General features: G+C 39.8%; 9 protein-coding genes across 19 annotated transcripts in view; 3 read left to right on the top strand and 6 right to left on the bottom strand.

Annotated features, from left to right (window-relative positions):
• Positions 1–5,410: 5,410 nt before the first annotated feature.
• Positions 5,411–18,047, bottom strand: LOC117481002 (protocadherin-17-like). Of its 2 annotated transcripts, none has more exons than XM_034128431.1 (4): positions 15,462–18,047; positions 14,287–14,345; positions 13,967–14,136; positions 5,411–6,655 (listed from the first exon to the last, which is right to left on the bottom strand). In XM_034128431.1, exons 1-4 carry the CDS (start codon positions 17,928–17,930, stop codon positions 6,078–6,080), a joined length of 3,276 nt encoding a protein of 1,091 aa, XP_033984322.1. In that variant the 5' UTR covers positions 17,931–18,047; the 3' UTR covers positions 5,411–6,077. The 2 variants fall into 2 exon arrangements, with proteins under 2 accessions (XP_033984322.1, XP_033984323.1); XM_034128432.1 differs by having other exon boundaries at positions 15,657–18,047.
• A 14,513-nt stretch (positions 18,048–32,560) lies between these two features.
• pcdh8 (protocadherin 8) lies at positions 32,561–36,014 on the bottom strand. Its single transcript, XM_034128973.1, has 4 exons — positions 33,651–36,014; positions 33,460–33,530; positions 33,080–33,213; positions 32,561–32,941 (listed from the first exon to the last, which is right to left on the bottom strand). Exons 1-4 carry the CDS (start codon positions 36,012–36,014, stop codon positions 32,595–32,597), a joined length of 2,916 nt encoding a protein of 971 aa, XP_033984864.1. The 3' UTR covers positions 32,561–32,594.
• Positions 36,015–59,489: 23,475 nt separating this feature from the next.
• si:ch211-199f5.1 (protocadherin-8) lies at positions 59,490–63,266 on the top strand. 2 transcript variants are annotated; one of them, XM_034128832.1, is made up of 3 exons: positions 59,490–61,975; positions 62,081–62,204; positions 62,592–63,266. In XM_034128832.1, the coding sequence occupies exons 1-3, from the start codon at positions 59,519–59,521 to the stop codon at positions 62,903–62,905; spliced, it is 2,895 nt and encodes a 964-aa protein (XP_033984723.1). In that variant the 5' UTR covers positions 59,490–59,518; the 3' UTR covers positions 62,906–63,266. The 2 variants fall into 2 exon arrangements, with proteins under 2 accessions (XP_033984723.1, XP_033984722.1); XM_034128831.1 differs by having other exon boundaries at positions 62,081–62,279.
• Positions 63,267–64,375: 1,109 nt separating this feature from the next.
• Positions 64,376–67,201, top strand: LOC117481333 (leukocyte cell-derived chemotaxin 1-like). Its single transcript, XM_034128984.1, has 7 exons — positions 64,376–64,435; positions 64,578–64,712; positions 65,257–65,397; positions 65,515–65,628; positions 65,738–65,891; positions 66,332–66,519; positions 66,983–67,201. The coding sequence occupies exons 1-7, from the start codon at positions 64,376–64,378 to the stop codon at positions 67,199–67,201; spliced, it is 1,011 nt and encodes a 336-aa protein (XP_033984875.1).
• A 6,852-nt stretch (positions 67,202–74,053) lies between these two features.
• LOC117481230 (endothelin receptor type B-like) lies at positions 74,054–76,954 on the bottom strand. Its single transcript, XM_034128839.1, has 7 exons — positions 76,538–76,954; positions 76,262–76,374; positions 75,874–76,078; positions 75,432–75,572; positions 75,198–75,331; positions 74,993–75,101; positions 74,054–74,221 (listed from the first exon to the last, which is right to left on the bottom strand). The coding sequence occupies exons 1-7, from the start codon at positions 76,952–76,954 to the stop codon at positions 74,054–74,056; spliced, it is 1,287 nt and encodes a 428-aa protein (XP_033984730.1).
• Positions 76,955–77,812: 858 nt separating this feature from the next.
• On the top strand, positions 77,813–83,878 carry LOC117481291 (glutamate-rich protein 6-like). Its single transcript, XM_034128927.1, has 13 exons — positions 77,813–78,083; positions 78,168–78,219; positions 79,171–79,292; positions 79,402–79,445; positions 81,266–81,376; positions 81,538–81,654; positions 81,829–81,989; positions 82,251–82,303; positions 82,445–82,545; positions 82,646–82,725; positions 82,847–83,002; positions 83,305–83,527; positions 83,642–83,878. The coding sequence occupies exons 1-13, from the start codon at positions 77,813–77,815 to the stop codon at positions 83,876–83,878; spliced, it is 1,728 nt and encodes a 575-aa protein (XP_033984818.1).
• A 6,058-nt stretch (positions 83,879–89,936) lies between these two features.
• Positions 89,937–101,818, bottom strand: cog3 (component of oligomeric golgi complex 3). 2 transcript variants are annotated; one of them, XM_034128642.1, is made up of 23 exons: positions 101,592–101,818; positions 101,171–101,317; positions 101,007–101,068; positions 100,281–100,446; positions 99,392–99,466; positions 98,581–98,673; positions 98,172–98,297; positions 97,987–98,067; positions 97,862–97,905; positions 97,634–97,760; positions 96,898–96,989; positions 96,407–96,546; positions 95,480–95,640; positions 94,527–94,635; positions 94,311–94,429; positions 94,117–94,206; positions 93,372–93,492; positions 92,998–93,086; positions 92,738–92,872; positions 92,172–92,247; positions 91,910–92,037; positions 91,208–91,306; positions 89,937–91,038 (listed from the first exon to the last, which is right to left on the bottom strand). In XM_034128642.1, exons 1-23 carry the CDS (start codon positions 101,757–101,759, stop codon positions 91,009–91,011), a joined length of 2,478 nt encoding a protein of 825 aa, XP_033984533.1. In that variant the 5' UTR covers positions 101,760–101,818; the 3' UTR covers positions 89,937–91,008. The 2 variants fall into 2 exon arrangements, with proteins under 2 accessions (XP_033984533.1, XP_033984535.1); XM_034128644.1 differs by having other exon boundaries at positions 94,536–94,635.
• Positions 101,819–104,940: 3,122 nt separating this feature from the next.
• Positions 104,941–131,612, bottom strand: mid1 (midline 1). Of its 7 annotated transcripts, none has more exons than XM_034128634.1 (11): positions 131,458–131,612; positions 115,776–116,497; positions 113,943–114,005; positions 111,034–111,129; positions 110,488–110,595; positions 108,438–108,586; positions 108,219–108,346; positions 107,508–107,651; positions 106,783–106,944; positions 106,488–106,695; positions 104,941–105,938 (listed from the first exon to the last, which is right to left on the bottom strand). In XM_034128634.1, the coding sequence occupies exons 2-11, from the start codon at positions 116,439–116,441 to the stop codon at positions 105,590–105,592; spliced, it is 2,073 nt and encodes a 690-aa protein (XP_033984525.1). In that variant the 5' UTR covers positions 116,442–116,497; positions 131,458–131,612; the 3' UTR covers positions 104,941–105,589. The 7 variants fall into 7 exon arrangements, with proteins under 7 accessions (XP_033984525.1, XP_033984531.1, XP_033984529.1 ...); XM_034128640.1 differs by lacking the exon at positions 131,458–131,612 and adding an exon at positions 127,221–127,240; XM_034128638.1 differs by lacking the exon at positions 131,458–131,612 and adding an exon at positions 124,631–124,784.
• Positions 131,613–138,692: 7,080 nt separating this feature from the next.
• LOC117481282 (rho GTPase-activating protein 6-like) overlaps positions 138,693–143,545 on the bottom strand; it is an 18,042-nt gene continuing 13,189 nt past the window's right edge. Inside the window, exons 6-13 of one of the 2 annotated variants that reach the window (XM_034128917.1) lie at positions 143,540–143,545; positions 143,285–143,435; positions 143,027–143,175; positions 141,545–141,724; positions 140,735–140,832; positions 140,370–140,626; positions 139,735–139,809; positions 138,693–139,653 (exon numbers count right to left, since the gene is read on the bottom strand). The exon at positions 143,540–143,545 is cut by the window's right edge and continues 50 nt beyond it. In XM_034128917.1, the coding sequence (XP_033984808.1) occupies positions 139,094–139,653; positions 139,735–139,809; positions 140,370–140,626; positions 140,735–140,832; positions 141,545–141,724; positions 143,027–143,175; positions 143,285–143,435; positions 143,540–143,545 (1,476 nt within the window). In that variant the 3' untranslated portion in view covers positions 138,693–139,093. The remainder of the gene's footprint in view (positions 139,654–139,734; positions 139,810–140,369; positions 140,627–140,734; positions 140,833–141,544; positions 141,725–143,026; positions 143,176–143,284; positions 143,436–143,539) is intronic. The other variant, XM_034128918.1, reaches the window with a different exon arrangement.

Below are 143,545 nucleotides of genomic sequence, written 5' to 3'. Positions count from 1 at the left end.
GTACATCAGTAGAATAGAATAATCCATATGTAGCATTTTTAAACAGACTAACGTTAGAAAAATAAAAATAGCCAATTATTTCTTACAAAGCGCTACAGCAGAAAGCTGTAAGAGGGAAGAGTCTGAAAAGAGGAAGAAAAAGCAACTCAGGAATAATTTAGTTCATGTGCTAATTTAGGGTCGAGAACTTAATGATAAAACATTGAATACAATCAATACATTGTAAGTGTTTGTTTATTCTCCCATAAGCATCTATAATTTGCTTATATTTTACATTAACTATGATACTTGTTGAAGAGGGTTTATCTATTCAAGGGAACTCTAATTGTATGCTTGTATATCTGTTAGTATAAACGTAAATGGTGCATTCTGTGATGCTCAGACTCTGCAAAGATGTTTTCAGTTATTCTGGTGCATCAGACCTCTGCTGGATGTAAGGTTCCAAAACTCTGATGTACTAATAATCATAAAGGTGTAAATTGACTGACCCTAACAGGTGCAATAAAACAGGGGACCGAGGGATTTCAGCAGCACACTCGACTGTAGCCTGCACACCCACACAGTCCTTAGGCGAGGTTTAATCAGACAAATGAGCGAAAACACCTGGGCAGACCACTGGTACATAAAAGCTATAATGCATGTGGAACTGCTCCAAAATAGCAATCTTTGCGATACACAAGAAACTACTGTACATTATCCTCTTCACAACATGCATTTTTGCTTATTTTTGGTCTTGTAGCATTGATTTTCTGATAATAATTGTCACAAACGCAATGAGAGCCGACACTTAAATCAAGGATTTTAGAGTGTTTTTGAACAAACCAAAGAGAGGTCAGTACTGTTCCCACTTAAAACAATGGTAAGTAAAACAAATCAGTGCAGTGTGCCAATTTAGATAACCTGTCTTTAGATGTTTCAGCTCTCTGCAAGTTGGTTTGAAATATAAATTAAGACATACCACTAATAGTTGCCTGTTGGAAGTATAAATCCAAATACTTGTGAAGTTAATGTGCTTATGCATGCAAATGCAAACTGTAAAAAAAAATCCCTCAAAACGCCTCGAACCAAGGTGACTGCATTATTAACTGCAAAGTTAACTCACAGTAAATGCTAATGAGAAATCTCCTCTTTAGCGGCTAAAAAAGCTGTACAAAAAGCAAAGCTTCACATTCAATGGGCTCCGTGCAGAAACTACCTTCACCATTACCTTTGCAGTGTTTGAAAGTGGAATAGTGTGGAGCCCTGCTGTGTCTGAAACCCCCCAGGGATAGTGCTCTTATGCCTGCATGACACTTAATCGGGCAACCCTATTCAATATCTACCATTTTCGTCGAGAGACAGGTTTTGCACTACACCAAACTGCGTATTGATTCAATAAACTGTCTATTGATTCTTAAAGGCTGGGCATGTTCTATATTCTGTCTCTCTCTGCCTACTGCTCCCTTTTACTCTCTTTCTCTGTCTCACCTTAAATTCTCCATCTTATTTGTGATGGCAGACAAAGCACTTTAAAGGGTGAAGCTTTTTATATTCAGGACTTTTGAGCAGATGACAGAGCGCATTAGCTTTTCCACTGTATGCAGATATTGGCCCACTTTGTCACCAAAAAGGCGTGTAGAGGACTATTTTTGCCCAAATCAAAGTGAGGAAAGTATGTCATGACCCAGTAACACGTAGTGAAACCTGTGTGAAGTCCTGCCGGATCGCTTCCCTTATGTTATAGCTTTTAAACATTAATCATGATTGACAGATTGCCTTTCATTTGAACTCCTCCCAGAGGAGAATACCATTCGTTACACCTTTTTAACAAGCGCTCAAAAAGAAATGGCTGTGTGCAGTCTGGAATTTTCAGACGGTGTCAATAAAAGGGGCGTTGATTCCTGTGGGTCTGAATGAAAGAGAAATGTTTAAACAGTGTCATACTAGGGAGCAGAACAATGTTTAAAGGATCGTTTTTTGCAAATGTCTCGCAGATTGCTCTGTCAGGTCTGTCAAGAGTCACACAAGGAAGAAAGTGCAGTTGCTTCAACCCATGCATGTCTCCCAATGCAATAATAATAATATTGTTTGAATTCAAATTAAGGAAATCATTACTGAATTTTGAAATGTTGCTTTTACATGTATGTTGATGTCACTGTGGTCCATAGAAATTCAACAACATATTAATCAATCTGTTTAGCTTGTTGGCTTTTTCACAATATTCTCCTTTGACCCGTTCTTTTGACATTTGACTATTTTATCTTTGAGATTATACTTGTGCTTTTCTAAGTCTCCCCCAATGCAAAATAATATATGGAGCTACAACAAAGAGATGAAACATAGGCTATTCATACATATATAAATATAGATCACCAAGTATCACACTTTATATTTCTCTGGAATTGTTAAGGTAACCTACATATAGTGAGATATTGCATGGTTGAAATGCGGATCACATTCTCTTCACCTGGCGATTTGTTTTGTAAAACCTGCAACATGTGAGCTGTCAGTGGATCATTTCCTCCCTGTCTCTGTAATTTAAGAACCCCCCCCCCCAAAAGAAATCTGACTGTGCATTTTGGTATAAAGTTGGTTAAAAAGGTTTCAAATACAGTTTGATATTTTGGGAAATATGTACATTTTCTTTTATGATGAGAGTTCTATCTACACATACAAAATAAATGATATTTCGGTTTTTGTATTAATTAAACCAATGGGATATTATAGTAAGTGAGCTTTAGAGGCATTCAATGGCATTTTTTGTTACCTTCAGACAGAGCCAGGCTAGCATTTCCACCATGCTTCCAGCTTTTTTGCTCAGTAAAGCTAACCAGTTGCTGGCTTAAGCTTCATATTTGCAATTGAGAATTCCTGGCAATACAAAAAGCATGTTTTCCAAAATGTTGAATGATATTTTGATTCAGATTTAATCAAATGTAAATTTGAATAAGTAATAAAACATATTGGTGTCATCTTTTTAAACATGGCAAGGCATTTTATAACTAGGTGTGAACATGTTTGTAAAAAGCAGTATGACAAATGTTTACACCAATAAATGTCTCTAGCTGACTTTAAATTCTGCCATTAAAAATAAATGTATGCGTCAATCAATTACCAAATGACTGAGGAATGAATTAGCAGTTGCACAAAGTCATTCTCACACCTCTTTAACATTAAATTCAGAGGCGGCACATTTACATTATCTAATTGGGTACCGTTTTTGCTGTTTATGTGCAAGTTGGTTTTCAAAGCCTAAAACAAACATGCAAATGAACCTAGAAGCTGCTTTTTTATTATTTGTGCCCTGAAGGCATGCATGCTGTGCTCAATGACATCTTTCGGTGCAAATGAAAACTACACTCTCAATAATGCGTATGTGTTGTGTTCACTGTTGTTTCCCCACCAACAGTTCCCAGCCAAGTGGAACCATCTCCCATAGCATTTGGTGAAGGTGGAAGACAAGCTCTTAATCAGCTGTGTTATTGAATTATTGAATTAAAAGCTTAAGTACTCAGGGTGAGCATGTCAATTTTACACAACTGAATGGTACACTGCTCATTCCATTTTCATCTGAATAGATCATTTGTGTATGTAAAATGTAGAAGAATGGAGGTATTACACAGATCTGTTTCATTGTCTGTAATTCCCTTTCAGTGTGAATGTAATCATTCTGAGAGACAAGTCATATTCATTCCCCACTGCATGCGAGTCCTTAATCTGCATTCAGCTCTCCTCAACAACATAGCACTTTTTTGTAAAGCTTCAGTACTGCAGCACACACATCTCTAAATAAGAAAGGGTTTGGTTAAAGCTGATTTTGCATAATTAAGGCAGAAGTGGAAGTTTAACCTGTTTTAATTCCTTGTGATGTAAAACAGTTATATAGTGCTAAAAAATAAGTGTAGCAGAAAATGGTTCAACCCTTTTTCTACTTGACATTCTGCTCACCTGTCTTCATCCCCCGTGTTCAGATACCCTGGGACTGATACATATAAAAATGATGTGATGTTTCTGTCTGTATTTGGGATGAGTTGCTGTGACCCACGCAATCTCCTTCTCAAAGAGTATTTCAACTTATGCAGATGAGCTCATCAGAGCTGCATGCTGAGATGAGACATCTAGGTCTGGAATTGTGTCAATACCAGCACCAAAACAAATGCAAATCAAAATCCAAATTAATGTGTTTTCCCTGAGGAGAAACGGAGTCGTACTGATAGTCAGCTCTCAGTAGATGACAGGATTCTGTTATCCAGAGCGCATGAAAAACAAGGCATTCTCAAACCACTCACCGAGCTGGGGTACAGAAGTCAGTGTCTCCAGATGGAGAAACTAAACTAAGAAAAAAAGAATAAACAGACTTTTGTGGGATTGTTTTGCAGATGAAAGACAGAACAAATTATATTTCCAGGATTCCTGAGTTTAGTCATCTGCCTCGGTAAACATTGGCTACACTCATGTTTATTAATCACTCTATATAGACCAGGTTTTAAAAATAAAATTACTCTGGTCATAGCAACAGTTATGTCGCTCTCCTTTGCTTGAAATATTAAGAAGCAGCTATGTTTTGAAAAACAGGTCAATAGAAATGAGAAAATGGATGGATTGCAGTAGTTAAGCTGTTCGAATGTCTGCAGACCATGGCCTTCTGTCACTACACCCACCCTTTCTGCATTTGATTGCATACTAAATAGTGCAGAGTGCATACAGTATAAACATTTGCACATGTGCTCTTGTACATTTTATGGAAATGGAGCAAAGGATTGACAACTGGAAATCTCTTTTGCATATATGCAGTTTTTTTTATTTATTGTATAAATCCATTTTTTAAATGTACTTTTGATAAACTTTAATGTACTATTTGTTCAGTCCTTTGCTGTAGCGATGACCCACTTTCCCCCAAGGAGATCATTCAAATTTCATTTTATTCATCAAAGAATATATTGCAAAAAAGTATTTGCTTGTAACTGGTAATTGTACAGTAGCAAACTTTTTTTCCTTCTTAGATGTATTATTTGTCAGACAAAATCATAAATAAACTGATGACTTTGAGGGAACTTAAATGTGAGCAGGGTTTCCATCTCCACCTTGTGATGCATACGTATAATAAAAGCATTAGAGCAGATGAAGTCAAATCGTTTTTTCATTGGTGCACTAATACACAGTGCCTGTTTTTATTTGCGCTTTTGAATATAAATAGCTGTGTAAATTGTTAATTGGGATTTTTTGAAGTAAACTAAGCTCTAGACTACTGCTAGATAACATGTACTGGTATACTGTAAATAGGTAAAGATGGCCCGTTTGCAGAGGGCTTTTTGTCATGAACACGTATTAAGCACCTTGTAGACACAAATTCACTTTTCTTACATAAAAATAAACAACATGACAGCTTTGGAAGTTGTCACCAGTCAAAAATAATTGCCTTCCATGCACACAGTGTATACAAATTTAATAAAATACACAACACATACAGAAGCCCACATTCACGTGTAAGCTCAGCTTATTTTCACATAAACTGCAGAGGACAACAATAAAATTACAAATACATTCTTAGAAAACTGGTTTTATAGGAACCTCAAATGGTTTTATGAAAAGGGACATTCCCTGTTGCACCACCATTTACAGTTCATAAGACACTTCACTTCTGTATTTAACGTCACTGATATGTATTTCAGTTGTCTGTGATATTCAAAGAGATGTTCCTTATACACTAAATGGAGACAGGAAGCTTCACTGTACAAAAGCAGACAGGACTCAATAGCTTAACAGTAGCAATTTGTTCCACAGCCTCACAAAATTGAGCTTGAAATGTGTAAAATACAGACATCTAAATTGACAGGTACAGTACACCATGAAAACACTTGAAGTCAGCGAAGCACTGATTTCCCCCCAAAACCTTCACAGCAGTCAAAGACACATATTTCACCTAAACACGACAAGTCACAAACTAAAAAACAAACAGACAAAGCAGATGGTTTTTGGTTATACAATGCGTGTCTGAACACCTCTTGTGGGTCAAAATAAATCACCTCTTGATCATCAATCTGTGATATCATCATCACACCTCTGTTAGATGAGAGCGAGCTGGATCACCTGACTTGTCAGTTGCCAGAGTCCCTCGGGTCGAGCGCAAAATCTAACCCCCCACACTCCTGGCTGATGACGGAGCTGTGGATGAGGCTGCTGGACAGGGACTTAGGCCTGAGCTCGCAGGTCAGATAGGAGGGCTCCTCTAACTCGGTGTGCAGGGGGGAGCACTGGCCATCTGGAGGCCCATAGGCACTGCTGTCTGAGCCCCCCTCCCTTTCTTCTTTGGACTCTTGGTTGGCCAAGTCCAGGGGCAAACTACTCTTGGTGGGACTATTGGAGGCAGAGAGACTCTCCTGTAGCGGTGGGCTTAGTGCACGCTGCGATTTTAAGTAAGGTTTGACATTGGCCACGAGGATTGTACTGTCCCGCTGTTCCTTTCCAAACGTGCTGAGGGTTTTTCTGCTGCTGCAGCTGATGGTGCCATAAATCTCTGTCTCTACCATGGCATCCATTCCCACAGGGATGAAAAGGTTGGTACGATTATCGGCGCTGTCTGCTTGGCTTCCTACCCGTAACTTTGGCATCCAGCATCTGTCAGAATGTCCCAGTGCACGACATTCGTCTGTGCAGTGGACTGATTTGTCTTGCTCTGCAAAAACAGTTAAACAGTTGTTATTGGAACCTGCTGGGGTAAGAGTAAACAACCTAGAAGAAAATGTAGATGACATTTTGAAGGATGAGCGACAAAAACAAAACACTTCAACAAACACACATTTGTTCTATTCATACTATGTCTGAAACCCTTGTAAGAATAGTATCTTTCTATATATCATGTTCCTGTATTCATGTCATGACCATTTCTACTGATCATAATTCCATTGTTGAGGTCTAACATTGGTTTCTCATACAGCATCTCTGTATAGTATGTGTATTCACTCTCTGTCCTAAACGGCTTGTTGGAGCTCCTGCCCCCCCCCTCCCTATGAGCCCACTGTGCTCTGATTGGTCATCTCGCCCACTCTGTTCTGATGAGTCCACCACCGTTACAGCTGAACATCAGTGTTTATGTGTTACAATGGCGTTAGCAACCAGAAAATGACACCAGTAATGACAAACAGATGAGAATGCTGCATGGGGTCTGGGTGCCGTGTTTGCGGGACGTTGCTCATCGCTGCTCCGCCCTGTGGGGCTCGAGGAGTGGACAGTGTGAGCTGGATTACTGGTGTCGTTTCCTGGTTGCTGCGTGGGGACTGCGAGACAGCGAGACACAGCGGAGCTCAGCCTGAGCACACACACACACTCACAGCCTGAGCTCCGAATGTGTGTGTGTGTACGGAGCTCCACGCAGCACCGCGGCTGAGAAAAGATAAGGCTGAGTGAGTGTGTGTGTGTGCGGAGCTCCGCGCAGCACCGCGGCTGAGAAAAGATAAGGCTGAGTGAGTGTGTGTGTGTGCGGAGCTCCGCGGATTGGTCCATTTGGACTTCGTTACGTCAATATGCCCCGGAAGGAAAAAATGGAAAAAGAAAAATCTCCAACGAGGCGTTCTGGGGCAGCATGGACACGTCTTTTCGAGTTTTACCCGCTACAGGGAGTACTTTGAGGGTTTGTGACTTTGCAGACCGTTTACATGCAGAAAAAGCTACATAACACACAAGGGGACGGGTAATAACCTAAAAAGCATGACATGGGACCTTTAAATAAGAAGAAGCAGCCTGTTGCGGCAGCTATGGCAGAGTTCAAATTGAGCAATGTGGTTTTCTAAATCAGGCATTTCTGTTCCAGACATCATTCACAATTCAACCTTAAAATGTCAACATCATACAGACGTCATGCTGGTCAAGTAGCAAACTAGTCATTCACCCTTTTTAAAAACATTATTCTGCCTTCAACAACCTGTGTAGGTGTTTCCTGGAAAATATCATCTGGTGCAGAGGAAGTGATGTGAAGTTTATTTACATTTTCAGCAGCAGCAGTTTGTGTTGAATAGACAGAAAAACAACTGTGGAATTTGCATAAGCAGTGGCATTCACTGTTTCTGATCAGAAAGTGCTGAGAAATTCTGTTGTTTCGGTTGTTGGTGTTATGCTGTTAGTTATAATATTGTTAGGGCTCATTATTTTTGTTTCTTTCACTATTTATAAATAGGAATTTATAGGTGTGAATGTTGGGTAATCAAACATTGGATGAAACAACTATAATATTACAATTCAAGGTGAAATTGAATCTTAGAATCATAACTTGTAGCACAAACACTCATTAGTTTGACCCTTAGTCATTTTTCTAATTAATTTGAAGGACTCTGGTGCTTTGTGAGCAGCTCATTTGCATTTTTGCCCATTTTTCATTTCACTCCTTATTAATGAAGCTTAATTGTGACCTGTCCTTGCCACAAGAGGACCTTGTTGACTATAGATGTCAACAGTGTTGTCTTGAAATACTAACTAGTTTGTGTTGTGTGGAAACGGGTGTGCGGTGAAAATTGGAGGAAAAGGGAACATGAGCTTTAAATAAAGTCCACATTGAAAGAATCAGTGCCACTAGACTAACACTAGTTGAATTTCAAATTGAGGGGTTGTTATTTATGTCCCTTGATCCGAAGAACAAAACACTTTTTTTAAATTCTTGACAACTTTTGTCATTGATTAAAGTGGTTCCCTGTTTATTTCATGCCTGTAGTTAAGCTGCATTACTTGACACTGAACACCAAGCCAACAGCCGCAGGAGCATACAACATGTGCGAGAGACTGTGTATTAGTGTCAGTCGAAAAATGTGGTGCCAGGGGTAAGGCTCTATCTTGGTGCTGTAAATCAGTCTTTTACATTTCACACCACATGTAACCCTGGTAGACATGAAATAAGCACACAGAGAGCATCATAGAATGAGCCAATTTCCACGGTGTTATGATGAAGAAGGTGTCATTTTTTTTCCATTACACCACGGTATCAAAATTAATTTGACAATGATGCATGGAGATATTTAGCTTGTAGTGGCATCAGGCAAAATGTCAAACATGTCATAGTAAATTGCTAGTAAATGACACTTTACCTTCATTTGTTACACATGCAGGCATGTATTGTTTTGATGACTGATTTAACCTTCCTCTAATAAATGTGTTTTCTTTGCTATCATTGCCATGAGGCGGTAATGACATCCTTAACGCTAGAAATGAAAACAAAATGTAGAAAGCCTATGATCGCTGAATTAGTCAGAATTTGATTATTTATTTAGAATGTCTACAATGTTTTCTGTCAAACTACAACTATACAAAAATGATTGAATAAGCCGGTTAAACACACCACATCTAGAACATGTGCTACTTTATAAAGATATTATAATCTGCAGGAGCCGAATAGTCTTAACACAATTCTACCAAAAACACTAAACATGTTGAATAACCACATTGTTTCATCTCATCACAACATGGCTTGATAGACCACTGATCAGCTCTCGTAGCTTTGGTCTATAAATAAGGCTTTTTCTATCTTGCTCACATGCCATTCTGTGAAATCAAAGACTATGAGCAACTGACTAACTGTGAAAGAGGCACTTGATCTCATTTCTAAACCTAACCCTGATGAGGAGCAGAATATCAGCCTGGAACGAGTGAAGGCGCTACACGATAGGCTCTTCCTAGAAGAGGTGGGGAGCTCCTCTAGTACAAAGGCAGCAGTACCTTCCTCACACACCAGCATCGGCCAGTTCGCTGGAGGATGTTCTAACAAAAAAAGATAAATGAAAAAGACACCGTCCCTGCAACAGAGCCCCCAAGAGATGGGAAAACCAGCACCTAGTGCCACACATAACATAAGACAAGCTAACATGAAAAGTACCACTACTATCACATCTGCTGCTTAAGTTCCTACGCACACGCACACACACACGCGCACACACGCACACGCACACGCACACGCACACACACACACACACACACACACACACACACACACACACACACACACAACACACACACACACACACACACACACACACGCACGTGCACACATACTCCCACTAGCAGCCACAGGACAAAATGGAACAGTTAATTATTCGATGACGGGGCAGAGATTTAACATGCTAAATGGGGCTGTTAATTTTAAACCATAACTGTTTTACAGATTTAATAAAGAATGCTTACATTAAGGATGTTAAAAGAAATGGCATGTCTACATTTTCTGCCGCAAAAAATATGTATCACATCATGACTTTTATGAGCTACAGACATTTCTTTATGACATTATGTGTTTTTATGTGCGTAGTAAATTGTTTTGAGATTATGGGTGTCATTTTGTATCATGAGATCTAATGTAAGTGAAGGTACAGCTTTGTGTTCACATGGGTGTCTGCCGGAGAAAGTAATAGATGGCAAATGTCACAGTGCGGAGAACCTCGGCTTTCCTGTGCACGCTGCTTTTTGTTCTGCACCTGTACCCATGAATGTGCCCACTGTGCATCTTGTTTGGTTTTATACAAAGAATGTTCACATACAAATAAATGGTTTGCTCCTCAAGAAACTCCAACAGATTTGAAGAGCCTTCACATTTAAACTCTATTTGAGATAATATAATAATTCAGATACAATTATACCTCACACATCCTAACTGGATCGGAATACACTGTTTTATTGCAATTTAACTGGATATTATGTATACCTTGTGTATACTATTGCAGTGTGTGACGGTCTGCTTGGGCTGTATATTTATTGTTTTTACACATGTTTTAATGGTACCCTTATGGACCCTTATGGTTCAACATACACAGGGTATATTTTTATTAACTGGCTTAAATGACCCTAACAATCAACTCAGGGTTTTTCAATCTGTCTATAGGAGTTCACATTGATGGCGCAGTATTTGAAGTGTAATACCTTTCACAAATATGGACATGTTTACTGTCAGCTGAGTAGCATATGTTGCAGATGAAGAGTAGACTATTTAATTGTTATCAAATAAAATGTGCAAGTTATTACTGAAGATTTATATTTGATACACCCCTACTTATTACAGATGAGAGTAAGCCTACTGAACGCTTTATTGATTTTAAGGAGAAAGACCAACTGTATTTTACATTAATGTTGCTTTCTGGGTTGCAAGCTGTATTGTTTTCCTTTGTCCTGTTACATACTGTGGGAACTTTCATTGTTACATTCTTAGCATAGACCATTCTGGTGCTATCTCAGAACTGAGATGAAGAAAAAAATATGCACATTTGAGTTCAAAACGTATTTTACATCAAACGGGAGAACTAAATGATGGCTTTGATTTGGCAAAACTGCAACACAGATCCTGCATATTTCAACTGCTACGCTTTGAAGCAACTACAGCCCAGATTACAGCTCTGTGCACTGTGCATTTGTGTTTCCCGTCTTTTTTTCTAGTGCCATAGAGAAAAGTATTTTTTTTGTACAGGGATACACGAAGCCAGAACAATAAGCATAAGCGGGGAGAAGCAGGGAGATGCTGAATTCATTTCCATGGTACCTATCACCACTGCAGAGGGGTTGCAGATGATGCTGATGCAAAGGGAAGTATGTGCTTAGAAGGTTAAGGAAAAACCCAGTAAGGTATTTCTTTTTTTGTGTTATTTGTCTCGCAATATAACCAGGAGCAATTTAAGGATCATGCCTGCACATTTACATTCAATCCATAGTGTTTACAAGAGATACAGATTTGTATTATTTGTTCACACCTTTATAATCACTAGTTTTTTAGGATACAATGTATTAATTACGATAAAAAATATTAAAAAGATGTAACAAAGGACTGTGAGTCGCGCTATATTTTTTTTCTGTTTAAAAAACAAAAACAGAGATTAAAGGGGAAAGGGAAGTGAGGGTGCTTTCATCTATAATGGCATTGGCCTTTCCATTTCCATCTTATCACTGAATGCATGTGTTAAATAATGGCTCTACAATGACAGAGTTATACAATGGCTTTATATAGTCCACTGCATTTACATAGTCACGTAATAGAATCATGACAAAGTGACAAAATAGCTGTGATCTGATGGGCAACTGTGAGCAGAAAAATACCATGTTCTCAAAAAACAAAGAAACTGCCTGCCCATTATAAATAGAATCAGAGAAAGCCTAGCAACATACCCACTGTGCATCTGGTGTCTGTGAGAGTGAATAAATATTCAGAGTGCATGATAGTGGAGGCTGCACAGGTGCATATATTACCTGTATCAAAGCAGCCAGGAGACTAGAGGGATGGTAAAGGTAAAGACATAAAAGCAATACTACTTAACCCACAAGCTTTTATGTTGGTGCATTTAGAACAAAAATGATGTGGTGTCTCCATTTTGGATAATAGTGCTATCTTGTCGGAATCTGCAAAACAGTGGCTTTGTTGTTCAATACATGTACCTGCATGTGTGTATGTGTGTGTGTGAGAGTGAGGGTGAGAGACAGTAGGAGTGTGTGGGTTGAAGGGTGATGCTTTGTGTGATCAGGTCTAAGGAATTATGCGTAATGTAGATCTTCCATCTTGTACTCAGCAGTCACTGACACCATTCAACTGACCAACCCCCGAGAGAGAACGCCATTTAATCTAGCCATTAGTTGTTGTTTTTTTAAACTATTCCCCACATGCGTGTTGTTTTTTTAAACTATTCCCCACATGCGAACAGGAAATGCATTAGCAAAACCTATTAATATGAAAAGCAATGCCCTACTTTTCTGCATTTCTCTTATCTAACAAATGCAGGGCTATAAATTAACTGACATTCCTGTCAATCAGAAGTCAGCGCTGCACATGTAAATATTCTGTCTCGCATGTACAAAACATCTCTTGCAATGTCTGTCTATTTGATTGGCCTTAGAACTAGGACAGAATCAGATTCAGAAATGTGCTGCACAAAAATTGTGATTGAATTTACACCTCCCACGGAGTCAAGTTTGGTCTCCCATAATTCCTCATAGTGTGCACACAGACACACATGCACACACAAGTGAGAGAGACAGTGAGAGAGAGAGATGCATACTGGTAGCTGCAAGAGTGTTTCCATCCCTGCCCCCCTGAGCATGCCACAAACAAACAGTCCATAGCAATGTAAAGGTGTGGAAAGTACTGCACAGGGACCTGATGACCAGAGCCATTCCCTTGCAAGGCTCACAAAAGGAAATGAGAAACACCACCACTTCACTGAAGTTACCCATTATCTTTTATCTCACCAGTGAGAGGTGCTTTCATTTTTTCATTTTTTAACCACAATAGCTAAATATATCAGTCCCATATCAGGTCAGCCAGGTTGCAACAGATTGACAATCATCTGTGATTATACTCGCGGCAGTGCCGATTGTTTCATATTTGCAAAATACAAATGTTACATTTCTATTTTCAGTTGCAAAGCAAAGCTCCTTTTCAAGACTGTGTAACCACAGGAAAACTTATAATAACTGAGAAAATCTTTCCAAGCAAAAGGTGGAAACACGTTCTCTCACTGTCATGTTGCACCAGAAATACCTGTCATTTTGCACTGCAAGTGTCTATCATGCTTTCTTTCTCTGTCGTGTTATTCAAAACATTCATGCAGCGAATCTGTGTTCAAATAATGACATGATCAAAAGAGACACAGACGGTGGTTCACTTTGCCATGCATATGAGCTTGTTTGATGGCAAAATCTCACACAAGATGTTTGAACATTCTACCTTCAGCCAATGGACTCTTTTATCTTTTTAAACTACCATCTACCTTTCACTCCGCTGCCTTGATGTCATCCATGCAACTCACCTCAGGCTGTCTACAATGTACAAAGTAATAGCACCTGCATCTAATAACAGTGTGAATTTACATCTTCCATGTTACCATATGTCTGGTTTGACTGTACCCAGAGGCTGGTGGACTTCCACTTAAACACAAGTGAGCTGCATGTTCTCAGCGCATAAAGCATAGAAATGTGTGGTACAAGAGTCAGTAAGACATCTTCAAGATGTCAGGAAGAGAGTGCATCCACTCACCCTGCTCAAAAGGCTGGCCATTAACTGCTGTTGCTTTCATCTTGAGGGCCTCCCTAGCAGACGTGTCGCACTGTGAGCCTTTATTAGTATCCTGGTCACTATCAGCCTGGTCACTATCACCATGGCCACTGTCTCGGAGGCTTGCTTGTTCTGCATCCTTAAATGTTGAGCTGCAGCAGAATGGAAGGGAGAAAAAAAGAAACATAAGTTGCCATTACCTCTGCGTGAGCGCTCCCATTTGATAGCCACAGTCAGCTGGCTTGATACAAAGATGAAGAAGCTAAATGCACTGGTCAGAAAGCCTCGGAACAAGATCTTACCTTTGAACAAACGGCTGTCTGCTGCCAGCATAATTGGGCTCTGAGGGGAAATTTTCAGTCTAGAAATGAAAGGAAAATATTATTTTGCATTGGCCGTAGTAACATTTGCATGCAAGGTTAAACAATCCCCAGAGTAACATGACATTTAGACAGGAAAATAAACAATTGTTATATCTTCATCATGACACCTGAAAGCTGTCAATATCCCTATAAAGCACCTGCCAGTGATGACGGCATGATAAGAACAAATCTCCTTTTGACCATATGTGGGGACTTGGCACGGGAAAGAAGAAAAGCATTAGCCACTGTCATTAGCATCCTTTTCCCCTATCTTGAGAATAAAGTGTTTGTGTTGATCACACCCACGTACTATGTGACTGGTGACAGTGCCAGGCCTTGTCATCTGTGTTATCATCTCCAAGTCTGTGAGACTGTCCTAGATATTTACATCGTTTACAACAGATAATTCTGTTGTGCTAAACAGTAGTACAAGCCCATGCTGTCAAATTAGCATGTTAGCTGGGTACAACCCTGCCATCTCTGCAAGGCATGGATGGACCCTATTAATGGTGTTATCATGCCAACTTTGGATGCGGATGGGTGGATCTGGCCCATATTTGTGGGAGCGAAAAATGCGATTGTAAGGTTATGCTGTGTGCATCTAGCTGTCTGGTGCACATTGGTTCAGTAATGTGATCGGACAAGCTGCTCAAACACCTGTCCAATCCCACATTTCAGGCAGGGTTTTGTTTTCACTCTATAGCAGTGGATCTGGCAGGGTCACAGCAGCCTTGCTCAAGACTCACACTGTTTGCATGTCTAACTGAGAGGATTCTAATTATGCACGCCACCTGTACCATTTTGCAAGAGAGTACTTGGAAGAATTTCCAAAATGATTCTGATTCCTCAAATGCAGAAAGAAGAAAGTATCTTTAGTGAAATAACATTAAAAACACATGAATACATTATCACATCAGTTATCGCATCATGCAGAGAATATTTTAAAGTGTCATAACAGAGTGAGAAAAAGTGGAAATAAGGATGTCTCACAGTGACAGAGTTTCTTTTTTTCAGACGATTACTTTTCTTTTGTCAGATTTGTAAGGCAAAGCAGTGGGTGCAGATAAGCGGGAATAAAAGGGCAGATAAAGGAAACAGTGCAGCATCCTCCTTACCTGTATCACTGACATCCTATTTGCTGGAGTGTCTGTGCTAAGCCCGGCAAAGCTGGAGTGGCAACCTGCCCGGGGGACTGTCAGGCTGTTTGGAGTGGTTTTCAGGTACATGACCTCTGACCTGGGCAGTGTGAGTGGCAGAGGGCTCTGGTAGTCAAAACATATTGGGGAAGTGATGAGAGAAGGACTGCTCACCACATTCATCCGGCTCGCAGAATCTCTTTCCTCCATCTCACTCTGCACCAGCATGATGTCACTCTTGTTGATCCTTTTCTTTTTGCCTTTCCCCACTGGAGGATTGGAGTACTCAGCCATGCGGCAGTTATAATTCCCAGTCTCCTTATCTTGATGTTTGGACTTGACAGCGATGGCGGTCATGACTGCTAAGAGCATGACAGAGATAATGCAGAGGGTAACTATAAGGGGCAGGGATACATCCCAGTGCTGCTGTTCTCCGCTCGCGCTGGAACCCCCTCCTGCTGCCGTTTCTGTGTTCGCCTTAATGATCAGCTTAGCCACGGCAGATAAGGGGGGCTTGCCATGGTCAGTTACCTTCACCACCAGCTCAACCACTGGGGCGACCTCTTCCCAAAGAGCATGAGCAGTTCTGACCTCCCCTCCCACCGGATCCATCTCAAACAGGTGGTCATCATTTCCCTCTGTGATCTCATAGGTCAAATGTCCACTTTCTCCGTGGTCATGGTCCACTGCTTTCACTGTAGCCACTATGTATCCGATACCTACATTTCTAGGCACTGGGATTTCCGCTGTATCATTCTGCAGGAGTGGTAAAATAATAACTGGGAGATTGTCGTTTACGTCTAGGACATTGACCCTGACTATGGAGGTGCTCTCCATGTGAGGGGATCCTCCATCTTTAGCTTGAACTTTGAACTCAAAGGATTTAGTTTGCTCATAATTGAAAGAGCGTGAGGCATATATGGCTCCATTGGTGGGATTAACAGACACGTAGGTATACACTGAAACTTCTCCTATATGTGAAGGCAGAATGGAGTATGACACTGTTCCATTTCGACCTACATCTGGGTCGTGGGCCAGAACAGAGCCCAAATACTCCCCTGGGATGTTGTTCTCAGGCACCTGTAGCACGTACACTGTCTTTGTAAAGCGTGGTGCATTGTCATTCTCATCCAAGATTTTCACAGTAAACGACTTAGTGTAGTTCAAAGAAGGTATCCCATTGTCTCTCGCCACGATTGTTACATTGTATTCATCCTTCATTTCCCTGTCCAGGGGTCTGTCTGTGAGCAGAGTGTAAAAATTATCATTGTTTTCCTGCAGTCTGAAGGGTACATTACCCAGCACCCTGCATTGAAGTTGGCCATTTCGGCCAGAGTCTTTATCCGTCACTCTCACTAGCGCTATGACAGATTCTGGAGGTGCTGCCTCACTGATGGCTCCCTGCCGTACAGAGACAAAACTTATTATTGGCGAGTTGTCATTTTTGTCAAGCACTTTGACTGTAATTTTACAATGTCCTGGTATCGGGTTGGGCCCGAGATCCTTAGCCTGTACATCAAACTCTATGATTGGATTCTCTTCAAAGTCAATTTCTCCCTGGACCTTGATTACGCCAGTATTGGGGTCAATGGAAAACAAATCTTGGATTCTTTCAGATGCATATCCAGTGAAGGAATAGACCACCTGCCCGTTGCTTCCCTCATCTTGGTCAGTGGCGTTTAAATCTATAAGTATTTTTCCCGGCAGTGAATTCTCCAGAATCTCAATCACATAAGAGGATTTTTCAAAAACTGGGCTGTTGTCATTTGAATCAGTCACTCTGATGTTGATTTGCATGGAGCCTGATCTTGGATACTCCCCACCGTCAATTGCTGTGAGGAGGAGTGTGTGATGACTCTGATCCTCCCTATCCAGAGGTCTCTGAACCACCAGCTCTGGATATATAGTCCCATCGCCCCTCACTTTTAAATCCAAAGAAAATGTATTGTAATCATCTCTTGTGACCTGGTAGGTCTTTATCCCATTTTCCCCAGAATCAGAGTCATGTGCAATAGTCAGGGGGAAGCGTGTCCCAGCAGCAGCGTTTTCTGAAATATCTATATTAACATGATCTGAGGGAAAACTAGGCGAGTTGTCATTTATGTCCTGTATATCAATTTTGATCATGCATATTTCCTTGTCATTTGCAAACACCTCCATAGAGAGCTGGCACTTTGGATTGCGCCTGCATAATGTTTCCCTGTCAATCCTTTGTTTCGTGAAGATTAGTCCACTCTCTGGGTCAACATCCACCAGATGTGGAGCAGAATTCTCCAGTACTCTAAAGTTGGATTTTTTCCCCCTCTCCATGGTCCCATATCCGGCATCTTTTGCTATATTACCTATAACAGTGCCGGGTCCTTGCTCCTCCGGAACAGAATAATTGAGATTTTTCAATGTCAGGGCTTGAACCCACAGCAAAAAGAAAAAGGGTACAGAGAGACGCATCCCTTCAACTGGATATGCGGTAGTGGCAGACAGAAAAAAAATCCTCGTTGACTTTCAACCTGTTGATTACGCGAACCTAGAGGACTGAACCCAAACCAGGCATGTGGTTGACGCCGATCTCACATTAATTGGGTGCTAAATCGATGTGTGTATCCTTATCGCCTTTAATCTTTATTTTAACCTCTCTCACATGCCGTTCGGCTAAAATGAACTCTTTCTGTAAACAAAGATGACCGCCCTACGACACCCTATGCATGAATAAAAGATCAAATTCAACATAGTATACGAGAATGCTTTGTTTTTCCTCACGGGGGGGGGGGGGGGGGGGGGGGGGGGGGGGGGGGATTTAATGAATAATCGATGACTATAAAGTATTAATATTCCCTACTGCACCCAAGGTTAAAGCGTTTGAATCTCTGTGGTGAAGGTTAGACCGTAGCTTACAAAAGCGCATTGCCCTCATGCGACATCTACACCTAGGCTACAGCAAATACTGACATGCCCGTTCAAAATGCAGCATTGTCCGATGTTACCATTCACAATGCATTTACTTTTTCCCCTGTGCGGCACACTGTTGCATATGGGTTCTGCTCGTGTTGCATACAGTGTGCCCCTGCCACAAAGTAGAATAAAAGCGGGATATAGAGCTGTTTATCCTGTCCAACCTTTTGTGTTCCCGTCATTCAAGAGCATCTATAGCACGGCTGCGACTTTTGCCCGATGATTGTCCTTTAATCAGTCCAGTAATCCCATAATCCAGTCCAATTGGACCCAGTGCTGTTGCATCCTTCATTCGGACAATGCTCTTCTGCACTGTCCCTGTGATCGTTTGCCAGAAAAACGCGAAAAAAGAGCCACTGGAAGATTTCAGATAATCAAAATTAATCGCTTTTTCCTGCGCTCAGTTCTCTCCGCGTCAACTGTTGAAACCTGCTCCCTTCGCAGTGAGATCTGACCGGAATCCTCTCGACGCCTTTATAACAGACTCCAGTATATTTCTTGGTGCATTTAACATAGTTTCTGATCGTCTTCCAGCAAATGAGTGAACAGTGACAGATCTTGCCTTGGGGGGTTTCTCCAATAGGTCTGGCAAGATCGCATGAAGAAGGGCTGTTCTAGTGCTACGTGATTCATTTACTGATGTGCGCGCACAGAGGAGCAGCATCAGAAGAAAAAACGTGCTGGTGGATGTTGCTCCTAATACATGTGGATGAGAACTGGGGATTATGAATAGATCGCTGAAATGTGCCTGGATAGGATAGTAGCCTAGTATCAGTGAGGACTTAACAAGTGGTCATTCTGGGAGAATTGGATCAGATGTGCAACGAGGTGTGGAAAATGTCAAATTGAAGATGAAAAAATGATGATTATATGGGTTGATTTATAAAGATTAACTGTTATTTGAATTCATTCGTTCAGTATAATTGAAGCTTTGCATATTGTGAATTAAGGTTTATTACCAATAATTGAGAACAATATGTGATCCACCATGTTATCATACGTTTTGAGAAAATCCAGCCATAAGATAAAATAAGGACAGACTGTGGGTTTTTGAGGATAATCTCTGTAAAGGACATTAGAGATTTACTTATGCTTCTGAAAAAAACAAGGCTTATTTCAACGCTCAAATATCACAGCTGTTGGTATAACCTGCCTTCTGCAGCTATCACACTTGCGTTCAATGGCCTATCCACATCAATCTTATATCTCATATTGAAAAGATGGACTGACATTTAGTTCACTCAGTATTTCAACAATATGACATTTGCATTTTTATTCTCACTTGACCAGATCTCAGTGACGCATGGGGCTCCTTGGGGATGAGGGTGCACTATATGAGAGAGGAAGCTGTGTCAACATCAGGGCAAGCTCAGTGTGGTCTGTTTCCTCATTTATTTCCATGTTGCTCAGGATCTAAATCAACCTTGAGTTGTCCCTGAGTTCATTTCCATTGTCTGAACCATTGCTGCTTTCCTCCTGTGGGGAGCATCAACTTTGCCTGGCCAGGGTGCAGCCTGCATAAATTGGCCATTTCTGCAGGTAAGAGATAAGGACAACAAAGGGGAACTAATTATCATTCAGTCTATGTTAAAACCTCAGGAAAGGACTGCTATTGACAACTGTGTCTCTATTGTCACAGTCATACCATTTAATATGATCTGAACTCTGAATGAGAGGGTGGTTCATATCCATAATAAATAGGCCACATCCTTACGTGTGGCTTTGGCTGCCTTGTTTTATCACAAGCTGGCGACTTTGTCATTGATAACTTTCTCCTATGAGACCACTGCACCTGCCCTGGAATGAACTGCCATCTCCTCGGCTTTGTTGGCAGTAAAAAAGACACGGATGCATCATTTGTTTCATGACGAATTGATTTCGTACTTGAAAGCTCATTATTATGTTGGTGTAAATCCTACCTGTTGTAATTCCACAGAAGTTGGAATAACAAACAGTAGGTATGCTCATTTAGACAAATGTGCAATATCTTGGCATCACTTTCATGCGATTCACTTACCACTCCGCACAAGCATGATTAGAGGTGAGATTAAGTTGTTTATCATTCTGTTTTTGTGCCCGTTGCTGGTTGCACCACACCTCAAGCAGCAGACTGGAATACTGATGGTGCTGAGTGGGAATGATGATCAACACAAGTCACTGAATTTGCCGCAGAGCTAAAGCATGAGAGAACAAATTCTGGTGGAACACATTTCTCCATGACACATTGTATTAACATGTTGATTTCACACCAAAAAGAACATGGGCAGCAAGGCTTTTGTAAACAGATGCTGAGAAAATAGTCTTTGTCAGTCAAAGAGAAAAAAAGAGTGTCAAACAACAACATCATTTACCAAAGATTCTTAAAGTAAACACAAATTAAAGTTAGTTAATTGAATACTAAACCGAACACTCTGCTTCTACTATGATGCATCAATATCTTTATCCAGTTTCTCATAGCCCGGTATCATGCTTTTTAAATCCTGTAATAATGATCCATATCCCTGCATAATCCATGTGTCATGACTTCTCCGCAGAGTAGCCTACCAAATGTAAAAGGTCAGTTCACTCTTCTCATGCATAACAGTTTAGTTCCATGTGTCAAGATCCTGAGCTTCCCGAATACTCTGGATAGATCACAGAACATACTGTCCACACTTATAATGGGGTTCACTTCCTTAGCAGAAAGTAGTTGAGATCAAATCCGTCTGTCACAGAGGTCGGTCACTATATCCAACGGGACCGGGACATTGTTTCTAAAAAGCAGTTTTGCTGTTGCATGTCATTTTCCCAGCTTTGACCAAAACACAATTCAATTCCCTTCCATTCTGACAGGTTGGCGGAAGAATAGGACATCTTGAAACTGCATCAGATAAAACTGACACTGTATGCATTGCTCAGTATCACAAAGTGGGCAAATTATTATTATGTGGACTAACCAAAGTCCTCTTATCTGCTTTAAGGGGTGGACAGTTGAATAGTAATTTCTTCTTCTTTTTTTTTTACAATGTTTGACGTGACGGTGTTTATTTTTAATCAAAGATAGGTGTGGTGATTCTATATTTTTCTTATTGTCAACAAATCCCACAAGAGCACTACCAGCAACAAATATATCCTGCAAGTATGGCCTGTATCATCAAAGCGTTAAAGCTTATACTTCGGGACCAAAAACTACTAGAAACTTGTTGATTCACCACACTGTCAGCCCTGTCTCCAACTTTACATTTATATAGAACTATAGCCTTATAGTTAACAGAGCATAACTTGCAATTTTGTTTGAAACTTGCTTGAGTCCTTTGTTGCAAAATTCCCCATTTTGTCTACTGTCAACTATAAATGTAAACATGTCATGATTTTAAGACCAAAGATGTGTACAGGACAGAGATATTTTTAATGTTTTCTGTCGTTAGTTTTCTTTACACATCCTGACCAGACCTTGACCTTCCACTAGTGGCCATTATTCCAGCATTTCTGGTTGACACCTGTCCTGGGGGAAAAGAGGAAAACCTGAGTTTGGCTGCAACAAAGGTAGCCTCATACATTTCATGAGCCTTGTTATTATGATACATGTTGAATAAATAATTTTTTGTTACAGACAGCTGTGGATTTGCATGTAAATGCAAATCCTCAAGGGTCAATGTGCCAATTCTCCAACATTTCAATTCAGAACTCAGGAGTCGAGCCTTTCTCTGCAGTGCGTCTGGGGCCAGGAGTTGATGTTGTTGGATTAGAATTTTAGAGAAACTCTCAGGGGTTCCTATAGCTAAGTCAACCTTCTGCCAAATTCTCAAATCTGAAAGTCCGACTTGAAAGCATTCTGGATTCTCATTGCCTCCAGGGGAGTTTCTGTTGGTGGACTTTAAGATGGGTTTAATGAATTCTGAACCTAATCTGCATATGGTGGGATGGAGCTAAAACTGTGACTGTCTGTTGAGGATGTGCCTTTTAAAGGCTGAATACAAACATCTGCCCTAAACTGTCATTGACATGCTCATAAATCAGTTTGGACAACAAAACTAAATACTTTAGGATTAACATCAATTCACATTAAAACATGTTAAATAATCCCAAAGCTCCACTTTGTCAGGGTTGCTCATTTGGGTATATTGTTACAACACAAATTGTCAATTGTCAATAAACATAGATTTAATTCAAACTAATTAACACAATAAAATACAATCAATTACAGTCAAATTAGGTCTCTTGATACTTAGTTGGGTAAATAAAGGATGGTAACATCAACAAAACCCACATGCATTTTAAATATTTCAGCCAATCCATAGTATTTAACATTTAATCAAGTTCTGGATTTGTATCACAAATGAGTCTCGTAATTGTAAATTGCCTAAACTGCAAGACTACAGTATTGCAGTCATCAGGAAGAATCACCCTTGCAGAGATACATTGATTATTCATCTCAGTAATGACCTTATGTCCTAACTTGTTAGACTTCAGCACTCTACAACCTACCGCGTATCTTCAGAGGCTCCAAAATTGGATGCTCAGATTTCGAAACAAGCTTTAAACACATGTTCACAATTACTGAGAGTGTGTCTTTTTCTGAATTTAAAAATATCGTCTTATATTTTTGAGGCTGAACATTTTAGTCAGGCTTTCAACAATGGTTGGCAGCTCTATTCAAGGTAATTTTATGTCTGACAAGTCTATTGTCAGACATAAAATGTCAGAACACCCAGCCAAAGGGATCAGCACAAGGCATCAGCACTTACCACAAATCATTCAACACCTTAAGATCTGTGCTGGTCCTCCCTAAAGATAGAAACCCCCCTGGAGTGAAGAACTGGAGTGGTGCATGACACCCCATGTGACAGCCTTGGGGAGCTCTACTTTGATGAAATGGCAAGGAACCTGGACAACAGACTGAATGAAAACTAGATACAGACAACATCAGCTGTCTGCGATCACTGGGCAACATTTCAGCAACGCCTGGGAAAGGATCTAACGTTTTCAGAAAGATTTGAAGCCAGGGACCATCCACGAGCAGACAGAGGTTTTGATACGTTGAGGTTTCATACCTTGGTCAATTGAACAAAATCCATGATGAAGATCGATGCGGTTGGAAGCTTCGGAAAATAAGTGGATCTAGAGTTTTACAACTATTTAAAACTTTTAAGAGAAATAAAAATAAATTGAAAAAAATAAGTGCACTTCAACTTTAAGGAAGCAGAGAAGTGATGGGCCTATTTTAGCTCTGGCACAACATGCACATTTTATGAGTGTTCTTGCTCTCATTGTGCAAGACATAAAGGAATAGTTTGATGTTTTGACAAGAATGTTTAGTGACTTTCATTACAGGAGCAATAAAAAAAGGTTCTCTCATCTGAAGGGATTCATTTGGCAAAAAAGCTGGAAACAGGAAGAGCTATCTAGTTCGATGTTTGATAGTTTGATGTGCGTCGATTTCCACATCAATATACAACTTGGACATTTTGTTTTTGGTTGTGAATACTTTCACATAGAACATTTGCATTATGTTGCTAAAATGCAGAGAAGCTAAAAAGTGTTTTTTTCTCCCGAATGATATTGATTTTTCTACCCTTTCACACTGAAAGAACAGGCATCAATCAATTTTGTTGCAAATTTGCATCGTTACAGGTTTGAATAATTTGAATTATGAATAGTTCCAGGCCTTGCAATGTATGCATTTGGTGTTGATTATTCGTTGTGTAAAGGTCTTTACCTATACCGTGTATCTTCTTTTTAAATTTGGCCAAAAACAGTTACGTACAAATTTGAATATCTGGTTTTAGATGGGATTGTGACATTTCCTTATCTGTCCACTTAGCACTTTATGCTTAGTTATGCTAATTTACTCCTGGCTTCAGCCCCACATTTGAAGCACAAACATGAAAGGGGTATCAATATTCAAATATAACCAACAGAAAGAAAGCAAAGGGCATTTCCCTAGATGTTGAACAACTCCTTTTTTAGAATGTTATAAAGAAAAGAATAAAGCCTAGTATTTAAGAAATGGGACTCTGGGAGTACACAAGTTCAGAGTAAACATATCAAAGGCGTGTACATGTTTAAATCTATTCATATCCGTTTTCTAAAACTCTGTATCGAAGAGTGAGTCTGATTTGTGCCACAATATAGTCATACATTATCAAGATAAATATAATATGTGTGCCGGTTTATATTTGGGCTGCCTACATTTCACTGAGCTGAATCTAGCTCACTGTCTCGGGAAGGTTGTGCCAGATGCCTCATCTCACTCTTAGCTCAAGTGTCCCACATACAGTGTAGGAGAATTGCTGGGTACACTGCTCTTAGGACTGGCAGAGAAGCAGCAGGTTAGAAAAAACACCTCCCAGGAGAAATGATTCAAGGTATTGGAGAGCCAGAGAGGCGAGTAAAGTGAATGCAATTTCAAAGGGGAAATAATGGAGGTCATGGTGTTTGATGTTCCTATGCTGGCCACGAAAATGACTTGGTTGATGATGGAATCAATCACACATCCATGGCACTGAATTTTAATGAAGATATGTTTGGTTGTTTTTTGCATTTTTAATAACAGTGTTAACATCAAACCTAGCCATCCATTAATCCAGACAGAGTGAAGTGCAGTTATCTGCAGCCGAGCCGGGTGATATCAGCTGACTGAAGCAATAATATTTGAAATGTGACAGGTGTGTTTTTTTTTACTGGTTTTGTTTGTTTTTTGTAGCTGTTCTTCTCTTGTGTTTTTGTTGTGATGAGTGAACACAAGGTCAAAATGGAGTTTATCCTCTGATATCACCTGCCAGTCCAGACAAGAGCAATGCTCACTCAAGGTGACATTACTTTGGTGTCTGTACTCAGCATGCCACTACGTCTTTCATTTCCTGTGGGCTTAAATTTACAACTTATCCTTTGACAGGAGGAGTAAACATCTCTGATATGACCCAGGCGTGATCTCTCTGGGTAAACAAAAGAAAATCTGCCTCCTTCTCCACCATTCCTGACAATCCCAAAGAAAACAAAAAACAAAGCACCTTTTGTTTTTATGAGTGAGAAGCCCTTGAAAAAATTGCTTTTTAATTTTAGGGCTTTAAAGAAGTCTACGACAGGAACAGTATGATAAATTCATTTTAAAAGTGTTGATGTTGACAATGACTAGATTTCAGTAGTCTGGCTGGGGATTACTGGAACGAGCAGCGCTTACATAATTAGATGGAAAGAAATGGATAATAGACAGATACAATAGCAGTGTGATTTAGAAGAGCTCATGACATTTCCTTATTCTTTCTGCAGTGGCTCTTTATCTAAGGCCGGGAAAGTTATTTAGTATGCAATGGATCAATCGCCATCCTCAAAAAGTCATTTAAATTAACTTCTCGGACAGATATCTATCCAGCAAAGTGGCCGACAGAGACAAGGGACTATCAGAAAATTAAAAAAGGACGTAACATTTTTCTGTCTGGAATAGAAATGGAACGCAACTGAGCAAAGCATTGGATACGCAAACATTCCAAGATGGTCACAAACAGATTGCTTTCTTTTTTTTGTCTTTGGATGTTTTTCTTATCATAAGTTCAAACAATAAGCAGACTTTTTTCTCACATACCCGGCTCATCATCCTCATTCTCATAAGAATGTCAGTCTTTCTATTGTTCCTAGATTGTGTCTCGTAGCATGCCACTGATGTGGTGGTCATCAAAACCATGACAACTCAATTCATTTTTCAGAGAAACACTGTCCAACGTTGTACAACTTTGACAAATCTGAAGGCATAAAAAAACCCCTGCACCAAGTTTTTCCTTTAAATCAAAAGGAGTCCAAGTGAATGTTTGATTCTCGCTAAATAAAAATAATTCAATGGCCATGCAGTGCATGTCTAATTGCAAATGAAGCATCAAATTAAAATGTCAGAGACTAGTCGGGGTAGCAGTGGTTGCAGAGTTAGTGAATGAATTTATGTTTAAGATTATGCCATTTCCAAGGAAGGTGTAATTTGTGCAGTGGTATAACCGGAGCAACACCATGTTATTAGTTTAGACAATTCTCATTCATGTTAATGTCGGGAAGGAAGGAAGACAGCATGCCACCTAGTGGGATGTGAATAACCCATATATCTCTCCACCAATTAGTATTAGGCTGTACTGTAAAGTGACAGGAAACTAATTCACAAATACTGTAGCAACATGAAAGAGGAGGGAAGCCTTCCAGAGAAGAAAAATAAACTGTCACTCCCATACTGATAGGGAAACATCAACGGAGCCTTCCCAATTACTTCAAGGTTAACTGTGAGACACTAATAACTTCAGGGAACTGGAGAAACAAAACATTGTTAGCTAATTACATAAGCACATCATTTAGACTGATTGATGTAACATAGTATTCTGGGCTCACTCTTCTCTTCCTAATTTCTCTCTTCCTTATAGCAGAGAACCTTTGGCAGCTGTCTCTATGACGGCCCCGACCTGACACAATGAGACACTTTCGCGGCTCAGCAGTAAACCACAATCAACTGGTGAACAACTGGCAAAGATTTATCATCATCAGATCGGGACCATAGCCCGATGTGAGAGCTGACACACAGACAGAGAACTGCAGGCACTGCCATTTCTGCTTAAGACAGAGGTCAAGCAGTCTGTTGCTGGGGTGTGAAAGCGGCAGCCACTCCATGCGTACATTTATGCAGTAATAAAGTGAATTAATACTCCTCTGGCTGTCAGCCTGATGAGATGAAGCATTCTGTTTTTGAATCGGTTTATATGGACGCCATATAACAAAGAGGCTTAAAGGGACATCACTTATGTTTATTGGTATTTTTTGTTGCATCTTCTGTCACTGAGGTAACATTCAGAACACTCTGTTCACTCATGAACGCAATGATATTTGATATTCATAAAGACACATAATAACAGCTCATCCTGAATACAAGCTCAATTGGGATTTGAGCTTTTGTTGTAAGAATTGTAAATATGCTCAATAGGAATATGAATTAGTTATCTCTAGTTTGTCTATGGAATAATGAATAGGATTTTCAGTGAAAGCATAATCTAGAATATTAATTTGCTTCTATACTGTGTGTGGGCTTGGTTCTTGGTTCTGTTAAAGATACAAAATAAAAGCTGAACATGAGCACTCAGTGGTCTGATTATTGAAGCCCCTAAAAGGGTACTCATCGCTTGTTTGTTAACCAGACTTGAATTCAACATATGTAAACCCACAATATGATGCAACCCTGAAGTGATCAAATTATATCACTGGTTGGTCTTACTGGAATTATGTAAAAAGCAGCAACACTGCTGTTGTGTGAACTGAAAGCACCACAGTCATACAATAGAAAAAATACATCTTAAATAGCAACATGAATATTAAAGTATTGACATATTATTGCTACATTACATGATGTTACTGTTGAACACAGGCTTCCTGTTCCATACAATAGAACTCCATTAAAAGCTGACATTTGGTAATAGCATAGCAACCGCTCATGAATAACATCTCACTGCTTTAGCAGAGAATACCGAGTTACAATGAACTAGTGTAAATGTTTGTTAAATTATATTTTTTAACCGGTTATTGCCAGATTGCATGTATAAATCATACCTATAGATGATGTTTTGGGAACACTATAATGTTGGAGGTTATACAGCATGATGTTTCCCCCTAGTGGTATAACAACTAAAAGAAAACAGACAGACCTTGGTAAAGTTGCTCAGTGCTGCTTCAGCACAGAGTTTCTACTGATAATATATATTTATATGGTGAAGGACGTGTGTGAATGTTTGTCTCGTGGTTTGCACAATATTCACACAATACAACTTTCTTTTGTATCACCTGGGGAATTCAGGACTGTTTTGAACATTTATGCGTTGAATGATTGATGGGGCAGCTGAAATGGCTCGAGGACTTCTACATCATACATTCTGACAACATTTCCTTTAAGATGGGTTATTTTTATCATGATGAATTGATGATAATGTCTTTCTTCTTCTCTCTCTCTCTATGTCATTATCTATATCTCACTTTCGAGAAGAAACACATCATATTTAAGCAGTAAATATATCAAATCAATCAAATCAAATGACTAAACTCAAGCTCACACACGCACAGATGTCTAGACAGAAGTCACACATCCCCTCATTGTTTGTTTTAAAATGATTCATCACAATATTCACATCCTTTTGTGCTCAAAGGCACATTATGAGATTTAACCAATAAGATACAGAAATATTATTGCTTGTATTTTATGTCCTAGATTTTTATTAAAGCTAGAACTGCTTCTAGATTTTTAATTGAGTTCCATCTTCCAATTATCACGACCAAGTCACGCGGCACACTATAGTGTAATATTATCACATAATAGTGGCTTCACAACAAAACACTTCAGCTCTCCAGATTTTCATTTAAAACATTAGAGCTGAAATAAAATGCAGATAAAATTAGCAATTGATTTGGCCATACATGTTCTCAGTAGCCTGAAAAGTCTTTGAATACATGTAAACCGTCTTTCTTCAATTTGCTAAACCCTCCCTTGCATGGAATATAGGACTACACCAAATTAGTTTTTGCAAAAACTACAAATTAAACCTGGGATTTAAAGTCTACAAAATAATGTATAGCAGCATATCTTTAGCATACCATAATTCAAGTGTTACAAGCTACAATGCAGTTCAGAATTAAAAACATGCTCACAGACTCCAACTGTATTATTGCAGGCTTTTGGCAAAGAGAGAAAACAATGTTCTTATATTTGAAGATCCAAATATTTATCGAATGATTTGCAAGGAAACAGAGGAAATGATGTCTTTGATGGTCAATTTGAGGTTAAAGGAATAATTCCACATTTGGGGAATTAGCCTTATTTGCCTTCTTTCCGAGGGTTAGATGAAAAGATCAATACCACTCTCAGATATCTGTCCTTCAATGCAGTTGGAGCCAGGAGCCAGTTAGCTTAATTTAGCACAGAGATTGTAAACAGGGGGGAACAGCTAGCCTGGCTCTCTTTCAAACGTAACACCATTAGCCTACCAGCACCTCTAAAGCTCAATAGTGACACATATCCTGTCTGTTTAATCCAAAGAACAACCAAAGTGTCAACATAACAATTCACAAGTGTAGTGACTTTCTGGAGTTTCAGTTGGTTACCTGACAACCTCACAGAAATCCAGAGACAGGCTAAGCCCATCCTTCAATTGTTTATTGAAAGCTAAACTAACTAGCTGTTGGCTCAAGCACCATATTCAACAGACAGTTATAAAAGTGGTATGAAATCTCTTGTATAACTCCAAAAAGGAAATTAGCATATTGAGCTATTTCTTTAAATCACTTCTAGCAAACTATTCACATGGAGTGTCGTTCTTTACTTTTGAATACATTCATTTGTGGGGTACCATAAGACCAAAGTATTCTATAGATCACTCGAGGCCTTCAAAATGGATACTTTCTATCTACGACATGCTGTATGTAAACCTACAAATGGCCCAGTGATAACATCCCATAATTTAGTAGAAACTGCTGCTTTTGCCTGCCACCTGTTTTAATTATTTCAAGGTATCAGACATTGATGGGACTTTATTGTAAATGAAGCAGACAACATCTTAATGGTGAAATAAATCGAAACAACTTCTCCTTCGAGACAAACTGTCAAGTGGGAAACAAATGGTGTTATTTTTTCACTCACCAGCCACACAATTCAAAGCATCCAAAAGTCAATATCCACACTTGGCAGTTGAGACAAAGATGAAGATGAGGTGCGGGTAGTACAAAACATTGCATTGTGGGACGGGCCTGAAGCACCAAATTACATTGATTCAGAAAGGCTTCATCTTTGCACACTCGCCACACTGGGGACTTCAAGTTGAGATGCTAAGAGGCTATAACAACATAATCACAGTCCCACAGTTAGCCATTTGTCAAAAATAAACCAAACACCAGGTGCGAAGGCTTGAAGTGACATTGGCAGATCTAACTCATTTGTCAGTGGATTCCTGATAAGCTGAAAAACAGCTCTTAAAATGTCCATTTTCTTTTACCTAGGGAGATTATAAACTGTGTTGTTAGAGCTGCTGCACAACATTATTGTGGAGTCCATTTTGATATGAAAGAAAACAGTGTCTGCCAGCAGTGACTTTTCAAACAGACACAAATGTAATGCCAAACTGTGCAGATGAATATACTTTGTGGCACAAATTGTCAGGTCAATGCACAACTATTTGACCTACAAGGAGCACACAAAGCAGTGATGAAGGGAATCATATTGTATTGATTGATAAATGCATTTCCCCTCTCTGTGCAATTGGCTATCTGTCAGACCAGCGCACATCACTAGGGGCACACATATGACCTTCTTTCTTATTGCTTGCCTTTTGTACCAAATGGCCTTGAATCCTCAGTGGACTCTATGCCTAAAATAAAGTTAATAACTTTGCAATATCCAAATCTGTTGTGACATTGTAGACTAGGGGTATTGCATCTTTTAGAAGAGGTGATCAGAACCACTTAAATAGGAAAAGAAATGTTTGAACAATGTCCTATATTCATGAGCGAAATCGTGGTAATGTGTGAGAACTCTGTTTAGTGCTTTACAGTTATATCCACTCTATTCCAGTTTTTATCAAGGATATAAAAAAGCAGGTATTTATGCTTATGCAAATGAGCACTGCTCTTAGCCCATTTTCCTGCAGATGAACAGAAAACAAAAAAAAGTAATGGCTCTTTTCTCTCGTCAGTTTCCACTGATAGCACTTCCTTGGCAGCAGTTTTGGAAACTATTTATTTTATTTTCAGGACTGGCCCTTAGATAGCTATTATGTAATTTGTAACAACCCTTTACTCTTGTCTCAGTTGCTTTCATACATCAAAAGCTCATTTAAAGTGACCTTAAAACTAATGAGGACAAAATACTGTAACAAAATAGTCCATGGGAAGATATAAATCAGCAGGTATTTAATAGCATGTAAATGCATATTTTCAGTACCTTAACTCCAGAGTCTAAAATGTTGATGAAAAGCAATATTAAAGTGGGCCTGTACATGTTGGTGAAAACACATTCACCTCCCCATGGACATGGTCCCTTGATTGAGAGATATATTTAATAGATTTTTATCTTGCATAATTTAGTCAGACTTTCTGGTTTCTTGCATCTGTGTGTCCTGGATTTACAAAAATTATGTTGCTGCTCTATTTTGGGAGACGTACATAAGAAACTAATGCAAATGTTGTATAATTTGTATGCAACAGCTACATGTAAGCTCAGTCAACGACCACTAACCAGGATTCAGTGCGATGTTTGTCAGTGTTGGTTATGGTTTGTGCACACATCAATGTTTCATCAATAAATCATTCCGGACCAGAGACAGTTTGTACTTGCCCTACATACTCATGGTTTGTTTTGAATAAAAGTGACCCGTTCTGCAAATAGGACAGCAAAGCTAGACGGGATAGAGCCTTATCAATGTCAGAGTATTAAGAGAGAGTTTAATAAGAGGAAACTCTACATCATCCTGTGTATTGTTTGTCCCATTTGACAACAAAATCAATACAGAGCTCAGCATTTGCTTCTCACAGCAACAAATGAAAGTCAGAGATTTTTTAAGAAGTCTAATATGTACACTGTTGTTTAAGGTGATGTAAATTATTTAGAAGAATCGAAGCAGGCTTGACAGCACCCAGCATGATTTTGTAGCAATAATGGTTTATACTTCATTTTCCCCTTCGGTACCAGCTCTACTCTCTCATTTGCATGCAAGAAACTCAACGGAGCAACCTAAGACTCTTCAAAGCCAGTCTCCCAGGTAATGCAGCAGCTTGAGATTTTACATCTGATCATCACTGACTCGAGTCTTGATCATGTAGATTCAAACTAGAGGGGGTTTTACATGTTTACAAATTCAGAACGGAGTTTCAACTAGCAAGGGAGTGATATTTATTCTTCAAATGAAATATGTCTTAGATGAATTGATGTATCTTGTATTAGTAAAACAATTTGATAACATTTGTGGAATAAATAAAAAAAATGTATGATATAAATCAGACTTTTATTGGAAAAAGGGACATGAGTGTGCATCATAGAATACAGTATACTTAAATAGTGATCAATAATACATTTTACAATAATTCCTCAAGTACAAAAATATGTACACCTGTAGCAACAGCAATTTTTAAAAATATGTACAAAACGGGTTCAGGTCATTTAGTTTTTCAACACATTTTTTAAAAGATGGTTGCAACCTCGAGGGTCGTAGCCACGGTTACAAAATGTGGACTCTGGTTTTGGATTTCAGTTCCTCGAACACTTGCCTCACGATGCTGCTGAGGGAAATAACAAGGAAGGGTCCCGGTAGAGAAGGTCTGCATGCTGTTTCTGGATTTTGGGCGATTTGTTCCATAACCAGAGTCCTTCCAAAAGTTGGGATAGCCGTGAAGATTGTTGAACACTGGTGCTGGGGCGAAGCCTATTGTGTATGCATTATCTCCGGATCCTCTAAAGCTCTGTGGTGGTAATACACCGTACGTGCTCTGGCACTCCCCAGACAAGCTGTGAGCAGTGCTGGATGAACCTAAAATAAAAGGGGAAAATATTTTAAAAATAAAGATGAGACATTTTTGATGAAGCTATTAATAAAATGTATTATTTATGTCAGTCTGGGTAATATTTATGTTTAATTCAGTAGTGTTTAATTTAGTGGAAAACTCACTTTTTAGCTTTGGTTGGAAGGTACTGAAGTTCTTTTTCCCTCCGTCACCACTGATATCAGAGTCACTGTCGTTAAAGTCACTGTCCCCTTTGCCGCTGTCCTTCACGCTCTGCTGGTCGCTGTTGCCAATGCCACTGCAAATACAATCAACAGATACAGTATGAGCCACCATTGCACCACATTAGCTTGATTATTGATGTCTTTTTTTTCCACACACAAGGCCTGTTTTCATCCCACCCATCTAACCTTACTCCACTGCAATGCCAAAAGCAACATAGTGCATGCATGTTGCATGTTAAGTACCCTCTGTGTTCAGTGAGATTTCACTGTGAATAAAGCATATCATATCTGAGAAAATAAATCACATTTAGTTGTCTTACCTCACTTGCAAGCAGTATTTGTCACCTTGCCACACAGATGTTGGTTGGAAATGCTTGGAGGGCAGGAACATCTAAGACAACAAACAAAATGACAGCACAGAGCTTAGCTTCCATTTTTGGCACAGAGATCAAGGCAGCTCTGGGGAACATCATATGCATATGAAAATGAAATACTCTCTTAGTTGACTCACCTTTGTTTCAGAGTCCCCACTTCTCTCCTCATACAGGCAGGAATCATCCAGAGATGAAGAGGTTCTCTCGTGGAAGAAACCTCTTGGTCCGGTGTAAATGTTGGGTTCTGTTGAGCCGATCATGGGCATGGGCCTGCTGTCGAACATGCTGTGACACACTTCTCTCTTGGAGCCTCGATTTCTCCCCCCATCACTGAGTTTGCATGTCACAACAACAGCCACTATTGCAATCAGCAACAATGCACAACCACCGCTGAGCATAATGATGACAATTAGCGAGCCATCAAAGCCAGTGCCTTCTTCATCACTTGACCGCAACACAATGACAACTTGGTCTTCAGAGGGCTGTGTGTCTGAGACAATAAACCTAATGGTGGCACTGCTAGAGAGCGGGGACCTGCCATTGTCACTCACAGCGATTTTCATTTCCAGCACGTCTCCAATTTCAGACGTCAGCCATTGTTTCAAAGCAATTTCTCCAGTGTCTTTGTTCATTGTAAAAATATGTGGGTCACCTTGTACAATTTGGTAGTGGAGCTCGCCATTCACTCCCTCGTCCTCATCTTCAGCTGAGACGCGAAGGGCAAGGTAGCCAGCAGGTGCATTAAAAGGCAGAGGGATATCAGCAGAGTCGTTCATAAGGACGGGGAAGGTGAAGTAAGGACAATTGTCATTCAGATCCACAACTTTTATTCTGATTGTCGATGTGCTTGAAAGAGAGGGGGAACCTCTGTCTTCAGCTTGGATGACCAGCTCAATCTGCTGTAGAGTTTCAAAATCAAAAGACCTCAAAGTGTACAAAGACCCGGAGAGGGAATCCACAGAAACATAAGTGGACACTGGAGCTCCTCCTGGCACCTCTGAATCTATGAGTTTGTATGAGACTTTGGCATTCTTTCCCACATCAAGATCTCGAGCGACAACAGTTGTAACATATGAACCTGGGATGTTATTTTCCAGGACTGAAACTTCAAAAAGTGACTTACTGAACAGAGGGGGGTTGTCATTCTCATCTGTTACACGGATGGTGTACTGTCTGACAGTTTTGAAGGGTGGGCTTCCCAGATCCTCAGCAATCACAGTCAGGTTATACTCTGGGATCTTCTCTCTGTCTAAAGTAGTGCTGGTAATTATCATGAAAGAGTCCCCATATGCCTGCTGCAGGGTGAAATGCTCGTGCCCGATCAGGCTGATGTGCACGTACCCGTTGGAGCCAGAGTCTCTGTCCGAGGTGCTTATCAGAGCAACGAAGCTCTCTGCAGCTGCAGCCTCTGTAATGTAGGCGACTCCATCACTGCTGGAAGTCATCGGTTTGATGCTGATGTCAGGTGCGTTGTCATTCACGTCCACGATGTCAATCACAACTTTGCAGCTGGACGGGACAGAGTTTGCGCCCGAATCTGAGGCTTTGATATTCAGCTCGTATGACTTCCTTTTCTCATAATCAACCACCGCCTTCAAAGTCACGTCCCCGGAATAAGGGTCGACGTGGAAAAGGCGTCCAGTCTCAGGTGACAGCACGTCAGCAAACGCGTACGTCACCTCACCGTTAACACCGTGGTCGGGGTCAAAAGCGTGCACTTTGAGAACTCGGTGACCCACCGGGGAGTCTTCATACAACTCAACTTTCAGCGAGCTGTGTTCAAACGTGGGGCTGTTGTCGTTAAAGTCCAGCACCCTGATGTTTACAATCATAGACCCGGACTTTGAAGGCACCCCTCCGTCAGTTGCAGTCACTTCGATGGTGTAGAAGTCCTCCACCTCCCGGTCGAGCTCCCTCACCAGCACCAGCTCAGCAAACTTCACTCCATCATCCCCATCGCGCACTTCAATGGCGAAATGATTAGAAGCGGAAATGTTGTAGCTTTGGATGTAGTTTTCACCCACGTCCTGGTCGAGGGCAACCTGCAGTGGGAACCTTGAGTCCAGAGGCACATTCTCCACTATCTCCAGCTGTGTCTCGTTGCGCGTAAAATGAGGAGAGTGGTCGTTGATGTCTTTCACCTCGATTTCCACGTGGATGAGTTGAAACTTTTCTTTGGAGAAGGCCACAACGTCGAAGCTGATGAAGCAGCGCGGAGACCTCGGGCAGAGCTGCTCTCTGTCAATTATTTCTGCCACACTCAGAAGTCCGTCGATCTCCCTCATTTCAATCACAGAGGAGTTGTTTTCCTGCATGAAGCGGAACGATGTGTCGGAGTCTTCAGCTGGATCAATCTTTAAATCTTGGGATAGATTTCCTATATCCGTCCCGGGTGCATCCTCTTCATAGGTGAAATATCTTGTAGTTGTACACCGAACAGAGTATACAAATAAAGAAAGCACAATGCACACTCTAACTCCTGCAATCTTGCAAAATCCCATGTTGAAGGGTTACAGAGTGCTGCCAAAAAAAGTCACGAATTGTGCATCAAATCCACCACTTGTGCTGTGTTAGGTCGAAACACTGCTGTGGTAATCTGACTTCGCTGTGGGACTTTAAGCCCCGGTATATGCAAATAGGCTGCCCCATCGACCAATGGCCTTCCAGTGGTCCACCAACAGGGGCACGTTTGGCTCTGCAGCAAACTGTTGTACTTTTGTTAGAGCAAATGGTTTATTAGATAAACTGATTGTGGAACTTTAATCGTGCTGCTAATAGTGTTACTTAAAAAAAAAAATCTCCACATGGTAATTAATTAACTGATTCAATCACTTACATGCCTGTATTACATAGGACCACGTGCCAGTAGATGTATCTGAAGTACCTATTAAAAGAAGGATTGCTATGTTAGTCAGGCAGTTACAGGAAATTATGCGGAAGACAGGGTGGAAAGAAAAATAGCAGTAAGTAAAAGCCTTTATGTCAAATAAATTACAATTGCTGATCAAGTAAACAAGGGCTCATAATAACACCAGAAAGGATCATGATTTGCTGTAGGCTACTTCAACACCATATATGAATAGCAAAAGCAGTAAAGGCAGAAATTCATTTTTCTTTACATTGAAGTAGGCTACCACACTGTATAGAGGTCCAAAGGTAAAACATTTGTTTTAGGTAAAAGTACAATGATTATCCTCAAAATGTCAAATTAACGCATTCATATTGGTTTATCATTATTTCATGTAGAGTAGTCTACTGTATGTATACAACGGCAAATCTTAGAGATACAGCATTTTATTTGATAAATGTACTTATTTACTTTCCAACAAGTAAATGCATATGCAATGTGAAACTGGAAAAAACATCTATTAATTGAAGTTCCCAGAGCCTAATGACTCTTATTGTTATTCAAATACAATGAATTATAAGTATTATAATCAGACAGTCCGCTCAAAATCCTTACCCTGACATTTTGGCTTAATAAAAGCCAAGCTTTGAATCCATCAATATTTTACCTTTCTTTTATCTTTCTTTAGTTGTGTTTTTCTCAAAATCACATCTATCCAAGTGATTGCACATAACTCATTTACATTAAAAGCAAAAGTCATTATTTTTGTTGTGCAGCAGAGACACTGTCTCATCTGTTTAAATAGCAGGGGAAGAATTTAAGTATAATGCTGTGAAGGGAACTCACAAAGCCAGACAAGTGTCATTTGATTACTGTTGTGTTTTGGACACCCACAATGTTAATTACATGTAGAATATCAGAGTAGTGCCGCCTTAGAGGAAAAGCCTGCCTGTATAATCAAGACCATCTCTACTGTAATAAACACTCAAACGCAAGTAATTAACCCCTTTCAGCAATTCTTCCAAAACAAGATCCTGTGAAGTCAGAAGAACAAAGAAGTCAGGAGAATAAACTCCATTGAATGACTCTCCCTCCCACCTCAAACTCACACAGTAACACACACACACACACGCAACAGCTCCCATAGTGATAACAAAAGAGCATGAGTCAACCAGACCTTTGTCAACCATATGGGTGATTAGCTTCTGCTGATTAAAAGGCGTCTATGGCCCTTCAAAGGACTCTTGACACCTTACAAAAGTTTGAGTAAATCTGTCTGAGCCCCCAAGTGGGCACATACAGGGAGGTGTGAAAAGGCACACAGCAGTCACAGACCAGAGATCCACGTGATACTGTGTCAGCGGGAGGTGATAAGGCGCTCTGTGGTGCCATATGTGAAGAGTTTTACGAGCTAACTTATGTTTTATAAATAAATGTCCATCCATCTGCACACATGCTGTTGCTTTTTCAGTGTCAGCAGGCTAAGGAAGGTAGTCGACACATCCCTCTCCCTCAAAAAAGTGTTCCAGCTGCTCCTGAATACCCATGATGTACCAAAGCCAGAGGAGAACATCTCTTAAGTGTGGACTGGGTCTCCCACAGTTGGGCATGCCTGAAAAAATGTCCTAAGGGAAGCTTCCTGATCAGATCCCTAAACCACTTCAACTGGCTCCACTCCAAGCTCCCTTAGGATGCCTGAGCTCCTCACCCTATCCACCCATCCCCATCTACAGGGGAATTTCATTTTGGCTGCTTTTTGTCATCACACAAAGCTCATAACACTGGGTTAAAGCTGGAACTTAGATCAACTATTAAATCGAAAATCTTTGCTCTCCGGCTTAGCTCCTTCAACAAAATGCTCTCAATAATGCTGACAGTGCCAATCATCCACTCATCCTGTCTCTATCATGCCTTATTTTTACTCAAAGCTGCGGCCAGCTTTCCAGTACCTGTGTGCTGCTTCAGGAGACCCCCAGGCCATTAAAGCATCCTTCTTCAGCAAAACTGTCTCCCAAGCGTGTTCTCAGGTTGCCGCCATGACAGGCAGAGAAGACCTTTAGACCACAACTCTGAGCAGTTGCCTTTAAAATGGACGTTTTCAACATGGCCTGTGGCTCAGACTCCATGTCCCCTGCAAATCTTTGGCATTAGGTGTTTTTTCTAACAATCACACTTGTGAATCATCCTATGCTAGAAAATGGTGTTTGCTGAAGCTGATAATTGACAGGAAAAAAAAGTCAGATAAAAAAGAAAAAGCACCACCCATGTTGTCAGATTGGGACATATTTAGCATATACTAAATGTAAAGATGGATTTTCTTTTCCGATAATGCTGGCTGCTTTGTTCTTGGCAACAATAGGCAGCACAAACACGTTATAATAACAGACTGTCTGCAGAAAGCCAATTTATCATGTATGCCATTGAAAACGGCAGTGTTTATTCTGAATATTGAACTTGGAAAATGCCTCAGTTGCATCACATTACAGCAGAAGTGTTAAGCATTTGTTCTAAAATCCACAAGGCATAAGGCAAACAAGTGTTGATCCCCAATTGTTAAAGCTAGTATTACGCCACAAATCATTACAGCAACTGTTATTCAGGGCTATACACTAAGCAGGCCAATACAACTTAAATCGTTAATCTTGGAAGTGCAACAGCATTGCATCGTCGCTCATGGTTTTCAATATGGAGTGAGAAATCGTCTGATGTTGAGTTGAATGTAAACAGGAAATGTTGCATCTATCTCTCATTATGTTCTCCGTTCTTGTTTTTTTCCCTCTCTATCTATATTTTATTACAAACAAGATCAGGCTGCACATATGAACACTGAGGCAGAGGAGGATCAAACATAAGATACTTTTCTGCCACTACCAGACACACAAAGCCTTGAGCACAACAGTCCCATGCTGGCTCGGTGTTGAAATCCAGGATTTGGTGGCTATGAGGAGTCAGAAGGTAATGCAGAATTATTAGCCAAATTAGTTGTTTGCCACTAAGAGGATTACGCCTTAATCTTATCACGCACTTACCACTTTGTGTCGCAACGGTGTCAGGGTAACAGTTGAGCAGCTATAGATGAAAATATTTCAGTCTGAGATTAAAGCACACACTTTATGTTAAAAACAGCAGCTGCACATGTCTTGCTCATCTATGATCATGTGTACTCAGTTGTGTTAATACTGCATGAATACAAAACACTACCTACTCATGTACAAAGTATTTTTCTGATCAATACATCATTACAAGGTTAACAGAGGCCATGCACCAACAAAGCCTGGCTAACACACAGAAGTGATACTTGTTTGTCACTTAAGTCAGGGGATTAATGCAGATCACGGCTTGATTAAGACGTGTGTGGAGACAGTAGGAACATTACAGCAGATGAATGGGAATGGCCATCTGTTCTCTCACTGAGGTGATTTTAATTAATGGTTAGAATATTGTTAATCTTGTTTTGGCAGTCAACATTACGGTGATCACAATGATGGTCAGAAATAGTTCTGATCTCAGCCAGTCTTTGACATAATTTCACATGAAGGCAGTTTGAATATATTTCCCGTCAACCGACAACAGGTAGGAAGGCAGGAAAAGCATTTGGTGTCACTAGGAGCAGTAATCCTGGCATATGCCACTGGGAACAAATGTCTCAAAGGCCCACCTTTTGGATAACAGCCAGCATGTCACCCACTGCTAGAAAATTGTCAGCCAAGTTTTTTTTCTTTTCTACAGTTTCGAGCTTCCCCAGTTGTCAGCAAAATACTTTAAAAGATTGAAAGAACTTTATAAAAATTATGTTTGTGTCTATATTTCTTTTGTTGGATGTTTTCTTATTTAGCTGTCTCACTGAGTGAAACTGTTAGCCATGTCAACATCTACAGTTATAGAGGTCAACAGGTAAACTCGGAATATTGCAGTTTTCTGGATTAATTCAGCGATAAATCTATTCAAAAAGACAAGAAAAAGCAGAGTGACTTGTTCATACATGTATGACAGAATGTAAAAAATATCACAACCAAGCTGTTATGTATCGAACATGACGCAGAATACAAACACTGACTGGCTTTGTTTCCACAGTACTGGCTCGGGACAACAACAGATGCTTCTGTGTTACATGTAACACCATCTACTTTAATGACGGTTGTGGCATGGAAATGTTCTAACATCAGGTTTCCTCACAGATGCTGAATCTTTAAATAATAAAGAAATTCACTCAACAGGGTTATTTGCATGATACACAGGTTTTTACACCATGATGAAATCTGAAAATCATCCCAACATCATCCAAGACTTACTTCTCTCATGTCTATGCTGAGTTTCTGGTATTATTAAATAGCTGTAAATATTCCGGTACTTGACCCTTTAATAATTTAGCAAACATTGCTGCTCAATACCTAAATAAGCTCTTTTGATAACAATACAACCTTGAAAAGAGATTGACTTGTATTCCATACACAGCATTTATTACATTTAGATAGGTAAAGCCTTTTTCCTTTGAGACTGGAAAGCTATTTCAGGCCAGCACCTTATCAGTTTCCTCATCTCACTTTAACCTTAGGTGCTCCAATAAACTGGGGGTATACATGTCACTGCTCTAAGCGTGAGGGTCATGTGGAGGGTTTAATCTCAGCCATTTGGGCTGTCTGAAAGGCAGATAAAACAAGATTATCCTGTGCTTGGTATTCGCCTTTGGTGAAACGAGGGTGGAAGCATGTGAGCAGCAGCTGTGGAGGTGCCAAATGCGCAGACTGGCTAGTGGTCTCTGTTTCCTTTGGCACCTCCTGCGGCGCTTCAGGCAGATAACCCCCCAACCACAGCTCATCCCCACAGCCCTCCAACTGATTACAACTGGCCAAATGTTTAACATACTGTCCCTAATCACACCTCACATTCTGTCACAATATGCCTCTAAATAGCTTTAAAGGCCATAAAACACAAAGGTGCTTGTAGCCTTGATGTTATTAGGTCTAATTGTCTTTTTCTTTCTGTGAGTTTCCTTTTTTTGTTTTGCTCCAGCTCTGTAATTAATGCATTCGGATCATTTCAGGAGGGATGAAATCTCTTTTGCACATGTTACTGAATTTAGGACATGTGAGGAGCAACTTAAAAATATATATTTGTAAAACAAGGGACTATTATGGAAATAAATGCATAACACAAGAAAGTCATAAAAACGGCTTTCTATTTTATTATAAATTAATTAGTCTATTAGGGCCAAGCATGAATAATAAAGGGTTTCCCTGTAATAAGATCTCAGTGGACTCGACATGTTTTAAACAAATCCAGAACATTAATATGGATGCCGTGTAAACATGTTTAGGATTTTTTTCATGTTGGCCACAAAAGGCTGAGTCTATTAAGAAATTTGGAAAGACAGATTTTGTTGTTTAAATCTCCTAAAAGCCGAGGCAGATCAAAAGAGGCATTAGTATTCAGAGACAAATCATGTTTGGCTGAGGTTCCTCTACCCCCACTCAACTCCAACCATTCCCCACTGTGTAACTAGTGCTCGCTGCCTGAGAACGAATGGAACAACAGTTGCTAGCAGCTCTTCATTATGCATAAGCATTTTTAAACAAGCTTTGACCATATCACCACATCAGGTATGCTACTGTTGCACACACGCATTTCTGTGATAACAAATGATGCCTTGATTAAAAAACCCTAAATTCCTGTCAAACTGTACGAAAAATACCTGCTAAAGGATCATAATGACAAACAAAGCCAAATAGATGTTGGTGTTGAGACGAGTCATTTAAAAATAGGGAGTCGACCCTAAAGGGGTTGGATTAAAACCAGGGATGATAGTGCCATCTACAGGTTGAAATGTTGCCATGTTGACATGAGATGACTTGCAAGCAATAATAAATCCTGAAAGCATGCACATGTTTTTTTACAAACACAGACACACATCATTAAGGCTCTAGTTGTAGATGATAAATGCATGTTTTAACCACCTGTTTGATGGACAACCTCAAAGTCCTGACAGAGCATCTATCAGGATAATTAGAGCCGAGACTAGCAACCTCAAAATAGTGCACCAAAGAAAAGGATTCTTCAAAAAAAACAGCCCCCCTCCTGTTAGTGTGAAGTGTGGCCTTGGTGTGGGCTTTTATACTTTGTGTTGGTAAAGGATCCACTGCGGGTTTCAATCCAATTATGATGACTACTTCACATTTCATGCTTCATATTGAGTTTCACTGCCTAAAGCTACATGGATGAGGGCCCCAAAAGATCAGCGGGCCTGCACATTAACCTTCAGTGATATTCGGTGTGAGACGATTACAGGCACATATTTGACTTGACATATCCCTATCCAACTTTCACTTTGATTTTCATTTTCCACGTCACAGCTGAACTGGTCATTGTACTGCGCTGAAAATCTCCTTGTTTCAGTGCGTCTGCAGCGAGGATGTACACACTTGCAATCCATATTCCTGTGGCATGTTAGCTGTTCCAACATCAGGTAAATAAAAATGTGTTCGGTATACCAGGCTGTGAATACATTTGATTCTCTCTTGGACGGTTGTAGTATTCAAAGCAGGGAAGATTAAGTATAGCCTCCTTGCGTGTGTGTGTGTGTGTGTGTGTGTGTGTGTGTGTGTGTGTGTGTGTGTGTGTGTGTGTGTGTGTGTGTGTGTGTGTGTGTGTGTGTGTGTGTGTGTGTGTGTGTGTGTGTGTGTGTGTGTGTATGTGCATAAGTATATTTGTATTTGCCTCCAAGTGTGTGTGTTCGTGTGTGTCTGCAGGAGTTCATGTGTGAGTCAATGCTAATTTGTGGTCCAGGTCCCCTCTCCTCGCCTTTCTTGAATATTTCACATCTCCATATTGCCATGCCATCCTAGGATGTCGCCTCCTTGAAGCAATTTCCTCCCCGCCATTATCTGATGGGTGAGAACCGCTTCCTATTGGCAGGTGCAGATGACACTTGGGCTGAGCAGGAGCTGGCTGTTAAACGTGGGACTGGCTCCTAACCAAGCTCCAGTCTGCCTGGTCCTGACAGCCCCCACAGGGCTGGCCACTGGGGGCGGACTGTTGGGCCAACTGGCCACTGAGGGGTGTAATCACTCCCTATGACATATCTGGCACAAGCTATCCATTTGCTCCACAAAAAGCAAAGGCCTGCCTGTGTGAACGTCTTGCTTAATACTGTTAGGCCAGGAGATGGCAACATTGAGGTGAGAGATAAACATTTGAAACACATCCCCCCTGTGAAGGTTCAAATCACATGAGAGTCTGAAGACAGAAAGGAGGGATTGAAGTGTGATGACAGTTTAGGGAAAATCAGATAAAATAACCAACACAATAGTTTTCCTCTTAACGGTCCTCTATGTATTTCTTTGAATGTTATATTTTCACCTTTTAGAGGAAATTGTGTATTAACTGGAGAAAGAGAACAAAAACAACAGGTCATATAATAGTCAGTTCAACACAATAAACAACTAAATAAGACTCAGATGTTACAGCAGTAAGTAAATTGAGAGTTTATAGGCTTTACAAATAAAGTATAAAGCCTAATTTAGGACTATTACATGAACATTAGTGGTGCACACTGTACCGTTAGGTTTTACATTCATAGACAAAAGCTTCTTAGATGGGGATGGTTAAATATGCAGAACGCTCCCTTATTTTTCAGCCATTATTTCACAATTAGGAATGCAAAATTGCAACAAAGGCACTGAGAAGGAGCCTACGGTGTCTAATGTGTGCGTACATGTGCACAAGTGCATGAGTGGAGCAGAGAGATAGATTAATGTTGAGGGGCATCAGCTTAGAGGATGTTTTGTTTCCCCACTGTGTGCCGAGTGCAGAGGGGAGTTAAGGGATTCCAATCTGGTCGTCTAGTCCTGCGGTGCGAAGAATGTTTAGAGTGTGCTTGGTGATAGCGGACTCCATTACGGGGCTGAGTCTCAGGGTAGCCTGCCATTGTGCCGGCAAGCGAGGAGGTTAATCAGATCCCAGCGCCATTATGAATGCTTGCTATTTCTAAAGGGCTCTATGAATAGAATACTGTAAGCTCTCGTAAAAATGAATCTGGGCTCTGTGCTTTTAGAGAACAAGGCCTGATAAAGAATAGTGTTGGTGTACATTTGAAGAGATTTCACATTCTCTGGAGCAAAACCAAATGAGTGTTTTATGGGGGCCTAGTTATTAATTATCTGAGATTAGGGGAAAAAACTATTTCCAGCTTTGCAGCAATGTTCCCCATGTTAGCTTAGTTTTCTATAAGGGCAGATTATCTTAATTGATTTTTAAAAGTATTAAATTAATTTCATATTGTGAGTTAATGACATCTACTGGCACAAATTAGCTAGTATGTTATCAGTCTCTACGCATAAAACGGGGGAACACATAAATATACTTTTTAGGGATTTCTTTTGTTTTAGCTAATTAAAATTGTTTTAAATTACCCTGTCCTTTCAATGTATCTGTTATAGTAGCTCAATTAATTAGCTTTATTGAATGAATTTGCTTAATTGGCAGATCCTTACTTGTAAACCTCGACACGTATGGTAGGCAGTGTTATTATCGAACATGGTTGTGTCTTGCCAGATTGCACTCTTTGGTTCTCTTTAGAGCAGCTTTGAGCATAAAGCAACAAAGCATCAGTAAAGGCAAGCACCTACTTGATAACACTACTGACATGCCTCTACTCAAACACTCAGCTGTAAATCTTATAGATTAGGAGGCTGGTGAATGGTGCTATTTGTCTGATGGCCCTGCAGATTTATGACAGCTGATGTCCTGTATCTGAGGGTTTAAAACCTGACGATTGTCCTGGAGTCTGGACTGTGGTCAGGCTTCCTATTGTTTTATTGCTTTTTCCACTTTGTTTATTTGTTTTTGGTCATTTTTCCATGGTAGCTCTTGTCTTATTGTCTATTTCATTTATCTGGTAAATCACTTTAAAGTACAATTTGAAGAGTGCAATATAAATAAAAGGGCATTAGGAAGGATACAATTACATAATGGGCTTTTGGGACCGAAAATATTAACTATGAATCACAACCCACGACCTCACAATGTAGCATGTCTGAGTAGATGAGTGAATGAAGACGACAATAACATGACTTGGGGGAATAATACAAACAGGAGATTCAGCAGTCTGCCATCGAGCAACTCACACTAACTGTGATTTACAGAGCAATAAACGCATGCCTAATAGGACAGTTCGCATTTCACACTATTTGTAGAAAATCTAATTTCTTTGTGAAGGCAGAAGCTAAAATTCAACTAAGCTTTGCTGAACAACAGCAATCTTATATGGGAGGCAATGTGTTAACAGGCTAGACAGTCCTATTCTCAGCAAAGAGGTATTTAAGTACTGAAGATGAAGTGAGATGGAAAATCTCATTTCCATAACAGAACAGGGAAAACAGTCTGGCAGAAGGTGTTTTCTTTTTACTGTTGAATTGTCAGAGCAATCATGGTGGAGCCACAGCCAGGGCAGTAGACTAAAAAGGAATGGGGGTTGGGTCGGGGAGGGGATGGGAGGGGAGGGGAGGGGAGGGGGCTGAGCCCTCTTTCTCAAAACACATACAAATGAACTTGAACAATCTGAGGTTTGCACATGCACACGCACCATGCAAGCGTGCATGCACCCAAGCGTACACACACTCATACACGCACACACACACAAAAACACACACACACACACACCCTCACACAGCAGTAGAGGCACATAGATGCAGGGATGCACAAACAGTGCTTAGTCTCAGAGGAGCAGACAGTGAGCACATTATGCAAACAGAGGCTTTGTGTGTATGGCGCTGTACGTGCCTGTGTGTTGGAGAGAGAAATTAGACTGATTAAAAATCAGGGGAAAATCACAAACTGTTAGACGTATCTCCTAGGGGCTAATTAGTATGTTGAATCTCGAGCCAGAAACACAATGTTTTACAAATCTGGAAATGTAGATGTATTCATGATTTCTTTTCTCAACTCTATGTCACACGTTGGACATGTTTACATTTGAAATGTAAGCCTTGGCTGCATAAGAGCAATATAAATGAGCAATGCATTTCCACACCATCTCATTCCCCCCGCCCCTCCACACAATATTGCTGTTGCTGTGCCGAGGCTGAATATGTAATGCAATGCGTCCGTTTTCATTTGGGCTAAGAGTTATAGGAGTTACCAGTGAAGCATAGTATGGACAAAGAGCAGGACTCACTCAGAATGCAAGACCGAGATCAACTTTGATGAAACTCAGGTAACAGCGAGAGTACCTTATGGTGCTTCAGGAGCAGGAAATAAACTATTGTTAGCGTTTCCATTGTGAGTTATGTAATAGAACGACTAGAGGAGCCTGCAGGAGCAAAATTGAAATGACCCTTCTCACAAAACAGAATAAATATTTAATTGAAACCGAAGAATAGAATATCCCACAATGCTTTGTCCATAAGCTGAGGCCTGGAGATATTAGTTCAAGGGCGAGAGCAATAATCAGTGCACAAGCTGAATCGGTTCACCTTATAAAAGAGAAATCTGAATGGCTCCCTGCTCTTCTATCTATCATTTATAAACTTGAGCTTTTTAATTCACCTGCTATCAGCACAGTCAGCCAGCCCATATGAATATATTCAACAACACACAGAGACAGCTAACAGAGGGAGATCTGTTTTATGCTTTGAGTACCGCTGGTTTAATATTTAAACCTTTTCTACAGTCTGGAGCTTTCAGTATATTACTTTGGCTTGTCAATGCCTCCTTGTTCTCCTCATGTTAACAGAGCAATGGTATGGCAGGTTGAATAGTCACGACATGACAATCAATTGCATATCTAAAGCCTAGATGAGAAAAGCTATCATCTTCCATACATAATGCATTCAAATACTGTTTTTGAACAGTACAGTGTTTTAGACTAGACATATTGAGAATTAATAATACACACTCATTTGAGTTTTGCAGCAACATATACAGTTTCTCCTGTTAACCCTTGCTGTTAGTTCACAGGTCTCCAGCAGCATGCATGGCAGGATAAAAGAACACTGTATGTTGTAGAGCACTAATCATTCTCCAGTGTTGTGGTGGAAATGCAGTGAGTAATTTCATTGGCTGCCTCAGTCTTTGCTGGGAGCTGGTGTCTCTAGTTAAAGCTGTGTGGCCACCAGGGCACACAATGAGCCTCGAAAAGAGCCACGAGCAATCCAGCAGGTCAACGAAACACACCTGTGCGTAATTAACAGCACGTCTGTGTGTGTGAGTTGGAGTAAAAACAGATAGGACCAAACAAAGAACATACACCACTACACAAAGCTGCTACTACAACATGCTTAACCAAGCATGCGGATCATGTAGTTAAAAACAAATTAAGAGCAATGATGTAAACATTGGTAGCTTGGGCCTTGGCTTATACCCCTTAATATAAAGGATTGTTTCATAAATGGATACAAAATCAGATATTTAACTAAAGCGCTGTTCCAAGCTGTTTTATCGATTGAGCAGAGAGTCTGCAGGTACTGCAAGAAAAGAGAAGAGAGACACTGACAAGATGTGTACCACAGTGAATCAAAGCACTTATCCTACGTGAGACCAAATTTCCCACGTCACACCTCTCCTCAGTAAATGTCATGTGCCACGCCTAAATGGGAACTGTCCCCAGTGCCCCCGCCGTCTGCCACCAGGAAAAACCCAACAGAAGAAGCAGCCTTGAAAATATTAAAAAACCAACAGTGCTAAAAACAATCTTGCAGATAATAATCCACGGAATAAAAGACAGTGACAGTTCGACAGGAGTACAGCATAAAAGTAAATTATTTCACATGCCCTCTGGCTTGTACATACTGTCTGTTTGGCAGATATTCACCCTGCCCAGCCAGCCACAGGTCTGCATGTCCTCGAGGCACAGCAAAATGCTACACAAGTAACAAAACATTCAGCCAGCCCTCGTTCACATTTGCAACATATTAACTAATACTTCATGTCGTTTCTCCACAAAAGACGCTACCACCGAGATCTGTCTAGCTGTCACTGATTTGTAATTGTTGCTATATATATTCCTCTCAGTCTCCTTATAAATAATTATTATCCGTTTAAAATAGTTTTTTTCACCTGAGGCTTATTTAGGAAACGACTTGCCTGCCAAGGTTAACGCTCACTATGCACTATGAGTTTTTTGGACAGATGTATGAATTATGCATAGTAACTATAGGCACTGTCTCTGGGAAGAAACGTTTCTATGGAAATTTGATTGCACAAGTGAAAGTGGATGTTTCAAAACATGAAGCCGAATATGTCTGTATGTCTAGAATCACTGGATATTAAACAATAAGGCTGCTGTTTTGGAAGATTATTTGTTCCATTTTGTTGACCTGTTTACACAAATGTGTGTCTTTACTTGTTGCAGAGCGCCATAGACACAGTCGAGACACGGACTAACGCACTGATAGTTCTTGTATTTTCATTGGATTGTTGGCAAAAAATATCCTTTTTTTTGTTTGGTTTATAATTTTGATGATCCAAACTATGTAATCCTTTCAGTTCATGTGTGGCTACGGGTATACTTTGTACAAATACCCAAGGCAGATCTCTCCACGGTTGTTTCCTACCTGAGCACTGTCACAGCCTGTCGTCACAAAAATCAAGCAGAGAACACTCCTGTCAGCCTAAATCACTTCCTCTGATGCTCCCTCATGTTCAGCTTCTCTCTCGCTCCCATACAAACTGCTGTTCACAGCTAGACATCGTGGAATCTCTGCGGTTTTGCTTCGGCTTTGTGGACACACTGTCAGAAGTGTTGAATCAAACTGACAATTCAGAAATTCAAAAAAAACACCCCAAGATTTTGTGGATAAGGACTGATCATCAAATCCAACTGTGTAAGTGTGTATTAAGCAATCTAACCAGTAGGGGTGTTAGTCAAAAACTCACATTTGAGGGCCCTCCAGTTCCCCCCCCCCTCATAGCTGTTTGAAGAGCACGTAAATCTTCTCAACACCACAAGACATTTCAAATAAATTCTTCATTGACCTGTCAAAATGCTTTTCCTCTCCCTTCAACACCAGCAAGAGACTACCGTGATCTACTATGAAATGGCCTCATTGTGCAGGGCATCAACGATTTCTACGGCTCCATCTGCGGGTGTGCTCTGAACTGTGAATTTCAGATTCAGACAACCCAAGGCCCAAGGCCATGAGCCGCCAGCGCTGCTGAAGCACTCTGTTGCTTCACACATCTGAAATTGGCTGACATGTTTAAGTTTGCCGCACCTTTGCTCAATCTTCGTGTGATTACTCTCAGGAAACCAAGTGACTCAAGACCTACATGTGTCAGGGCAATGAAGTTCTCCCTTCTCTAATTTTAGTCTGCATTTCCAGAACTGCTATATACGCGCTTTTTTGATAAGACTTCTGGTACATACAGACACATCAGCATGTAACTTGGTAATCTGAGAGAGGATATTTGACAGATAGTTTTCCATTTGGTTTTAGTATCCTATGGTGCTTTAATCCCTTAATATCTTACCAATAACTATTAAGGATTTAATGTCACTCGTACTCTGTTGGGGTTTCATTTGATTTCCTGAGCCCGGGACACAGCTGAGACTGACTGAGCCCATGAAATCTTTAAAGTCTCCATTCATGGGTCACAGAATAAGCCTTGTAGGGACAAGATGTTCAGAGGCTGTATAACAGGATGTCAAGATGACAATTTCAACCTGAGTCAATACATCCATGTCAAGTTAGCCTCCTTTGAGCCTCCCTTCTGTTGAATAGAATAATAAGACATGGGGCATAATGACATTTTGACAAAGTAAATGAAAGAAAAGAATTACTTGATCTTGTCTTTTTTATTTTCACTTGTTTAAGTTGCTACTGAGTTAAACTATATCCTTCAAATTGTTTTTGTATTCTAGCTCAGACTGAATTCCCAGACAGTGTGAAAAAATGTAGATCACCCCAGCCGAGATGGATGGTGAAAAACATACTCCACATTTTAGGTCTCCTGAAAAACCTTGCAGTTAATTTTTCATGGCCGTACCTTTTAAGAGACTTGTCAGTTTGATTTAATGTTCGGCTGACAGTTATTGGTTTTCGGTGTTTACCTCTTATCACTTCAGAAAACTGGGGAGGCCAATTTATACTCTGGATGCACATAAAGCGGCATCAAAAATTAAGATCTTGACGCCCTGCAAACATTATAAAAGCTTTCTATATTTCTGCTCGGTGTGTAATTGTGTGATGCTCTTCTTGTGTTTGTGTTGTGTGTGTTTTAAGAGGATGGCAGCTGTTAGAAATGTTATCAGTATTTTCTCTTTTCTCGGTTTAGACTGACTTATCCCAATATACCGTAGAGACATTTCAAATGCTCGTTTTTTTCTCCACAAACGCATCATCTGCAGCTTCACTCACATACACACTCTACCATGGACAGTTTGCATCTGAGTGATGGTGTACTCAGATGCTGTATGTTATTTATTTTTTACTCCCATTACCAATTCCCTGAGTTTCCATTGTCAAGTTATGATTTTACACAATAAACAGCCGAGCAGCCATAAGTGTTCATTGACGCATATGCTGGTGCATTTGATAAAGAAAATCTTTTAAAGGGGGGCTTAGAAAATTGTCTCAAGAGGTTCAAAGGATTTGAAGTGGAAGAAGAGAGGATTGATGTTTGCGCTGCGAGCCCCTGAGTAGAACTGGCCCAAGGTCTAATCAGAGACCAACAACCCCCCCCCCCCCCCCTCCTCCTCCTCCCTTCACACAGCCATAGGATTTTCTCTCACTATTCAGAGGCTGATAGATGAGCCTCTCTTTGTATTTCAGCCATGCACTTTCTTAAATCTGAAAAGCCAATTCATCTTGAGCAAACGCAGGAGGAGGGGGGGAATAAACGAAAAAACTTCAAAAGTCATTTTTCCACTCCTTGCCCACACTCAAGTGTCATTCAGGAGCTCTCTAAGCACTTTGTCTTTCCTTCATTAATTGTCCCTGTGCTTTACCCATGTCACGTGCCCTGAATACAACCGAAGCTGAGGAGATCGCACTGTAACTTGGCTATTCCCCTCTTGTTCTCCAAGTTCACAAGACAAGGAACTGTTTGCCCCTACTCTTTCATTGGGGGCAAGATATCCCACAATAAGGAGGGAAATGTGTTTATGTTTCGTGATTAATCTTTGCTTTTCAGGTATGTGCTTTTCAGACAATCGGGCACGCTAGTTTATATACGCTTGCTGTCAAATATAATTCAAGCATTTAGAGGGCCAGACGAATAAGCGTTGTAATAAATCATGCTTTTTTGTGTAGCAGGGAGGCTGGTGAGCAGAGAGGCTTTTTGAAGTGTTGGCACTTTCATTACAAACATGTCAACAACATACACAGTTTAATGGTCCTGTAGTGAACTCTGGGGCAATATTTTTACACTTCAACCGGCAAAATGAAAGACAATTTTTCCAAGAAGATTATTTTTCAGCCAGCTATACAATATACATCACCAGAGTATATTTTTTTAAATCCCACAAATGTTTCACTGAGCCCATGTGTTGAGAGAAACGGTGTCATGTTTAATTAGCAAATTCTCACGGCGAATGTGGACACCTTGTTGACAGATCCATTCCACATGAGCTATTGCTGATTCCTTTGAATGCAATTTACATAATTATACCTCTTCCAGTCCTGTAGAGCACATGCCTCAAACACCGTGTTGCTTGCAGCATAACGGCACGAGGAGAAACTGCCATATTAACGCTTGTGGCATGAAAACACTAAATGTTGAAGCCGCCTCCTCCATCTGCATTGTATGAGGCATGATGGTCTCGCTGCATTACAGATATGACCCCCAACCCCCCATATGTGTACACACTTAACACCGCCTCCTCTTAAAACATACACACAAAAGGAGAAAATCTCACTGCCAGAGAAAGATGACCTACATTTCGACAATGCTTTTCACTTACTGTACATATTTAACTTGATCTGCAATATACAAAACCCATAGTGTATCACCTCATTCTGAAACATAAATGATAATTTACTTGCACAAGGTTGCAATACGTGGCTCACCACCAATGAGTCTATAAGCTCCATGGTAACATTCAAAGTCAAACAACACCCATCCTCCCCACAGAACAATGAAGCATGACAGTCTGAATTGTCTAAACGTGCTGTCAGAGGGCTCCTCTAAAGCTCTCAGCATTGAATTTCCCTCTAAATCTTGTCTTGCTCATCTAATAACTTTGTTTATGTCTGCTGCGGGACATGTCTGGAGAGACACCTTGAACACTGGGATACGGCACTCAGTCCAAACATAAAGAGAGAAATGAAATATTCACCCGCCTGATTGTCTCCAAACTCCAGCAGAAGAATCAATAAAACATAACATTGGCTTCTTTCTGAGTTTAAGGCTTCCGATGGGGTTTGAAACCCCCTTGTGACGTTCCGAGGCTTTACTCCCGCATATGAAAACACCAGAGTTTTATTTTGATGTTTGAATTAATCAGCTGAGAGCATCTTCAGAACAAAAAGATCTGATGTTGCCTGTGGGATCTTTGGCCATCTGAGATTTCACAGCCTGTATTTAAAAGCATGTTTTGAAGAATGCATTTCAACAGCCCATAATAAGCCAAGACGATCTATACTCCCTTTCATATCTGTTCTACAAAACTCAGCCAATCTTTGTACGTTGGCACGCCACAGATTTTTGATGTCCTGATTTATCGCTTTGGTGAGTAAAACTGATTTCAAAGACGTGAGTTGAAAATGAGTGTTGACTCGATAACCCCACTGCATATAATGTTAAAACACAACGTTCATGCCAAGGTGAAGCCCCTGTGAAGTGTGTCACTTGTGACAACACAATGGGGCAATGGGTCAACATATGTACCAATTGAACACAAAGGACACAAAAAAGGAGGGGACTGTGACCCCATTACCATGTTATTTCAGAGCTAAAATAAATCCTTTCAGATTAAGATGTATTTATTCTAGACTGAGGGTGTCACGATATAGGCGGCCGGTATTGAAGAAAACCCTGATATTTAAAAAGAAGGAAAAATTGATATCATGTTAATATTACACCTATGATAAGATCATGTACATAATAAATCACATCTTAAACCATTTCTGCTTTGTCTCCCATCCCCAACCAAGATGCAGACTCTCTTAAACTCACAGCATTGTTTTTGTAAAAACTGAGTACAAACATTGATCAAAACAGAATTACAAATAATTGGTAAACAACAAGAATAGATCCTTAGCACGATCTTAGCAATTTAAAGAGGCAGAACATTCATAAAAAAGCACCAACTGTATTTTAAGTATAACCATGGTTTGTCTTTCTGCAATTATAATGTAAATTGAAAAGTAGATTGGATGGTTTACAAAGTGTCTTGGCAAGTATTTCTCCTTTTTTCACCAATGTTTGTGTTTTTAATTAAAGCACAACATTATATTCATCCCCAAGGCATTGTCAATACATAAATTACCAACGTTACAAAACCTTTTATTCCTTTCCAGACCTTTTCATCTTCCTGTTATTTTAGGAATTCTGCTAATAGAGACCTTATGAGTACAAAAAGCTCAAGCATAATGCCTGCTTTCACGTAGATACCTTTACAACTAAAAAGTAATTTTTAAATTCATAATATCAGTCACAAGATAACTATGGAGCTCATAGTACCACATTAGCAGGTATGTATCTTTTAACCTCGACTCATCTGCTAGCTTAAGCCCTATCATATTATCACACCTTCTAACCAAAGATTTCACCACATTCATCTCAAATATACTGAACAGATGTCATCGATACTTATGTAAGAGTGAAATACAGATCTTATAATTAACTCCATAAATAACAGTTCCACAAAGAGAGACAACAGAGTAGAAAAAGACCTCTCTACTATCTGTACCCTGAATTTGAATGCCCCCGCATTTGAAACCACCAGCACAAACGTTCTTGTTTAAATACACCTAAATATTTCTGAAGACATTTAAGTGAAGAAATAGACAATGCAGTGAGAGAGCTTTGATTCATATTTGATCAGCGCTGCCTAGTTTAACAGCTTTATCTGAGTTCACTAGCAGAGTACGAGACCCCTCTGCTATGGATGTTGTTTTCTTATGGGGGCGGTGGAATCCATTAGAAGCAACAGGAGGAGGCAGATGAATGATTTATCAAAGACTATGAGTCTCACGCACTGCTGTCAGAATATAGTGAGAGTTTGAGAAAATATTATGATATAAATCTATTTTTATAAAAGTTAATGAATCTTTAATGTAGCTTATTACATGAACATAGTGTTGTTGTCTTACGTCTCAAATATGCTTTTAACTATTCCTTCTAAGCAGGGACTTGCTTATAACTATTGATGGTTCGTCAGAAGGCCCACTTAAACTCAATGTAACTCACATTTTATAAGCTGAACAACAAAGAGTTTGAGGGGCAGACGGAAAGAGGAGAGTGTCTCAGAGACGTGGAATATTAAGTTCTTTAAGGGAAGTGATCTCCCACTAGAGAAAAACCGAGTTGAGCTGAGCTCCACCACAGTAGCCTATCATTTGCCTCTGATTTCTAATCTTTATGAAAGAATGTGAGGCTAAGTGCCTTCCACAAATGTAGACTATCATGGCATTTCTTCAGGCACATTATGGACCAGAGTGATTAGAGAACTTAAAATGCAAAGGCACCCCTTGAAACTGAATGCATTTACAATCCCATTAAATATGGAATTGTGTCTGTGGGCCAACAGTAAATTTGAAATATATTTCCCTGCTACAGTCTTTTTTTCCTCTCGTTCATTTTCCGTGTGCCGCTTGCTTCCTTCGCTCTGTTGGTGAATCTGTTGGAGGCTGTGAATAATTTGCCAGTAACTTTCATGGAAATAGACACTCGACACAATTACAGTATATAAGATAAATCAGGAAAATGCTATCATGCTTTTCCATCAGCATCATGCAGACATTTTTCTGATGATTGTGATCATTGGTTGCTTTCACTCTGAATGCAAAAAAAGGTATAGAGATTGCCACAAAGAAATAAAATAAAATATGAATGTAAAATGAAGCTTGAATGCAGAGCCTTGGATGCAGTATTAAATCTTCCTGGGAAAGTGACCTTGAGCTCATGTATTAGAATATAATATTTTTTCAGAATAATATTCAGCTCTCTGTGTTGCTTTCCTTTTTAACTATGCAGCATTGCTTATCTTAAAGTCAGACATCCGTGCAGCTTGAATCTCTGAGTGGTCATAATGAGCAGAAAATCAATCCCTGCAAAAATAATTCTATATATTTTATGTTTCCAATTGTCTCCCAATACAGTTTTATGTTACAAGTAAATAAAAGCGCTATAGCCAACTGTGGAATTTGCACACCACAATAAAAAGACCATCTGCTAAATAACCTTCTCAACCATAAACAACCATTTACTTATCATAAATTCAAATAAACTCCTCCGCGTCCCAGTTCAAACTAATGCTGTATTGTAGTATAATAATCCACCTATCACCGAAGCCATTTGACCCTGTTTAATGTAATCCAAAGAGAGTCGCCCACGCTGAGTCTATGATCACCTCTATTCTCATTAAAGGGAAAATCAGCCTACATAACGCGTGGATCTAAATTGAGCTGAATAGGAAAAAAAGAAACAAGTGTTTAAACTATTTAACACTTATTTCCTTCCTGCGATAAATGTTCATAATGTTATTTTTTGCCACTTTGGCATTAAATCTATGACAACAGTTGTACACATTTCTCTGGGCGTACAAGACTGAGTGGAATATGATCACAGCTATGCAGATATTTCTCCCTTATCCATTATGTTGATGAAGATGATATGTAATCATGCTTTCCGCTATGATGAACTCCAAAGAGAGTTGTCTTTGGAAAATGTTTGTTCTTGCTGTTGCAACTAAATGTAAACACAACACTGACTAGACCTTACAAAGTTGCTATGGCTAACGTGTTGCCTACTTACACATCCAGCAGATATTGACCTTGACTTGGAGTCATGTACTTGTGTCCACCTGATGAATGTAAGATCAATATTCACTCTCCTTTAGGCTCTGTTTTGATCTTCACCAACTCCTTAAAAAAACATCTAGCTCTTTAGCAGCCAAACACTCCGCTGTGTTTACCAGTTTCTTGTCTGTCTGCTGTTTGGTGCTTTTTGCTCAAAATAGCTGCCTGCTGCAAATGGAAACGACACTGGTGAGAGCAAAAAAACAAAACACTCCAGGAGATAATTATCTGCCTTGTCACTGCCAGCGACACCTTGCATTGCACATGAACATTTGATAGATTCCACTTTAAAAATACTGCTAAGTAGAGCCTTAATTGTAACCAGTTTTCTCACAAAATCACCCCAAGTGTGCTGTTAACAACTCACATTTTTTCTCAATTTCACCCTCTTAATGAGACCACAAGTTCAATATAAGAGATCTCATCGGGACACGTGGGAATTTGGACCTTTACAGAACTGTTAACAGTAAAACCCAGTAAAAAAAATGACTATGTCTTACCTTTCACTGATTGATTGGGTATTACATTTGCTGCTTAAACCTATACTTAGTGTTGTTTCAGCATGGGAAGAAGTGCATCAAAGGATGAAACAAAAAAAGGATCTCACGCTCCTTTTTTAGCATATTTTCACCTCTGAACTCGAGCTATAGCTATCTGTATATATATGTGTATATACTGTACCTGATACAATATTTTGAAATCTGGAAATGGTAAGGGTTCATTTGAAAAGTTTTGTTTCACTAAGTTTGAATATAATTAAACTGCCTTATTTACAGCAATTGAAATATTACCCTATTCTCAAACATGATCAGAGTTTATTTGCAAATGTGATAAACGCTGCTGAAAGAAATAAAAACAAACTGTCACAGTTGTTCTCTCCATTAGCTGGAAGCTTATAATATAACATTGCCAACCTACCTGTGTTGTTTACTGCAGCCTTTTCCCTTTCCTTGTGTCTCTGTGGGCTTTTCACATCGTTTCAGATCATTATTGCTATATTGTTAGTATTTCAGATTATTGTAAGTGCTTAAACCACAGCACGCTGTGCACTGTAGCCTATGGCTGACTAACAAATTGTTATGAGCAAAATAAACACAAACTGCTTACAACTCTCCTCCACGCCCCATTAAGATATATGGTCGCCTAGATGGGGAAGTTAGAAGTAAATAGTCAGAGATAAATTGTAAGCAGAGGCCAATAACAAGAGACTATCCAGATGCTGGGTACAAGAACAATTATTCTCCGTGTTTATATCCTGTGTGGTCTCCACAGCAGAAGAACAAAGAAACTCAAACTAAACAAACAATTATGTTGGAATAAAAAATGACTCGAGCAAATCTAATAAACTCTGCCAGAGTTTGGAGAGCATATCTAAACAGGAGTGTTGCACATTGAGACACAAAAGAGAATTCCATGCGTGCATACGTTTACAATGAATTCCACTTCATTTCATTCTGGAAATACAGAAACACAGGCACCTCAATGCAACGTTGCTGCATAGGTTATTATTGGCTATGAATGATGCCTATGAACATTCCTAAACACTCTTAAACTCGCATTAAAGAAAAAATATCGAAATGTCTGCTTGCATTTTAATCCGCAACTGACAATACTCTGCATTGAACTGAAATCCAGAAAAGTATATGTTAAAGCAGTGGTTTGATTTAAATGCTATTAATGTTAATGGTGTTTACTGTGTCCCATGAAAAACAGTTTAATACAGAGCTTACTACATAAAAGTATGTGAACAACCTAGCATTAGATCAATTAGTGAACGCAATTCGAACACCCTGTTGAACTTTAATACAAAATAAATGTTTGCTTATTTTTAGCCACAAGAGCATTAGAGATGTCCGCTGCTGATTGGGCAATGAGACCTGCAGTGGTTTTGGACTGGGACTGTGATCAGGGCTCTATCACGTTCTTTAACACCAAACTCTGAAACACATCTCTTTGTTGACTTTCGCTTTGTGCACTGGGATTATGGTCATGTTGAAACAGTAAATCCCTGCCAGGAAGTTGGAAGCACACTATTGTTTTAAATATCACTGTGTGCCTTAGCATTCAGATTTTCCTCAACTGGAACCAAAGGGCTAAGCTCCAAACAGCCTCAAACCAAAAATGAAGAATCAAAGCCTAATCATCACAGGTCCACCTACTTTTGTTGATAATGTGTTTCTGTTCAATAATGTTCTGTTCATTGTAGACTACATGAACACATGCAAAGATCATGGTGTGCATAATGTCAATTTAAGGAGATTTAAACAGACATTTGGAGGTTCAGAGATGTTATAGTCAAAACCCAGGAGATAAACATATTGGCTTTGAAAAATAGAATAAACTAAAAAAAGGAGCCCAAATATGTTTCCTATAATCCAGGAAAGAAACAGGATATAATTGGAAAAACAAACCTCTTGATCTCATGAGAAAAGGTTCTTATAGAGACTAATGATTTGTTGTTTCAGATAAGGCTACAAGCAGATGGTGTCTAGTGACATTTTAATTTAGTAAAACCTCAACAAATGCAACTATTGCCATATTAACTGCTCGATCTAGCACCACAGCTCCTCCAGATGTTTTTACTCTTCGAGTTTCTTTTGTTAATTTAGTTTTCTAATGCGCTAAGCTTCACCCTGAACAAAACGTCGCTCAGTTTACTAAAAAACAAAACAATTGAGCTGGCCTTGTACACGCAAGCACGCACACATTAGCACACGCGCGCACCTACACACACATTGTCGCGCCGAGGCACGCTTAATAGACAATAAACTGAACATCAAAAGAAGAAGAAATAGGCTCTTGCTAAATAAAACCATCACCCGGTAATGGCTGTAAAAAGACGATAAACAGAGCATGGACTATCTTCAAGCAATGCCATATCTTTCTGCCCTTTTCTTCTATTTTGCAACTTCCTTCAGCGTATACGCTCTCAAAAACAGGCTTAGAGCTTTTTTTCACAAGGGGGTATTTTTAATTCTTAAGCAAGGGATTGGTCACACTTCGTCTCATTAGCATGAGGAGCTGTATAAACCCCGCCACTGCAGAATTTTGAGCTGTGTTGAAGGGGAGGCAACAAGCGTATCTGCTGGCTGCGCACAAGGAGCGAGCAACTTTCACTTTCAGCACTCTTCAGTTCAGAAAAGCGGGAGCTGTATGGAGAGCTCACACAGGAGGTGAACTGGTCTCATCTTTTCAGCTAACAATGAAGCTGCTTACCAAGGGAAAGATTACTACGGAGATGATACGAGGAAAATGTATAACTTATTGGCACCGGTGGATTTTTTTATTTTTAATCCATCAATTTTTATTTGCCTCACTGGCTCAGTCCGAGGGAAATACTATTCGTTACCAGAGCTATGAAGAGGACGCACCAGGTACTGTCATCGGAAACCTTGCCAAGGACATGTCCTTGAGTCTGTCTCATTCCTCCAAGATCAATTTCAGGATGATGAAACAATTCAATGATTCATTCATCAGGGTAAGAGAAAGCGACGGGGAACTCACTGTCGGGGAACGAATTGACAGGGAAAGAATCTGCAGGCACACTCCACAGTGTCTCATCACTTTTGACGTTGTACATTTCTCCAAAGAGCGCTACAGATTGATTCACGTTGAGGTAGAAATAAAGGATATCAATGACAACTCTCCGGAGTTTCCAAACAAGGAATCTGTTGTGGAGATCTCGGAGAATGCAGCAGTGGGGTCCCGTATCCCTTTAGACCCAGCCGCAGACGCTGATGTTGGGTCAAACTACATCCAAAGCTATCAAATTTCTGTCAACAGTCATTTCACCATTGATGTGCTCCTGAGAGCGGATGGGGTTAAATATGCGGAATTGGTGCTAATGAAAGAGCTAGACAGGGAGACTCAGTCATCATACACTGTGGAGCTGGTCGCCACAGACGGTGGAAACCCTTACAGATCGGGGTCAACAAAGATAACTATCAAAGTCACTGACTTTAATGATAATAGTCCCGTTTTTGACCAGAATAGTTTTTCAGTCAGTTTGCCAGAGGACGCACCGGTTGGCGCTGTTATACTGGACTTGAACGCAGTTGATGCAGATGAGGGTTTAAACGGAGAGGTCGCCTACGGGTTCGGGAAACAGGTTTCTCATGAGATACGAGAACTTTTTCAAGTGGATAATAAATCAGGTCGGCTGACGCTCCGGAGCCCTGTGGATTTTGAGGACAAAAGCACATATGAGCTAGACGTGCAGGCGACTGATCTGGGACCAAACCCGACCCCCTCCGTGTGTAAAATCATAATTCACGTCACAGACGTTAATGACAATGCCCCAGAAATCAGTATCACCCCAATGACCTCCATCTCGACTGGGATTGCATACATCAGTGAGTCTGCAGAGAAGGACAGTCTGGTGGCGCTGATCAGCACCCTGGATAGAGACTCGGGTGTTAACAGCCAGGTCCACTGCACGTTATACGGCCACGACCATTTCAAACTCCGACAGGCTTACGAGGACAGCTACATGATAGTTACAGCAGCAGCCCTAGACAGGGAGAGGATCAGTGAGTATAACTTGACGGTCATGGCTGAGGATTTTGGGTCACCCGCGCTGAGAAAGATCACTCAGTACACCATTAGGCTCACCGACGAGAATGACAACGCCCCTCACTTTACTAAAGCTGTCTATGAAGTTTCAGTGGTGGAAAACAACGCCCCGGGCGCATATATCACCACAGTGCAGGCCAGCGACGCGGATCTGGACAATAATGGGAAAATTACTTACAGACTTGTGGACAGTGTTATCATGGGGTCCCCAGTGAATACCTTTGTGTCTCTTAATTCAGTGTCTGGCTCCATATATGCACTGAGGAGTTTTAATTATGAGGTGATGAAACTGCTAGACATACATATCAAAGCAAGTGATGGGGGGTCACCACAGCTGCAGAGCACAGCTGTCATCCGACTAAAAATAGTTGATCAGAATGACAACCAACCATCTATCATAGAGCCCCCCCTTTACAAAGGATCTGCTGAGATTTTCCTGCCCAAAGATGCACCTGCAGGATATGTTGTAACCCAGATAAAGACTACGGATGCTGATGAGGGTATTAATGCACAGCTGTCCTATAAAATTACAGACGGGGGTCACCTGGGATTCTCTGTCAACAAAGACACAGGGAAAGTGCACGTGAGCAGACAGCTGACGTATGATCTCACAGACAATGTCAAAGTCACAGTGGCGGTCAGTGACAATGGATCCCCGGCACTCTCCTCCACAGCCATTATACACTTCAGCTTTATAGAAGGAACCGTACCCAGTATGCCTTCCTTGGCTCAAAATGGCAACGAGGAGCTTTTTGAATGGGACATGTCCATAGCCATAATCATTGTCCTGGCAGGGAGCTGCTCTCTCCTCCTGCTGGCTATCATTCTCATCACAACCATTTGCAGCCGCCGGAAAAAGGAGACAAGGGATGATGATAAAGAAGACATACCAAATGTGGAGAACGTGGAAAGTGGTCATGTTGATTCATTGATTGCCAACCACAATGGAAAAGAGTTTGATGCCCATCCATTTCCAGAGAACCCTCCATTGGCCAGCAGTAACACAACAGAGACAGGCTGTGAGGATGGCAGGCCAGCAGCAGGCATCTTTGAGTCAAACAGCAGGGTGATGGAGGGTAAATTAAAGGTCAGTCATTATTTTTCAGAGATATTTAAAGTTCCTCTCAAACTAACTTTGTCATCTTTTGAACCTTGACTCAAAATGTGTGTCGATGTGCTTGTGTCTTCATAGGGTTATTCTACGCTACCGGGCTATGGGAAAGAGACAGTCAGACCGATAACTATATGGAAGGGTAATTCATTCACAACAATCTCAGCAAGAGATCCCCACATCAGTGGCAAGGACAGTGGAAAAGGTGACAGTGACTTCAATGACAGTGATTCTGACATAAGTGGAGATGTGCACAAAAAAGAGTCACCGCCAACAAACAGTGAGTGGAACAAAGGCATAATAAAATATAATATTACAGTGCAGATTCAGATCAATTAGTCAAAAAAAACAAAACATGTAAAGGTGAAATCCATGCAGTGGTGTGCTTTTTTGCTTCTTATAGTGTGGTTCATATTTTAATCTAAGCCAGATGGTACCCTCTAAGGTACAGCAATGTATTTTCTAATACACTGGACATATTATGATTGATCTTACCTGGGCTCACTGGGGTCTTTCAACACCAAACGCCCTCCAGCAGGTGAACCAGAAAATGTATTCGTATAACACCTGACAGCCCTGCTGTTTTCCACAGGTCTCTGGGCATGTACAAGCGAGTGCAAAGTGTTGGGACACTCGGACCGGTGCTGGAGCCCTTCGGCTACAAGGCCCAACAAGAGCATGGCATGCGGACCGCATCTGTCAACTTTCAACAAGACTGCTTCACTTCCAAGGAACACCGGAAGGGAAAACTACTACCCAGCTCTCCTACCCAAAACCAACGCGCTGCAAAGTGTGTACGAAAAAGTCCAACACCAAGAATTTGACTATATTCTCGTTGGTCCACAGACACCAGCCAGAATACAAGAGACAGATGAGATGTCCATTCCAGAGTACACAAACTCTTAAAGATTAAAAAGTCATCAAAAGGGATCCCGTCTTTATACTGTACAGTACTTTTATCTTAATTGACTCTATGTTGAATTGTTGCAGTGTTTTGTAGTATGTCATGTGTCTTTTGGCTCATACAAGACTGTTCATTGTATCATGTGTAATATGCAAGATTTTGTACATTAATAATATATTTTTCATAATGATGCAATGTAAAGAAGAATTTTATTATGAATTTTCAAGAGCATGTGTTACTATTTAAGGGGCATGACCTATGGACTTTTAGGCTGATGGGGCCTTTCTGTTGTGGAAAACAATCAATATGAAAGATTACCATGTTTTTGGTAGATTTTGTCACATTGTTGCACAAATAAAGAGTGAAAACCGAAGATGTTTTGCTGTTGAACAAGAGTTAAAAAAAATGTTTTAAATACTTGTATCTTACATGAAGAGTACAACCTATGAACTTGAGAAATAGTCAGAAAAGCACAGACAATAACCCTAACTAGCCAACTGAATGCAGTTCATTTGCCTGAAAGGCTTATAAACCACAATAAATAAAATGTGGTGCTCAAATGCTCACAGTTAAATTGACAACAAGCATAATCCAATGTCATATTCTTTTCATGGTACACAATGTACTTACTGGGCTTTCTCAATATGCATGCAAATACTGCATTTCTGATCAAATGCTCTTATAATTACATATTTCTTCGAGGTCAAAAATTCGCTCACCTTTTCTGATTGCCTCCAAGCTTACCAAAAGATGTGGTTAAATCTGTTTCCAAGCAACAGCAGCACTGCACACTTGATTGTTTCTTTTACTATGTTTCTTCTTTTTAAGTAATGATAAAGACCAAATAACCATGACCACAAAACTACATTCCTCCCACTGTCAAATCACAAAATTAATAATGAAGCAAAGGTTGTGTCTGTGTGTTTGGCTTTGCAAGTCAGGGCTGTCTTCTACAATTTTGTAGGAATATAAAGACCTAAGAAGACACGCTTCTGCATATAAGTATTACCACAGGGAAAGCAATCTGTTCCGTTTCTCAACAATTGCCAGAGAAAAAATGGCAGTAAATCAGCAGCATTCATATCATATTTGACATCAAACTATTAAGACATGGATAATTAAATGAAAGGAACAAAGTACAAATGACTTGAATATAGCTGTTAATGTTTTATTCCCAATAATGACTGATAATTAGTTACAACCTTTCTTCCACCAATAACAATACTGACTGCATCATATGACACAAAGCAACCTGAGTTCAGAAATCTTTAAAAGTCTAATTTAGGTTTGGCCACATTGCTTTAGGGGACTCACAGGTAACATTTAGATGAAGAATTTAGCTCAAAGAATTTATATCAACTGTGCGTCATTCACACTCAAATGTCAAAAACCCTCCTGGTGGATAACCTGATTCTCCGAAGAGAAGCATCAGTATTAGTGGAGGAATAAAAGAGGACATCAGAAGAGGGACTATGGAAAAAATCCAATATACCACTCATGGATCTGGCTGTTTTGAGCACTGCATGCCTCCGGTAAGAAGGGCTTAAAACCTTTTTGATGATAAATATAATTGGCATCTGTGACATGTAAATAAAACTCTGGACTGGGAACGTTTTCGGGATTATTATGTGATGTGATTGTCCAGTTTCTAACTTTGAATCTTCTGGACCAAAGGAGCAAAGTGCACCAACCTCTGCCTCCGTCAGTCGCCTCCTGAGATTTGGGGCTGCTGCTCTTATTGTTGGTGCCGTGTTGATGCTGTGTGCATCCATGGCTGCTCTCTACCTGTGGAAAGTCAGTGATAAGAATGTAAGTCCTGACTGGGGATTATGTTGTATTACAGCGCTGCTTCAATAGCATATTTCTAGTGACTGCAAGAATGCTTTTTAGGATGTTTTTAGCTAGAAAAGAAGATCCTCTGATAATGAAAAAACATTTTTATAGGCATTATAGCAGAGATATGTATGTTAATACCAGAGAAAACGTATCAATATCAATTCAGAGTGTTTCATTATTTTACAAATTAAATACAAACTACATAAATTGTTCCCATTTTTCTACTCCATTTTCTATAAAAATTATGTATTGTTTAAATGTCGTATTGGGATCACCTGTAGGGCAATCTTCCCATTAAGGTTTGCAACAGCATATCCTGTGGAGCTTTGCTCAATTTTCACCATGCTTAAAATAAACACAGGATTTCTGTAAGAGGAGCAACAAAATGACTGTGCGTGGGGATTTCATGAGCACTATTAAGCTTGTTTTTCTGTATCTCATTTCAATTGTGTGCTACACTGTGATTTACATAACTTTAGAATCAGTCATTTTAACGTTTCACCTTGAATCCTGCCAGGTTTATAATGTTCGTTACAGTATGAACATCAATGGGAAGGCGAGGCAAGGCTCCGTGGAAATTGATTCAGACAACAACCTGGAGAGATTTAAAACTGGAAGTGGAGCTGAGGAAGCTGTGGAAATTCATGACTTTCAAATTGTGAGTGAGTTTGTCCTTGTTCTCTCCTCCTGAGGTAGTTTAGCTGGGAGTTTCTGTGTGCTTAGCAAAGTAGCAAAGCTGTGAGTGTAAACATGGCATCTCTGTGATTTGGTGCAGGGAATAACCGGAATCCGCTTCTTTGGAAGAGACAAGTGCTATATAAAATCTCAAATCAAAGCCAGCCTTCCACACATGGGAGCTCACAACAAAGAGTCGCTGATGTTTGACCTGGTATATGCACACCACTTAATACACAACATTAAGACAGCGTTAAAATCAAGCGCATCCTCTGCTCATACCTCTTTCATATTCAAGGTCAATGTCTTTTTCTTCTTGCCAGACAGATGAAGTCATCCCAGTGAGGTTTGATGAGGAGTATCTCATATGGGTTTCCGCTGAGCAGCCGCTGAAGGACACCAGCTTCCTGAGCAATACAATTCTGAATCTTTGCGGGGAACTCCCCATTTACTGGCTCCAATCTACCTATCCTAAAGGTTGCTCACTTTTTCATATTATGTATTGATTTACTCTATTCCAAAGAGTCTATAAAACTCGCCTGCCAACACAGGTTATGGTGTATTCCATTTAAATGTGTGTACATTCTTTCATACTGTAGTTTATTTAAAGCTTGGTTGTGATTGCCCTGCTTATCTGCTGACACACTTGTAAATGTAGAGCCTTGTCTAAGAAGTTGGTGAAACACTGGAACATCTTGAACATACTCCACATTTAGAGTACACCAAAAAAGGCTCCGGTCCTGTATTAAAAAAGAATGATCTTGAAATATGCACGACTGCTTGAAATCACTGCTGCTAATTTAATTATTCAGGGCATCTGAGACAGCTCCGGCAATGTAGGATTGAGCTCTGAGGACATGCATGGCGTCTTGTGGATGTTGACCCAATACTCTTGCCTCTCGTGGCTGCTGTAACAGATGGGGAGAGGAGGAAGAGAGACACACAGCGATCCAAACGGCAGTTTAACATGGAGGAGTTGGAGGCAGATGCTGAGGAGAGGAACCCGGTGAGTCACACAGAAGACGACACCTCCAGAGTGGTGGAGGAAGAGGAGGGGGCGCAGTCTGCTGGGGGGTCAGCATACAATCCCGAAAACCCCTACCATGTGAGTACCAACTGCATCAACAACACTGTTTATAATAAACAAAGCTCCAGAGCTGGTGAATGTTTTATTAACTATCAAGAGGCGCATAAGCCCTTAAGCAACCCTTAAAGTAACGTTGGAAAAGTTTCTCTGTTTTGTCAACACTTTTTTCAGATGACTTCATAATGCTTAAAATGCAAGTCTTGTTAAAAGTACTTGTGTGGAAATGTGCTAACCTCTGCCAGCTAATACACTGCTACAGCTGTTGAGTAGGTGTCTATTAGTGGCTATGATTGAAGGTAACTGGCAATAGCTGTCATTTCAAGTTGATGAACTTATGAACTGAAGTGAGAATTCCCATTGGTTTTTAAAAATGCATGTTTCCTTGAAAGTTTCTGAAAAATATTTGAATTGCAAATGAGTATGTGTGAACAATTAAATGAAAAGGTTGCTCTCAAAAAACAACATTGCTTTAAAACTACAGGGGGTCCAAGAGGAAGGCGCCATGACCTTTGACACCATGTTAGACCACCAAGGGATCTGCTGCTCAGAATGCCAGCGCGGCTACACTCACTGTCAGAGAATATGTGAGCCTCTGAGTGGCTACTGGCCCTGGCCTTACAACTACAGAGGATGCCAGGTAGCCTGCCGAGTCATTATGCCCTGTCGCTGGTGGGTGGCACGCATTTTAGGGATTGTGTAACACATCACGCAACACTCATGATAAAACATATGTTCTATTTTCTTGGGAAAGACCGGCAAGGTCTCTAAACTTTTATTTTGTGTTGTTATGCATGCAGATATTTATTTTCAGAGTTTGACTGTAAATACTGCCAGAAAGCTGTGCCTGTTAGCATGAAATGCTGATCATGATGTAAGAAAATCTATAGTGTAATAAACATAATTTGACAAGTTTTTATCCAGACAAAATATTTGACATATAAACAGGCGCTTTCTCTATGTATGCTGCTTCATTCTGTACAATACAAGTGGAACACATGAATGCCATATTCCTATTTGTGAGCACATTCATTTTTGCATCATGTAATACTAAAGCTTAGTGCGCTGTATGTTTAATGGAAGGTGTGGGACTGAATCCAGAGCAGATCATTTACCTTTTTGACCGAGCAGGCTTCAATAAATTCTAATTACAGTATATGCTGGCTTTGATGTAGATGTTTTTTGGTGTCACATCTTGTTTCCATGGTTCCACTGGGTGCTTTTTTTGATAAAACTGAAGTGACAGCAATGGTTGCCATAACTTCCATTCACAGCTCAGAATCCATTTGAGGGCAATGCAATTTGTGCACACTGACATCTGCATTGATGTGAACTAATGTGAGATGAGTGTCACGGCAATGATGGAAAATATTTCTTTAAAAGTGACATTTTTATTAAATAAATAAATCCATGTATTTTTCCTCTCCTACAAAAAACAGAGTAGTCTGGATAAGCTACAAAATAACGGGATCACAGAGACAGGGCTCTTTTGTACAGCTGTTATTGGGGATTGTGGTGTGACTATTCTGAATACCTCAAAATCAAAAGAAGTCAGATTAGATCTCTTAAGCCATATGCCAACTTTCTAAATAATTGAAAGGAGCCATGTTGCGATCAAGACGATTTCACAGAGGGTGATCCAGGCACATCAAATTACAACAGATGTGAAATTGCACCATATCTGCCACTAAAGCCGCATTGAAACTCTGAAGCAGTGTGAGGACACAACACAAAGAGATGCTTGTCTCTTTGCTTGGAGATCTTTCCTGGTTTTCATGGGGGTAGAGGTGCTTATCACATCTGCAGTGCTGATAAGACGGCCTCTGTGCTTCCGTAGGCTATATAATATTAATCCCTCTCCCACGTCTGCCGATGCACTTAAAGGAAGGTGACAAGCATGACATATCCAGGACCTCCTGATGGCTCGTGCTCTGGAGTGCAGCCGCTAAAAGAGCCCCAAGTACCCTCAAGTGATGTAAATTTGCAGGGGGAGTCCAATTTCCATCACAGCACTGTCACTGCCATGGTCGTTAAACTAAATCATCCCGCTGTGTGTCACACAGCTCCCATTTTAAAGTCCCCTCAATAATGGAGTTATACTTGGACTGCAGATTGCAGCACAACAGTGAATGTCTGACCTGACAGCAGCTGGAAGAGCACCCTGCACATTATTTCATCTTCAGAAATCACAGACAGACAGTGAGTATGGAGGTAAGAGATGCATTGAAATGGTTGATTAATCAAATGAAACCTTTTATATCTAGGCTGTGCTAGCTGGGGTTCAGTAGCTATATATATATATAAAATCTCTAAAGTTAGTAACTGCAGCTGAAATGCAAATATGATGTGTAATGTGCCTGTTGCTGCCGGCGGTTTCCTTGGGTTTCACTCAGAATATGTTGATACAGCAGCACAAGACAAAGAGCTCTGAGTCTAGAGAAAAGGAGATGAAAAGCACAAAGCAAAAAGAAAAAAAACATATCACCATAAGCAACAACTCAAAATGGCATTTAAACTAAGAAAAAACACATAGCTGAAAACAACAGCAGTTTTGTTATCCTGAGGCCCTGTTAAAAAAAAACATGTTTCCTTTTACCATTCCTCTCCTTAGAAGATACATGTAGCACCATTGAGAAGAAAAGACGAATGTGTTGGAGAGCAGCTTCAGTGTTGGAGACAGTGGTGCCTTTTTGTTTGTCTTCCCTCTGGAGCCAAGCTTACCCTGGGAGCCCTGCAGGCCAGGGAACAAACAGAGCTTTGTGAGCACTGACCCACTGTGCCCAGCAGCCAGACTGCAAACCTGCACTCCTGTGCTAATAGGAAACCACAGAAGAGTCCGCAGCAGCCGAGGGAGGGGAGCTTTCTCGCATCCACCTGCGCTTTCATCACTGCCCATCAAAACAAGCACAGTCAGGCAGGGGTCTGTGGTACTCTGGTGACCACTGAATCAAAAGCTTTCCCACCAACATCCTGTTGGCAACAACACTCAGCACAATACATTTGGGATATCTTAGCTGGTGATTTATCTTGTGGCATAGATTTGTGCTAATCAAGCCCATGCACTCAATAGAGCTGCATATAAATACGTCGATAGCCTTTCATAAATGTGCCTGTTGTTGCCCAAGAGGCTTTAGAAGTGTGAATAGGAGTGTGAAGTGAACCACTCTAGTAAATGTGTCCTACATTTGATTGCATGTTTTCCATTACATCCCGACATGAATGAAATAAGCAGTAGTGACAGTCCATTTTGCACCTTCACCAGAACACAGAAACCCTTTTAGACTGGCTAGCTCATTATGTTTTTCTGCAAGAAAGCACTGCAACATGTTTATAGATGCTGGCATCTTGAAGAACCTGTAACCTGCAGTTTCGCAACGGCAATAACAACCCAGGCACCAAGCATTTGTCTTTCATTTCTCCTGAATGGCTAGAAATAACATGGCTGAATGAGGGCTGGTACAAGGCTTAAATGCGTTTTAATCCCATGGTTGAGTGACCACTTGCAGCTCTGCCCAGTAGTCTGACTCGGTTTGCCATTTGCAGGTTTCTCTGAAGTTTCCTTGCCATTGGCTTGAGTATCCGATTGACTCTCTCTCTCTCTGTCTCTCTGTCTCCCTCACACACTCACCCTCCTCTTTAGTATGCAAGCCCATAATGGCCATTAATTAAATGCCTGCTGGTATTAATAGGGAGTGTGTCTTGTTTATTATCTGTAAATATGGTCAATATGTTGTTATTCAGGTAGGTCCGGCATTAAGTGAATAACACTCTCCGTCATGAAACATTATAGAAATTCTTCCCGGGTGACTCAATTACTCTGCACACACTGCAGGGATTTTTTTCCCTGTGTATTGCACTTGGTTGCATGATGTCCTTGTTACACTCAAATAGAAAACCTGTGGTGTGGAGTAGGTCTAAATTGGACACAGTCCTGGAATTTGCACCATTGTTTCCTTAGTAACGCGCTGTATGTGTGACAGTTAGTGTGGTGGAGGCATCCAACCTGCAGCGGATGTCAAGAGTTCCTCACAAGCGGTGGAAAGTTATCTTTACAACACAGCAGGCATGGTATTCTCTCAGAAGACACGGTACAGTATAACAACAACAATTTATGTCCACCACTGTATCGTAATTCTTTTTACCCTGACAATTAATGTTCATGTTGAAGAGTCACGGCATACCTCATGGGTACAATATTAAAAGATTCTCTGTCAAAATATGGAATTTGTCAAAACTTCAGTCACCGCAGGTTGTACCCAAGAATGTACACGTCGTCTGTTGGGGTGTGTAAAAAGAGCTACTGTATACAGAGCTCAAAGCAGAATCAAATCAAGACCTCACATCTACAAACTGTAAAAAGAAAAAAGGGGAAGAAAAACAGATCCTTCTCAAAGCAATGTCAGGAGGCGTGCCACATGAAAGCAGAAGTTGTCCAAAGAGTTGCGGAAAGTACTAACAAAGTTTAGGAGAAAAAAAAGTAAATGTGTTTTAATCCTCAGCTGCACGTGCAACAATGAAGGAGCCTGAGCCCTTAGATATGCCACACCGGGGGCAGGCGCTATACTTAAGGCTTACAACAGCCTCATTATCTCCCTCAACTCACATCAGATCCTAGCAGCAGTTTGTCACAGGCAGGCTCCTCTCTGCCAGTAGGCATCAGACCAATCCTCCTGCAACACTACTGTACATAATTGCCATATGGACAGCATTTTGAGCCAGACTGAAGACTAAAAAGCCCTCCAGGCAGATTCCCCAGATAACTAAATGAATATTTTATCTCATTTCCATCTAATTTGAACCACATTATTATACAGAACTGAATTTTTTTTAATTAATTGATAGAACAGATCAAACACAGGTTTACACTTTGATTTTCGGGAGCTGTTATTTTGATCATTTGCATGACTTTTTTCCCATGCCAAGCTTTTTAATCTCACTGAATTTCAGCATCTCTATATAGAAACACTATAATAACACATACAGCTAATTAATAACTGTCACCGCACATGAAATGCTTGTCTTGGTTGTGTGAGCAGTGGCAGTGAGAAGTCCTTATACCTGCCACCCCACTGATTAATTAATTTCACACTGTTTAATTAAATCCACAGTCTGGGGAGTCTGGGCAGCTCCGTGGGGAGCCCTATCCGAGCCTTGTGTGTACAGAGATTACTAAAGAAGGTCTAAGACACCTGCTTTCTCGCCCATGTTGGCACTGACGTCAACCTTCTGTGGATGTGGATGTGCATGATTGTGTCAGTGTCATTCGTCCAGTTGTGAAATGTACTGCTGCGGACATGATAGCACCACACCATTTGTTAGTTAGCTGCTGGCATGTACATCAACTAAGGAGAGGATGTGACTGAATTTGACTCAAATTAGTATCTGACAGAAGTGTGCCACTGCAGTTCAAGGTTCAAGGCTTTTATTAGTCATACGTACATAGCTACAGTGTAGTTATGACAATGAAAATCTTAGGTCACAAGCTCCATCAACAGTGCAACACAATAAAACTGAAAAACTGAAAAATAGTGCAAGTAAATACAACAAAAAAAAGTTTTTTAAAAGTACGTAAACTTTGGATTTCCATTTAGTCATATAACTGTACAAATACAAATGAAAGCCATCTAAATTAACATACACATTTGATATTACATTAAATGAGTCTAAAAATGACAAAATAAGAAGACCTAGTAAAAGAAAGCAGGACGGATTTCAAAAAGTGCAGAAATAAGACACAACAAATACATGGACCATGTTGTGCGAGATCAAAAACAGCACAATTTGGCTCCAGCACAAGTGAGCATATTGAACTCCCATATCCTGTCCAACAGAGTTGTATCCAACAGTCAAAGCCTGAGAGACACAGAGACACTGTCTCTCATGTCAGAACAGAGAGAGGTGCATATGTGTGTAGCGCAGCAGGAAATGTGACTGTGTGGGCTGGAAAGCAACTCTCTCTGTTCTCTTAAAACATATTTTTGGCTCTTAATCACAAACACATTTAGAGTCAGATGGCTCACATTTGTATTAACAGTACAACAGCTTGATTGTATGGATACATTTACAATTTTGAAGACAAAGCTTGTAAGCGATGCACTGAGATTTTAAATGATCACATTGATTATTGAAAAAAACTGTTGTTTAATTGATCTAGTGTTTGTGTGTGAAGGAAAGCAAGGATAGCCGATTAGGTACATACAGATGTTAGACTGCTGCTTTGATGAGATGTGATGTGCAACCAGCATTTCCTTGTCCTCTCTATTCAATATGCCAAGAGCTATTACAGCAACAAACACATTTTACAATTATGAAAAAGTCATGATATAAAACAAAGCTGGCATTTTTATGTGCATGGTATTATGAGAACCATTGATCAAAAAGTGTATGGCTTTATTTATCTAAGGTTTAAATAATGTATTTTTCATTCAGACATGTCTATAATACATGTGCTTACAATTTATGTGTATTACTATGATATAAAAGTTTAATTTGAGCAATAAAGAGTACTTTACTGGAAAGTTAGTTTGAGAAAACACCACAAGGTAATTTCAGTTTTACACGTCTCTTATTTATAAGCCTTACACACATCACAAGCTTTTATTCAAACAAACAACTGAGAGTATTCTCTTGACTTAGACAAGATAAACTTTTAATAGGCATTCCAGTGCACAGCATCAAGACAGTTTTGCAGACTGATACAGCGTTAGCGTGAAGAACAGCGCCCTATTTGTGCTTGCCTTGTCCTATGACAGGGAGACCTATCAGGTGCTCATCTCACCCCCCCACCCCCACCCCCACCCCTCCCGCTCTCCTCCTGACCTCATTCTGTCATCTTCGTTTTCCTTCTTCCCCACTCTCAGGTCTTTTATAAAGTGTCTCCATGCATTACACATTTAACAATGCATTAAAAATAGGCCACCATCAATCAGTCATTCAGTGTTGGAGACAGAATCTACTTTTGGCACCAATTTAATATGTTGCTCAAGGTTCAAGAACCGAAGGAACGCTATAAACTCTTTGTGTACGGGGAAACTTAACAGATCAAAACAGGCATTTATGTGCTAATAATACACCGTTCCACATGAAACCCACCGTAATAATCCTAAATTCCCATTTGCTTGATTTCGTACGGCAGAGTGTCTTACCAGAATCCATAAACAGAAACAGATTTAAAAGAAATACTGTATGCAGGCGGTAAGCCGTGACAAGATTTCTGTTGATGGGTGCCAGGTTAACATCGTGCCCAAAACAGTGATTTGAGGAGCTGTGATGCATGATACAGGATAGGTAGTACTGTAGGTAATATATGATGTAATGGTTGGGAGTGAGTCAAGCCCCGGGGGCAAATAGTCTGACTCCAGGTTGCTCATACTAAAGCAGATGTTCAACTGACGACAGCACTACAACAGACAGTGCTGCCTGTTATTCAAGTGGTGATTTATTTGATTAGGTTGGCATGTCAACCATTAGAGGTGTGTTGGTAACTTTGATTGCCAAATATGCACGTAATAAAGAAAAAAAAGAAGAACTCACAATACATTTTCTCAGAGTTTTGTCAACACGGTAAGGTGTTCTCCTGCTCAGGCAGAGGTGTGGACGTCTGCTTGTGAGCTTTGATGTTGCTGCTCTGCTCCGAGGCTTGATCCTGCATTCTGGACTTCAAAACAGACTGCGCATCGTCATGAGTGACAGCTCCAAGAGGACAGCAACCGCACAGACATGCCTGAGGGACGACAAACACGAAGATGTTTGGCCAGAGAACAACAAATATCAACTTCACATATAGAAAATGGCCTATAAAGAAGTGTATCTGTGTGTGGAGCCTTCACAGTATAATCAGAGTGCAATTTTTTGTCGTTGCTTGTCTTTGAATAATGACTCTTCTTTAAAAGCCTTGTTGCTGCAGACTTCAGAGAGGGTATAAGAGAAATCAATTCTGTTTAATGTCTGTGTAGAGACAATTGTTGAGAACAATCTCCAGTTGGATTGTCTTTTAATTAGAGGGAAAAGGATATATTGTAGGCGAAAACACACAATAATAAATAAATAAATGGGAAAACACCATTACTAGATGGGGAGAGTAGTTCTTCACGCACTGTGGTGTGCACACGCCAAAACAAATCAAAGTATGTTTTAGACATGTCCTTCTGAGCTCGAAATACAATAAAGGCTTTTAAAGACATTTTCTTTTGGAAATGGCCTTGAAGCTATGTTTTCTTCTCCCTCATAACACATCACTCTGATTCAGTGACAAACTGCCTGGTAGATTGCCAAGTGTTTTATTCTGACAATGTTTTTCCAGACCATTTTCACTTATTACTCCCTCGGGTCATTGCTTTCTCCAGACTGGCCGTTTTACAGACATGACTCCATACGGCCTTGATGACACATATGATAGCTCACCCGATGTGGATCACAATGCCTTCAGCATCACTAGACTTGTGTAAAAGTGAATTGTGCCATACATAGGAACAAGTACACAAATCGAACTCACCTTGAAACATCTTTTAAACCTATTGCTGACGATGTACAATGCAATAGGGTTGATGCACGAGTTGAGTGATGCCATATTAATGCCAAAGTAGTCCAGGGTAAGGAAGACGCTGAGAAAGAAGAATAAATAAAATATGAATTAGTTAAATGAGAGAGGACTATGTGACGAACAATGAGAAACACATTGTTAAATCTGTCATGCTCACCTCAGTAGCTGACACCTTTTAGGATCTTTCTGATCATACATGGTTGATTTCAAGATTCTGCTTAGGTACAGAGGCAACCAACAGAGTGCAAACACGATCACCAGGCAGAAGACTGTCTTTGCAACCTCTCTTCTCTTCAAAAGGAAAGATATAATCAATATTAGAGTTCTGTTTATTTAAAAAATATGAGAAAAATGCCCCAGAAATTGCCAAATGTACTTAAAAAGTAATAACCTGCTTGGTGTGGTCGCTTAATGTATTCTCCGTATGTTTCAGCATTTTCCTGGTCATGAGTGCATAGAAGACGGCCGTCCAAATCAGGGGCATGCAGAAGTAGAAGCCAAAGAGCCACCAGTCCTTCACTGATTTATAAAACTGTTGATTCAACACGACAGAAGCCCACAGTCAGTCGCTGCTGCAGATGACATGATGTCCGATGGTTGCTATGTTACAGCATGCATAAAACAATATCTGAGACACACACGTTTACAAGGGCATCTACGAGAATGTGTGGGCATCTGTTACATGAAGTTATGAGAAAATCATATTAGAGCTATTATTCCTTTCATTTCCTGTCAACGCTTATGAGTATTGCTGTAGGTTGGATGTGAAAAGACAAACACGTGTTGATCTGTTTGTTTTGTCCTGTTGCATTGTCTCGAGACGATTATATTACCTGCATGAACGGTGTGGTTTGCATGGGATGAAGCAGACATATTCTCAGATGCTTGTCTTTATAGTTCATTGTTATCAAATCAAAGCCGACAACTTCAGGCACAGCCAGCAGGATAGAAATAACCCAAATCAGAGTTATTTCGATTGCCGTCCACACTGGAACCCCGATGCCTTTGATTCGATTCCAGGATACTACAGCTCGGTATCTGCAAAATCAATGGGAAAATGTAATGGCTTGGGGGACTTCTTTCTCTGTAACTATAATACATTTTTCAAGAATATTTCAAGGACTCATGCTAAACAAATCTGTCTGCTTGATGAAATACAGTAAGTAGCCAGCGAGCACTATTTCCTTGTAGGGCCCGGGAGAGAGCTGCTTATCTCCGTACCTGTCGACACTCAGAGCACATAAGCTCAGCACAGTGATTCCAACAGTGCTCTTCTGTATGAAGGGGACGAGTTTGCACAGCACTAAGCCAAATGGCCAATCTTCTGCCATGATCTGAAGAAAAAAAGCAGAGAACATTTTCAATGAGAAAACACCCAAAATCAATTCAAGGTGAGATTGAAGTTTGAAAATGGATAAAAAAGAGCAGAGAACAGGACAAAGTGCAACATTGTTTTTCTCATTGTAATTGTAACACAGCGCTATGTGATTAACTCACCCTGTATGCGTTGATGGGAATGTCTATCACAATGTGGATTAGATCCCCCAAAGCAAGACTGGCAATGAGAATGTTTGGTCCGCTTCTCATGCTTTTGTTTACATATATGATTTTCAATAAGGCTGAATTTCCCACTATTCCAATGACAAATACCACAAGAGAAACCACAGTATGGATGTATTTGAAGGCGTCTCTGATTCCAGCTGACTCCAAGCACATAGGAGGGTGCGGTGCTTTTGGTCTGTCTACCTGAGGGGGATGAATTGAGCTGTTGGATTTCTGTTTTTCCAATATTAAAAGACCAGGGGATGCCGTTCCAGAGAGTTCATTTACAGGGAACGGTTCTGAATGCTGATCACTGGCCTCTGCTCCGCTGAGAATATTCCCCAAACAAAGAACGAGAGCAATGGTCCACATTGTTGATGATTTCCTCAAAAAGGCCCTGAAATGGTTTTTCCAGCACTGGAGTGAAATTGAAAATGAAAATAATTAGCACAGCATCTCAGCCTTAAGATTTGCATCAAAGCATTTAAAGGTGAGGCACATTATTTATTTAATTCACAGATCAAAAGGCAACAGTAAATAACAGCACTGAGACAATATGATAAACTGCCAGCTTACCTTTAGATGTACACATACAAACTCTGTATGAAATGAGTCTGTGTAATACCTACAAAATAGGCTGACTGTTCAATACAAAAGACGTCTATACTTCTGCTTCGTTGCAGCGCCTGCTATAAATGATAGAACCCAGCAGAGGGGAATCAGGGTTTTATAGACTAAGGTATTGTTGTCAGCCTTAGTCATCGATCTGTCAGTAGCGACTGTAATTACTTCCCCTGATGCATCATCCTCAATGAAAGGATAGCGTTGAAGTGTATTGTCTGTTATCACAGAGTGAGATCATTTTATTGGCTTCAGTAGGGATATTATGTTAGTGTTGTCTCAGACTCTACACTAAAAAGTTGGCCGTTATCTTGTTTGACATAAATCTTCCACACAAAATGTAAGTGTAGCAATATGTCTATTTTAGTAAAGAGCTTGAAGCCACAGAGTCTCTATCACTGAACTTGAAAGTCATTATAAGTAATGTAATGAGAACAGGAACGCTTGTCTCTGTGACTTTATGACATTTTGGATGTACTTGGGTTTGATGCAAAACTACTGCCGGGCAACTGCACTTGAACAATAACAGAAGTGATACAAATGGAACTGTGCAATATTCAGAGAGTCCTAGAGATGTTGCTTGAGTCGACATATCACGTTTTATAAGAGATGAGTCAGTCTCCAACCTACCAAAGGGATTCTGCCTCTGCATCTCCTGAGAGTCCTAAAGAAGGTGACTTCTCCCCTCGACAGATTTATGACAACCTGAAGAGCCTGGAGGAGCAAGAGACATGCGACAACCAGAGAGATCCCATTGTCAATATCATAACAGACAACTACTCCAGCTCTCTTTTGAACACTCAAATCTGCGCTCCACTAGCGGCAAATGACCTTGGGAAACTATGTGCTGGCACACTTCCACAAGAACAACTGAAGAAAAGTGAGTTGGATGTGAAAAAGTCTGATGACTGTTACCATTCAGGCTGTCTATTTATTTTATTATTGTAACTTCTTTTTTCCATAGGCCATTGGAGAGACCCAAGACGCTTCATTACATCGCCTATAAAGGAGAATCCGTAAGGAGCATTGCTCATTTACAGTAGCATGACGGAAAGTCCAATAAATATGACAGTAGCATTCATATAACATTCCCTTAAGAATTCACAGTGTTTTTTTCTGACTATACATTTGACCTGCATTGTAAAACTTTAATCTACTGGAGTTTTTTTTTTTTTTTTAATATGATATGCTGTGAAATTGATCTGTTACAGTTTGTGATGCTTGACTTTTTGTTTATGATGTTTTTTTATTGTCATATTATTGTTGGTGAAGCTGCTCAACGGGGTCAAACAAACTGAGCACTGTCACTGCTCTTTGATTTATATGTACGTAGTGCTCTCTAAACCACCATTACTGCAGGGGAATAGTCAAAGTGAATGCTATTTCTTTTGAAAACCGGGATGTTTGGGATTATAACGGTTGGCTATCGCCCACTATGATGGAAAAGGTATAGGCCTAGTCCCAAAACATGAGCATGAAGTTAGGTTATGACATTGGCTCAAGGACAACAGAAACCAAAACCGACAAACGATAATTTCCCTTCAGTGGTACTGAAGCCAGCATTTTATATCAGGGCTACAATGAGGCCTTAAAGCGTCACTAAATGTATCTTCCTCAACTGTAGTCTCTTATCTAGTTAGCATTGAAGCTCAGAAGGCAGCTGTTTTCACAAATTAGCTTTTATATGCTAGCAATCCCTGAATGGTTGACTGGTGAATGCAGTCAACACTATACAGTAGTAGACTGTATAAATAAATACTCAATACTAGTTTTTGAGGAGCGAAACAGAGTTAGAAGTTGACTTAAATTACTTCATGAGATGATATAATGACAGATGTGTCTTTTTGTTTCCTGCTGAGGACTTCCTATGCCCCCAAGAGGACAACAATCAATTACTGTAGCTTTAAGATGAGTAGAGTCATTATAGTAGAGCATTGCTGTAACTCTGTATTTGTTCATCTTTGCAGTCCAGGCTCACCAGAGTTCATGGAGGTTCTCTCACTGGATGGAAGATTCATCACGTTGGTGGGCGCTCAGACCCAGACAGATTGGGAGTGGGTGGAGCAGAGCCTCTTCTTCAGCTGTCAAGGTAAGCCATGTCATCAGTTTGGGTGTGAAGGGGTCACCTGTTCCTGCCCCATCTTGCCTCTCATGACTTAGACATCTGTCAAACTCCCAATTATTTCTTTTTTGTACAGTTCAAAAGGAAACTGAAAATCCCCCGTTGTTGCAGGCAGAGGTGGTGAACATGGACGCTGTTGCCGATTCTTCAGAGGTAACCTGCTCAAAGCAAAACATGTGTTTCAACTAAGCACAGTCAAGTTAGGTCAATCTTCTTCCTACAGCGCTAAGCCGTTCAAAATCAGTAGTAGTATTAGATTGAACTAAGTACTGTAGTTAAGTACAATTTTGAGGTACTTCATTCAGTATTTCTGTCTTGTTACCTTTTACTTGCAGATAAACAATGATTAATAGAAAATATAATCAAGAAATGAATGAAAATCAAAAGCAGTAAACACTAGCTACTTAAATTAGTTAAAATGATCCCCAACTTAATTAACACATAACTTGCATCAGCGGCAAGTGATGATTATAAATCTATGGATCAATAATGACAATCCAATAATATAATACACTGTATGTTATACTGAAACTGGCCATTCTGCATAAGAAGTGGTTTTATATTACTATAATATATTTCATGGTAATATTTGGTATATTAATTAGTAAATGTAAATGAGTAATGAGTAATAATTTCTAGAGAGTTTATTTTTTACATAAGGGTTGGAAAGAGTACTACAATATAAAACTCAAGTAAAACAACAGTTTTGTAAACTAAATGTACGTAAGTAAAATAGAGGACTGTTAAAATGTTGGAGTAAAAGTTACTGGGTTAAAAGGGGGTGGTTAATAAAGAGGTAATATGGTGATAGACCTTTAAGTTACAAATACATTGCATTAATAACAAAGTATATGTATTAATTATTCAACTGTCTTCCTCAGTGTAGACCAAATAATACAATTAAATAAAAATTACAATAAATAAAAAGACCTAATAACACCTCGGCGGGTGCAACAAGCAATAGGCTACAACAATTAAAACGCCAATTATAAATAGTCAATGCATATAAAATCAACAGCAGAATAAAACATCACCCAAGCAACACAGAGATGTATACAAAACTGCATTCACAAACACTCATATATAAGCAAAGGACAGACTGTTTTACACATTGTGTAACGCACACACAACGGTTGTGTCGGGGCAGTGTTGCTGACTTTGTCCACTCAGCCTCTCTGTCTCAATGCATTACTCAAAGCTCTCAAACACTTTGAGCTGAAAAAGAATGTGTAGTCAAAAACAGCAGAATGTCTTCACAAGAAAAAGTTCCTTAGTGACAGCACTGAAGGATCCATCAAAAATCATTTTAGCATTTTGGCTAGACCAGGGTTGCAGCTGTCGGTGACACAACATTGTGGCTGTGTTACAATAAGTGCATTAATGCTTGCCATTCCCGTAAGGTTGTGATGCTTACTCACAACCTACTGTGGTTGTGAGTCATTTTAAAGTAAATACTCTACTTTACTAACTATAAGCCATGCCCATATGCGCCAGTATCCCAGAATCTTCCTGCAGTCAAAAACACACCTGTTGACCCCTCTGCTTTAGCCAAGTAAGCTGCTGATTAAGCTAATTTCTTTTTTTATATCCACACAGGGTTTATCGCGACTTTTAAATTCAACTTAAAAATGGTACTATGCAACAGTTGCAAAAATACCCTACGGTGTACTTTTATAAATAGTCACTTTGTGATTTTTAAACATGAGAACATTCTGACCGTTTACAAATGTCCATGTAATTGTATTACTTCCAAAATATTTTAGCATTTTTGCCACCACCACCAAAATCAAAAATGTTGTCTCTACAAAGCCATTACAATATGTGCAACAAACAGATTGAGAAGCTTGTTAAGAAAATGTGCAAGGTTAATTTGATATAAAGCCGGTTGTATGTTACTTACAACAATCTGTAAGAGTATTGCTTTCTTGTATTCACATCAGGAGCCAGGAGATGAAAAGATGGCCGAGATTGAGCACAATATACCGAGTGCGGGTCTGCCTCGTCTCATCGCATACAAGCGAGAGCCAAAACAAACTCCTCATGTTGGAAAGGTATTGGCGATTTTGGCCTGTATCTCTATATTGCCGATAGTGCCTGGAAATGACAGTGATGGCCTTTTTCATTTTCCACAGTAATAGCAGCGAGTGGAGGCTGTAATATCAGAGGTGGAGAGGTGATTGTGAGTCTGTTTTCTTCTTTTTCCTCACCGTAGGTTCCACAGGTTGAATCTAAACAGAATGGGCTTCTTGCACAGTGTGACTATTGCCAGCAGCTCTGTCAGCCCTTCATACACGGTGAGATGTTGGAAAATGAAACGCACTTTAAGAGGGTGAGTGTAGCTTTTTTTACCTCCAACAAGAAATTGAAAATAAATGGAAACAGAGTAGAAATCAGGACTGTTCGGCTAACCTTGACAAAAGCATGTTGATTTGTGTTTTAAAAAAAGTGAGAAGCATTGCAAATAAAAAAGAATGTGTTTTGTTGTAAATGTTCCATTATTCAGCTCTTTTGTTGCAAACAAGCTAAACAAATGAGAGAGCTTATTATGGGAGAGAGAGAAACATTGGCACAGAAGGAGTCAGCTAGGAAGATTGATGTGAACCCGCATGATCCTGTCATGAGTGAGGAGGAGAGGGAAGCCGCTAAAAAGCAGGCTAAGGAGAGGTGAGTAACATGAATGCCCTGTTCCCTTTTGCATTTATTACATGTTATGGATCGAGTGGCAGGCTGCCAAGGACAAACATATATTGCATGCATGTTGATTTTGATTGTGGTATAGTGCATGCCATAAAAAAGCCATATTTCTTATTGTTACCAGTAGCATGAGAAATCAGGTGGCATATGAATTTAATTATCATACCCTTCAGGTTTTGGCATTGTTTTTGACATATTCCCACTCAAAACTAAATATCAATTTATATACAGGTCGAAGCTTTTGCGAGTCCGGAGAAAAACAGACAACTTGATTGTAGACTTTGGTAAGTATGCAACCTGGGGCCCTGAATTACACAAATAAGTATACATTCAAAAGATAAGTGTGCAGTCTTTCATGCTTCTCCTTGAAAAAAGATCAATAGATGGATATCCTCTTTGTTTCTGTATCTCTATATTGCCGATAGACAACAACAGTGAGCCTTCAATGTCTCAGACAAATAACAACACTACTGACTTGTTCTCAGTAAAAGAACAAACAGACGGTGAGCCAAAGGTATGTAAGAACGCACTGCATGTTTTAACAATACCTATATATACTCCTTAACAATACCTGTTCTATCTTCAATGTATTTAACAGAAATATAACTGACTATTTTGCATCACAGCTCAAGGAATTGATTAGGAAGTTCTACAAAAGTGGGAAGGGCTTTCTCACCCTATGTCCAGATGGAACCGGAAATGTTTTGTATCCTTTTAAGAAGTGCACAAAGTGGAAGATCAAGGAGTACATCCTTAATGAGAGGCTACACATTTGTTCCCTTTGATGAAAGGTTTGCACGGTGTTAATGATCCTTAATAGACACAAGTTACCCTTCTGGGAAAGCAGCCATTATAATATCCTCCTCAGAAGCTGCTGACTTCACTTACATCATCTTGGAGGACAATGATGTGTCGCCCAGCATCAAAGGCATTTTCACAAATAAAGGCCACGCCACATGCTATCATCGCACCGGAATGATGTGGTAATTGTTACTCTATTATAACTGCTATTATAATCATTTAGGCAAATGTCTTACTAAAATAAGGTCTAAAAGGAACAGCACCTCAATGTTCTCATCCAACAGTCTGCCAGAAAGCTTTTAACTCATACAGACAATTTCCAATCAAATACAAATATCAAAAACGAATCTATTGTACAAGACACAACATGGTTAAGACCTTTTATAAATGACTTTTTGACCGAAGACACTTTTTTGATTAACCTGCTGCCCCCACGCTCCAGCTGAGGATTTGTCTATTGCTAATCTCTGTGGTGTGTCTGAAGGTTGAATTTGACCCCTGGTGGAGGTCTCTGCTTCAGTGAGACAGGAGCTTTGAGGAGGCGTTGGAATTGGTTGTACGGTGACCCGCATGTACGTAACCTCCCCTTCAAGCCTCTGACCTTTGCCCTGGCCCCGCACATCAGTGTGCGTATACACTCACAGGAGCGCGTGAGCATCACCTTCGCACATAAGCAAAACAGAGTGCACTTCAATGTGGGGTCAAAGGTATGTGATATGAAATGCATGCAGTGATGTACTGTACGTGTTTTAGCACACCAAACTGTATGCAGCAGATAACAGCTATCACTACCACGACTTGTTATTTTTCTTTCAATGCAGCTCATTTCTCCAGAGAGCCATGACAAGCTGGGGCAAGACGTTCTGGAGAGATACATCCAAATGAAGAGCTCAGAGATTCACTCTCTGCTTGGCCAGATGCAGACCTTCATGTCCCACCACTCCGCGAGGCTGAGGAACATTAAGCCACATTACAGTTTCATCGCCCAGGCGCAGCGGCTTAGCCGACAAATGGAGAAGGAGGAGTCACCCGAAGAGATAAAGGCCCATGTAAATTAAGTGAGAAATACAAAATTGGCAAAAAGCTAAAACGGTTATGGCTGTGTTACAGTTTATTGCCTTATATTATTTCAAACGTCTTGAGTATCTGGTGCTTAGTCTTTCATGGTTATATTCTCAGTGTAAAGCTTGAGCTTGATAGAAAAAGATTTATGGACGATTGGGTCAATTGGTTTGGAGAAAATAAAAATCTCAGTGAAGAAGCACCGGTAGAATGTCTTTCTACCGTTTATCAAATATCACCACAAAATAATTCCTCAATTATCTTTCCTCTGCTGTGAATGGATAGTTTCTAATAAAAGAGAATATCTACACCACATAATTAAATGATGACCTTCAACATTTCAGGAAACCAAAGTATTATTTCCAACACCTGACTTAGTTATATGCTGTAACTTTTTTTCCAATCATATCTAATGACCTATTCCTTGAAATATATTTGAAATCCAGCTACTGAAAAACACCCGCCGTTAATCTGCCTGCATACATTTTATATTAGTCTATTTATTTTGCAACATAAATGATTGTTCAGTCAGACATACTTCCAAAACCAAACCTGATGTGTACCTATTGGATTTTGATTGTGTATATTATTTAAAATGTCATCAGGAGATACACATTGAACAATACTTTGTGGTGTATTAAAGCTTAACAATACTCCCAATGTAAGAGTTACAATTATTTCCATCTAGTTTAACTTGTTATCTAGTTGAAAGCACAATCAAAAGAAATATGATAAATGAATATCCTTTTGAAAAACCAAAATGTAGAGCCCTTCATGCTGCATTTAAGGCAGGGAGACAGGGAGCGATAACCACAGAATGTTTATGATAAATACACATTATTATCATCTCTTTTTAAAACTGAATGCATCATAGTAATAATACATGGGATTTTTAAAGCGTTGTTCCTAATGCTCAAAGAAGCTTATAGTGCACATCAAATAGGCTTTTAAAGCACCATACCGAAACACCTACAGTGCATCTAAATTGAAAAGAAGCACAACTAGTTTTAGAAAAAAATCAGTCAGATCTTTTTTTCAATGCATTTCTTTGACTTGGAGGTATCGGAAACAACTGCAATTATTCATTTCCATTATATAATTACTATATGCTCACTGTTGGGCGATTATTCCCAGATTTAAAATGATCGTGCTCATAGAAGTTGGATGTAGGCAGTTGGCTTATGTACACGTTTTTTACATCAATTACAGAAGCTGCAAACACATTAAAGTGAAATAAATAATATTCTCTTTCCATCATTTTCTCTTATATTTTCTAAAAGTCCGATTTCTATTTGCTTTAGCATGAACCCACGTATGTACAGTATTGACAGTATGCAAAAGAACAAGGTATGAATCATGATGGATTAGATGTTTAAAAAAATAAAGTACAGCACGTTGGTTCTACTGCCAAAAATATGATCGTAGTAAAACATGTGTTATTACCGCAGATGAATAACACCACTATGTCATTTCGCTTGAGACAGTATTACATTTTACGTTTAAGTACAACACTGGTAGTGGGTACTGTATGTATGTATAATTACCCTTATGACATGTCTTAGTTCCTTATGTTCATATTGTGCCTCATTGAGCTCCTTTAGTGAGACACTACAATATATATATTTTTTTGATACTCTAATTATTTACCTCTCGTTTTATCCGTACGGATTTCTGTCATTGTGCTGCGACACCGCCTGAATTTCCCCTCTGGAGATCAATCAAAGGCTTTTCTTATGTTATCTGAAGAACTGAATGTAATGGCAGTGGTAGGAACTATAGAAGAAAATAGATCAAATGAAAGAAGAGGCGTACTGTGAAATACCTCAGTACAGTTTCCCTCCCTTTCTCTTCTATTTCCATAATGATTCTGCCATAGAAACAGTTGCTTATTGTTATGTGGTTGCTATGGATCACTAGGGTGCAAAACATTCTGTACCAGATTTAAAATGTTTTTTTTATTAATTCTTTCATTTGTGGTTTCTCTCTGCTCACCTCTGTCTCACAATGAGTCAAGGACATGAAGTGGATGAAGAACCAACACTTGACTCACCAGACGGATCACCCGAGATGGATTCGGCAACAAAACATGGACTTGAAAACACACAGAGGTTTGGAAAGAAATGCCACAAATATAATTTAATAACTGCATCATGAACAGTAGATAAACTAAACACGGCAATCCAGAACAGAACACAGAAATATTGCAAACATGTAATGTCATTTAAGATGATGAAAAGAGAAAATGTAGTTATACATTTAAACATGTTTCCACTGTATGCCTTCTTGAAACATTAGGACTCCCATACAGTTATTGCAGGGCAGTTGTGTAGGGTTGTATCATATTCTGAAGGCACTTGAGTTATTGCTATGGCATCTTACCCCTGCATGTATTAGGCTTTCTTAAACTGATAATTAAGAACTGGTTCCAGCACGAGCTCACCTGAATATCTGACGATCCACGCATTTGACGGGAGAGTTGTCACCAGAATCAGCGCTGGCACACAGACTGACTGGAGACATGAGGAAGAGCAACATCCAGGTACAATTTCTTCACATTTCATGCTAATTATGAATATCTGACCTTGGTTGGGAATGTCTGAGATGTATATAAATATATTTTGCATTTGCAGACTATAAATACTCTAACGTAGGAACATCAAAAGCACCTCATAAGAATGTGGGGATCGCATCTGAGCAGGTAAGGTGCAGTAACCTCGAACATTGTTTAAGGTGACAAACTCGCAATGAGGTATTCTTGCTCGTAAAATCCCTTTTCTCTCAACTTTAGTGATGATGTCCTTGACAAAGTAAAAGCTTTATAGGACAGATAGTAGAATAACTTTATGTCATTTAACTAACATTTGAAGGAGACTTTACAGAGACACCTTAGACAAATGGAGAACGGATGTAATTAGCATATATGAAGTCTTTGTGTGTGTTTTAGAGAAATACTGAAGTTTTCATAGCTTTGTCTATACTTGTCACAGTGTGAGTTTGATCTTGTGAGAGATGATATGACATGGTATCGGGAGACATGGTTTTGATTTATTCATGAAGCACAAGTTAAAGACCTCAAAGAAGTTAATAAATTATGAAGTGTCTTTGTTTTTTCTCCTCAGAGCGTTCCTAAAAACATGAAGTCTGAGTTGGAGATATCCCCAGATAATGAAGTGTTGGATTCGTTCAGCGAGGAAACTCCCCGAGCTCCCGCAGCCTGCCAAGGAGAAACTGAGGAGTCTTTAACTAATCTGGACAAGGTATGGAGGAAAATGCCACTTTTAAACTGCTCCTTTTTCTCTTATCGCAGACATACGAATTCATTTATGGAACATGCAATTAGTCTGCGTTTGTCTCGAATCAAAAACGTTCCTGTCATCGCTGTAGCTTGTTTCAAAACATGCCAGACTATAACATGCTTTTTGAATACCTCATTAGCTGCAATATTTGGATGCTATGTATTTGTGACTGTGTTTTTTTAAAGAAAACTGAAAATGCCTGTCCAATGATTTCTTTCAGATCTCATCCTCAAGTGGATCAAACTCATCAGAGGAGAAGCGGCAGACTGTGCTGAACATTCGCTGTGAGCACTGCCAGCAGCCTGAGAAACCCCCAGTGACCAGCCATCAGGTCGCCAACAGTGTCGACACACAGGAGGTGAGAGAGAGCAGGCAGCTAACACTACTGTTCATATGGTGACACGCTGATGTTAAATACAAACTGACAGAACTGGCAAAAAACGTGCTACTTTGCTCATGTTGCTAAATGAGGAGTTGCATTTAGTGTCAATGTGTGCAGCTTGGACTTGTGATGATTATGGAAGCCATGCAAATGTGAATATTAATTGTAGCTTAGCATCTAAATGTGAAAGATAAACACATTGATGTTTTTGTTTTATGACTAATGAACGGCAATATGAATGTCATTCCCCTTAGCCTCAGCTATATGTTGTGCTTTGTGCTAATTATAAACTGTTGGCATGCCAACAAACTAAGTTGTTCAATCAGTAGTTTTAGTTCCAGATATTACATTTTTACTTCATGATAATTGTGGCGAAAATAATTCACACTAAATATATCATCTTTATATCTATAGAAAAATACATTTGAGTTTAGGAAGGTGGAAAGACAGTCTGCTACCAGAACTGTACAAAAGCATACAATACAATGTTAGGGTCTGAATTTCTCTACTTGAGCAACCTGATTAGTTGCCTTGATGTAGGAATTTGACTCGATAGGGTACTAACGGAACTAAACGCGAAAAGTACTGTGAAAAGTACTCCGGTGTGAACGCGGCTATTAAGGACCTTATTTAAATGAGTTTCTCTTTCTGTCTTTGTGGCAGGTTTTCTGCTGCGAGAAGGCACGGAATAGGGACCCGGCGATGCGGAAAGATCAAATGTCAGGTTCAAACGTCCATTATGGGCTTCCACCATGGGATGCTTTTCAAATATAATTTCTATGCCCTAAATCTCTGATGTTACATTTTCCTTGACACACCGCAGGTTAAAAGGTGTGGAATATGAAAGGAGCTCAGATCCTCAGACCCCTCAAGCAGGTAACACACACACACACACACTCACACACACACACCATCTACAGGCAGACATATCATGCTGGTTCTTGTTCTAACATTCCCTGATATCTTTTACTACATTACAGCAAACAAACAACAAATATGTACCCTCCAACACAATATACTCTCGGATGACGCTGTGACCGCCATGATGGAGGTGTTATTCCCTGAAATAGAATATATAGAAATCGAGGATTCTGGAAACACTTTCTCTTTCAATGGACAAAATGCTGGACGGCAGGTATAAATAATGATATCAATGTGGAACGCCTTATTAAGCACAGCATGATTATTAATGTTGAAATTGGTTCAACAGAGGACGTCACCCCTTGTGAAACACTACAGCAATGGTCAGATATTTATTGTGATTTTTCCTGATGGAACTGGGCATGTGTGGTATCCTTTAACCGGCAATTTACTGGCATGAGATCATAAATACTGAGTGTCTGAATGTTTTACCTTAATCATAATTGAAAGCTATCCATCAGGCAGGCTTGCTATTCTTGTATCTGCTGCCCAATCAGCTGACTGGTGCTGTGTGTTGGTCCTGGAGGACAAACATCCACAGCCTCGCATTCAGGCAGTTTTCACCACTGAAGGGCAGGCAACCTGTTATCACAACAATGGCTGTATTTGGTATGCTTGATTATTGAATCATTCTCATCATATATGTATATAGCCAACATAATTGTGTACAATCACCAGCTATCCATAGGAGCTCATTTAAGCTATTTGTATTTTTATCAATAGAATTGGCAGAAATGACAACCTGTGTGGGTGAGAGGATTAAACCCTCTGAAAGGCTTATTGCTCACAACCTGCTTCTCTTTCTTAGGGTGAATCTTTCTCCATGGGGAGGCACCTACTGCAGTGACACAGGTGGTTTGAAGAAACATTGGGACTGGCTGGACAAAGAGCAACATGTTCATGCTCCGCCCTACCGGACCCTCGCTCTGACACTGAGCCCTAACCTCAACATCCGCATCCAATCCCAGGAGCACATCTGCATCGCTTTCACCTCTGGGAAGCGGAGCGTACAGCTAAATGTAGGGGCAAAATTGAAGGTAAGTTACTGTGGTATTAATATTCATGGAGAAATACAAAAGCTGAGGAAAAAGACCCAATTATCTGACTTTTGGGCTTTACTTTATATTTCTGTCGCAGCTGAATCAAGGCAAAGGGCTAACGCAGCCGGGGCTCGACATGCTCCAGAGGTATCTGCAGCAGAAGAGTGCAGAGATCAACGCCCTGCTCCAGAACATCCAGTCCCTCATCCCCGATCAAAAGACTGTCAGTCCACGGAAGGTCAAGCCCCAGCCAAGCCTCATCTCACAGGCGGAAAGACGGCAGCTGCCAATGAAACAGCAACAGTCTGCCAAGAAGACGCCTAAAGCAGACGATGGTCATTTGTGTGAAGTGACTCAAACTGTACTATTCACATCATTTGATTTCAAGTGCTTCCAATAAAACCATAAAACATCATTAACCTTTTTCTTTTTTAATCAGAATATTCATAAATAGTTTAACTGTACACGTCATTTTACATGGGACACACCGAAGTAAATGTCACATTGTTAGAATATTTTTACTTTTGTTAACTCGTCGAAGACCACCATGAAACACAACCCATAAATCATACAGTACACAGTGCAAAACTGCAAAGGTCAACGCATTATTTTTGCAAAAATAAAAGCATATTAGTTGTAATCAACCTATGTATAAAAAGGAAAAAGTATAAAACATAAGATTTCATTGTATTTTTTTACATATTTGCAACAGAATAACAAAAACATTCAGGAGAGAAACGTGGAAGAGACTTTAAGAAAACGTCCGTAAAGATCAGCTGAGTGGACTCCGCTATGATCAGAGAGGAAACCTGTAGCGTCCTATATCAGACCAGCGAGTTCTACTGAATGATACAAAGGCTGTTGCATTTTAAAATAGAGGAATAAAATATTGTGCTGCATTTTTTTCTCGTTATCCTTCCAAACCTATTGAGGGAATCCAAGCATCTGAATGCAAGCCCCTTTACTGGCCCTTAGCTACCAGGCTGAAGAACAACCCTTTAGTGCCTCCTTTTGTACACTTAAAGTGTCCTTGTCTGAACACTCTCAACACAATTCACCCCCCCCCCCCACCCCTCACATAGTGTGCAAATTGGTTTTATCCAGAACAATTTGGTGTTGAGAGATACAACTGCGATCATGAATCCACCCTTGTCAAATAATGGATTTTTCCTACATGAAAACATCCCTAACCACAACACCAGATTTGATTTAAGTCGAGCAAAATCATCAGTACCCAAATAATACCCTCCACTTCCCAGTTATGGACTTCAAGAAGAATGCCTGAACCTCCACATACTTGTAGCTACTTGAGCCTCCGTCGAAGAATCTTTGGCCTTGTGCAGGTTTTTTTTTCTTTCAGTTCATCGCTCCCAGTCCAGGTTACAGTCTCTGTTCATGTTGATCGGCAGCGTCACATCTCCTGGTCATGGTTGGAGTTGCAACATCCCATAGCTACTGTATCCAGAGGGTGTTTCCAAACTTGGACATTACTTATTCACAGACAGCAGTAGGTTAATCTGAAAGACAGGCGTAAAAAAATGATGAGTGCTCACCGTGACTTAGCTGGGGATACGTTATCTACCGTTTCCCCACTTAAGTTGCTCTCAGCAGTTTTTGGAACTTGCAGCAGTATTATTAAAACTATGTGAGGTGCCCTTGGGCTGTGATAATCCCACAGTGCTGTACCTGCTCCATCGATGGACACGCGATGATTTGTAGGTCTTCTCCGCTGTATTCCTCCTGAAGCGAGGCATGCAGTCTTTGGAATACCTGCTGGATGTTATTCTGTGGAAAAAAGCTATCATATTACTGAGTGCTGGAGGGAAATGAATACTACATTTCCATCTGGCCTATGTCCCCTCACTATCTTGTTTCCATGTCAACGGCAGAATTGTGTTACCCTCTCATTCAGCTTCACCTGGCACCTTGATGAACAGTACACAGGCGGCACAAAGATTTCTCTATTAGAGTTCAATCCCACTGATCATTTATAGCTAAAGGCACAATCTCAAGTCAGGTTTAAACAAAAGGGTCGGTCCAAGAGTAACATCAAGCACCGGATTCTCATCTTTACCTTGAAATATAACTGATTGAAAGAGCTCTAACTACAGTTACTAGACCATGCTGAAATATAAATATTAGTCATGATGATTTCTGATGCTATGAGAGGTTTGTTTACATGTCTGCACAACAGACCTATACAATTCAGTTTAATTGGAATAGCCTCTAATTTACATATTTTCAGAAAATTACTTATTTGACCAGTGACTCAAGCACATGGTATTTCTGCTTTGAAACCACCACATGAAACCAAATTAATTACATATTTTGAGCTGTAACTTTCAAAGCAACATGCACATGCTACATCTTAGCGTTTCCGCCACCCACCCGGACAGGCTTGAAAAGGATGAACTCCGTGTCTCTATTGGATAAGTACAAGGACATGCTCTGTAAAGTGCTTGGCAGCTTGCTCTTCATCACCCGGTAGGTAGCCATCACTATATCGTTGATCTTTGCTGAAAAGAGGGAAGGAAAAAAAAAGGTATGAGGAAAAGCAGAAAAAACATTGACATGCCCTCTAGCATGCGCTATACACGTTTTGATGAATTACAGTATGGTGCCAGTGGCATTCCCTGAGACAAATCTTAACCTGGCTGTGCCCAAGGTTGCTGAGACAGACTGTACGTGGGACCACCTTGGATGGCCATCGTTTTCAGAGCTGCGACCTGAGTGCACACACAGCCAAAACATAACATTACAATTTGAAAAGAGTTCATTTGTACTGGTGCTGCTATAAGCTATACAAACAAGCACAACAAGTTGGGATTCCATTCTGGCAACTTCAATTCAGTTTCTAAGTTTGACAAAGAGCTGTATTTACTTAAATAATAATAGATAAGAGTGGGTGGAAGAAATAAAGCAACCAATAATTGCAGCACAAATACTGCATAGAAAGATTCCAGAGCACAATAAATTATTGAAAACACATGCATATTTACACACAGTAATAACTAGCATTATAATTAAATATCCTGGATCAAAAACAGCAATTTTGTCTCGAGTTTGCAAGAACGCTATGAGACCTTCAGTGAAGAGTAAATGTGAATTTTCCTTTTTTCAAAAAAATGTTTTTAAGGTGAAAACTAATGCATGAAGGTCAGGATGAGCTTTGGCTGCCTGAGGCTAAGTCTGCCTTCTAAGTGCTCCAACTGTTACCTTGGTAAGGAACTCCTCAAGGTTCCCCACAAAGATCTGAGTCTGCTGCTGGATGAACTGCTCACAGCTGAACTTCAGGTGTCGGTCCACATCCTTCTTGGAGTCAATGTAGTGCTCCTTTATCTCTGGCGTTCCCTGAAGGCCACACAGAAGGAGGCTTTAGCACTGTCAAGCGGAGAATCCCTAAGGCACGGTGCTATCAAAGTACATTAAGTTTATGGTAGGTTAAATCAAATGGAAGAAAAAAATAAAAACACTACCTCCAGCAGGAATTCAAGTATGGCGTTGTGACTGTTAAGCCTGAAGAATTTGGGAACAGCCTTAGGGTTGAGGATTTTGAAGGCAGCATCTTCACACAAAGCAAAGAGATTAAATCAGGGCTGGTGTAGCATTAGAGTGCCCTCTAGTGCTCCAAATCTAATATGACCTTGAGATGAGGGTGATACGAGGAGCGGATTTGCCCTGTGAGCTGTCGGTTAATGTGCATTATGGTGTTGGATTGCACTGTAATTTCCACATTAATTGTTGCCACTGGTGCATGTGATAGGCACAAGTTGCTTAATGAGCATGAGAATGTAATGACTAGCTTTATGGAGCTGAACACCAATGTTCCCGCCACCTTTAATTATCTTACCTCGCGTTTTCTTCAGGTCCAGTGAGATTTCCTTGATGGCAAAATCGGTGTGAAACGGGGCAATCTGTTCACGCACTATCAGCAGGTGCTTGATCAGGAAAAGTTGCCCATCTATTTGCGTCTACAGAAAGTGATAGCACAGTGTTAAATCCACACTGCAGGCTGCCAAGACAAAAGGGCATCTGCTGACTATCCAAGCTACACAGAAAAACAAAAAGCACCATCTCAGAGACGATAAGGGAATATGTCTAATGATAACTGCTGATTAACCATAGCTAGAAAGGGACATATCACTTTGATGGAAAAGGCAGCTGAATCATGAATTGGTCAGTTAAAACAATGGAGTAAGACATCATCAACATGGGGTAGGAAAACATCGTCTGAGATTGATGTTGCTGCTTTTAATTTGAAGTGTTAGGTTGAAACGGGCCAGTTAGCACAGAGAGACAGCAAATGTGAAGGTGAGAGAATTCCATAAATAAAGGATGGTCTGCTGAATACTCTGTAGAGCATAATAAAGCACCCATTAAAATAAACTTTAAATGACATCCCAGCTGCTTTAGTTAAGGAGTCTGCAGCCAGAAGGAATTTTAATAACAGAGCACATTTTATCTTAAGAGGGAACTGATCGTATTAATTTCTACGTCAAAAGAAAAGCACATTTCTAGCTATTTTTAGAATTATAACAATCTGAAAAGTTCAGTAAAAATGCAAAACCACACTGTACTTAAGAATGTGTGCCAACCTTGTTTTTAAGGATGATATCTGAAGCTTTAAGCAGCGACTGGATGCAGGCAGATAAGGCTTCTTGAGATAAACCCTGGAAGACTGCTCTCTGGAAAAAGACCAATCACAGACAGAAAAATATATACCAAAGATCCTGCCATATTGTAGGATAGAACACTATAAAATTCGCAACAAAAAAGAAAGATGACTCACATCTATACATCTGTAGAGCTTGGACAGACAGACCAGCGTTCGCCTGACAGTAGGGTACCACATGCCGTGCAGATCAGCAGGAGAGATAGATGACTGCAGGCGCGATGCTTCGACATTCCCTGCATTCATGGAACAAAAGGATGAAGTGCAGGCAACAATAACACCAATTGTTGTAGAATGTGTAAAAAGCGAGGGTCACAGTCTGAAAAAACGGACCAGCATTACTGTTTCTTCTGCCATCAGGACTCTCAAGCTGAACATCAGAAAACATGGCCTCTTGTGACATCTGCTTCATCTGCTCTTCCTTCAAGCTCTGAGCTATTCTCTATTGGGTGACAGAAAGGGAAAAACACGATTTAAAAAGATAAAAAGTGTTAGAGTCTATCAACAAGTTTTACAGACTAAGTTAACACAAAACAATTCTAGCAGCAAAAACAATGTTTGGAAGGACAGAAAGCCAGATAAACAACTGAAGAAGTATCATGGGAATCCTGGACGTTTCAAATAAGGAAAACTGTGCCGATGTAAGACATTTAAGAGATGTTAAATATGGGTCTGAAAGATATGAAATAACAAGTACAGATATTCACAAGACTAAAGACTTTTCAAGGCCCTTCATCTGCACAATGCATTATCATTTGGTAAAACATGTTGTTGTTGGTAAAGTTGTTTTTGTTCCTTTCTTGACATACATCGAGTAAAATAAAACGTTGCTATGACAACAATGACAGAAATATTTGCATATTTATTTATATGTGCAGACATTCCCAAGCCGGAAAGCCTTATAAAGCTTACATTTACAGTACATTCAACTTAAAACATTTAGCCAATAATAATAATAATAATAATAATACATTAAATGTATATAGCACTTTTCCTGGTGCTCAAAGCGCTTACAATGCAACAAGGGATACAAATTAAAATAATCTTAGGCTCTGGGAACTTTTCACAGGCATTATTCCCTGATTTTCGCATTTCATAAACAACACGATCAACCCAAAAATACTGCATATATTAACAACTAATTAAAATATTTAGAAGTCGCAGCCATAATTAAATCCATGCTGCGTTAAGCCTGTGGAGTATAAGCTAAACTGATTAAAATTAATGGAGGTTTTGTTCCTAAAGATTCTACAAAACAACATCCCTTCAAAGCGCAACAGACTCACCTCCATCATCTCCAGTTTGTCGGGGTAGGCCAGATCCCCCGGAGCCGGGTTGTAGCCGGTGATATCAGTTTGGATATAAATGTGAGTCCGGTACACCAGCCTCTCCTGGACATCCTCCAGCATCTGCTTCACTAATCCATCAAAGGATCCCAGCTGAGAGGCTACATAAAAGAGGTGACAGGTCACTTTACAGTTGAACCCACTTTAATATCACTACAAATGTGTCTTTTAGTCCTTTAACACATCAGATTAAAGTTATACGAGGGTCTTAAGTTGATTAATAGTGAAGTGATGGGAAATCAGAAAGCAAGGTACTGCCCCAGGAAGTCTTTGTTTTGAAAAAAAAGTAGAAGTGTTTACTTTCACTGGAGCTTGTGTTCGCTACGGCTCTGAAGTCTCTACATTAAATATTTAAGCACTGAAAGCAGCCGGCTAATTTAGCTTAGACCAAAGACTGGAAACTGAGGAAAAAGCTAACCTGGCACAATATCAGCCTATTAGGGCCTCTAAAGCTTACTTATTAAAAGTGTGTATCACAGGGACTCTGGTTACAGTGCTACTATACAGACGTAACCTCCCAGATTTGATTAGGACCCTGGGACATTTGTTGAGTCATAAACCTCCCTCTCTCTCTCCTTCATTTCTAAAAGTGAGTACTGTGTTCTGTCAAAAAAAGGAAAAAACGCCCAAGAAATTCATCTTATAAAAACGTGTTTAATCCATCAAGCACTTTAATGTTTGCACACATTTTACATAATGACGATTCCAGGGAAAAAAATCATTTTATTAAAAAGTTGAGATTGCCCAAACCTTTCTTCGCTAATATTTCAGTCCAGACTCCAGCCGAGCTCTATCTCTGTAACTCGGCAATTACCTCCCCTGTGTGACAAGTGAGATGCTTTGAGGAGAACAAAAGCTCTGACCTACCGTTGTTATGAACATGGTCTTCAAGCATCTCATTCTTGAGGATACTGCAGAGCTCAGACAGGGTTTCCAGGTGGATGATGTGGATGATGAGAGGCCGCAGGACATCATACAGGGACAGACATAACTTCTCCAGCAGCTCGCTGTCAGACATTAAACAACATTTAATTGCTTTGTACAGCTGAGAGGAGTCTAAAATTACACGTCCTGCTTATTTCATACTTAGACTTTCTCTTCAAGTTAAGGAATAAAGAAATAATTATGCAAACTGTTAAATCGTTTACACATAAATGGAAATACAGATCGTCTACCCATGCTGTGTTAAATTGTTATTCAAGCTGTTATCATATCAAGCCAAACTTGAAATGGCGTTCACGCATTTTGAATTGTCACGCCTTAAACAAACAAGTCCTGCCTGCATGCGTGATGCAAAACAATGGCTCCCTCTGTGTGTGTTCACTTATCATGGTACCAAAGAGGCGGGAGGTACTCACTCCAGTGCAGGTGTAGGTTTAGAGAAGAACTCGTTGAACAGTTGGTGTTCGTCCTGGCAGACGTGAACCATAAAGGCGCAGCCACTGCGAACCTGTACAAACACACAAAATGATCGCTTACTGCAGTGACTCCCGATACTGGGGCTCCACTTCAAACAAGCAAGCTAAATCTTATCACATAAATAATGCAGGCTCACATTACAGCAATGATTAACAAGATGCATAACCTTTCAAGTTTCATCAAAAGGAATATCCCGGACAGGTGCTGCCGCTATTATGACGTTCGTTGTATGAAATTCTGACCTTTAATTATAGCATCCCCATCAAGCCAATTAGTGAAAAGTTTGAAATGCCACAGCAGCGTCAAAATACATACGTCTGCTGCCAAAATGATCTTTGAAGTATGAGTTACAATTCAAATATTGAACCACAAACTACAGTAGTGTGCTAACTAGAGGTCAGTTACATGTTTGAAAAGTTAAGGAACTGTCACTGCTTTATAGATGAAGTATTACAGAGTATATAAACAACACTCTGCACATTAATTCAACAAATTAGGAGTAAGCTTTGGGTGCCTGCTGTTCACAATCTAATTTATCATGTGCACAGCTATATATACGCCACACAATCTAAGAAAATATTCATGAGGGAGCATAGTGTGCCTTTTTTTGCAAGCTCAAATGTTACCTTCATATATCATAAAGAGCAGTCGTGCTTTGAACCAGTCATGCCTTACCAGAGCACAGTGGTCTTTGCTGTTTTGCTTGGTCAGGTCAGTAATGGTGGATGTAATGCTGGGACTGAGGAGCAGGTCTCTCTGGTCCAGGTAGCACTGATGGATTTCATTTAGGAGCTGATGGTATCTGTCCACATCAATATAAGGAAAGATGGGTTAACTTAGCACCAAAAACAAATATACAACAGGAATGCTGCCAGTTTATTCTGGAGAGATGCTACCACTCACTCTGGGATCTTCTCTGCTCGTTGTTCTATCTGTTCAATCAGTGACTGAAAGAAGAAAAAAGCATCAATCAATGTTTTATTACAGAAAAAATGATATGTGTAAGTTCAGTGGATAAAACAACTTACCCTGACTTTTGGTGCAGCTGCTCTATACCTAACATAGTAAAGAGTAAAGGCACTGTCTGCGTTGGTCAAGCCCATTGAGTCCTGGGGGAGAGAAATATAATATCAAGTGTTGACATTAGACTATGCACTTATGGTATGAATGCCTCTACATATTATTTTTGACTTTGTAGGAGAAGGAAACTTACCCTTTTGGTTAACTGGCTTGTGAGATTCTGCATAGTGTTTACAATGTGGATCTTCATGAAGTGCATAGCTTTAGAAAGACATTGTTTAAACTTGGCCAAATAAACCGGATAGTCCTTGAAGTTGGGCTGCATGAACAGAGATAAACAACTGTTAGACGGCTTTTATTGTGATCACATACCGTAGATTGCGATGCATGAGTCATATAGTTATGCTAAGTAAACAATGTGTTGTCAGTGACTTGATTTAAATGTCCCACTTGTATAAATAATGCATTAATTACACAGAAGGCATTTGAAAAATAATTACTGCACTTTATTTAAGAACATATATTTAGTAGCTGATTATTACATTGCTGGTATTTAAATGAGATTTGTAAAATTAGAATAGGAATGTTGTCAAGCTACTTACATTTGAAGAAACATATTCAATGCAGTCATCCAATTTGGACAGCATTGGTATAAAGCCTTCACTATTTACAGACAATGTTGGTGAGTTCAGTTTCTGCAAAAAGACAAAGAAATATCAAGTTTTAAAGTAATTACAAACAGTTGCAATTATAAACTTCAAATACTATAATCAAAATGTGTTATTTAATGGGTTTTTAAGATCAAGCCAAAGTTTTTATAAAGTAATTAAAGGTAGGGTAGGTAAGTTTGAGAAACCGGCTCGAGATACACTTTTTGTTATATTCCATGGAATGCTCTTAACATCCCGATAGCAATGAATATCTCAAGTGCTTTGACAAAAAATCCATAAAAAAATGTCATCTGTGGAAGCTGTAGTACTGTAAAAAGTACGACCAATCATTTTAGCCGGCCCGGCAAAAATAACTGGATGGCCTACCTGCCTGTCAGCCTTCCATCTGTGCACAAACTTATCTCGTGCCCTCATTGGTCATGTGTGCGTTCGTGTGTGTTGGAGGAGGGGCTCTATAAGGAAGTGGCAGATTTTCTCCGGTTGTGTATTTTCAAATTCTAGCGATCTCGAGCCGGTTTCTCAAACTTACCTACCCTACCTTTAAACATTTTAGAAAAAATAACATAAGATATGTAGCTGACATCCAAAAAAATGTTTTTAATGTGGGGAAACAACTGCTGATCATTAATAATAATAATTTGGTTAGCATGTAATCATTACTTGTTATGTACATCATCTACAATGCATACATATTTTTACCAAATGTTACAAAATATCAAATAAAAACACAAAAACAGCATACCGTGTTTATGTTTTCCAACTCATTAAAGTATGAGAGTTTCTGCTGTATGCTTTCCGCCAGGTCGACAAGTTCTGACTGCAAAGAGAGAAAACAACAAACCACAGTTTACACAAAACCAAATTACAGTTTAATTTCAGCTCAGTTCAGTTCAAGCTCTTCCAGTGGTCCAATTTACATACATTTGTGAACATAAGCAGGTGTTTGCGGGAAGGAAAATAAACTGAATACTGCAGCTCCGATAAGGAATGAAATATGCCACAGAAAGAATGAGCAACTGAGGTTTTTGGAGCTGTAGAATGCTTGCCAGCTATCTTATATTCAGACAAGCTGTCTGAACCAGATAGTGTACTGTATTCCTGGGTCATCTCCAATGACTACTTTGAGTGTTATCATAGTCATTTTTACATGATTGCGAACAGCTCCATAGTCCAAATCATTGAGAAAGCTAATTCTGAAGTTTCTTGGTTTGGAGTGATTTTATGTTTTCAAATAATATGCTGCTATGATATGATGCTATGGACAATCTTGCACTAATGAACATTCCCAAAGATATTGAAGTGACTGTTATTTTGTATATATTGATTGTTGTGTTTTTATCTCAATGTGTGCATATGTATACATATTTCTGTTGATTGTGTATATATAGGATATACATATTTTAATATATATATTTGTATTTTTGTATTCCGGATTGTGGGAAACGGTATTTTGATCTCTCTGTCTGTACACACAAACTGAAAGATTGACAATAAAGTTGACTTTGACTTTGACTAAATATCCAGCATGTGCTGTATTTCAGGAAAAATACATTCATTGAAATTAGAATTTAAACATATTATAGCTTTTAGGAATCTGCTGAGTGGCTTTTAGAGAGCAGCGTGCAGCTTACCTGCTCTTTCAGGAGCTGTTCACAGGCTTCGTGCAGGGTGCCAGTCTTATTGGACACAAACAGATACTGTTTCTGAAGAGAGTCCAAGTGCTCCAGGGCGGCACTCACATCTTTCAGAATAGCATCGCATTGTTCCTGGTAGCAGTTTAGATCATCTCTTGTTTTCCTGAAGGTGAAGCAGAATTATTATTGTTGTGCTTACAAATAGAAAACAATGATGAAGTGAGGCATGCTTCTTGTTTGCAAAGCATTTAGATAAAAGTATTAACAGAAAAGTTGATGTACTGTTGTTGAAAGTGTTTCACTAGCTGTCAAAGGCAAAATACTGGCTTTGTTGTCAAAAATGTAGGTGTGGCCAGTAATGCAGAGTAGGAGTGTAACCAATAGGGCAGCATAGTAGCAGATTATTTAAGTATTTTGTTAATTTGATCGTAATCTGATGCCCTGAGATTTGACACACCTCATGCAACTTTCTTAAAACAAAATGAATATGTCTGTACATATTTTTGTCACTGAATTATGTCAAGCTAGCCTTCGCGGCATTCCAATGTTGAGCATTGAGTTTGCTTGACATGAAATACTTATATTAATAGTAAATAACACAGCAAGTGAGTTGGTTCTGAATAATCCTTTCAAGAAGTGTGTTGTTAAGACAGTCCTCCCCTAAACACATGTACAGTAAATACATTCAGAACTCTGTAGAAAGGGTAAAGCACTTTTATTCACCTGTATTTTGCGTTCTCATCCTGGTCCATGTTTGCCTGTAACTTGGCAAACCAAGAAAAAAACTGCAACACACAAATTGGCACTGTATTAACAACATGTATCTTACTGTGATAGTGTATGTCTGACTCTCTACAGTACTGCTTCCTGCTGGCAATGACAGTCACCTGTTGTGCAGTGTCTATCCTGTCATTCTCCATGTCCAGCATCTGGAAACCCTTGAGCAGGACGTCCTCTGTTGACTGGGGAATAGTCGCTGTGAAGGGGGACTGCAAGGACCGCGACGAGAGGCTGCACAAATCCTCGATGGGAAGCTGCAAAACAAAGCAAAGCTCTCTGTTTTTAAACCTACCCAAGCTGCCTCCTCATGAAGCTAGCTGGGTGGCTTGACGTGGCGGAGTAAGCATGCTAGTTAGCCCACAAGCTAACATCCCGTGATATATGAAGGGTAACATCATGTTTACATGGCACAGAGCTGAGCGAAATTCACAAAGAGGCAACTTCTGGTGTAATTTAACCTCACTGACTTTAAGAAAGTAAGTTAGCAACCTCTGTTAGCATGCTAGCTGGCTCGGGAGTCACACTTACCTCTGCCGGAACAGAGAGCGTTTCTGCGGCGGCTCGGATCTCCAGGACAGCGTCCATTTGTTTCTCCGTGAGGGGAGCCATGGCATCGGTCCGTCGATCCCATAATGACAGTTTCTCCCGGGTGTCTTTTTCTGTTAAGTCCAAGAGGGACTGATCTGTGGACGCCATCGTCACTTCGTACAGCAACAACGTCAGCAGTAGCGTAGCGAGTAGGTACTTCCTGTTCCGGGAAGGGGCGGGGCTTGGTAAGGTGCCCGATGTCATGCAGCTACTGGGAATTTAATATCATCTCAAAACTATAGATCGAGCTTGTATGATTCTTTTGAACAATTGTTTAGCTAAATATTGTATTCGTAAAAAGACATGGCTTAAAACACAACCCCCTTTAATAGATTTAACCCGTTTGGGACTCACTTTAACCCGTTTGGGACTCACTTTGAATATTAGGTATGATGTATGTATGTATTAGGTATGATGTATGTATGTGTATGTAGGCCTATCAAAAAAACTGGAATAAAAAAATCTACTAATATAGTATATAACAGGGCTTCTCAAACTCCGGACCAAGGTCCGGATCCGGACCGAACTGCAAATCAATCCGGACCGAACCCTGTGTCCCATTATAAAAAAAAAAAATAAAAAAAAAAAAAAAAGATTCAGATTCTGATAAATTAATGTACATCATTGTGTACGTGCGTCTTGTGTCTGACGCATTGTGAGAATGAACGTGCATATATATTTACTTGTGTGCGCGAGCGTGACACGCATTGCAGACAGCAAGTTAACCGTAGTTTACCTTGACTGTCTAATGCTTCTAATGCCTTTTTTGCCGAGGTTCAAGGCATTGGCTACAGACAAACAGTGCAGTTTCTCCCACTAGTTCAAGCCATCATACTGTATGTATGTATTGAATGTGTGTGTGTATATTACAGGGGCGCCGTTTGCCGACAGGCAAGGCAGGCAAGTGCTTGGACCAGAGCCGTATAATATATCTCTCTATATGGCGCTGGCTTGGACCAGAAGGGGGCCCCCAAAGAAGGTAGATTAAGAAGGTCCACAGCAACGACAACATGAAACACCCTGTAATTTACTGCAACGACATGTCGGGAAACCCCCTCAAGGGAGCCCCATGCAGAGAGCGCCGTAAGAAACATTTTGTTAATTTCAGTTTCGGACTTTACTGGCATTGATCCGGACCAGTGACCTTGTATAAAGTTCACAAGAGGACCTTTAATAAAAAAGTTTGAGTACCCCTGGTATATAATATACATTTTCCACTTTCAATATGTAACATATTTTAACAAACAAAAGTATTTCTCATAAATACAGAATATGTAGTCATTTTCCAAATGTGTACCCCTTGAATTCCATTTTGTTTACATACTGCCACTGTTGTTTTTTCTGGAGACATTTTCCAAAAATAATTGATTTATCTATTCATATTATTTTTATACTATAAAATGTATTTACCGCAACTTTTATCATGACTAACTCAAACATCTATGCTAAATGTAGTAATACTGTTAAATCCTCTCAAAAAACTTGAAAAAGTAGCCTACTGTGCCTTTCTTCACGTTTATGCATAAGCATAACGTGTTTGTTTTTAATGCTAGCATATACATATATATGTGTTTGTTTTATTGTATTTCATTTTGTCTTGATATTTGCATGTGTTTTGTTGTGTCTATTGTTTTCTTTTGTTCTGTAAGAATTGTAACTGTTGAAAGTGTGTTGTATTACAACATTCACATCAAATAAGTCACTTTATAATAAACCGTCCATAAATGAAATCATTTAGCAGGGTTATATTTTAATAAATTAATAAAAGATAGATAAACGATGAAAAATGTGTGTTGTAATATTATTTAATAATTATTTATTAAAACTCCATATAAGTATCTTAATAAGTGATTCACTTCACATTAGTCTTATTCCTGGCCAAGAAGCAATTTAATCTTCAGTTCCCTTGAGTGTATAATATGCCTCATATTATATCACTGGATGACATTAAATGTTGCATCATTCAATCTTGATGTTTTGCACCGAGGACCAAAGATACACAATCCAGTTCCTCTACTGTACTGCACTGTATCTATTGTATGTATTTATCTTATCTGAAGCCCACTATATCATGATTACAAAGCTAACACCACAAGACAAATAGACCAATGTGATAGATGGAATTTCTGGGTGGGAGAGATATGGCCTCTAGCCCAATAATTTATCAAAGAAATTACAAATCCAGCAGGTGGAGCCCTGTGGCTCATTTTTAATACTTAAAATCAGTTCTTTCTCATTACATCTGCAAATTGTCTTCTTTTCTTAAAGTACTAATTTAGTTTAAAGCACTTGATCAGACTTATCCTAAGTGTTGCAATCACACAAGCAAGGACACTTTGTCTTACCTCCGACATGCAGAGCCTTAGTTTAATGTCTGCCAACTCTTAAATGCCTGGTAGCCAACTCTTTGCTTAGGCATGTAGAAGGTAAAACAAAGAAGTCTCTTTGTGTAGATGTGTTCTTTACCACAAGGCTGTTTTTCTATGTCATAATGAAAAGCAGACACTGGAAACATGTTAGTATTTTTTGTTATTTCAATATAAAGTCATGACATGTTTGCAAATGCATTACAATCTATGCTGATTTTGAATTAGAATTTTAAATCTAAAACATGTTAATAATACAAAATAAAACAGCCATTTTGTTTTGCACTTTGATGCTGTGGTCTTAAGGCATTTGTAACAACCAAATGATTCTGTATCAACTTATTCACATCAACATTGTATGACAAATTATGTCTTTGGTCTTTAAATAATTGTTTCTTGTTTCAGACCAATTATTATCAAAACTATGCAGAGTTGAGAAAAATGACTTACAGTATCTATTTTTTACACTAGGTACACTCAGAATCCAACAAAAACCTGGTGGCATGACATGGAGGAGGGACTGTTCACATATTACAGATCTGTCTGCAGGCTGTCTCATGGGGAGGTCACCAAGAGTTCATTTTTTTCTTTTTGCTCTTGTCTACTTTAGTTGAAAGGGGATGCTACAGAATACAAGCCACGTTACTCCTGAACAAAAAGAGATGTCAAAGCAAATCTTGTCAAAAGGCGTATTTTGGCTCAGTGTGGTTCGGTGGGAGTCCTGTAAAGCAAGACTGACAGCGTTCTCTATGGTAGTGCTGTTGTTTTCTTTTCACTGTGGTGTTGTGAGAGCTTGTTAAAGCCATACTGAGAGATAAAAAAAAAGTTGTGTTAACAACGGGTGTACAATGTATTAAATTATCATCTTACTGAGACAGATTTGGAGCATGCTATACGAAAAGGACTACAAATCACACACGGAATGAAATTAAGTCACTTTTATTACATCTTGTCACAGAAAAACATAAAACGGGAAAATTGTGATGAGTTATACCATAATGCTGAGCAGATAATAAATATTTGAAAATTGCTGAATTTACTGATTAATGTTATTAATGACTGTTTTTGTTATCTGATCTAAGTGTTTTTAACATTCACATTATGACTTGCATTATTAGTGGCTTAGAAATTCATTTTATAGTGACAACTGCTCAAAGTGCTATGATTAAAAAAATCTTTCAATAGATGACATTTAAAATAGCAAACAAAACAACCTTCCAGAAATAAAAGAGTCCAAGAGTCCCTTAACACATGGATGGTAAAACAAACGTTGAATCTATTTGAATATGAATTTCAAACTGTAAGCAAACCCCTAAAACCATCCAGCAGTGTAATGTACATACATGTGCAAAGCAAAGAAATACATCTACAATGCTTGTAAATCATTTCTTCAATAATTCAGGTTAATTTCAACATAGGCTTGATTAGGAATGTACATCTGAGCTATTAATTGCATCAAGTTTGGTTACTGTTTTTATTTTATTAACAGTACGTGGGCATCACAGTCAATTAGGTGCAAGCAGTATGGTCTATTTTTGGGTACACAAGAAAAATCCAGCAGGAGAAGTCTCATCAATGGTTATAATCTTTCCCCTCTAAGTGATCTGGGATGGGCAGCCCGGTAAGGATCGTCAAACACCTGTTCCACACGTTGAACACGGGGCACACCGGCTGAGCAAAGGAGACATCAAATGTATACAAGTGCTGAGAGCCGACAGCGTCGTAGAAGGACAGAGATCCAGAGTCATAGTCCAACAGCACTCCGATACGACGCATGTGGGGTGAGGGCTCGATGGGCATCTCCTTACAGTTGTGACGCACCACCCACGAGTTGTTGCATCGAGACAGCACCCAGGAGGCGGAGTTTTTGCCGACCCATTCGTGTTTTGGTGCTGACTTATATGCAATGCCCACTGCAAACCTGTATGCCCAATGGAAAAACACTGTGAAACTTCATGCAAACATGTACATATAGTTGCAAAGCTAAACATTATCGATAAATTAATAAACAAGACTAGCATCATGCTATAGGCTTTGGGAGGTTTACTTATTCAAGCAGAGCTTGCAGATAAATGCTATTGTCAGCCTGTAAAATGCTCACAATGGCAATGTGTACATTCTGATGTTTAGCAGGTGTGCCATGTTCACCATTTTAGTTTAGCGTGTTAGCATAATAGCATCTGCCTATTAGCACAAACAAATATGAGGGTGAAGCTATGTCATCACAACCTTTCTACATAGATACTGTAGATTTTGTATGAATTAAAATTCACTATTTGGCCCTCTTAAGTTTCATAAAAAAACATCACATATTTGACATTCCTGAGTTAAATGTGGTCGCGCTAGAGCAAAAATCCCATGTAATCAAAGTAAAAAAGGATTCTTCCTCTTGAGACCACTTATAACTGTACAAATTAAATAGAGAAAATGTACGCCACTAGCATTGTCGAAAATGTGCAAATGTCTTTACCATGTGCTTCCTCCTATCAGAGCTTCCCAGTAATGGCGGCCGCTGTCAATGAAGACGTTTCCTGTGACACCGTAGCTGCTGTGGGTGGAGAATTTGTCCTGGCTGTGGCTCTTCTTGGAAGACGTCTCGTCCCTCTCCACCGTCAGGTTGTCATGGGACACCCTCAACTTCTTGTGAGCTGACTTTGCATCCAACTTGAATGGCTGACCTTAAAAGAAAAGTGAAAAAATGCTAGTTTGTAACATGCCTAACAATTCTCATGGAAAATGAATTATGGAATGAATTCTTCACATACTGTTTGTCTTGAGTTTCCCCGGTTCACTGCTGCGGGTTCCAGCCTGGTTTATGGCCTTCAGTACAAAAATGTACTTGATGCCACACTGGAGCCCGTGCACGGTGTAGTGATTCTGCTTGATGTTTGGTACAATCATCCAGCTGTCAGCAGAGTTACACAAACCTGGAGCGCAGACAGGCAGAAAATCACTGACAAGTAAAACTATTTATAATGAAAACTCAGAGCCTCATTCAATGGGACAATACAGTGTAGTTGTGAGCAGTCTTTAAATCTATACGTCATATTTTTGACTATCCAATAAAGTCAGATTACCACTCATTCAAGTGTGCTGGAGTACTGAGGCAGACCAGAATAAATTGCTTTATCGAACATGTTGTGACCTTGTTCAAGCAATCAATTCAATCAGTGTGCTGCTCATTTCAACCCCCAGATAATATTGAGCTTATGATGTTTATCTGGATGTAAACCCAGCAGTTGTTTTTCCCCACATCCCTTCCACACTGCAAAAATGTCAGTGTATTTTTGTAAACGTCATTACCCATAATCACCTGGACAGAGCTCTCCCTTCCCTCTGCTATAATTTACAATTATGGTTGGATATTGTAACATAGGCCCCAAACAATTTAAAGTCCTTGAGTGAAATCCCTTTAAAATCCCTCCATCATTGTCATGTTTCCACCACTAACAGTACAGAGCACTCCCAGCAGAGAGCTGCATATACTTACTGACAACATTTGATTGGCTGGTGAAGATGGCGTACTGGAGTTCATATGATACAACAGAGAATTCATCATCTGTTGTCCAGTGAACTGTGATCGTGTCGTATGAGGCTGTACATAATTCCTCACGGATTACTGGTGGATTTGGTGCTGCAATCAGAAAACAAAAGACAAATGTTTTTTTTATGAAGCAGTAAAAAAAGCTGATTGGATTCTATGCTGCACACGACAAAACAATAAAAACTCACTCACAATATGTAGCAGAGACCAGTGGTGGTAAATAGCACCTATCCATTTGTGTATTTTTATTCTGAAAAGTGTAATTAAACTAGGTTGCAGTTCCCCCAGCTATTACAGCCACGGCCCTCATGCAGAGTTAATTTCTGGCTGCACAACGGGCTCTTAGCATAAACAATCAAACACGTTTTATTCAGCCGAAAATAAGCTTAGTGTAGCCTAAAATGTGTACGCTTTTCAGTTTTTGTTACACATTTAATTTAAATATAAAGTCCCTTATTTTATCCATGCCAAAGTGTACATTTATAAATGAATGAAGATACTTTTTTAATGCACCGTTCGGATAAAAGGAACACAACAAATCAGTGAGTTTCAAGAAACAGAAACCTCATCTGGCAGTAAAACATGAGTGAGCAATTAATTAACAAATAGGCTTTGTGCCACAAAAAATCCTATTGTGTTCTTAACCTGCACACTCACCTGTGAGGTAATCTAAGCTTTCGAGCATTTTCTTCTCCCTCGTGAAGTCCAGGGCAAAACTGTCAAAGGTGTCATTCAGGTTCATTTCGGGTAACAGGATTTGAGAGGAGGCCGTTGCCATGGAAACTCTTTAATAGAGAAGTATATTATTAGATGGTGACAGATTTTTACACCACACGTAATGATTGTTGAAAGTGCTGACTGTCTTTGTTCCCTTACCTCTCACAGGTGCTTTTAGCCGTTAAGAGGAAGCGAGCGTGGTCCGTCTCCTTGAGGGTCTGGTCTGCCAGAGAGATGAGGGAGGACGACCTCTCGATGCACTGCTTGCAGCTGGCTATCTGCTGGGCTAGTTTCCTCATACGCACAGACTGTTAAAAGATTAAAAGCTTTGTTAATAAGCAACAAATGCACTACTTAATGCACAGGGCTCAAACCTTCCAGATGCTAGAGTAGATTTGACCTCTGTAATGAGGGAATTCTCCTGTGGAAAATATGATTCACACCGTGAACAATTCGATTTTACAGGTGTGTAAAACCCACAATACTGTGAGCTTCAACCTGTTATTAAAGCTGTACTGGCATACAAGGTGTGTTTATGAAACATCCCTCATAACACTGTCATGGACACTCAGAAGCTGACACAAGGCATGGGGTGAGGAAGGAAAGGGTCCTCCTCCACCTCCTCCAGAGGGCCATCACAGGAAGCAGGGCTGACCTTACTCTGACACTGAGCATGGCACAGCATGCCACTGCCTCTTTAATGGCATCTAACATGGGAAAGGAAAGGAAACGATTCAAGAGGCACGGCACAGGCACAGTAAATATATGGACAGTGTGCCAGCAGTACTCCAAAGCGAAGGGCTATACTTGAGATGAAAAACAGCAGTTAACAGGGTGGTAATTCAGTGCAGTTAGCTTCAAAAGACCATACAAAACCACATAGAAGAATTTATCTTAACAGATCTGAGGACATTATGCAACAGTCCGAAATAACTAATGTTGAAAGATGTCAGAAAGATTTATTTTCAATGCATTGTTTTTTCATTCCACCTAAGTTACATAGGGCATATCATTTAGGTCAAATTACAAAAAGCAGAAACAGCAGCACATTTCAACCTGTTAAGCCCCAAAGCCCCCGTCGGCGGGTCTTTTTTTTCACAAAAAAAAAAAAAAAAAAAAAAAATTTTTTTTTTTTTTTTATTAATTTTTTTTATTTTAATTTTTTTTCTTTGGATGGAATGAATACCTATGGTGATAATTCAATGTAATACATCATTTTTATAGTCTGGTACCTGAAAAAGGTCAAATGGCACTGATGGAACCAGATGTACCCAAATGTGCCGAAAGCTTATTCCGCCTGGAACTTGTTTTTGCTAAACCTCTCTAAAAAGGTAAAATGTAACTTGTTTTGCCTCAATCTTGATACAGGGTACTTATTATATGTTATAGTTTGGATTCCTAAAGCTTTTAGTCTACCATCCCATCATTCAAGGGTGATTTTCACTATAAGTAATGTTTTTTCTTTAGGCGGAGGTAAGAATTTACCTTTTTTTACAATGTTCCATCTGAATTTACTCTGACTGAGAAAAATCTATATTGATTCTGACACTTCTACATCCAACTCACAGATGTAACCTTGCTTTGATAAAAGAAATTATTCATATAACCCTTTTAGAAGTGAAGTTGTAGTCATTTGTTTTGGGCATGTCATTTTCGAGCCTGAAACCTGAAAAACAGGCTCGGGGCTTAACAGGTTAATTCAAAGATTTTTAAGGATACGTTTTGAGGAATATCTATTGCTTCTTAGCTCTGTAAATTGAAAGTATCTGCCAAAATATAGTTTACAGTAGCACAAGTACATTAATGAAATTATGGAAAGGAAATGTCAGTTACAATGTGTACATAAATGTGTGTGAATATTAGCCACCATAAACTATTGTTTATATCAGACCAAGTAAGGCTATAACAGCAAAACCTTTCATGTACTTAACGGAAGTTGCAGAATTTTATTTAATTTGGACTTAACCTTTTATTCCAAGGGAGATATGTGTTACTGATTATTTCAAAGCGACACCTTAAAAAGTATCATTTTGATTAGTTTTACCCGACAGCAGTGATTTGATACTGCAGTATTCCTATAGGACAACATGATCAGCTGTTGTTTAGGTGTATGCTAACTTGTCAGATGTGTGGGGAGGCAAGGTTATCATCATGCACAAGGTGATAAACAAACAAAGGTTATCAAAACACAAAAGGTGAATAACAGTACCTTCCCCTCCTTTATCTTGGTAGCTATGATTTGTCTGCGCTGCTGTACGATATTTATCAGAACATCACACTCCTCCAGCAGCTTGTTTTCTTGTCGCGACGCATTTACCTGGACAGAAGCACAGATAAGAGATATGTTGATATTCTTTAGCTTTGACACAATGTTTTTTGGCGCAACTCCATTTGATTAGATGCATGATAACAGCTATTGCAATGCACATGTTCACAATTTTAGATAGCTTGATTTGATATGCTTTTCAAAGACTCTCATAATATCTACTTCGTATATAAAACTCCTAGCATCCAAAGGGGGCCAACACTTGCTTTGAAAAGATTTGATTTAAAACTGCATGCAGATAACAAAATGTGTTGACCTACTGTATAGACACATGAGCACTTAGTCTTGTTGACATGAGTAAAAGCCTCTCTGAGAAACAGTAATTCATCACTGTGTTAAAACGTTTTTTTATTAATTTATTTTGTTGCTAACGATATGCCGCAGAAGCAAGGAGTTGCATCTGAAAGAGAACAGATAAACAAAGCTCACCTCCACATGCTGGCAGGTTTGGATGAGTTTGCTCATTATACTTTCCAACTCAGTGGTCCTTTTGATGAGACTGTTAAGGTTGGAATCCAAAGCATGCTGCAAAACAAAATTAATTTCATTAATTTTCATTACACCCTGCCCCCTGGACAAATAGAAAACTGCTGAACTGCTAGGAGGAGAGTTAGGTGAGTGGGAACATAAGGTCCCTATCTGGCTGGAGTGTAATGGGCACAGGAGAGGAGACTCAAGGCGGCCACTGGATATGAACAGCCACATTGGGCTCGGTGTAGCGCCCCCCCGCCCCCCGTCCTTCCCGTGCCAGAGACCCCATCGTACTGCCTGCTGAGGCCACAGAGCTTAGCGGAGCATCTGCCAGTAATTTGGACAACTAAACCCTGGCTGTGTTAATCACTGACTCAGATCAAAGGCTTACGTTTCAAGTTTAATCTCTAACTGTAATTGGGGAGCACAATGACTGTGTATTGTGGTTGTGCTAGACATCTTCTGATGTTAAGTTACATTTTTTCTAAATTAAAACATGAATACATACTGTATAAGGGTGCTATCCATGAGTTCAATGAAAACAAAAGTATAATCCCACCAAAAACAGAGGTTTGTAAAATGATATGATTGACAGGTATTTTAATACACACATTAAAACTAATCAATAACAAACTATAACAAAAAACCAATTCTGACACTGTAGGTGCTATCTGTAAATCAGATAAAACCAGACTATTTTTGGTTTTAATCTATTAATAAAAGTTTAAGATATGAATGAATTTTTGCCTGAGATGTTCACATTGTAAATGGTGTACAATCACAGATAGATTCAATATCCAATTCATCTCCATAGGTTGAAAGCTTAAACATTATAAAACACAGATTCCTAAAATATAATTGTAAGCACTGCGCCGGATTTCCCTGGATCAAAAATGACATTTCTCAGAATAGTCAAAAGAATAGACCAAACTGAAAGAGGCCTGTAAAGTTTCAACAGTGACTTCTCACATTGTAGTTTTATAAGGTGGGTGCGTCACTGTGTGCTAAAATAGCAAAGGTTTTATTTTACCGCTCTCATAAATGTAATTTATTTATATGAAAGAGAATGGGATGAAAGCCTTTTCAGATTGACGGCACAGATGAGGCGAGTTCGAAACTTTTAAAAAGGACAAATGAAACATAACATATTAATCAAATCGCTGTTGAATATAGCCACATGTATAGGGTTGTAACTCCCCTCCAGCAATTCTGATGTCTGAATATGACAAGTACATGTATGTAGCCAAACAGAGAGAGGGAGAGCAAATGGAAAAGGTGGAGAGACACAGTATTTCTGAAAGCGCCTAAAATACAGCTTCTCCTGCAACATTAATACTCTTTGTGTGTTTCAGCAGCTCACTCTAATGGAGGTCTCTTTCCTAGAGTCATTTACTGATGAGAGGAAAGAACAGCAGCTTCCTTTTGTATGTGACTGCTTCTGGTCCCACACCTTTGCTTTGGCCAGTCTCTCTTCCTTCCTCTCTCAGTCCTGACAGGTCACTGAAAGGACTTGGAGTTTTATCCTGTGTCAACATTAGAAATTGTATCCATTGTCAGAGTTTGTCCCTTCATCCTGTGAACACCATGGGCCCCGCTACACATCTGTGGTTTTCACTTTGTTGGAGGGCTGTTTAAGCTCTCATTGAACCAGCAAAACAAGTCATAGTATGGTTTTCTAGTGTACAAATATACACTTTTAATCTAGTTTCCACTTACTCAAGACTCCTGCTGCATATACTATACTGAAATGGTATTTTTACAACGTTTTATTCCAAACAAATGTCATAACTTAGATGACTTTACTGTGTATTCTCACGTGTTAGGCTATGTAAAGCAGAGGTGTAAATAATACAATGAACTCCATTCAGCTTGTTCACTGTTCATAAATAACCATAACAGGGTGTGTTTTATGATTTTGAAAACCTCTTTATCAAGGGAAATACACACTATTAAATATACTATGTATTATGTATAACAGACTGACAATCTGGCTTTTTTTTCCTAAACATGCAATGGCCAAAAGTGTATTCTCCTTTTCGTCAATGGTTTTTAGAAAAAGCTCAATCTACTCATCTGACGCTTCACAAAAATATATTCATATAAACTTAACGAAGGGCTTATAATACCAGATATAATACCAGACCAGGTTCAAGTCACATTATGCCAAACCAGACTGAAGAAATTACTGAATTATACATGCGTGCACACAAATACACGCACACTCACTTCAATGACACAACATCCCCTTCTGTGGGAGTTTTTGAGAAAAGTGAAGCACTGGGGCTGTAAACATGTGTTTGGAAAAACCAGAAACTATGAACAAGCTCAGCTGCAAACCACCTGGGTCCTGTCCTGCGTGCCGGGAGAAAACACAATTTCTCTCTAAGATGGGAATTGCTGTTTCCTGTGTCACTCGAGGCTTCTAACAATGCAGCTGAGTTCACATAATATGAGGTCAACAAGATACAAACATAAATAAAAACAACAACAAATGGTGGAACATATCCCATTGCAAAATAACATCTAGCGACGGCTGGATGTTATAGGGGAGAGAAAGAAGCAGATAAAGCGCTCTACTATCCCACACCCTGTTGTCTTTACCCACTCAGCTTCTGTGCTTATTGAAAGATAAAGAACAATAAATTAACTTTGACACTAAATGATTAAAATACAAATCAGTATGCTAAAATGGTCAGATGAATAACCACCCAGCTACACTACATTACACTATGTCACATTACTATGTGGCACAAGTTGCTATCGTGTTGTTTTTTAAAGGTTTATAAACCTTTGAAAAGCAACATTCAGGTTCAATTGTTTATTGAATCTGTCCCTGAATGTGGAATTAGAGAAATGATGATGATCACCTGGTCTGCCTCCTGGTGTGAAAGACCAGTCCCCGCCACATAGAGAAAGCGGCCAGGCGAGCTCTGCACAATGACAGCATGATCAAACAAAGGAGACAGGTTAAGACTGGTCCTCTGACCTATCGTGCCAGAAATGTTGCAAAGGTTAGCTTGCATCCCAGCTCCACTGTGACCAAGCATTGTGAAAGAGAGGAGCGGGTACACTAAAGGGTTTCGAGTGTTGTGATAGAGAAAACCCCCCCTTTTGTGAGTCATGCATGGACACTGGGAGAGTTTTCTGGAAACAAAGCAGAGCCTCATTTTTATTTCATGCAGCAGATGCCATGCAATTCTCAGCATACACTTTAGGCTAAAAAGCTCAATATTTGAAATAAAGCTAAAAAAGTAAATATTTGTATGTTTACCTTGCTTATACACTAAGTAACATACAGTGGGTCAACGCTGACTAGCTATATCCTTGTCAAAGGCTTCACTATGAAGCTGTGCTGATGTTAAACTATCCCCCGAGGTTGCTGGAGACATAATAGAGACCAACATTGTGTTGACAAAGCACTGACCCGCTAAGCTATATTCTCACTCCTATGATAGAAGCTGATTCATGTCTCTAATGGAAGAAATTCAGAGCCACCTTTTTACATGCTCCAGCTTAAGGCATCTTCTCATCCCTTATTGATGTCTGCCTTTCTGCAGAAAGTGAGCACTGCACTTAACCTAAAAACTGTGAAAGCATTCTCTTGCATTGGGTGAGAGAGACAGCCTCCAACTCACTTAAATTATACTATTTGTGGGTTATGACACATTTGGTCTTAAATAACAGGGCTGGCCTTATGGTATTTTATATTCGAAATAAATCCAATTTAAAGAGTATTTAAAACAATTAAAAAAAACTGGGCATTGTAGTTTTTAGCAAATGTTACTCAATAGAAAATAGTGTCTTTGGAAGTGTTTTCAGATGCAGATCTGTTTGTTTTCAAAGCAGAAGGAAGGATGGTCTGTGTGTGTGTTTTGTTGATTCAAAATACACTAAAGCGCCCATGTTCATCATAGTGATGGATGACGCCAAGCAGTTCAATAATGTGGCTATTTAATGGTTATGAATTCTATGGCATAGATGAATACGCTATATTGTTAGAAGTTGTTGTAAAATCGAATTGAGTGAGGTAATTGTGTAGCTTTCCTTATTTCGTATTGTTTATCATAAGAAGTTTACTGTAAACTAATCGCTTCACAATGACATTAATAAACACAGAGGCAGCTCCCTTGCCAAAACCTTTCACATTATCAACTTATTTGTACTTGCAAGAAACATAACATTGTGTTCAGCAAACTGCAGATAATTTCCATTTTATGCATATGCTCATGCTCTTCAGACACAGGACTTAATACATTCTTAACGGAATAATAATGTGTTTTATCGAATCTAACTCCAGTACAATTCAGTGGAACCATGGCCTGGATCCAAACTGGAACCCTTCCTATACAAATATTAGTTCTGCTAAGTTGCAGTGAAAAGTATCCAATTACCAATATTACAGTACAAGACGCTGAGTTACGACCAAAATCATAACCATTGCAACCTTTCCAAAATGTGCTGATGAACCAGTTTATCTCAAACTGCTCAAAAGGTCACTTTAAAGATTTTAAATTGACATATTTATTATAACAATCTTGTTATATTGGCATAGGCTACTGTGACACTGCATAAGATGTACAACGGTTTTGAGTAATACTAAAATCAGCTTTTAAATGTGTTGGTCCACAGTTAGTAGGAATATTTGTTTTCAGTGCATAATAACTCTCTAAGCATTCCTCAAACTACAGATCATTTCTTACCTTGAGTTTGTCAAATCGGTCACCGAGGGCTGCGACCTGGTGATCCCGGTGTCGGCCAACCAGCTTACACAATGAACAGATCAACTGCTCATCTGTCACACAGTACATGTTGACCTTCTCCTCCTCATGCTCCAGACACATCACCCCTCGCACATGGGAGTCCAGTAAGGGCTCGATCAGACGGTGGCCCGTGAAAGGCTTCTTGTTGGGGTGTGTGGCCTTCAGGCACTCGTCGCAGTATGACACCTCACAGGTGATGCAGGTCTTCACGGCCTCCTGCGGGGGGTCCTGCTCACAGAACTGACACTGCACTCGGTCACCGGGAGAAGTCATGGCTTTCCTTTCTGGCGCGGCTCGCTCACGCCGAGTCTCGTTAGGAGAATTAGGTCCGCTCAGAGAAGCTTTCTGGTATCGGTCTATGATGTTCTGTAATGTGACGTTGCGTTTTAGTCCCTCTAGGCCCCTCTGGTTCAGAGTGATGACATAGCGACAGGTTGGACACTGAAAGGCGCTGATGGACTGAATTGGCTCGCTGGGGGTGCAGTGTGACACTAGGATACGATGGGCACAGTTGAAACAAAGGCTGTGAGCGCAGGGCAAGAGCAGTGGGTCTTCGAAGAGCTCCAGACAAATTGGGCAGGTCAGTTCCGACTCCAGTGTTTCCATTTTCAGGCAAAACAAAGTGAGGTCGTCAGCAAAATCCAGGGAAGCTGATCAGCTATCTGTAAAGATGACACAGAAAGGGATTAAAAAAATTATTGCCTTTAATCTGCAAGTATTACATTGTAAGGTTATCTTTTAAGCAATAAAACAAAACAATCCTTTGCATCAGCATATCATTCGTGTGGATTTTCTGATTTACTTTGTTTTAGTTGATAGTCAATTGAATATCTTTGGATTTTGGATTGCTGTCAGACAAAACAAAATATTTAAAAACTTCACCTCTGGCTTCAGTAAATTGTAACGGCATGTTTTTTTAGATTTTATGAACCAAACGATAAATAAAAAATAACAACAATTGTGTAAATAACCCTTGTCCAAGTTTTGATGTGAAGAAAAAGCCATGCATATTCTGTCTCTATTTATGTGTATAAGTACTTATGATAATAAAACCAAAACTATTCCCCCATTTCCTGAGTTTCATTTGATTTCCATTGCAAACTAAACCTCAAATATAATGTATGTAAATATTTGTTTAAGATATTTCATTATGGAAATCAAGTAAATCTGAAAATAAACCAAGGAAGCAGGAGAATATTCAAACAATAACACGTGTCTGCATATTATACATATATCAGACTTCTGTACGTTATATTTATCTGAACTTACAACTTTGAGAATGCAGCAACGGCTCATTTTAATTTGGCACAGGGATAGTCTAGCCTACCCCAATGTGTTCTTTTCAATACCGTAGTCCGAAGGCCAGCAGGCCAGGGAGACTGACAGCTCAGCCAAGCAGAAGTGTATTGGCCTGCTTGCTGATGGCTGGGGCTCCACACTATCACAGACACTAAGCCTTTGTTCCCAGCCAGTCAGACACCCCAGCTGCGAGTGGACACACTGTGCTCACAGCGTCTCACTGTGAACCCTCTACCTCCACTCATTATGTGTGAAGAAGGCAAAAGCTCATTATCAGGACAGTGAGGCACAAGTAGCCTTTTGAAGTTTGGAGGATACAGCAATTACCTCTGAGTTACAGACCTGGGTTTGTTCTTCCCATTCTATTCAAATCTTCACAGACACGCAGCTAAAGCACTTGTCTCTAGTGAATGAGATACTTATGGTGGCCCTTTCTTTTGGTGCTATTTTGTTCTTTAAAGACAGAGTGTTCGATGCAGGTGTCTAGAAGTTATTACAGAGGATCAAATGCAACCATGAAAACTCTTCAGTCTTTAACAAAGTATGCTAAACATCAAGCCTTTTGGCACAGATATTGTTTGAAAGTTGGTATTTTTTCATTCATTACCTTTAATCAACATTTATTTATTATTTATATTACTTTTTACAATTTTAGAGCAGTGAGTCTTAATTAATTCATGCATGTATAAGTAGGTTAAAAACAAACCTATCTCTACAAAGTCACCAAACTGTGGCTCATGAACATACTATGTTACTCATCCATGTGCTTGACATGTTTTTACTTTACTTATCATACAAGATAACACCATGGCATTTTTAGCAAAGCTACCAGCTACAATATAACGGTTACTGTACTCGCACAGGTCCGGTTAAACAGGTTAAGTTGTTGCTTCAGCCAAGCTGTCCTCAATACAAAATGAATAAAGAGCTTTGTTAACGAACACAATGCAGGACGCTTATCCTCTGATGTCATCGCCTGTGCTATAAAATATCCTGAAGTTATAAAAGCTTGCAAAACAACACCGTGGCAAAGAGCCACCGTGAACTGCCTTACAGTCCCAAGTACACTACGCACTCCTGAAAGCTCTCCCATTCATACACAGTTTACTTTACCCACCGATGGACTTCGCCACACTTTGCAATGCCGAGACATTTCTGCTGAAGGAAAACTTCTGACCTAAAATCATGAAAACATATTTATGACAACAAAGGCACCAGCCATAAACCCCAGCAGGATGTAGATACGGGCATCCAGATGGCACAAGTCCTCACAGCCCCCTGTAATCCTGTAGTAGAGCTGTCATTAAGCAAGAGATTGAGCAAGAGGTAGAAAGCACAACAGGAAAAGTTGCCCGACAATTCCAGGAAAGCCAGCTCCACCTACAGCGGGAGCGCTGGCCAGTACTGGAAGTAGAGAGAGAGCAGACAACAGCCAAAGGGAGAGAGAGAGAGAGAGAGAGAGAGAGAGAGAGAGAGAGAGAGAGAGAGAGAGAGAGAGAGAGAGAGAGAGAGAGAGAGAGAGAGAGAGAGGGAAATCAGCAAAGCGGAGGCGCAGGATCCAGCAGAGCCCCAGCCCTCGCCCTCACAGGCAGGTTACTGTCCTCTCCGCCCTGCCCATTCAGAAATTCAAAGCGTCAGGATCTGTTTCAGGTTTCCTTGTGTGGCCATCCCTCTAGCTTCTAGTAGCACAATGCTGTGGATTGGAACTTTTCCTGGCTATGCCCCCAGGGACTTAAAAGAGAAAAGCCAAAGACACACACACATCAGCGAGGCAGCAGGACTCATCTGTAACATGGGACAGAGGTCTGTGACTCCCTACACAAAACAAGGTGACGTAGAATAAGTCCCCAGAGGCTTGTTTTATGTAATACCCCTCATGAGTTCCCGACTGAAAAAACACACAGCACCATGGACGTCAACAGTAAAGTAATACTATATTCATTCTATAAATCTCAATTCATCTTGACAGCAACAATTAAAGTAAATTAGCATACAAACATCCTTCCTGACAAATAAGACTTCAAATAAAGACAGAAACATCACCTGCTACGTACAACTCTGTCCCACTTGGCCCTCTTGTGGGAATCACCGATGTACCATCTGCTTACCATGTGGCTCTATTTCCAGACACACCCCCACTGTTCTCTATTTGAATTCTCCTGTCATTCAAAGGAGTCCCAGAGTGGCTATCTTCTCTGACAGACAGATACACACTGTAAATATTAAAGAGACGCTACAGTTCAGACAAAGTGGTGGGTGTGTGAGCTACATTGCTTGGGTGATGCACGGGAATGTGACAGGCATTCCTTGGGTTTCTTCTAAAAGGTCCCCAACTGGGATGGAGTTTAGTGTGATGAAATCAGCAAGAGGACCCTAAAACTTAGTGCACACAAACAGAAGTTTGTCTTTTAAAATATTAACTTCTTCTTCTTCCTCTCTCCTGATTGCTACCATATTTCGAATTTGAACACAATTTACTTTTTCATACTTGTACCAAAACATTGATCAAGGACCAAAACCTCTCGCCACCTGAACAGTTTCTTCCCCTCCGCTACCGGCCTCATCAATAAGGCCCGGCCCCCCACTGACACTTTACCTCAGCCACATCATAGACTCTATGCATTACATTAATGCACACAATGTACAACAATATCTGTTTTATTTTCTTATTACTGCCGATTTGTATTTGTATTCCATATTTTAATCCTTTTTATTCCATTCCATTGCAATGTAAATACTGTTATATTATATTTTGTATTATTTTTAATATTTTTTCTAGTTCTCTATCTGTGTTTTAATTGTTGTTTTACTTGTATGTATGCACCACGACACCAAGTCAAATTCCTCGTAAGTGTAAACCTACCTGGTAATAAACCTGTTTCTGATTCTGATTCTGATGTACTTGTATGTGACCATTGGATTAGTAAGGACACTTTGAGCATCCTTAAAGATAGCTTTTCAGAGGCAACAATCACATCAAAAACTGTAATGCAGCATTTAGGACAAGAGAATGCCAAAAGCTAGTAGGCCTATGCCATAATCCTATAAAATATAGTCCTAAAAGAAACCCAACAACCAATATGACATCCATATGTATTATTTTCACAGCCATGTTTGCTATGGATACATAGTCAGAGATAATCTGCATACTACAGAATTATGCTCCAAGAGTCTTAAATCCCGATACCAGCAGATATGACAGATGTGAGACATACGCTTTTAACTGTGTGGCGCTTTGTCAAATGATGAACTTGCGCAAAGACTTAACATTTTGAGTTTTATTTGATTAGGAAGTAATGGCTCATTTAGAGATGAAACAATTACATCCTCTCAGATAGGAAGACAATTTCCTGCTCAAGCACTTTCTAATCCTTTTGGTTATGGTCTTTTATCACCTTTAATGATGGCTCTGAACCACGTATTGGGCGACTGAGAGAGTGTGATTGCTCTTTGTCTTCTTTCCTGGGGCAGACACCTAACATATTTATCTGTAATCCTGTCTTCTCGGCGTGGCTGTGACCAATGTGTGGCCTGTTGCTGCTCCCTAAAGCAGCCAGCTCAGCAGCGGCCCACTCAGGCCTAATGTGATTTACAGCTGTGGCAGCACAAGCAGCTGATTAGACTGACAAATCTACCTGATCTGCAGATGCACACATTACTGAGATTAGCTGCATGAAGCCTGGTGTTGGCTGACATATAATAGGGTATTATTACAGATTTTTTGAAGTATTGTGGAGGCCAAAATAATTACAAAAGCATTTAAACTACTGTAAACATCTGTCAAACGTGATGAGAAGTGTGATTGTCATGTGTGCACTCATCTGGCAAACTCATGTCAACAGATATAAACTGGTATGAAAGTAACAAATACTCAATTTAACTTTCCATTAAGAGTCTCCTGCTTACTCCAATAATGGATGCAGGATGTTTTAATTACAAAGCTCCAGATGAGGAAATGGCAGTAAAATCTGTAATGCACATGAAGTTTGTAGTTAATGAGTTTCATACAGGCTGAGAAGTTGAGCTGATTAAGTTATTTTCCACTTGCTTCCATTTTTCAGTGCTCTTACTGTCTGTGCTGTAGCCTAAAGGTCATCCTGGTCAGGAACAAGAGTTGCACCAAACTCTAATTTCCTCTCCGCGGCTTGGCAGGTGGCATCGTCGGGAAAACACCGCATCCTTTCCACAACCACAGGAACTTTACAGAATGTGACTTTCCAAGCACGAGCCTGCTGCTCATTAGTCCTCATACAACCCAAAACTATCGCGGGGAAGAGGTTCGTTAACATCAAAACACACACAAGTTCTGAGCATATTTGTCTGTCTTTTCTGGTGTGTTGATCAGGGATTTGTACGTCATAGCCTCAAGTGCTATCAACGGAGAAGACACTCAAAGAGCGACATCGTGTGGCTGATTTATGAACTACATCAAACACGTTTTCTATACTTACTTTAGATTTCTCACCATAACAAATTCCAGAATTGCATCTTGATATTTTGCAGTTATATTACTCATAAGAAATTATTTAGTCTAATTATACAAATGTTATATTCATCCCAAATAAAAAAAACGAATTGCAATAAGAACAATAATCATAATAATATTATATATGACAATACAATCCTAACATAGCCCTAAATAAACACACATCTTACCATACCATACACTTTAAAGAAATGCAGGGTCCTCTATGAAAACCTCCACATGGGTTGCCATGGTGACAGCTTGATATCTATTTGTCACACTGGTGATCAAAGGCTGCACACACGGGTGGGAAGATGTCTAACATTCCTTCTCGCAGGAACAAGATAAGTCACTAATTAATAAGGGAAACTGGCACTGCAAACCCAACAGCAATGCCCCAGTTTTGTACATCATTAGCCTCATGTAGAATGAATCTACGGATGGAAATTATCTCAAAGTTAAAATCCCGCATATTTACATTTGAAGCATTATTTGATTAAAGTCGTGATTCATCGATGTGCATTTTCCCTGTTCAAATAAACAATTAAGTGAAAATGAAATCCTATATATGTATGTATGTCACAAACTGTGTCCTGATGTATTGCTAGAGCATGTATGGATGTAGCAGGGGAGAAAAGTCAGTATCTTTTATCTTATCAGCGGAGTGAATGGTTTTCTGTAGGTCATGAGGCCACCAGATTAAGGATGAAAGGCTGGATTTGTCTCCCTCGGCGCTGCATATCTTCCGGTTTGAGTAAAATGGTGATACAAAACTTTTATGACGAACCAGAAAATTGAAAGGAAATTCAGAAATAATATTAAAAGGAACACTCAAGTGATTGCTCATATATATTGATGATTATTTGTAGATAGAGTCTGGGAAGAGGCTGACAGAAATTATATGGGCTTGTGCTGAAGAGCTGCGTTGACAGAGGAAACTTGAACTACTCCCACTCTCTGTGAGGCTTTTAATCACAAAAAATCCCCTTGGCCTTCTCACTTAGTCATCTTAGTCCTCAAGTATTATTCTTTGTTCAAATAGAGGAATCTTTGAACACAACAAGGCCAAACAACCTTAGCACTTGCACAGAGAACTGCCTAGAGGCTTGGAAACATATGATGACTCAATGTTTTGGTTGCAAAACATTGAGACGCAGTAACAATATAATACAGACTGAGTTAAGAACAACTTTTTGACTTACCCGCCACATGATTACATCCAATAGAGAATACCACCTAATTTAAAGTCAGTCAGAGTTGATATTTGGGCTCTGTCAAAGCTGGTCCAGTGCAGCAGTGTGAACTACAGTGACTCGTCTCTCCTACTCTCATTTAGTTTCTGACCCTCTAACCCTTTTTCTCTAAGCACACTGAAAATCAGTAGGAGGATCGAAACTTTCCGCCCTCTCCTCTTCTTTCCCTGAGAACTGTACCTATCCCATCTACACACAGTGGGCTGCACAATTGTTGTACTGGCCAATCACATGGAAGGGGCAGGACTCCTGCTGTTTGGTCGATCACTGGAGGCCATCAGAGCAGGAGTGTTGCCATGACTCTCAACAAAGTTATTTTTTTTACATTACATGTTACTTGTTAGACACTTTTATCCAAAGCGACTTACATACTCAATACTGTGGGCAATCCCCACAGGAGCAATTTGGGGTGAAGTGTCTTGCCTAGGGACACAAAGACATGCTGACTGCAGTGGGGTTTGAACCTGTGACCCCCAGATCCCAACACCAAGGCTCTATCCACTGCGCCACACGCCTCCATCTTTTTCATCCATAACTAAACATCATCCTGAGCCAAAACATTACTCAGTGCATTGATCACACATTTTCTCAGATTTTTGCATAATTTGTACAATGACATTTACAAGTTATTTCAGCCGTGCTAGGGCAAATCTGAACTGCTAAAGCTGGAAAATGTGTTTATTGCTCAAGGCGAAATTCGATTTGGCCCAATGAAATAGTGCATATGTAAATCAGAAATCAATGATGGGAAAGGACAGTGGCACTTTGTATCCAGGTCAATGTTAACATGAGAAACATGAAGTATGAATTAACACACAGTGCACTCATTTTGCCACACAACGTGCATACTCTGTGTGCAGTTGTCATGCTCATTAGCACAGATGGTGCTATAGGAAGCAAGCCACATTTAGTTAGGAACCCACGTTCAGCAACCTTACTTCCTCAAAGCGAGCACACCCTTTTGTTTTTTCTTTTGAATACATTCACTGAAATGGAAACACACAGGAATGTATTGTGGTCACAACTTAGAGAGTGTTGAAAGTTTTCTCATTTTGTTGGCATCTGTTCGCCAGTCTCCTGCTACGTGAAAATGTTCCCAACACAAACATGTGCAGGCTGATTCAACTGGCATCCAAACAGCGTTTCTGATCACAGAAAGTTTGATCGGTTTCTCAGCTCTGGATTTGAGCCTGTTTCACTGTTTGAATATGAGGTTTGAGGTATTTAGTTCGAGACCATTACCTAAAATGACCCTATCAACAACGTTATGATACGGTACTGCGCTGTGTAAAGCAAATGTTTATGTTATGTGGTCAAACTTTAGCACATAAGACATAGATTGATTTGGACTAGTAACCTAATGCCCCTGCCAGGACTCCTTGTGTTTGAGCTTAGCCTGCAGTTTTCAACAAAGTAAGAACATTTGAAAATTGTGGGAAAAATGAAAACAACTTAGAAGTGACGGTATGTAAAAGAAGCAACTGTGTTGATAATGTCATCTCTGAAGACTGATTACGCCAGTATGTCAATAAGGTGCAATGAAGCCAAAAACACTTTAATTTATCATCAATGTTATTTTGTAATTATTGTGATTTGACATTTTTTGTAAATCCAATTATTATTTGCTACATTTTAAACATAAGCACACAAAAGCATGCCAAATACTGTATTTATTTTAACAAACCCAAACTTTCTAAAAGCCCAACTTAAGACTAAAAGACCTTAAGGTTTTTTTTACCTTAAAGTGCCACCCATGGGAAATACAGATGATCCCTTACCTCACAGTCTGTTACTCAGTCAACCAGACAGTCCATAGTACGGATGACAGATGAATGCAGAAATAAAGCCAAGGAAGAGATTTTTCTGAAAACACTGGCTTTCCTCAGAAGCCTCCCTTTAGCTCCTACTTTCTGCCTGGGCTCTGCTGCATCGACTGTCTCACCGCTATCTCTGAAATTCTCCTCACACAACCTCTTCTTCTCTAATCCTCTCTAAAGCAAGCCGAAACAGCTCCAAATGGTTCAACCAGGCGCCGACTTCTCAGGCTTTTCCCCTCTTTGTATTATTTTGTTGGCTGGGATCATTAACTTAGTCCCATGAGAACATAAGGAGGTAAATAACCCCCCTCTTTCCTGTGGGAGGCTGTCAATCACAACTGATGATGAGGTGGTGAGGGGGGCGCTTTTAATAGCCAAGGAGGCACTCCTGATTGGTCACCGGGGAACAGAGGTGCCCTGCATGACAAATGGGAGCACTGAGATGGATGGGCCTAGCAGAGATGCTCAGCTGAGGTTATATGCACATTTATATTAGACTTTTATGCGGCTCACCCATTTCCATTTTATTCAAAGCAAGATAAAGTTATATGGAAATGAGTAATCAAAGCAAATGTCTTTTAAAACAGCCACAATGGGATTTATGTTGTAAGAACTTAAGATTAGGGTAGACATGGAGATCTTTATATGACTATTTGGTACAGTCTGGACACTCAGTGGACTGGGAGGAGAGCATAAAGCTTCCGTTGCCATGGCTGCGTGGCCAGAGCAACGATGCATCTTGGCGCTTCAGCCAAATGCCACTCTAATCTTTTCATTGGCAAGCCTTCGGCCCTCTCTTCACAGCTTGTTTGTTTCTCAGTCAAGCCTACTGCTGTCTGTCACTCTGCTGTTCCTTCAGCATCCCATGCCAGTCTAAAGTCTGCTGCATTTTGTAAGGGAAAGAAATGGGGTAAGTGTTAGCGGGGAGACAATGAGACGGGTCACTCAGCTCCCAGGGACCACAACTAAACTCTTATGCTGACAAGTAGGGAACAACAATAGACAAATTAAGCATGACTTCCAATGTGACTCCTCTGCCTGGCTCTTACTCCCACTAATGGATCTGAAAACTGCACAGAACAAATCCATTTCCTATGTAAAACACACACACACACACACACACACACACACACACACACACACACACACACACACACACACACACACACACACACACACACACACACACACACACACACACACACACACGCACACACAGAATAATACATTATTCTCACTTCACTCCCCAGATGTATGCCAGTGCCAGTACAACAGAAAAGAAAATCTACAAGACAGTGTTATTGCTTCTGCCCAAGGACTCACATTGCCATAAATCCATAAATTGCCTGTGAAATAATGACTTTGCCTATTCACTCTTGCACACTAAAATTCATTTCAATGCAATAAAATGCCATAAAACCCATGACATGTACATGGATTGTAGAATAACAAATGGAGGCTAGTGCTTTGAAAGGTGAAAATGGTTTTGCCACTCCTGAGTTCAATTCAAAGCCCCGCCCCTTTTCTGAACTGCAATAAACACCAAGTGGAAAAATGTCTGTTTCTGTTTTATCCATTCCAGAATAGAAACACTTGTCTGGGCTGCGGTTTGAGCAACTGTTCCCACTTCACCCACTGGAAATCCAAGCTGATCCTTGGTCCGGGCTCACACACATAGTTTAAACATATTTAGTCTAACGGCACGGAAAATGGATGGAAAACATTTGTTTTTGTCTATTCCTTTGCCTCATCAGAAATTCAACTCAATATGATGAATTGTTTAAATTTGAATATGTGACAGCTACTTTGTCATAATGTATTAACTGTGACAACATTCACAATTGATCAAATAGGACCCAAAGCCACAATTGAATCTAGTCCAGAGGTTGGGAAACAAATATATTTCTGGTGTATTATTTTATTAGTGGCAAACAAGATGTCAACGTTCTAAGTGTTATGTCTAAATGTATTCCAGAAATATGTGTGGATTTTTACTGTACATGTATCCTCTTATCAATCAGTAGCAGCACTGTCGAAACGATTAATCAAAACAAATGAATATTCATCCCCATTAAATAAGGCCATTTGCTGCCTGAGGCAGTGCTCGTGCTAGCGGTTGTCACATCAAGCTGTATTAATTGGACAAAGACCTGCAAAGGGCCAGACAAGCCTTTCTGAAGAAGCAGATAAGAAGTTGGAAAGAAATAGGCTGTGAAATGTAATGTTACATAAACTTTGATGGGCTAGAGAGAAACCTAATTACTTGCAGGGAGGAGGAGCACAGATGTTTGAAAGATAGATGTTAAAAGGTTATGCTTCACCTTGAAAGCACAATCTAATTTTGCACTAAACAAAAAATCCAGAAATCTATAGATAATCTTCAAATGTCCAACTACACCTTGTACATTAAGAAAACATAAGAAAGAACGGACAAAGTCATATTTAATTAGTAGGATGATAGGGTTGATATGATCACCCCAGTGCTGACATGCAAATCATCACAACTTTCATTTCAATTCAGAAGCAAAAAAAAACAAATAGCTCAACTTACTTGCTATGGTCCAGCGTGATCCTCTCAAACGCAGCAAGAAGATGCAACTCTCATCAAAGGCTCAGCATTCTCATCAGTAGCACATGGATGAGAGACTAAACAAAACATAGAGTAGCATCCTGGCTAGTCTCTTTCAATACTCCCTCCCTCGTTTCTAGAGATCCCCACCCTGTCCCAGCCCCAGCCGCGTGTTCATGCGAGCGTAAAACATGCCCAGGAAGCGTCACTTCCACTGGGTCATTTCATGGATATTGTAGCCATTAATGCAGTCCATCAGCCCCCCTCCCCTTCCTCCCCAGGGTTGCGCTCTTGCCCCTGGCTCCCCACCCTCTCAGCCAAAAGACAAAGATGTAGCAAATGGGCAGACAAAGGGGGGTGCATTAACCTTGGGGAGCATTTTTTGATGAGTTTGTGACTACACGACCGGGGCCCCGAACAGATGGGATCAGTCTCCAGGGCTCTGCTGCATGGTTGCATCTAATACACAGCTCCACACATCCTCACAACAAATGTGCTATTCTGCTGCTCACTAAACGGCCCTCATCAGATCGCAGGCCACATAAAAGGCTGCCCAAAACAGAATATCTTTATCATGTTATGTTTGCTATTAAGCCCTTAGAAACTCCTGTAATTACAGCACGTGCCTAATTGAGTTAGCACATGCGTTGGCATCATGATTGCCTTTTTAAATGCTGATCTAAGCAGCAGTGATTGTTTTCCTAACTAGGACAAAACAAAACAGCCACTTTTTTTTTTCTTCCGGTAAACAATAAGATGAAAGCGTAGTCTGTGCTCACCATGGCAAAGGTTCAAGATTTATAATTGCTTTCATCCCCAAGGCATACTGCCCATAACTAAGCAACACACAATCAATCCAAACATCAAGCAAATGAATGAACACGTTACTACCAAGCCAATTAACACATATTGCAATATATCCTCAACACTGAAAGGAGGTGTTATGGTTTGTAATTCAACAGAAAGTTCCCCCCTTCAAATTGTTTAAACTATTTATCACACAGGCATGATGGCGTGTGTCTTTATTATCTGCTGTGTACATCCCTTCAGTCAATGTCTACATGCATGTGGTTTATGATTAGCCAGTAGAACATATAGGACTCTTGTGAGCATTGACCTGGAATTGATTCTCCTCCTCTGTATGCTGCAGTTTAATGGATGCTGTGTTCTTGGATTTGACAACAACAGAATCAATTGTTAACGTAATTCTCCTCTCTATTATGGAAAACAAGCACATAAAAGCTTACAGCTTAACTGGTTTGATTGAATTTAGTCTTAAGCTAAAGTAGCAAACTAATTTAGGTTAACATTTTTTACAAGGAGATGTATATTCATTGTTTAGAGGTGCCATAAATGAAAGAAAGCTTAGTCTTCTTTAAAATACATGCCTTAAAGTGGACCTATCATGCGATATTTGAATAATATAGTGTAGGACCATACCTATATAAGGCATATTTATACTTTTTTTTTTTCAAAATACCAAACAGATCATGCGTTTTAGCCATGCCTCATTTCGCTCAATTTGCACTATTTTACCCCTGTTTTTGCAAGGGTTGATTCTGTGAGAACAGCACCATCTACTGGCCTGGAATATGTACTACAGCGTCTCCAGCGCTTTCGAACGGCAATGGCCGTGGCTGTCTCCTTCTGATTGGTGGAGTTGGCCCAATAGCCGTAGCGCCACTGTCCTGACGTCAGGACAGTGTTCAAATCTGGATCAGTTTTTATCAGATCCGTTGCAGCCCCTTTTTTAGAGATTTGGGTATGGAGGAAAATAGAGAGGGTTGTGTTTTCTGACACTTGGTGAGTTCCCTGGAACACCGGGGACACATATTCATGTATACAAGACGTACAAGAGTGCATTTTGCATGATAGGTCCCCTTTAAAGAGACTTGGTTAACAATTACATGTATGTACCATGATACCGTACAGCTGATATGTATTATTGGTTCATTGTCTGTTTTCATGGAATGATTCAAATAAGCCACAATATAAAGATTTTGAAAATAATATGAAAAAAGGGAAGGCCAAGGTTAACATCATTCCCCTGGAAAACCAGTTGTACTTTGTGGCTAACAGCAACACAATAAAATACTGCTCTGTCTGGCATTACTCATTGGAATAAAACACTGAAGGAGTTTTTGGGAAAGTAAGGTCATATGTTGTGTTTAGTCCACACCACAGCCCCATTGCCTGAAAGTCTTGGCTTTTATTTTATCCTGAAAAAAATGAATCCTTGTGAAAGGGTGCGGTGAACGCCTGCTACATTCTTTGCTGCTCGGAGGAGTCTGTAATTGCTTCCAGCTTCTGAGGGATCTACTGAAGAAAAGTAGTGTCACGTCTTTATCAAGAATCTCCCATCTACAGCACTCAACTTATCTTATCAAAGACGGTGCAAGTGAAGCATTCAATCACTCTCACATCTGCTACAGTAACTCCGCCTTATACCCAACCCCCAAATCCCAAATAAAGTCTGTTTTTACAAGTAGCACTAGCAATTAAATGAACAACTAATCTTATGTGTGGGACGTATAAAGCTTTACATTAACACCTGTGCTGTTTCTCCATCCTGTAGTCAGAGAGTCACTGCACTCCTACAACAAGAACTGCTGGAGGAGGTCTGCACATCTGCTGTGGGGAACTGTGTTCATGTGTCCAAGGAGACAGTTGGAGCCAAAGGCAGAAGCCCAGCTGTTGATCTGGGTTAGTTGCATCGGGATGGAATAAGACACTTTTGAATATGTGGTCACTGTTGCAGTTACACTGATATCGGTCAGTGTTTAAAGCACATATCTCCAAGTAGCCCGTCTCTGCTGTGTACAGACTCTGTGTATGTCAAGAGGCAGGCAAACTGATCAGTTTTTCTGATTGCTGCGAGCCTTGGCTCAGTGTGGCCTTACTAAGTATGCTCACTCCATCTACTTGTCAACAAAGCATTCCTTCGAGACAGTCTAGGACACATTCCTCAACCTTGGCCTATGACGCACATTCTCTGGAGTTTGAAATGAATTCAACATTTACTTTTCCCGCAGAGGTATTGCTGATAAAAGGATATTCCTCAACTGCACAGTGTAGTGAGTCCACACACACACACTCATACACAAGTACCCCATTTCCATCCACACTCATTGGCTCTGACAATGAGACTGAACCAGCTCTGGCTCTCTCCCTGTCACAACAAGCGGGCTCAGAGAACTCACAGCTGCTGGTGGAGCTGGCACTTCAGACCTGATGGAAACTGTTTCTTTTGTCATTTCACATGAGGATTTGGAGAAACTGAGCTTTGTAATGAGAGGAAGAGTACTATTTGGAAAAATACTATAATAAAACATTCAAAATTCCCTGTTCAGTTTATGATATGAAAAAAAATAATTAAACGATAATAATTCAATACCAAAGACACAGAGGATTGATACCAAGAAAGAATGCTTTACTTATAAAACAGAGGGACGTTGATGTTTCCGAGCAATAGCAGAACCAGATGAGGGAAAGTATTGAAATTAATTCACCAGAGTTCCCTATCCACAGTTATTTGGCACAATTTCACATTCTGTTCTCTCTTAAACAACATGGTATCGCCTTAGCTCTCACCAAAACAAAGTGGGAGAAGAATAATGAGAATCTCATTGAAAATCATGAGCTTGCCCGTGGAAAGCTTGGGCAGCAAAGTCATGAAAATAAATGGTTCCCTGTGCATAGGAAATGTTGAATATATTTGCTAGTTTAATAATCTTCAGTTGTTTAATGAGGACACTGATTTGAGTCAGCAGATGTGATTCATGAGCAAACAAGAGTGAACTTGTTGTCAAGACAACATTTCCGGCTCACCTCTAAATTAAATATCACAAAGAGACACATAAAGTGTGGTGCTTCTCATAAAAACAAAGATGGTAATTGCTGTGCCTCCTATGCTTGTGTGTCTCTGATGTATTCCTGACTGTGCAGACTGCAGTATGCTGATTCACATGTACGAGAAATCAATATTAAAGTATTATAGATAACGTGCAGTCATTAGAGAGTATTTCTATAAAATAAGTTAAAACTATGTCAACTCTTACAGAAAACTTAACGTGTAAGTATTCAGGCCTTCAGCGTCACCTTTATATGACTGCTACCCATGTGTCCCACTGCTCAGTCTGAGACGATTAGCAATGCTAAGCAATTGAAACAAAATGTACTTACTTAACCCGATACCACTAAGTGCTTTATCAGATCTTACCTGCTTCCCCATGGCTGTGGTGGTATGTGTCTCTCCCTGGTGAATAAATACTAGTCTGCTACAGAGTATGACTTTTAGGCAGCTTGTACTTTCCCTGAGGTGAAACAGAGAGGAGACAGGAGGTTGTAGGTTTTCTGTCTGCACGTACACTCCCCTTCATCAGGGTGTGTAGACGCACATACCTCACTGACATACACTCTGCTTCTCATCTGCTCTACAGGTTCACACAGGAGCAATGAAAGCTCCAGAGATTACTTAACCCATGAACAGGCTGGCATTGAGTGGAATAATAAACTAAGGAAGACATTCATTATCTTCGTGCATTACCATTAAAATACTCCAAAAATTTGCATTTCTTTTTGAATCAGTAGAACTGGCAATGGTGGTGATAATAAGTGGTTATTGTAGGAGAGAGGAGAATGCAATGGGTGAAAATTAGTGTCTGGACCTGGTACTGATACAATGTAAAGTCACCGGCAGATAATAAGGATAAAAGGCTTTTCTTCGTCACCACAGGCGGCTCCATTGAGTTTCCAGGTGTTGAGAAATAAGGATCAAACTCAAGGATCCCCAGCAGCCAGCAGGCAGAGAGCAGCAATGAAAAAAATATATATAACAAAAGAGAATTGGTTTTCTCCACTCTAATGAGAATTCATCCTGTGAGATGGATGAGGCGGAGGGAAAACAATTCCACACTTGCAATAATGAGATCAAATTTGGGGAACAGGTGTACATCCCTCAAGTGAAAAAACAAACAAAGTTAAGGTTACCAAGAATTTCTCTTAAAGGGAGGAATTCTCTTTTTAAAACTCCTAATAAAATAACATTTTCTTGCAAAAAAGATGCTATCTAACAGTTAACCGCTTCAAATTGATGTGTTTACGGGGGCAGAAAGCTTATGAGGTCAGGCAATCGTCAGGACACACTCACTGAAAAATGGATTAGAAAAGGTTTTGAAATAAACAAAGCAACTTTATTAAAAAGAAAAGAGAGAATAGTGAAGGAGATAAACAATGAATTTGGGCGAACGATTTCTGAGAACTCCTTTGAAAGGATGACTCACCAAAAAACAAAAACAAAAATAAAACCGCTAGACATTCTCTATTGATTTTGTTACATGAAAGCAGGCGAGCAAACACCAAAGATAAACTACTGAACTGCCACACAATGTGGTCTCATATGTTTATTTTGTGATGTCCCTGACCATCACTTGAGTGAGAAATGCTGCTGAATGTGTGGAGGTAAGCCTATAGTCTAGCATTGTGAGGTCAAGTAACCTTTTCTCCCAAATACAAAGGTACTTCTTGGTGGGTTCTTCATGAAGTAAAAACCAGGTTCAGGCACCGATCACCTTTTTTGCCCCAGTCGCAGAACAGGAATCCTTCTTAATGTGGCCGATGTTTTGTTGTGTTTCTGCTGTGGCTGAAGGCTTGAAACATCGACCGCATGACAGAAAGTGGAGTGAACCATTCTGGTAGCAATTATGGCCAATGTCCCCACACTGGGCAGCTGAATCCTGCCCCAAGACAAACCAAACCACTGAATCGGGCAACAGTTTTGTTCAACATTAACCCAGCGTTGGGGGCATCCTGTGAGCTGAATGGTTAAAAAAGAGGAATAGTTTCGGCAAAAACTAAAAGGTACCATGGGGTCAGATTAGAATTTTCCAAAGGGGGGTTCTTTTAGCATGAAACACTTGAAATAACTGAAGGATAAGTTAAAAAATAAAGTAGAAAAAAGTGAGGTCATAGAAAACTATATCTGCTCTAAAGTTAGCAATGCAGATCTAAACATTTCAGATCTGTGCACACTGCACTGTAACTTTTATTCATGAACCTTTTGTTATTCATGCTTTGCTTTTAAATGAGTGTTTTTAAATGCCATTTTATAATGTGTTTCTTAATGCTCTTAATGTCTTTCTTTTTTGTAAAGCACTTTGAATTGCCTTGTGTTGAAAGGTGCTATATAAATGAACTTGCCTTGCCTTAACGTGTATATAACACAAACCTCCAATGTTCCCCCTTTCTCCCATTGTTTCATTCAACTAATTAAGGAGGAGTTTGAATGATATCTTGAACTTTCATAACAGATTAAATTATTCTAGGGAGAATAGCATCCAAAGGCAGTCTGCCTGTTGTTTTGTTGGACTTTGCCCCAGCTTTCAAGATGCCTGGCTCTGCAAGGAAAAACAAGTGGGGGGGTTAGAGGGACTTTTTACACACCTGTTATGGTTGAATGATTACACCTTTGCAGTGTGACTCATATGGAGTTTGATGACATCAGTACATTTCCAGCAAAGCTTACTCCCAACATCAACCTAAGCAGACGTCTGATCATTAGTCAGATGACTGAAAAGTTTAGGAGGAAATGATTAAGGCTCATCCAGACAGTATTGTGTAAGGTTTCCACATGACGGTATATAGAATTGAGGTTGTCGCTCTGAGATTGATGAAATAATGGAATATCTTCTTACCATTTGTTTTCAAGATCACAACGAATGTGCCGCTGCGGCTACAGAGACTGAATATTGTCAGCAGTGTGGCCTGCTGGGAACAAACTGAGACAAAAACAAAGCTTCAAAAAGATCCCAGAAGGCCATAGTCAATTATGTTACAACTAATTTCATGCTTTTTTGTGCCAGAAATCCTTTCAATTTCAAATAATGATGAAATCAATAAACCAAAACACTTTCTGATTCTTGTGTTAATCCCTCAAAGCTGTGTGCAGTGTGCACTCATATTATTCACCATTCTGCTCTCAGGTTTGACCTTCTCTGTGAATAGAGCGATATTAACAAGTTGCCTTCATACTTGAACTCTCCGTAATACTGAAAAGTCAGTCTTCTTTAACAGCCACTCAATAACAGCTCATACTTGATAAAGGAAAGACAGCCTTTAAATCATGTGCTCCTATAACCTTTAAATGAACTTCTAAAGAAAAGGATGGCTTCAATTAAAGGATTTCAGCAGCATTTGTGTTTGTTGTGTGGGCAGTGGGGTAGGACAACAAAACTACAGTAGGAGAAAAAAGAGACAGCACGTTATGGGAATCAGCCTGTTTCTGAAAGCATATCTGAATATAAAACCAAAGGGAATAAAGGCAACACCGAGATAGCTAGAAGGAAAACGCTGCCCGCAGGAAACTGGGGATACAGTGGGGAAAAGGTTCAAAGAGAACTTCTACTGCTGCTCGGGACAATAGTGTGAAATGGTACAGGTACTGATTAAAGCTTTTCTTCTCTCACGGGAACACGACCATATTGCCAAAGTATTTACGTGTTTGCATTTTAAGGCTTAGAACTGTTTCATTTTTGAAGTCACTCTTTGATAATTACCTAGGTCGAGCGTCTACTTAATTATTAACTACTGGCAATTTCTTTGAAGCACAGAAAACATGATTACATGTTTGAAGCTTGATTTAATGCTATAGGTGTCTACAGTGTCTAAGCTGCAGCTTCTATTGCTATCAGCATACATAGGGGAATTACATGGAATTTGAACAAAAGCAGCCTGCTGAGTTTCTCTCAAAGAACTGAACAACTTGAATATTTTCTCTCAATGTTAGCTTATATTATGCAAGTTCAGGTGTTTATTTTTGCATATTTGCTTAAAGATGCTTGTGTCTAACACAACAGAGAGTTGCACAGGAATTTATATTTGCATTATTAGCCCTCACACAATGGAACACACATATTTCACCGATATCTCAGAATGTATGCCAGGTGACAAAAACAACAAAAATAATATTATCAGATAGAATTGGTATGTGTTCATATCCGCCCCATTAAACAAGCTGGCTAACAACCAGAGTTGGAAGAAAACATCTGGATGCTGTAATTCCTGATGTTGCATGGGAGTGGTTTCTTCTCAGTTTGTTGCACAAGTTTGAATCCTGAACCAAACTGCCTGCAGAAAACTGCCTTTTGGTGGCTTTTCGGCCAACAACATTTGAACAGTGTATCATTCACTGCCCTGCCTGCCAAAAAACTGACATATTGAAGTTGACCCAACTTGATCCCCTGTCCCCCCCAGATACACAGCCTCCACCCCAACTGAGTTACTGCACTGTATCATGTGGACTCAAAGAGAGAAGGGGAAAACCAACAGGGTTGGGGAAACCACATGCACTCTAAAAGCTGGTGACAGCTCAACCATGCTGTGATTTATAGCTTATGTGTGCACTGATCATTTGAACACATACGGCAGAATTAACAATTCCAACATGTCTTGAAACCTTTTTTTGGGTACAATGAGAGCTTTGTTTCAAAATAGGAAACATTTATTAAATGCATCCCAGTTGGAGCATGAGGCAGAGCAGATGGGGTGAATAAAATGAGATGTTGCTGCATATTATAGACAGCTCTTGGGTTGCTTCAGTGAGATGGAAAACAAGAGAGCAAGAGAAGCAACTGTTTCTCAGTACACAGGCCTAAACAGATGAATACATCATTAAAAAAAAAATTGGGAAAGATTGGAATTACATTTAAATGAACAAATCCAAACTAAAAAATAACCTCTTCAAACACCCCATTTAAAGAAGAGAGTAAAGTGTTGCTCAGAATCCAAATCCAGTCGAAAATTGCACAAACTTGCTTAAACTTGTCTTATCAGTGCAACGCTTGGCATCTAAAAGTTCTCATTGTGTTCATGAAGTGTTTGGACTAAGCTGAGTCTTAATGCAATCACTGCTAATCCTTTAACCGTGAACATTTCTTATTCTTCATGACCATCCATGACTCCTATAAGCCACGGTTATTGACATTCGGGTCGTGTGTCACTCTTGCATTCATGAACAGTCTGCTGTCTATTGTATTGCATATTTTTCCATTACAGTGATGTTCGCATTGTGTTCACCAATTATTGACATATACTGTAATTGTCTTGTGCTGTTCCTCATTATAGGCTTTGGAATTGCCTTTCCAGATACAGTGGTGGACTCAGAACTAAAAAAATCGGCAGAAAATAACGTGTTTTAAAATTGTAAATGCAGCACACAGACATAACTCTTATGCAACGGTGATTGACAGCAATAATTGTATTTGATTCAAAGGCAAGCTATTGAAAACAGTCTGTATAGAGCAGCACATACGTATTTGAGATCGAAAATAACTGTGGCTTTATAGGAATTTCTTTCAGAGTGTTTTGTGCCAGAACACCCTGAATACAACTGTACATATTATTACATGCTTTCATTAATTTGGCACTCAATCCGTTTCTGATTACTTTATATCCCTGTTTTTGGTTTCTGTACTTGGTGTTTTTTTAAATTCCCAGAAAAGTATACCAAAGAATTGGGCTCCTTGGGGACCCCAGTCAAAAGCACCTAATTCCACCGGTGCAGTTTTTAATAGAAGAAAATATTTATCAAGTTAATGATGCCATGGGTCCTAATTAAAAATATCACACACTATCAGAGGGTGTGTAAATCATTGAGGAGGACACCGAAAAGATGCAGCAGAGATTTCCCTGTTTACTCTCTCTACACAATATGCAAATGAACTATAGCCCACCTAAAATAATAAAGCTATTGTTCATATATTAATTACATAACTTATAATGTTTTGATATGGTTATTTCTTGAGGCGATTTTCCTGTCCTTGTATCATAGATATGCTGGAGTGATGAGGGTTAATGAGCCCCACTGAGCTCTATTTTTCCTTTGTAGAGCTTTGTGTATCAGCCGACCTTGATCACCATGGGCAGGGCTCTCTTGTTTCTGGACATTCAGCCTCATTTTGGTTGTGACCTTCCTCCGTCCTCCCTGCAGCTGCTCCTGATGCCAATGAGCAGACTCAGACAGGAAGGACCCCCTGCCGGGAACAGTTGCAGCTCTCTGCCAAAGGATCAACTTACATCCATCAGTGCTGCAAAGATAAGATGTGAAATGAAAGACTTCATCTTGATTGTTAGCTTTGGGGAGGACAGTCACAAATACATTTAAACAAAAGCATCTCCGGGCGGTTTTCTTTTCCCTCTAATGCTTGGCCTGATGGTTAAGACATTTGCGGTGCAGATGCAAGAAGTGTATAGGCAATTCTGTGTAAAACACATCCAGACATCCTGTTCTGTTTCTTTGGTCTCAGAATGGGATTGTGTGGAGGCCAAATGCAGCTTGGATCACACAGCTGTGGAGACAGATATGGCAGAGAAAGTTTAACCACATCTTAGTGTTGAGGAAACCCCCAGGCTTCACTTAAGAAGGGAAGAGTTTATTATCAGTGCGATGATGTTTATTGTCCAAACATAACAGTATCATAAATGCACAAGGCAATCTATTAAATTACATAATTTCAGTAACCTCATTTCCATTATTTTAAGGCAACTAAAGGATGGTTACATTTTAAATACTATCTGGATTCTTTACAAGACCATGGTGGCGGCTTCCAGCATAATTGCACACTTATTGTGGTTACTTATAGCAATTTAAGTACTTTAAAGTTTATTTAGTTGTAAATGTTACTGTTATCTTCTCAGCTAAGATCACTTATTCACCAAAAGAAAAAATACTGTTGTTAAAATAATATGTTCCCTTCAATGGTGGCAATACTTAGCTAAAAGTGTAAACATCTCCACCATCCTTATAATGGTGGGTAAAGGTGTCTTACTAAACTAATAATGGTTCAATGTGTAATGAAGGAAACAGAAAACCATCTCCTGGTCTTCTACTGCCCCCCTGTGGCCTGTTAAGGTTTCTGGAGTTTAGAGATAATTAAGTTGGAGTTTAGACATCATTTAGTTGCCATTTAATTTTAACTTCATGCTAATTCCTAAATGAAATCGAAGGGGAAAGGAACACATTATATTGCTACATAGCACCAGAAAGCATGGCTCCTAATAAGAGCCTATCATGAACCCTGTTTTACATTCATTTTCCACTTTGCTTGCAATTATCTTCCTGTGTAAACTGTGGCCATTTTAAAAATAGAGTATTAATACAAATCCAAACAACAGACAACAACATGCTTAAAATTGGCTAAAGTTATAAGTAATGGCACAAACTAATCCTTTAGAATAAAATCTATGTACTGTTATTTACACAATGGCCCCCCTAAAGGTGCAAGGATAAATATGTATACAAAGGGTGAGATTAGATACATACATAGGAGGTAATATGGACATAGCCTGCAGCATTTCAACATGTCAGTAGATTATATTTGGAGCCTGTAACAAAACTGTTCAAGCAGTGGCTTCAGTACATATCAAAGTACTACAAATGTAAAGCATTATAACAACATCTCCATTTTTACATTCCACTTTAAAAACATTCATGACCTTAGCAATAATATAATTCAAGTCTAATGATGACATTCAAGTCTAAATAAAAGCTTTTGATGGTTATGTTGCAAATGATCTGTGTTAATGACTACAGCACATAAACGGCAAACAAATATATGTACAGAAAGGACAATTTATATCATATATACACATTAAAATGAATATGTATACAGCTAAACACTCCTGCAGAAAGACATCACATCTAAGAGAGTGTTTGGTGTAAAATTCCATCACTGTATTTGTGATCAAAACCATAACCTAATACTGCTTATACGAGCAGAGAGTGGGTTTTCAGCGACAGGAGAATGGCCCCTTTAATGTCAAGTTGTATTCACTATAATTCAACATAGTCAAGGGGGGCATTACACCAAGGTTTCAGGCAGTGCATCTTCATTTTCTTTTGACAGAATATGCCATATATGCCACCTCTCCGTCTGCCAGTTTGGTGTGCCAGGGCCATTTTCTAGTCCAGGCCCAGAGGCAGCTGCAGTGTCTACAGTCTGGGGGGCAGGGCTCTGCAGCATAGGGGTCTGGGGGTCAGGCTTATATGTGAAGAGGGAGGGTGTGGAGTAAGAAATATGCGTCTCCCTCAGCTTTCCAGAGTAGTGAGGCGGAGACAAACGATCCGTCCTGACCTTTAAAAATGAACATGCAGGGCGTCCTGTCCTTTCTGCTAAGTTGTCTGAGCTGAGGGCTCCTGATTGGCTGCTCAGTCCCTGATGTAATGGTGATTGAGGTTGTCTGTGTCCTCTCTGGTCATGAGGACCGCTGCTGCTGCGAGTCACCGGGAGGTGTGGCCTGATTTCCAGCACGCCCAATGAGGTTTGTGCTGGTCTGACAGGCAGCTTGTTGTTACCTTGGTGACTGCTCAGCCCCTCTGAAGATCCATACGACTCGCTATCCGAAACGTCTCCGAGGGAGCCTGTGAGAAAGCCTTCATTAACATCCAGCATTCATTGCATATCTGAAGACCATCTGCAGCATGTAAGCAGGACTTCATTACCAGTGGTTTGATGGCCAGTACACTTCTTGCTGAACAGTTCATGCCAGGTGTCCCAGAAATGATCAGATGAGGCCTCTAACAGGGACAAAAGTGTCAAGAGGATTATTTACTTTTGTTTAAATAGAACAAAAATAAATAATAAATGATACTCCATTTTTAGAGACAAGCTTCTGTTCCCCTTCCCTAGACAATGTAACCAGGTCTTATTATCTGTTTTGAATAGCCTAAACATGATACTAAGGTTTTTCCTCACCATATTACAAATATAAATGATTATCTACTACTCCAGTAAAAGTGCAATTTAAGAATATTGCCACCTTAATAAAAGATAAGGTACAATTTCTAAAAGGAAGTAGATAACATTATGAGAAAGGAATATTATTAGAAGCATTCATCAACTACATATCTCATCTGTCTCTCACAAAGGCAAGGTAAAAGCATGATGGGAACTAAATGTTTCAGAAGGCTTCATAAAAGGTCTTACATCATTCCACACACGAGAGGTAAAAAGTATTGTTATCTTTAAAACCATTATTTATTTATTATTGAGATGGATATGGTTCTTGACATGAATCTGGTATCAATCTCAGCAAAATATGTCAAAGTATTCCTTTTGATAATACTAAAATAGTCACCTTTATCAGTAGAAAGCGTAGGGGAGGTGGTGCCAGATCCCTCTTTAGAACAGCTGTAGCGTTTGTACTGCCCGGAGAGTCTGGGGATCCTCTCTGTGGGTGGACTGCTGCCTTCTGGGTATTTACACAGCAGTCGGTCTGACAGGACAGGGGAGTTGTTGTCATAGGGAGACACCTCTCCACTTGACGCTTTGATGGAGTCATTGGATAAGCACCTGTCAGTCAGAGAGAGAGACGCTCTAAGAAGACCTGGCTCGCTGAAACAAAGAACAACATGAAGGGTATAAGTACAATGCATACGACTAAAGGGAGCATACTCATTTTAATCATTTGGACGGCACACACACAATTAGGTGGAAACTCACGAGTACTGAGAGGCCTTCCTCCGCAGTAAGTAATCCACTACATCAGGATCAGTTTCTTGCACACTCCTCAGCACCTCGTTCTGCAGGTCAGCAGGAACCTGGGAGAATTAAAAGCCAGTTACACTGAAGCTCCACACAAAGAGATTCAGCAACAAAGTGCCTTCTATTATACATGAATTCCACTGTGCCTTAATAATTATTCACACTTCAAGTAAATCCAAACAACGACAGAGTTTATACTTCTCCAGAGGCGCTGTATACACTGAACAAATAACAGCATTACACCAACAATGTTATGATGCCTATATTTACATACTTTCCATGGTGCAATAGGCTACACGGTGTTTATATGGTACAAGGCAACAATAATTAACAGCAGTTTAGAAAAGCAGAACTAATGACACAGAGCTAATGTCTGATGAGCTTTGTTTTGCCCCCTGGCTTCCTTAACACATCATTTTACTTGAATTAATGCATTTTCATAAAAAGTAGAAAACATTATGCAGAGGAAGATCTTGCCCTTGCTCACAATTTTTTTTTTCTTCAAACAATACAGAGGCTGAAGTGACAGTGAGGCTTTCCTTTTTTTTGACATGAACACAAAATAGTATTCATTGATCTTAGATTTCACACAGCTCAGGGGAGAACAACTAATTGCATTATATTCTGTATTGCTGTGACACCGCTTTGTTCATTATGTTAGTACACTCTATTAAACCTAACAATCACCCCTACGAGGAGACCTAAGATATTGTGTGATTAAGCCCTGTTCTGTATTCAACAATTCAAATGAAAGTAAGGATAACTTACCATAAACAGTGTCTCATATGTATTGATCATCTTTTGGACCACACCGATGATGGCTGTGCTCTCTTCTGCGCGGGCAAAACTCTGGACAGCAAACTCTTTGTCTGAGTTTTTTTGCTTGTGGAGGAGATTGGGTCCGAAGATGGTTGCTAAATTGAGTGATGTCATCTTGTTTCCAGTCATCTAAAGAAAGGACAGATTTTATTTGTTGGGACATTATGACTTTATGTTTTAATTTAGTGGATGACACGACTACAGCCACAATAATGGAAGAATTCCAGTGCCTTTTCCACATGGTATAATTTAAGTATGTTAATTTTACCATATAAATTGAAGTAATGTATTACTTCAATTTTTATCTATAGGTTTAAGCAAAACAAATATTTTACAGCAGATTTGTTAGTAAACAAAGTCCCAGCAGAGGTATTATCTGCATTTAACTATATTTGACCCCTGCAGTTACAATACATGTTTTCTAAACTCTAAGTATTTATATAAAAGTCATAAATGGAGCTAAATTACCTTAAATGTTCTTTTAATCGACCCATGTGGATCAAGCACAGTAATGAAAACTCTCGCACGAGTAATTATGGCATTTTAAGAGTCTTTTGTTGTAGATATGCAAACTCTCCTTGGCACCCTGCACATGTTGGGAATGTGCCCCGAACACAGGCCTGCCACCATCAATAAGGCTGGCCTTCTATTGTTCAAATAAACCAGCAGACCTCTGCTTCACTGTTACAGTATGGATGCTCTAGGACCGAGGCCAAGAACAAGCTGCTGTATATCCCTGGGAAACAATTAATCTCCATTGTGACCATTAGAAAAGCAAGAATAATATGGAAAGATGATCATTACAAGAAAGAAAAGTAGGAAAAAATACTGTTCTGTTCTGTAGTTGTAAATATTTATGCTGAAATAACTGTTTCCCAATATGTTATGCTTTCCTTACACTTCTTGTTGTTTGCAAAACATGAACCGGGGGAATAAATTACGAGCGAACAGTATGATGTATGTAGAAACACTGTGTTAGCGAAGCGTGGTTAATGTTGGTTGTACATCATTTAATCCTGATACCCACAATGGATCATCATGCATAATGCGCTGCACTTTGGCACATCGCTTGATTCAAATTAGAGGCTGCAGGTGTAACAAGCATCTGCCTTACTGCCTTCAGATGGCTGATGGGATTCATCACAATAACATTAAACTTGTAAACCGTTTATTTATGTTTTCAGTGATAGCTGCTCATTTTCTCATAAGAGTTTTTTGTACATGCCGGTGGAATAAAAACAGTCAACATATGTGAAATACTGCCAATAGAGCTGCTCCAAGCTGTTCATCTCAATACAATGGCAACATATCAACACCTTGTCTTGTACCCACTTGCCTACATGTAAATCTCATCTCGTTAGGCCCGAAATAATCAGGTGTGTGCACTTGTTTTCATGCTGCCTTAAACCAGGGCGTGAACAGTTTCTTTACCTCCTGTCCGTCATTCTCACGGCGGTGTTCAGCATGTGCAGCCACAGTAGACAACAAGCAGAGGAGGCGCTGCAGCGTGTCGCTGTTACAGGGAGGCAGCAGAAAAATCAGCAGTTGGATGGCACTCTCTTGGTCTGAACAATCCAGCACTGCAGTAAAAAAAAGGCCACATCATTGTCATGAATAGTCCATTTTTTAAATAATATTTTACCAACCATTCGTTATTTTTTGCTTGAGCATACAGTATGTGCTACTCACAAATTGTGTTGATGAATGCTGTGTAGAGTTCCCGTGTTAGCAGTGGGTCAGGCATGTCTCTGAGGAACTCTTTCAGCAATGCAGCTACAACATGGACACTGTGCTCCTCGTCCAACCGTACCTCCCAACCCTGGTCAAAGTCCTTGCGAAGCTGCATTAAATATCGTGACAATTATTACAACAAATAATTTAGCTCATAGTCAGATCAATTTATTTAAGTGCAAATGTGCTGAAGCTAACCAGCTGGCATTGTACCTGTCG

Source organism: Trematomus bernacchii, unplaced genomic scaffold (genome assembly GCF_902827165.1).
Source record: "Trematomus bernacchii unplaced genomic scaffold, fTreBer1.1, whole genome shotgun sequence".
In the NCBI taxonomy this organism is placed as follows: Eukaryota; Metazoa; Chordata; class Actinopteri; order Perciformes; family Nototheniidae; genus Trematomus; species Trematomus bernacchii.
Note: the sequence above shows the minus strand (reverse complement) of the source record. Positions and strands in the feature narration are given on the sequence as shown.

Excerpts from the sequence above, each read along its gene's own strand:
- LOC117481002 (XM_034128431.1), bottom strand. The coding sequence starts at position 17,930 with ATGCGTCTCTCTGTACCCTTTTTCTTTTTGCTGTGGGTTCAAGCCCTG. Across the intron at positions 14,137-14,286 it reads AGACAGCCGTTTGTTCAAAG|CTCAACATTTAAGGATGCAG; the intron begins GTAAGATCTTGT and ends ATTCTGCTGCAG. Across the intron at positions 6,656-13,966 it reads TGGCCAGCCTTTTGAGCAGG|AGCAAGACAAATCAGTCCAC; the intron begins GTGAGTGGATGC and ends CTGTTTTTGCAG.
- pcdh8 (XM_034128973.1), bottom strand. The coding sequence starts at position 36,014 with ATGGGATTTTGCAAGATTGCAGGAGTTAGAGTGTGCATTGTGCTTTCT. Across the intron at positions 33,214-33,459 it reads AAATACTGCTTGCAAGTGAG|TGGCATTGGCAACAGCGACC; the intron begins GTAAGACAACTA and ends TTGTATTTGCAG. Across the intron at positions 32,942-33,079 it reads CTTCCAACCAAAGCTAAAAA|GTTCATCCAGCACTGCTCAC; the intron begins GTGAGTTTTCCA and ends CTTTTATTTTAG.
- si:ch211-199f5.1 (XM_034128831.1), top strand. The coding sequence starts at position 59,519 with ATGAAGCTGCTTACCAAGGGAAAGATTACTACGGAGATGATACGAGGA. Across the intron at positions 61,976-62,080 it reads TGATGGAGGGTAAATTAAAG|GGTTATTCTACGCTACCGGG; the intron begins GTCAGTCATTAT and ends GTGTCTTCATAG. Across the intron at positions 62,280-62,591 it reads AGAGTCACCGCCAACAAACA|GTCTCTGGGCATGTACAAGC; the intron begins GTGAGTGGAACA and ends TGTTTTCCACAG.
- LOC117481333 (XM_034128984.1), top strand. The coding sequence starts at position 64,376 with ATGGAAAAAATCCAATATACCACTCATGGATCTGGCTGTTTTGAGCAC. Across the intron at positions 64,436-64,577 it reads TTGAGCACTGCATGCCTCCG|GAGCAAAGTGCACCAACCTC; the intron begins GTAAGAAGGGCT and ends TCTGGACCAAAG. Across the intron at positions 65,398-65,514 it reads AAATTCATGACTTTCAAATT|GGAATAACCGGAATCCGCTT; the intron begins GTGAGTGAGTTT and ends GATTTGGTGCAG.
- LOC117481230 (XM_034128839.1), bottom strand. The coding sequence starts at position 76,954 with ATGTGGACCATTGCTCTCGTTCTTTGTTTGGGGAATATTCTCAGCGGA. Across the intron at positions 76,079-76,261 it reads TGTGCTCTGAGTGTCGACAG|ATACCGAGCTGTAGTATCCT; the intron begins GTACGGAGATAA and ends TTGATTTTGCAG. Across the intron at positions 75,573-75,873 it reads AAACCACACCGTTCATGCAG|TTTTATAAATCAGTGAAGGA; the intron begins GTAATATAATCG and ends TTGAATCAACAG.
- LOC117481291 (XM_034128927.1), top strand. The coding sequence starts at position 77,813 with ATGAGTCAGTCTCCAACCTACCAAAGGGATTCTGCCTCTGCATCTCCT. Across the intron at positions 78,220-79,170 it reads TCGCCTATAAAGGAGAATCC|TCCAGGCTCACCAGAGTTCA; the intron begins GTAAGGAGCATT and ends TCATCTTTGCAG. Across the intron at positions 81,990-82,250 it reads AAAAAGCAGGCTAAGGAGAG|GTCGAAGCTTTTGCGAGTCC; the intron begins GTGAGTAACATG and ends ATTTATATACAG.
- cog3 (XM_034128642.1), bottom strand. The coding sequence starts at position 101,759 with ATGGCGTCCACAGATCAGTCCCTCTTGGACTTAACAGAAAAAGACACC. Across the intron at positions 97,906-97,986 it reads CAGCTGCACCAAAAGTCAGG|TCACTGATTGAACAGATAGA; the intron begins GTAAGTTGTTTT and ends TTCTTCTTTCAG. Across the intron at positions 91,039-91,207 it reads CGTGTCCATCGATGGAGCAG|ATTAACCTACTGCTGTCTGT; the intron begins GTACAGCACTGT and ends CCTGTCTTTCAG.
- mid1 (XM_034128634.1), bottom strand. The coding sequence starts at position 116,441 with ATGGAAACACTGGAGTCGGAACTGACCTGCCCAATTTGTCTGGAGCTC. Across the intron at positions 107,652-108,218 it reads AAGCTTAGATTACCTCACAG|CACCAAATCCACCAGTAATC; the intron begins GTGAGTGTGCAG and ends TTCTGATTGCAG. Across the intron at positions 105,939-106,487 it reads CTGATAGGAGGAAGCACATG|GTTTGCAGTGGGCATTGCAT; the intron begins GTAAAGACATTT and ends TTGGGCATACAG.